Genomic DNA, 114,195 nt, shown 5'->3' with positions numbered 1-114,195 from the left:
AAATTTTCTTCCCAAGATCTAACCTGAATTTCCCTTGTTGCAACTTCTGCCCGTTGCGTCTTGTTCTATTGCTATGCATCTCTAAGATTCCAGCTCTGTTTCCTCTATACCCTCAAACAGGAAACTGAATACCCTGAAGACTGAACAAAACTAGCTCTTCCAGCCTCTCTCTTAAAGTCATATGCTCTTAGACTCCTAATTATGTTGGTGGCCATCATCTGAACTTTTTAAGAAGCTGGCACCACACAGGCACAGACCTAAGTTCAGAAGTGAGCCTCCAAGGAGACAAACGTAAGCAAACTTTCAAAATTAACCCTTTGCTTTGGAAAAATACTTCAGTTTTTACTAGGGATTTTTCTAACCTAAAGCACAACAAGAAGCACATTTCTCATTGAACTAAGTTTAAATGTAAAGATGGCTACAACTGCACTCAAAATTACATGGTGTAGTTCACCCCAGTTAATGCTTGGTCTGCTGAAGCAACAAAATTTATAGGTGCGAAACAGCCACGACTTCCTTGGTGGGGAAGAAGTTGCTGGGACAGTACACACAGCCCACTGTTTGGGAGAGTTTTAGGCAAACAATCCAAATATGAGGACTCACACATCCTCTTAAGTTACACCAGCAGCTCTCCTAAACAGAGCATTTTGCAACTATTCTTGTTCACAAGTCTTAGCCACACTGCCTGCCCTGTCTTAGGACACAGAGATTATTTTTATACTCATGAATTAAAAAAGTTAAGACACCATCCTCAGGCTCTGAGGCCAACTAGCACAGTACAGCTTGCTTCCATACAGTGAAAATCTCTTATCCCTTAAAAAGAAAGGGCCACATTCAAACTGTCAACTGGTAATGGACACTTCTTTCAAGCTGGGCTGCACCTGACCTGTGCAATAAAGTCATGTGGAATTAAAAGACAGACTGGGAGACTGATCACATAAACCCCACTTCCTCAGGAATCGAGACAAAAATGGTTTTATATTTCAGTTATAAAGAAGGATGCTGTAGTTAAAATGGGGGAGAGTTCAGAACTTGGACTCTGATGGATGTAGGCCCTTCATCCTAACTTTTATACACACCAACTAAAGCTGAGATAGTTTGGAGTCTGAGGTTTGTAAGTTTATACTCCAAACATAAAGACAGTCCATACTATGACAGTACTCCAGGAAACCAACATTCCTCAAACCCCAGAGAGACTGCATGTGGTTTTGCAGCAACATTTTACACTGGCCACTCCAAGAAGTCTTTCAACTTACTAACCAGGTCACACCATATTCAGCAGTAAACATGAGTTTGTCATGGGTGAAACCCCCAGTGCCTGTCTGTTAAACATAATGAATTTAGTAAAACGCTTATTCTCACACCATGCTAGTGGACATAGCACAGATTATTTTTTGCTTCTGGGAAAATTCAGAATTCTTTTGATCTAAGCTTGCAGCAAGTGAGGACAGTCTGTACTGCTTCTGTCAGGATTTTTAAATGGCTTGAGCTTTGTTCTTTGCCAGGAGACACTGCACCGCTGTACATTATGTGTCTATCATGAAATTAAAAGTATCGTCTAGTCTAATTTTTAATGTCAATTTATCTAACATCACCTGTCAGGAGGCTCAGAAAATTTCCAGCTCTTTCGATTGTTAAAGGCAGCAGTCATTTTTCAGAATTGATCATCTCATGGTAAAGTGAAAAATAAATAGTTCCCTTATTACTTAACTGATTTATTAGCTTAGCAAAGATTGACCTACAAAGTTAATTCTTTAAAGTCCCAGTCTACTGGATGCCACAGTAAGATCAAATGCACTGTCATCTAGACAATCCAGTTCTTTCATAGAGGTACAGCAGACTATGTTCTAATTCTATTGAAAAAGCTAGCAATGACTTAACTACAAAAGCTCATAATAACTATCATTCTATTATTTTTTAAAAGAGATACCTCTGTTTATTAGTAAATAGTCAACACATTGTAAAGTCACTAGTGCTGTGTGACCATCACATTCAAACCTCTTATTATTTTCAATTTCCAACCTGAAATGAGTTAAGAACTTTCAAAAGCCTTTTTCTTAACCATTTGTTAGCTCCTACATATTCCAACCCAAGGTCACTTTCATGAATTCACAGCCCACTTTTTTTTGTGTGGCTTTTTGGTTTTGGTTTTTTTTGTTTTGGTTTGGTTTTTTTGGGTTTGGGTTTTTTTGGGTTTTTTTTTTTTTTTTTTTTTTGAGTAAATTCCCAGCCAGAACCCCAGAGCTGTACATTTCTCAGAGCAAAATCAGAGCCTGGATCAACTTTCTCCAGTGGAGCAGTTAAGGCACTGCACAGGACTTCAGGAGACCTGTTTGGGTCCCTACCTTCCTACAAGGTTCCCACACAGTCTTCAGCAAGTTACTAAGGCTTAGATCTTAGAGGGTGTTTAACTCCCACTGGTTTCAAGCAGGGTCTCTCAGTGTGCCTATATCTCAACTGCAGCATGCCAAGGTCATCAGAGTGAGACATAGACAAGCACTCTCCTTGCTCTTTTTTCCTAGGAAAGGAAACCTGGACACATGACCTGGAAGGAAGCCGTAAGAAGCCATGACCCTGATTTGGACAAGTTGTTGAGGGAGAACTCCAGAGCACTCTGCTGAGCAGCGTGATTCTGGTTGTTCTGTAAACAGGAGGGCAAACTCTGTCCACACCTGACTACGTGCACATTTTCTCCAGCCTTCCCCATAGTCACAGCAGCATAGGTCAGACCACATTCCTGCAGGTGATTCGACAATACATCTGGTCAATCAAGAGACTGGTAAAATTCACTTATAAGCTCCAAACCAGAAAGCAATATGCAGCATGTGGCTGGATCCACACCAGAGTAAGAGCATTTTGCTTCCTGCCAGCCAAATCTCCAGAAATATTTTAGGGTTGGGATTATTCTGGGCTTAATTCTATCAGGAACTATTTGACTCCTATACCAAGTTAGCCAGTACTAGTGACAAAAACAGTGACTTCTTATAATGGCCAGAGAGTCAAATGGATCAAATGTCAAACTTATCTCCCAAGCTGCCAGTCCCTCCCAGAACCCACTCACTCACACTCGCTGCCAGATATGCACCTTGACTAGGAGATGACTATTCACTTGTTTCTGATATTGCACTATCTTTCAAATAGTTGAAACATTACTCAGTCCAATACTTCACAAAGTCCCCGTAAAGTAGAGAATATTTTCTTGAGAGCAGCTGAAATCAAGAATTCAAATTGAAGACTCAAAAGGTTGTCTGCAATGAATCCTTATGTTCAAATGAAGAGAGGACTGGCCTGTAGTCCTGCAGTCAGGGTGTTGGACTGGCACTCAAGAATTATTTCACGGTCAGTCAAACTGTACAGCCATGGTCCCCACACCAACCTCCTATCATACATTTCCAGCTCTCCCAAATCTTGCCCTTGTGTCAGCACTGAAAACTAACACCACTAAAGCCATACTAAAATAGTTTTCCAGCTGGGTCAGTGGGATGATCTGACTCACCACGTACCCATACAATTGCTAGTATCAACTAAAGAGAGAAGCTGAGAAGAGTCGGGGGTGGGCAGTACCAGGGACACCTCTTTTGGCATTTCAGGCAATCCTGAAATTATCTCTCAAAACTCGTCTCCTCCTTTCCCAGCAACTTCCTGGAAGACCTTCCATATTTCCCTTGATCTCTCCGTGCCTCAGCTTCCCAACTGTTCAGTGCCTCTCTCCTCACAGCGACACTTTAACAGAATGTGCACAAGGGCTGACACCCCTTTGGACTGATGCTGCATACATAGGATCAAACCACAACAAATTGAAAAGTACAAACTGATGACTGAAACTGAGAACTTCCGAACTAACTGGAGAATATATGGTAGATCATGAACTGTGCTGCCTGAGCTACTGTTCTGATGTCAAAGGAGGAACATAAATCAGAGTGGAAGCACAGCAGTAGCTCTACTCTGTGCCGATACCTCATGTGACTTGGCGTCCTTTCCTTCAGTGGGACTGGAAAACAAATTTGTTCATTAGGCTATAACTTTACATTTTCCACATTTTCAGAGTTTTAAGTAAGCTCTTACTGTTATTTCAACTGCTTTTGATGACTGCCATGTGCACGTGCGTTCACAGATAAACAAACGTGTGCACCTGCACATCCTCAGGTATGGAAAAGGGCCAAAGACTAGAACTTGCCCAACTCCCTTACAAACAGGCCATGCTGAGTCAGGTGAGTAGATATTATCCAGTAGTTTATGTCCTGCATTAGCGAACTGGAGCTGTTAGAAAAGCAAAAAGTATCTAAACCCATTAGAAGCTATTTTCATGGCCTTATGCCTGAAGTCGTAACATAATTACGTTGAGTCTTTCCCACCTTACCTCCTTCCTCGTCTCCCCATTTTTTCTCCAGTTCTCTTTGTGGAATTAGGCTCATTTTACTGTAACAGGAGTACATCCATCTGACTTCTAACTGGGTACACTGATGACAGCAAAACCTTATCTACGCACACTAAACATTTGCCAGTATTTGTTTCCTAAGACAGCAGAGACACATATAAAGCAACTCAGAAAATAAAATAAACAAACTACTCCAAAACATCCTCCAGACTGTGAGCCAAACCAGAAGTCGATAGATCTATCAAGGTCAATGACTTTACATGTGAAAGGAAAAATTATCTGCTAGTCTGCAACATCAGTGCTGAGATCCTGTTACTAGTACAGGCCTCCACGCAATTTCTCTTTCTGCAACATCAATGCTGAGACCCTGTTATTAGCACAGGCCTCCATGCGATTCCTTTTTTTTGACAGAGATAACAAAAACATTGTACAGGTTCGTCTCCTCCCCACTCTCCACAAGATACATTCTCTCTTTTACTTTCTCTTCTTGAAGGCAGAGGAGATATACTAATCAACAGAAAAACTAATAGCTGTTCTGAGGGTGGGGAGGAACACAGAAAGCCAAAACACCTGAAAGTTTTGTTTCATACGCAGCCACTGCACTCCTGCCAGCCAGGCTCTGCTATGCCATTAAACCCCTCTGGCCTGTCACCGCTTTCGTTATTCCATCTCAGGCGAAGTATTAGCGAAGCAGCGGTACTAACGCAGCAATCTGCAACAGCAGCTGCGAGTCAAAGGGAGGCAAAATACCATCCCGAACGCAAACGGGGAAGTAGCGCACAGAGGGGCCCTGGACCTCACACAGCCCGGCAGAAGCGGGGGGCCCCGAACCGACACCTCCCCGCAGCCGCCCAGCGCTGGGTACCTCCCTCCGGAGATAAACCAGGAAAGCATCGCCTCTTCCCTCCAACCCCCTGCACAAAGCGCTGTCAACCCCAAACCAACCCCACACCTCCGCCCCTCACCGTCACTCCCAAAAGCCACACTCCTCGCCAAAGAAAAACCAGGCGCTGAGGGCAGCCGCCCGGAGCCCCGCAGGAGCGGCGGGATGCCCAGGCCGGAGCGACCCGCTGTCTGGCTCCAGCGCTCGGCGGGGCAGGCCTGGCCCTCCCCGGCCGGCTCAGCTCCGGGCAGCAGCGCTCTGCTCCGCTCCGCCTCCCTCCCTCTCCCCGCAGCGGCCGCCCCGAGCCCCGGAACCCACCTCTGCCGCCCGCCGCTGCCTTTGTGCGCGCCGCCCGCCGCGGCGACGGGGACGCACCCGGCTGCCCGGCGGTGCCGCCCCGGAGGAGGGACCGCAGCGCCCGCGGAGGGTGGAGGGCGAGCGGGCAGCGCGCCCCGGGCAGGCGCTGGGGCCAGGGCTGGAGCTGGGACTCTGCCTGCCTGGCGCGGCGGCGGCGAACCGCCCCCTGGGCAGCCCGGCCAGCCGCCGCCCGTAACCGGGGGATCGCCCCACGGCCGCGGGGCGGGGCCCGGGGGCGGAGCGGCGGCCGGGCCCCTGGCGCGGCGGCCGTTGGCGGCCGCGGCCCTGCGGGGTGGCGGCGCTGAGTCAGCGCGGGGGGGGGGCGGTGCGGGGGGGACCCCTCGACGGGGGCGAGCGGGCGGTCGCCGTCCTCACTCGGCCCCCCGGGGGCCGCGGCGCCTCCTGCGAGTCCCCGCCGGGGGCCGCCCCGCTGCCGTGCCGTGACCGGCGGGAGCGTCGGCAGCTCGGGGGAGCGGTTTTATTTGTTTCGCTAAAGCGTTACTGCAAGCTTGAAGTGATAATCGCAGAAATACCTTCTTTTTTTTTTTTTTTTTTCTTTTTTTTTCTTTTTTTTTTTTTTTTTTACCCGCTCATTTCAGGCCATGTCAAAAATATTTATGCAGGTTTGTGGGTGGGAAAGAGGAAATCGCGGGAAAGGGAATCGTCCAGCGCAGGCTGACGGGCAGGTCCTTGAAAGGCACCGACGGACGCGGGGGATCCCGAAGCGCGACGCTCCCGGCCGCGGGAAGCGCTTCGTCGGGTATCGTGTGCTTTACCGCTGTGAATAAGCGCCGTGAAATAAAACTTTTCCACCAGATAGTGGTTCCCTTCCACTCAAACCATATGGTAACCTCCTTTTACGCTGAGTGCCTTACGCAGCTAAGTAGGGAAGTGGGTGTCCGTGATAAAAATTAGCGGAGGGAGGAATCTGCTGGGCCTCTTCGAGTCGTTAGAGAAGGCAGAAGTGGGCGGCGCTAAGTGCAACACAAATGATCAGGAAACAGACTAACATGGAAAAAAGAGGACAAAGACTGTGCACAAGAAAAGGGATCGAAGTTCACTAGTTGAAGAAAAGCCTGCTAAGTTCAGGCTTGAAAACAAGTTTTTCAGAGCTGGATTTTGTGCATGTTCCAAAATGTACACACAGCTGAAGCTTGGGGAGAGTTCCTTGTCAAGTGATTAGTGCTTAAGCCTTCCATTTGCTGTTAAATTTCCAGTTATGCTGTAAAACAATCTCAGGGCAATCTCCTCTAGGTCATCACCTGATCATAATCCTTCAAACCGTTTTTCTCCAGCACATCTTCCTCCTGTAGTTCTGTTAACTCTGTCTCCCCGTTGGCTCATTTTTGTACAGCGCGCAGCCATGACAGTGATGGGGCCTGGTGTGTGCTCACAGACTCGAATCCCTGCTTCTTGTTCTCCTCCATTTCCAATTACACAGCTACACTAATGAGTTCACCTCAGTGTTAGAACAAAAAAGTCAGTGAAGACAGTTTCTGCCCAGGCACAACAGACAAGGGTGTTTACTTAATCCCAACAAGAAAACAATATGCAGATGCACCAGAAATACCTGCAGTTTCACTTCCCAGGCATATCGCACCCAATCCCTTGTCAGTGGCCAGTCAGTAGGCAATGAGACATGCTAGTAAATAATCCCACCCCTGACATAAATACAAGAAGCTGTATCTGTGCTGGCTGTGGATCCTGACCAGTGCTCTGCCTGCCACATTCATGTGTAATACGGTCCCATATCCTCTTCCCTCCAAGGGGGTGGTATCCTCCAGCCATCACCATCCAGGGCTGCTCTAGCATGTTGTTACACTTTGGACTTTCACTACTGTACTAAACCAAAAATGTGATCGTAGCACACTGAATCAAAAGCACTGTCTTTCCACAGTGTCAGCAACACCCGCCCTTCTCTGCTTCTTTCAGATATGCAGAAGCTAGAGCCTCGGCTTTGGAAGAGTTGTATTGTGTTTAGTTATTTATCATGTCCACCATCTGCTGCTTGATGTAAAATAACCCACAGAATAACGCTCCACACATGGTTCCACGTGCGAGGTCATGTTTTCTCTTCCTACGGAGCAGTATAAATATAGGCGTGATAACACACAAGATGCTGAAGAAAGTGCCAAATGCTTGCACAGCAACGGTAATCCTCTGTTAACAGCAGGGCACTATCTTCAACCTTCTGTGCTTTTTTCTCTGTTCTTACTGATGGTGTGACCCCAGCGCAGGGCGGTTTTCCTCAGATTTCTTCTCCGGAACAACCTCTGCCAACTGATTCTGAAATCCTCACTTGTCTTGTGCTGCAGTTCAGCTCATAGCTATTCTCACCAGTTACATCTATATGGAGAACTAAGCAGTAGTACATAATTTTCCATACCATCCAGGCCTTAGCGCAGTCATGGCTGTGACTTTGGCTCAGCCCAATGCAGACTTTGGAGGATAGTATGGTCAGAGACGGGTCCTAAAAAGTGATCCAGAGTTACCTACAAAACTGGATGGCTGGGGGGTACAGTCAGGAGGTGTGCTCTGCCCTTGCAAGAGGGACACCTGTCCCTGGTGGTGTCATTCCCAAAACACGTTCAGGAGTGATGAAGTTCTGAACTATTACCATTTTCTTTCTGTAACGTTCCCCCCTTGACAGGTTTTTTTCTGGAGGTGTTACGTTCGGCAACACAAGTTTGTTTCCCAAGGTTTGAACTAAAAATGTCCACCAACTTTTGAAAGACCTGCTCATGGAAGTTTTCTTTCTACTCCTTTCCTGATCTGTTTATGTCTGTCCATTATTACCTAGTTCTTGATTCCTGTCCCAAGTAGCTTATAGTTTACGTATTTGCTCTGTGTTTGCCCAGTTCTGGCACAGTGGAGCTCTAGCCTAGCAGCTGGGCTCATAGTTACGATGTTACTACGTACTGTGGTTGTATAGTTACTAGTAAGAAGAAGGTCGAGCTGTGTAGTCTTCCGTAAATTAACAAAACTGGGTAAAAAAAAAAATCATCTCCAAACACAAAAGAATGTAATAAAACTCAAGAACAGATTCCTGGAGAGCATTACATAAGTTCATACAGGGGAAGAAAAAAGAAAAAGGCTTTCAATTCTAGTTTGGGACACTAGATTTTCCTGGCAAGTATGTTGCCAGTGAGCAAACCGAAAAGTTAATTATTTAATGAGTTATAAGTAATGCCAGTGTCTGGCAATTCCCTCAGTAGAACTGGAGTTCATGTTCAGGCATATAGTACCTGAGTTATGAATGACTGCAATTGTTAATGCATGCATGCTGTGCATGTAAAAATATTCAGTAAGTAGAGAAGTTGAGATTTTCTCTTTTAATTTATAATGAACTTGTAAGCAAAGATTGTTCTGGATTCTGGTGCTGACATTCTCTGTATTAGTATTAATCTCAGAGTAGCTCAGGCAATATAAATTAAGAGTTGATCTAGTTTTATTCCAGTGTAAACATCAGAAAGTAGTAGGACTGATTCTGTAATTACCTAATTAGATGTCCTACCATCTTAAAAAAGGAATAATTCTCCTAACATAAGTAGATTATTTTTATAGAGTACCTATGTGATAATCTGCTGAATTCTCTGTCTGGTTCATATTATTTTTTCCCTTTCTTTTTCTTTTCCCTTCAAGTTCAATTATCTAGTACTTCATTTTGTCCTTCATTTGAAGGCACATTAGTGCTGGTTATTGTAGCATGTAAATCGTGACATTTAATCTGCCTCTTAGTGCTTGATTTATTTGAGATTTTTTTTTTTAAAGTCTAAGTAGATGTAAGTTAGTCACAGAGACTTCGAAAACATTTGCCCCCCATGACTTTAACTTGTTGCCGGTTTTGTCTGTCCTGCTGGCTTTGCTTCGTCTCTATTCCTGGGATCGACTATTCCCACTGTTTCAGTATCAGGTGCTTGAAGATCTGAATAGTAAACAATTTACTTCGAAAAGAGAACAAATGTCCTCCTTGTCCAACATAAAGCCGTACAGGACAGACTTTATTCCATATGAAACCATCTTGCTTTTGGCAGTGTGTTCAGTCTCTCACATTTAGGCAGATGCTTCTGGCCTGCACCAGCCGTCAAGTCTGCCCTGCCCGAGCTCCTTCCGCTTTGCCAGCTTTAGCTTTTGGATTTTGCTTTCCATATGGGCACAGTTCCTGAGTGCTGTAATTGTCTGCTGACAGTCCTGCATGCTAGCCAATGCTCTTCTGACATCATTTCTTACCTTCCTTCTTCAGCCTCACTATTAAGAGTTGAGATGATGACATCAACCTCAGGAGGACTGTGATGTCATCAGAAGTACTATAAGGTATCAGTCATCAATGGGGCAGGGGAGTGACAGGTGAAAAGGGACTGAGAGGATTATTTTGTCAAATGATCACATGTGGGATTGTAATTTTCCAGGAACTGTTGCAGCTGGAATTAGAGGCAGGGCAGGAGGCACTGGCCATGTACCAAAATGCTCATCTGTAAGGACAACACGCTTATCAGCTCTCATGCCGTCAGAGCTTGCATTGCATAACCAAACTTGGTTTTGAACCAAATACTTTCAGGCTTGGTTTTGTGACAGATACACTGTTTTTTCCCCCCCTCACTGAAAATATAGTCCCAAAAAGGGAATCTGTAGCCAACAAACTACCAGACAAGGTTTTTTTCCTTTCTCAGAATATAACAAGTCTTGACGATGGAGGTTCTCAAAAGAGCCTTTCTTTTTCCTCTAGATACACATCCAGCCTTGCAAAACCAAGAAAACCTCAATGCTTCCTTTATATCCTAGCAGGTCTTTCCACAGTCAAAACTCAGTTCTCTGCTACAAAATACTTTGCTACTGAGAAACAGAGGCATCTATTCACTCCTATGATCCAAACATGGCCAAAGCAACAGAGTGTAGGAATATTTAAATTAGGAACAAGAGAGGCTAAATATATCAACCCCACTGGAGGTCCACTTGTCCAATCTCATCAGAAAGTAATTTAACTCCAAATCTGTAAATGACTTGAGCTTGAGCTCTCTAAATATAATCTTAGAAAGCTTAGAAAATCTTGAACCCTGATAAAGCAAAGCAATCACAGTGTATGAGATTAAGAATGTAACAGTGAAGTCATCAACGTGTTCTTTCTGCAGCCAAAGCCCAGAATTCCTGCATAGGCATGTTCAAACACATGTACCGTGCTGACGCAAAATGCTGATGTTTAAATGCACACACATACAAGAAATGAGACATCATGCACAACTCCATGGAAAACCCCTCCATCCTGTTTTGGACTGAAATACTCTCCAGCCCAAAGGCTAGCTTTTCATCAGTCCAGTAAATCTGCGCATGACTAGCAAAGCTTTTGCACAGAATACTTGTTTTCAAAGAGCACAGCCAATCAAAAGCAAGATCATCAGTATTATTTGTTTAGAACAAAATAGTACAAAACACGCTTTGAGAGCTTCAAAGAAAGCTGCTCGAATTCCCAGGGTATAATCTTTTCTTTACTGTTGCTGCAACTCTCACCAACTAAAATAGCAATCTTAGCCCTGAAGAGGAAAAGATATTTGGAAACCAGCTCCTTCTGTTGAGAAGATTATTGCTTTCCTCTTGGCCTCATCTCTGCAATTTCTACACCAGACTGCTTACCAATATTGAATTATCCCCGCAAACAGGTTCTGAAAGTTGCTGCTTAGGGGTTGTAAAGTAGCACATTTTGATTAGTTCACTGTATTGTTTACCTTCTTACTATGCAAACTAGTCCCTTTTTCCTATAGCTAGCAGAGATGTTAACAGATATAGCCAACTTAAGATAATAGGAATATAAAGAGATATTTTATATAAAACTTCTTCTTATGGTAGGCTAAGCCTTAAGTGCTAATAGAGCTCAGCTTGAAGTTCATTCTGTAACTCCACTGAGAGAGTGAAGTGTCTAAAATCAGTTTTTATAATAAAAGTAACAATATTTGGTGCTTCTCACTGTGGCAGAAAAATTCTTCACTTCTGTGCAGACAAGGGTATAGAAGTGGTTGTTCTGTCTGTGGCTCCTGGTGAATGAAGGGGCACTCTGTCCCTCGCTTGTAGTTACAAGAAGCAGGTTTACTTGGCTTTGAAGTCAGAAAATTCTGCACTGTCTTGGATACTGTCATTAGTTCAAGCTGTCACATAAACTGGATGAAAAGGGTTTTAATCTCCCCTCAAGAAAGAGGCAGACGGAGGATTGTGAGCAGGCTGTCAGGAGGAGAGGCAGACCTTGGCTGCTTTCTCCCCTGCCAGTGAACTGGTGGGGGAGGCCTCTGCAAGCTTTGCCCAAGGGTTCCCCTCTTCAGCCCTATTTTATTAATTTTGCTGAAAAAAGGTGAGATAATTCTACCCCTTGCTACTATTTTTTTTTCTTTTTTTCTCTCACTAAGACCCAATTTTCTTGAATATTTGAAGTGATAGAATGTAACCAGGTTAGGCCATTCTTTTTTAAACATCTGTGTGTATCATTTAAAAGGGCATTTTTCTACTTTTCCCAATTCAGCCTGGGCAGCAGGAGCGGATCCTGCGCCTCTGCCTGAAGGGCGCCCGCTTTCCCTCCGCAAGGCTTTCTGTAACGACAAGGCAGGCATAAGCTTGTAGGTCTGTTCAAGAGCTTTGGCCCTCAGGTCTTTCCGCACTGTCTTCTCATTCCTTCTCATCTGCTGAGCTGTGAGGACACCTTGATCTGGCAGCATGGATTTCAGATCTCTGTGATCTTTAACCTCAAGACTCAGTATCAGGTGATTCAGGGGGAGAGGTGAGATACTGGTTTGGGATATTCTGTCTTAGAGGCATTTTCTTTGCAATTCCGTTCTTGGGGATTTTAGTGACTGCGGTTTACGCCAAGGACTGTGCTTGTTCTGGATTTAAAGTACAGTTATCCTTTGAATGCTTGTGATAATAATTTGTTCAGGCAAAATGTATGGAACGAAGATAATGTTTAAAAATATATTTGGCTTAAGTAAATGATCTTTTCAGTCTTGCTTGCTGTCAGAGCTGACAATTTCACTGCTGTAGGCTGATTTGTTCTCAAAAATATGTTGTAACTTACAAAGTTAATGATCAAGATTGTGTTGAAATCCTAGAAACAAGTTGAGGCACAGAATCAAATCCTGCACATGCAGCCACAGGACAATAAATTCTCTTTAATTACTTGCATCAAGGCTGGGCAATGAATCAGTAAATAAGGTTGTTGACTGCAGTCTTTCTCTTATCTAAGCAGTTCTCTCTCCTGGTTTAGGCTGAGGACATGTATAAAACTCTCACCAGTACCACTAAGTCGGGTATGTTAAAGCAGGAACATTGCTATTTATTTCAGTTTTGTACCTGCTGTCTTTCTTTACAGCTTCTGTAAGGACACGCATATCTATGTGGCATTATCTGAGGAACTGGCTTCATTTTTATGATTTCTACATCTGGAGTGATAACTTAGTCAATAGATGTGATCAGCTTTGCAAAATCATTAAAATAGTACTTTATTTCAGCTTTATGTTCAAATTTCTAAGAGTGGGAGAAGTGTCCCTCATAACTGAGTGGCAAACCCTTCCCTCAAGATATTCTAGGTGTTGAAATAAGTGTAGTCTCTCCAGAAGTGTTATAGCACTACAATCCCTGAACATAGAAATTAATGTTATTAGAACTGAAATTAAACAACATTTCATCCCAATCAATCTAAAAATAATTATTTAGGAAACTAAACTTAGATTTGCTGTGACAAAGAGTGTATCAACCAATCTGGATTTGGAAAATTAATTATTTAATGGAGGAACTGCAGTCTGTGGATTGAAAGGAAGTATTTCCTTTTTCTGATTCTTTGTTCCTGTGTTGAAAGCTGAGCAAAAATTAGAGTTTTAACCTAATGGAAAGTTTCAGTATTTTAATATTAATATTTTAACACGGACTCTGAAATATAAAAGAATCTCAAAGTATAAAATGCACAGAAGTCTTTGCAAGTGAAACAAGGGGGTTTATTATGGCTATGTGATCTGGCTAGACAGTATGATGTATTTCAATGGCTCTCAGGAGACAATGATCTGTTATAAGGAAATCTAATTCAATGTTGAACTGAAAAAGTAAAACTGAAACAGTTTTAGTTATTCCAGTATTAAAATACTATAAATGAATGTGTAATCAACTCTGCCTGCTCTACCTATCATTCTCTAGATTCTGCCCTTATATAAAAAGCCGATGAGGATCAACTCTAGATCCATGTATTTCTGTTCACAGTTTGAAAAAAGCTTACAAGCACTTACACATATATACAAGAACTCTTTTTAAAAATTATATTTCAGAGTTATTTTAAGAAACTGTCTACATTCAAGAATTAGCATTCTGTGAAAATCATTTATCCCTGTTCCATAAATTTGGCAGAGGTGTTTCTTAAAACAAGCATGTTCCATAAGTATATGGAAATCATTTACTTCATTGAAAGTAGTGGAATCCATTTCACTAGGTCTGGCATGTTCTGGGGTAGAAATCCTTTGTCCTGGCAGTCTGTATGCTTTCCATATTCCGTTATGCAAATCTGAGAATTCATCAGAGACTTTGCCTCATTCCTGCTACCCTCGTTACAGTTTACTGTACAGTTTATCTGCTGCAGACAAATCTACATACCATGAACAGTCTCTCAAACCTAACAGCTTCTGCCCACAAAAGCAACATAAGCTTGTTTCACCATTATTTGCACGTCAGCGACATTGTGTTCAGCTTATCATGTGCAAAGAGAATTCACATCCCAGTGAGTCTGAAAAGTATCAGGCCTGACGCTCAGTTCACACAAAGCAACATAATCCCATTCAAGCCAGTGAACTCTGTATTACACAAGCAAAGGGTCTTGCTCATTGTTTCAAACAGGTGGAAATATTTTTTTTAAAAAGCAAGACTAGGAACAGGCAAGCAGATAGTGCTTTGTATCAAGCTCTGCCATAGTACAAGAAGAGACAAAGGCTTGATCAGAAAATACAGAAAATAATTCCATTTAATAGCATAGAAAACAAAGTCATACTCATAGGTAGCTCAGAGTCATATCAAGGTACATGTCTGCTTCTGACCTCAACTCTTCAGACACCCTGTTTTACCCCATGCCCACCCCCACACTGCAATTTAGGCACAAACAAAAAAGCCTCCCTGTGCAGGCTCCCTGATACCAGATGCCCCTCCCCTGCAGCCCTAAGTGACAGCCCAGCTCATTCACCCTGAATGTTTTTGTATGTGGCTTGCATAGGGTTGGGATCATGCTTATTGCTCATCTACCTTGTCCGGGTCGGATGTAATTTATCCTGTGTAATTCTGCTTCCAGTCGTGCTCAACGTATTCATCAACAACCTGCATGAAGGGACACAGTGCACCCTCAGCAAGTTTGCTGATGACACAAAACTAGGAGGAGTGGCTAACACGCCAGCAGGCTGTGCTGCCATTCAGGGAGATGTGGACAGGCTAGAAAGTTGGGTGGAGACGAACCTAATGAGATTCAACAAGGGCAAGTGTAGGGTCCTGCAGCTGGGAAGAAATAACCCCATGCACCAGTATAGGTTGGGGATCGACCTGCTGGAGAGCAGCTCTGCGGGGAAGGACCTGGGAGTCCTGGCAGACATGGAGCCAGCAATGTGCCCTCATGGCCAAGAAGGCCAATGGTATCCTGGGGTGCATCAAGAAGAGTGTGGCCAGCAGGTCAAGGGAGGTTCTCCTCCCCCTCTACCCTCATGAGGCCACATCTGGAGTACTGCATCCAGTTCTGGGCTCCCCAGTTCAGGAGAGACAGGGAACTACTGGAGAGAGTCCCATGGAGGACTACTAAGATGATGAGGGGACTGGAGCATCTCTGTTATTAGGAAAGGCTGAGAGACCTGGGGCTCTTTAGCCTGAAGACTGAGAGGGGACCTTATCAACACTTATAAATACCTAAAGGGTGGATGTCAAGAGGATGGGGCCAGGCTCTTTTCAGCGGTGCCCAACGACAGGACAAGGGGCAACAGGCACAAACTGGAGCACAGGAAGTTCCGTCTGAAAGTGAGGAAGAACTTTACTGTGAGCACTGAGAGCACTGAAACAGGCTGCCCAGAGAGGTTATGGAATCTTCTTCTCTGGAGATACTCAAAATCCACTTGGATGTGTTCCTGTGCAACCTGCTGTAGGTGAGCCTGCTTTAGCGGGGGGGTTGGACTAGATGATCTCCAGAGGTCCCTTCCAACCCCTTACCGTTCTGTGACCATTCTGTGATTCCTGTGGCAGATTCAGTCTGATACAGTTTTCTCACTTTCTGTCTCATACTGTTAACATGTCTGTACAGACATAGGCACAGCTTAGTGCAAACACATCTTTTGTCTGCAACATCTTTGGGATTTTTTTATCATTAATGGTTTGCTAAGATCTCCTTTCTGTGTAGCATGTTTTAAATATAGCATACCCATGTTACAACATTCTTCCTCCTTCTGTTTTTCATGTATTTCTGTACTACATTATGAGAAATCTAGGACAAATAGCATAATAATGATACATAAAAATTAATTTTAAATTGTGCCCAAATAAAACATAAAATGATTCTTCTTAAGGTATAATCTTAGTGCAAGAATGCATTATTCTTCGTTCGTTCAAAGTTACAGTACAAGTTCACGTGACATATTTTGGTTACCCAGGAGATGGTCTTGTAAAGTTCAGAATCTCACCTGAATGCTGATCCGAATGTTCCCAAACTTTGGAAAGGAAAGATCACACTTGTAGTATTGCTTTACATGCATTTAATTTTCAGATTTTATGCTGTCCTTTGCTAATTGGAGCTCCTTCCCTGTTTGTTTTACTGGCATTTTGAATTCCCAGGTACCTTTCTCTCTGCATAGCTCAGCTACTGAATTGGATGTCCAAACCCAACCCTTGCCAACAGCAACCAGCCTCACCCTCGTTTCAGACTACCTGTTTGACGTATCCACCTGTCCAGTTTACATGACATTGCTAATATCAAACTCATCATAAGGGTTAGATCCTCAGTTTGTAAAAGTTGACATACCTTCATGGAAATCTTGACCTATGTCTGCCAGACCCAGACTGAAAAGCTTCCAGGCTCTACCAACCAGCTAGCACACCAAGGAGCTACATGCAAGTTGCCACATACTCCTGGATCAGGAAGGTTCCTCCGTAAACCACAGAGTATATCCTGCACTGCACCGTGTAGGTTGTATGGAAAGACCTGAGTGGGATCTACATGAGAAAGCAGTACAGCTATGCTAATGTTATACTCCACCCAGGCTAATACATCTCCTGTGAAACCTACGCAGAGCTGTACGGTGACTCCAATAGTTCAGCTAAGTGGACGTGTCTACGAGGCTTTACTTGGTGCTGGGTAGAAATGATGTGATCCTACCTGTGATTGCAAACGTGTCAGCCTCTAAATATTCCACCCCACCATAACCGTAAGAGTAGGTCATTCTGGGGAATACAGTCCAGATTCACTTAGGAAGTCATCAGGTTTTTCCCTGGATCTGTCTGTTTTCCCTTCTTCATTAGTTTTTCAGCAGTGGCACTTCGATCACTGGGGTGGGAAGGGCCATTCTCTCTCTCTCTCTCTCATTACTTCTCCTGAGTGGTTCTTCCATCCAATTCACATCTGTGTCCCAAGACCACCACCTTACAGGTGCGCTCTCTGCCTTCCAGGAGAGCAGCAGCAGGCATGTCTGGGCTTGGGTTTTCCCTGGCTTGGGACATATCTTGCATCTCATATTTGCCACACATTTGCTGATTCTGTGCTTATTGCCCAATTTTTGTGCTGTTTCCATCCTCATCCTGCTAATACCAGCCACATGTGAGGGCCACTAGTTTCACAGAGCCACCCAATGTTTCACAGTAATACTAATACCACAGTGGACATATGGTAATGCAGTGTCCAAAGGGTGACACTTGGACATGCTGCACTGGGTACCAGAAGGTGGACAAGAGTTAACCACTGCCTTACCCTGTTTTCCCAAAGACCCATCAGGTTTCAAGCTAGGCCTGCCCTAAGGCATTGAAGTTAAAAAGCGAATGAACAATTAAATTCCTACATTTAGATTTCGAGTCCAGACATTTCGAATCCAACCAGGATCTTTCATCAGTGGAATCTGAAAGAAACAAAGAATAAAGAGGAATAAAACAGTTAATTAACTATGTACAGAAGTTAATGTATCCAGGCCTCAATTATGGTCCTTGAAACCCAGCTGCTCTAATGAACACCTCTCTGGTAATTCCTTTGTAAGCCACATTGCACTTGTGTCATAGTCACTTTTTATCTGTACTGAAAGATGTTTTCAATTCTCTCTTTCCATCATCTCAATTTTCAGGGGTTTCACAGAAGGATTTAATCCTCTGCTAGTAGGATCTGTATCGTCAACTGTGGAGAGCTTGGAAGCAGGGGGTCCCTGTGAGCTCTGAGGAAGCATGGACCTCAATAAGCTCAGTTTATTCTTTTGCAGGATGGGGATGCCCAATGCAAAGGACAGAGGCAGACCTCTAATCCCACCCTGCTGCCTAGGCAAAAGATCTTTTCACGTGGCAGCATCCCTAGATGCCTAGATGATGATGTGGTATCATCCTAGAGGAAGACCTCTAATACCCAGTAGGACAGGAAAAGGAATTCTGTAGGACAAGAAGAGCACATTTCAGCCCCTTTGAAGCAACCATTGATAAATATGATGTTATGAACAAATCATTTGAAAGATTTCCCTTTGCTTTGTAGAGCAATTAACATTAAAATATCACCATGTTTGCTGGTGGTGTGTCTTCTGAAAACATTCTTATTCCCTCATATTCAAATCTCAAACTCTTTCAAGCACAAATGCTCACCAGAAAAAAAAAAAAATCATTCTACTCTCTATCATTCTCAAGTGATATGACACCCAGAATACTCTGTGGAATCTACTGAGCAAATAGAAAAGGAATGAAGTGATCCCTTTTCTGAACTCTCTCTCGTTTAAATACAGCTAATGAAACAGTAACAAATAAGGAGGAAGCAGAAATAGAAAAACAAGCATTACAGAAATAAATTCACCTAATTCTGGTAGATGCAGTTCTTAAGGGTTCCATTTACATTCATTACATTCACTCAGACACTCTTTTATATGTGTAATTACAGTAACATTTCACATAGGTGACATGAAAAGTAAGTTTGGGGTGGCATCATCAGGAGAAGATAGTGGAGGTCTGGCACATAGCCCTTCTCTGTTCACAATAATACCTTGCACTTGAGCATTCCATTAGGAATTGCACCACACTATTCAAACACAATTTATGAAGTCTCTCCACAATGTTGTGAGCCGGGAGGTATTATTAGCTCCATTTTCCAAATGAAGAAACTGAGATACACCCTGATTAAATTACTTACTCTGTGTTACAAAGGAAGTCTAGCATCAGATTAGAAACAGATCTCTTTCCATATGGCCCATTGTTTTAACAAGTTTATCCCTTCTTTCTATTCTCAGAAGCAGAACAAAAATACTGACATTATTGCACCAATAATTAAATGAACATAAATACTCTTGCAGACTACATTATTAATTGAAATACAAATGTGTGTTGTATGCAAATGCTGGGTTTAATATAATTACATTTTCCTGTTGTATGTGCCTGTTTATGTTTAAGATGCATCTTGCTGCTTTGTTGACCAAGATGGTGGCTCGAAGATACCATAGCAGTTGGCTGCTCAGGGAAAACATTAAATATTTAGAACATGAAATATCAGATCAAATTCACAGTAAGTGTTTATATACTTCCTTTTGGTATTTCTGGTGCATATAAAATACACATGGTATATGTGTTCTGTATTTTGCTAGGGCAAGTTTCATCCCATTTTACACAGTGTGAGGTGGGGGTCTCAGTGTATATCTTCAGTCTTTGTCACTTTTTGCATTCTAGAACCGCTTCCACCTCCCAGGGAGAGGTGCCAGCCCCATCCATGTCTTGACCATGTAAGAAGGAAACCCAGATGTGCTGGCTGGATGCAGTGTTTGGGGAACAACTGGGTTCATTCCCTGGAAAATGCCTGCCCCACAGTTTGGCTGTAGCCTCCAGATTTCCCAAAGGAAATCAGCTGTGCAAAACAAGAACCAGTTAGGGCACCAAACTGCCACCTGTGCACACAGCTGGGCCCAGAATAGCTGCTTTCGGGGTGCACTGGAAGGAGCAGCAGTACACTCGGAGATGCCACCTTCTTACTCCAAACAGCAGGGACATTTTGGCAGAGTGGATCAAGGGGGTTCTGTAGTAATTCATCCCTTCTTCCTCTTTCCCCAACCTTTGAAGTCTGTTCTGGAGCCCATCCAGCTAGAAAACATCTCATATGAGTAGATTTCTTTTCAAATACCTATATTCGTGACAGAATTAGTCTGACCCTCTCTTTCTTTCTTTCTCTTTCTCCTTCTTTCTCCTTCTTTCTCTCTCTTTCTTTCCCTCACTTTTGTTCTGCCTTTCTCTCCCTCTCTCTTTTCTTTTCTTTCTTTCTCAAAAACAATCAAAGGTTCCTGATAAATCACATCCATGTTTAAATAAATAAATCTCAGATTTATTTATAATAAATAGGAATTACAGTAATAGGAACAGCCACAGGAAAACAGTACATCTCATTAGCAGAAAAGTCAACAGTATCTTGCAACAGAGTTGGTAATTGTACAATAGTGCTGCTGCCTGTGCATTCAGTTCCTCTGAAAAACAGTGACAGAGACAGCCCTGTAAAACATTCTTTGTGTACTGGTGTAACAACCACGCGACTCTCTGGAATCCCTGCCAGCAGTTTAGAAGTAGTCAATGTTGCAGTTAAGTATTTGATTGTAGTTGCCTAATCTCTGCTCCTGCTCACATTTGAAAAACAACCCTAAGGAGCTTTTGTTCAGTCCCGCAATTGATGGAAAAATTTAGTATTTATTGAATGATATTTTGTCCATTGTTTAGAGTGACTGTTATAAATCAACTGTCTGCCTTTCCTATTTAGTAGTCTTGGAAATGCAAACTGACATGAGTAAAAATTACTTTAAAGCAGACACAATGCTTTTCTTCAGCTGTGTCAGTCTCTGTGGTCACCCTGCTGACCTTAGAGAACAAAGCTAACACAGGGAAAAGATGACCTTGCACTTAAGCTAGTGAAATAGGACACAAGGGCTATTCCTGCAGATGAAAACTAAACAGTCAAGGCACAGGTGGAGGCACTGGGACACTCTGGTCTGTGCCCTGACACTGGAAGAACAGTACTTGGCACAGCTGCAGCCCCAGCCAGCTAGCAGCTCTCAGCTTGGGAATGAGCACCGAGCATTTCTGACAGGTGTCTGAATGGGGCCAACTGGTTTTGAGGGTTGAAGTAACTTGATAGCGTGGAGGTGACTAGATCACACCAGGTAGCATCAAAGCTGGACGGTGGGCACTGTCACAATGTAATTCACTAGCACCGGTCTAGCCAACAGATCCAGATCTCCTCTGGAGCTACCTAAGCTTTCTTCCTTCCATATCACAAGCCATGTTGTTCAGTTCTCCTGATGCCTAACAGGAGCAATATCCTCCTAAGTTGACAGGGTAAATTAGTTAATATTCATATTAGAACTGTAACTTGTGGTGCAAAGAAAAAATTGCCTTTTAACCCCTGAGAGGCTTTATGACCTTGTCTTGGCCTGTCTGGCAGCATTAAGCCAAGTTGTACTTTTCTCAGCTAAACGTGAAGCATTTAAGAATTAAGAGATTCCTTATAGCTGATGAAAGATAGGGTAAAACAAGAGAAGATTCAAAGATAACAGATATTATGCCATAATATCCGCAGGAGAACAGATTAGTTTCTACTTCATACTCTCACTAGAGTGAAAAATGTATCTTAAATATAAATATTGCCGGGAAAAAATGTAAAGGTGGTAACTATAATCCATGTCTCCTTGGGAGAGGTATGGTGATGCAGTGAGCATGAAATGCAACAGGAAACATTTAGGCATTAGGAAAACTTTATGATACCAGGAGTAGGCAAGCTCTGATATGGCTTGCCAGAAAAGGCTGAGATCTTTCAGAGCAGGCTGAACATGCATTTGTCAGAAATGTTTTAATTGTAGTTGAATTTGCCTATAGGCGTAGAAATGGACCAGATGATCTCTGAGTCTCTTCCAGCCTTGTATTCTATTATTCTGTGATAAAGTGATACAACAGGGTGAGGCTGCATTTTCAGGAGCTCTTTTCTAGCAATGAAATCTCACAGTGGAAAAAATTCAGAAACTGGTGGCAAAAACCTTGTTATATAAAAAGTTTTGAATCTGACTAAGAAAATAGTGCAGAAATGAGCTGTAGGGAAGCATGGAAGTGGAGCCAAGGGATAGGCTGGGTGACCTAAAAGGATCCTCTGTCTCTAACTTGCAACTCAGTCTCATGACAACACCTGACTGGTGTTTAGCTCCTCACACTGATGCAACAGGTGTTGTAAACAAAGCTACTCATTTGTGAATTACTCATGTAATTTAAATCTGGTTCCTACAGTAATCATGCCTCTTATGGAGTTAAGTACACACTGTAGGCAGCTTCATTGCTTTTAACACCAGATAGAAACATCCTATTTCTTCCCTTGAGGAGCATCTGATTTCACAAAACAATTATAAGACCCACTTCTGATGCCCAGAGGTGACCTACATTTTCTCTGTGGCATAGGCACCTGTGCAGAGCAGCTGATCTGTTCTTTCACAGAGACCCAGAGCTTGTACCTTTGATGAGGGGATCCCATCTCCACTACAGACTATCTTTTAAGCAACAAAGAGGAAGGAGGGGCACCTTCTTTTAAGATAAGTTGGCAATCCTTAATTCAGCACATGACCAAATTACTGTTCTAAATGACCCAAAGAAAACAAGATGTTTCCTAGTACCTGGAGTAATCATGTTTGACTGACAACATTAAGTTTTCCTGAAGAGGTGTAACTAGAGTCAGATGAAGCTTGGGACATCAGCAAATAGTGTCAGAGAAATGTAACTACAGAGAGCTCTGTCAGAAACTGCAGTAGTGAGTTCCTAGTCAAATGACCTGACGTCTTAACCCACCAAGCCAAAGAATTGCTGTCTACATTTACTTCCTACAAGAAGTTTACCAAAACAGAGCTGCTGGTCTGTAAGAGGCCACAATGGGGGGCTACAGAACATGAAGATCAGCATAGCACAGTTGGCAACATGAAAACCATAGTCGAGCTTTGTTGTATGAAGTGGAGGAGGCCCAGTGAGAAACCAGTTCTGCTTTATCACCTCACTTAAACTTGGCCTGCATCATTGCTTTCAAGTCAAAGGAGCCATTGTGCTCCAGCATTTTGGTAGCTTCAGGGTCCTAAGGCATCATACGGAGACAAAGGCACAGGTGAGGGTGACAGAGCACTGGAACAGGCTGCCCAGAGAAGTTGTGAGTCTCCTCTGGAGACATTCAAAACCCCTCTGGACGTGTTCTTGTGTGACCTGCTCTAGGTGGTCCTGCTCTGGCAGGGGGATTGGACTAGATGATTTCTCGAGGTCTCTTCCAACCCCTAACGTTCTGTGATTCTGTGTATAGGGTTGGAAGATCCCAAGCGGCTTGAAGCCTTCTTACTCTCACAACTGTCACAGGCATGCATTGCCCAGGGGACAGCTTGGGAGCCAGGGCAGCTCCAGCAGCAGAAGCACGATGTTCTCCCTGCCCCGTCACTGCTGAAAATACAGGTGGCTGCGTTTTGCACTACCGCAAGTTCCTAAATGATTTTAAAATCCAGACGTATGCTGAATGCTTTATAATAATCCAGGGTCTAAATTTTAAAAAGTGAGAATATCCATGGCATTTCTGTCCTGGCGCTCCGATCTTCTTGCTAAGTGTCAGAGGGAGAAGAGGAACTGTTGGACTGCGGCGATCTGCAGCAGAGCCCAGTCACGGTGGTTTGCTAACCATATTCAAAAGCCAGTTTGGCTAAAGGTAAAAATAAGGACTGGAGGCAAAACGCTACACGGCAGTTAAATTGTTTAGCCAGGCACCTCACTGAGTAGTCCCAGCACTGGGTTAACGCAGGGTGCCTGGTGCCTTATGCCAGGTCTGAATTCTTTCTGCCAAGCTCCTCCCATTTCTTACCCTGGCATTAGTCACTCACAGAATTATCAGCTGTTTATCTAAAATCTTATGACACAGCTATTGACGGCTGATAAAGGCCGTCTCCGAGGAGCCATTCAGCTCGAGAAGCGTGTCTGACCACCGCCTCCATTGGCTGGCTGGGGTGGTGGCCCCACCGCCACGCCTGCTGCTTGCTTTTGGCGGATGTTTTAATGACTGCGGTTGACACTGCACCTGGGATTGTGCCTCTCAGAAACTACCCCAGGCTACCAAAAGGTGTTTCATGAGGTGATGTTTCCACATCACCCGATCGTCACACCCTCCCCTCCTGGCATCAGCCTTTCCAGACCCAGAGGGCTCCCAGCCCCCTCCTGCACAGCGCAGCTTCATCATCAGGCCTGGAAATGGGGGCTGCTAGCTGCAGCGCTCCACCGGACCGCCGAGGAAGGCCATAAATGCCTTTCACCAGCGGAGGGTTAAAATGACTGCCTCCTTCTCACAGTTAGGGGCAGAATGCTGTTGGGTAGTGGAGCTGCACGACTGCAGTATCTGCACCGTACATGCTTGCACATCGGGCTTAGCCCTGTGGGAAGCTTTGGGTCACCCGGACCCTCTCTGTCAAATACAAGGCAGAGGAGTTCAGAGCTAGATCCAGCAGCGCATGGGATTTGCACCCATGAAGAATCTGAAAACTTTTGGGTTTTCATGATAAATAGAGAGCAGACCAAGCCGATGCCTGCCCCTTTGATATTCATTCTGGGACACCAGATACGTACTTAATCACCTACATGGAGACCCTCGGGAAGAAAAAAAGGCAGGAGCTGTTAAGAAGCTCTTGTCTTAGTTCAGACGTATTCTCGTCAAACAGGTACAGCAGTGGAGCAGTCTCCTTTACAGGCTTGAGAAACTGGGTTTGTGACACGCTGGATCCTCAGCCTCTGCAGCACCCAGAAGTACACAGGAATAAAACCTGCTGTAACTGCTGTGCCGCTGCCGGCTGTTTAAATAACACCAGGCACACTTTGTGTGCATTTTCACTTGCTAGTAAATTTTGCCATAGGTCACATACAAATACCTTGTAGAAACTTGTGGGGAGCTTTCAGAAAGGAGCATTTCCCTGATCCCATTTGTCTTCTGTGTAAATCCGGGCATGAGCTTCAGGAGTGGGGATGGGGTTAGAAAGATGACCCGGGCACAAAACTGTGTGCTCTACACTGAAAAGCTGTACAAGCCTTTCAGTTGTGAATTGAACCCTTTGTCCATTTGTCTAATGCAGCTGCCTCTGTAGTGTGGCATAAATGTCACAGCAGCAAGTGGGAGGCAGTGGTCACATCTGGGGCTGACCTCTAAAAATCAGCCGGGCTTTTTATTCCCTCTGTTTACTCGCTTTGTTTGCTTGTAGACTTTTACTCAGAGGTCTTTCCTGTGGGTATCATAGCTGTTTTAGGCTGCAGGTGATGCTTCCCATCCCCCTGCCCATTGATTTGTGGTAAGCCTACCATCAGAATGCAATTTATTTGGAGCAGATTAAATTTTTCCACAGAGGGAAATTGCTTCAAGTCAGTACTGATATCTAAATGTTCACATATAAGTTACTATCCAGAATCAGCGAGTGTACCAACAGAGTAATGTTCACATCAGGTTTCAAGATACGTTTTCATGACAGGTTTGAAAGAATGACAACAAGCCTGCATTAAAGTGCAAGTGAATTAAAATGTACATTTTTTTTTTCCAATTTTCTCTGTCCATCTGGGAAAAAAAAAAGTACTGATAGGTTTGCTATGACTCTTTCAAACCTTTCAGCAGTTAAATCTTGAAGCCTCACATGCACATTACTAACTGCAGAAAAAATGTAGCACCTTATACATAGTCTTCATAGTCTTTTCAAATGATTTGCTGGCCACATCCTTTTAGGGAGTAAGTTTAGGTTGTTTTGTGGAACATGGGTATGTGTATAATATGTATAGGACAGACCTTGTGTCCTAATATCAGATTTCTGGAGTGGAAACAACATGAGAGGAAGAACAATCCTACATCTGAGGGGTGGATCAGGAAGTTTGGAAACTTCCATTGTGGTTGGCACTGTCTCAGGCTTTCTGTGCTCTGCTGCACAACCCAGCTAACCTCACTCTGCTTCTGTTTTGTAAAATATAAATTAGGGAAAATGGTTTCAACCTCAGACTACTGTTTTGAAACTGAATTTCTCTATGTTCACAAAGGTTCTGAGTTCCTAGGGTCAGTACACAAGGCTCACATATAGTAAAGACTATGTGTATGTAAAAGTAAACACAAGTTCATAAATAGACTTTGGAAGCAGTTCCCTACTGGATTTTATCCAGGAGGTCAGAAAATAAGGAGGTGAAGAAAGCTAAGTGTGCCTTTAGTTGCACATGATTTGTTTTTGTCACTAACACTACACAATGTTCAGGACTATTTCTAGGAAGAAGGAGGCAGGCATAAAAACCAATCAAAATACACTGCAGCTTTGCTGACTAGTTGATAAACAGCACATGCAGAACAAGAGGAAGTTTTTGACTCAAATTCTTGGGCAGAAGCATCACAGAATGCAACGGGGCAGGAGCATATTATTCTGGTGGTGCAAGTTTAGTATTTGTTCATATAGAAAGATTTAAAAGTCTTTAGAAATATTTTGAAATATGTTAATAATCCTTTGGGCTTAGCTGGGCTTTAATTAATATTAAAAGAATTGGATTGGCTTTGAAATTCTTCCACCATGTAACAATATCATGCTTTTAGAGCTTCCCTGCCTCTCCTCTTACTTCCCTCAGTATTTTTCCCAAACCAGACTTAGTGGCCTGGCATCTGTCACTCTCTTTTGTTAAATGTCTTACAGTTTTTCTCTAGGCAGTTCAATGCTATAGGTGAAGCTTTACAGATCCCCAGCTGTAAAGAATGCAGTTTATGTCACTGGCAGATGCTCCACACAGGGCTGGCTGAGCTGAGAATAGAGCAACTGGTCCTAACATTAACTACAAGTGTTTATTTTACACTCTTGAAGTTGCCATTGCTGCTAGGCCGGTGGTGAAGCAGTACCAGATTGATGCAGCAACAAGCAGCTGCAGGAATGCTTTGGGACTCTGCTTTCTTGATTTGCAGTTTAAGAACAATATGGAATGACCAGTCTCAAGTTCTGCATCACAAACCTCCCCCAGCATCTATTGACATGGCCCGAGGACATCAGAGATCCTGTGTCAGTGGAGGATCTGGACTGGTGTTTCTGTTACCTACACAGGGCTGGTTTTCCCCAGAAGTTAAATCAAGGGAACATTCAAAGCTCCATTTTGTGAATCATCTTTTATTGAGTATATTGGACTTCAGAGGTACTCCTGCTTCAGATGGATGAAGGATTATTAACTGCTCTGTGAAAAATGAACACCTCCTGATACTCCAAACTGGCAGGATTCATTTTTAAATTAACTTCACATTTTAGGAATTCAGCTAGAAGTGAGACAGTGTCAAGAAGTCATTGTAGCACGCTCCAGCACATTTACTTGTTTTCGTTATGCTATGCCCATCATGTAATTATTCCTATGTGAAGGGATTCCTGCAGCAAGCAAATGCATAGGTCCAGCTGTTCTTGTTTTGCTTGAAGTGGCAGCACAGGACTACATCTTTTTAGAGCCTTTCTCACCCAGGTCACTGTTTTCATTATGTGGCATCAGCTGAGTAGAGAGATGTTCTGCCTCTGGATTAGTTTGTTAGTGTGTTAGTGAGATAGCATTAGATTTGGAGACCCCATGGTATACAACGCAAAGATGTTTAACATAAGAACCCTCCTATATTCAGCCCAGATGTACCTATCTGTCTTTAAGGACAAGTCTTCCTGACTTCAAGGCCACCTTTCTTAAGTGGGATCAGATCCTGGGGCTGCCCTTCTTACCTTAGACATCCATAACAGAGATGGTTACGTCTGGATTCCCTTTCTAATCAACAGGAAGTGTAGCATTGCTAGAGCATGATCCATCTGAGCTACCCAAAGATGACATGACATAGAGTACTCAAATACAACCTGTTTTCTGTAAAAGGACCTCTAACCTGTCTTGGGAAGACCATTTCTATAAGTCCCCACTATTCTTTTTCCTTTACATTTTTCACCCTTTTCCCCCATAGGATAGCTCTGCTTTTGTACATTGCCTAAAGCTTCCATCAGGGGTTGCAGCTCCATGAAGCAAAGTCAACTTTTCTTCAGCAAAGCTCTCATGGGCAATGGAAAAGTGAAAACAAATGCAAATGCATCCTGAAAATCAGTACAACAGTCAAAAGAGCTTCATTTTTGTAGTATTAAATTATCCCAGGGTTTACAAAGGGAAAGAATGTGCACTAAGACTCACATTTTATACTACTGTTTGCCTGGCCTTCAGCAGTGCTTAGAAGCTTTAACTGTTGCCCACTTTGCCACAGACTGTACAGGGGCAAAATGAAAATGTTGTACCGGATTCTGTCTTTTGTGCAATCCTCCCTAGTTTAAGGGAATGAAGGATTTCCAAATATTTACATTGAAAAGTCTGGTCAGTCATTCACTGTCTGCTGCTTGTCACAAACTGTAGTAATATAATAGGGACAAAGACGACATTAATGTAGGCAGCATGGGATAGTCTGAAAAGTTTGCTTGATTTGTATGGCAGAGTGAGGAACGTGCTACCCATCTGCTGCAAGGCCAGCGAGCGATCTGGAGATATGTCTGTTCCAGCACTCCTGATGTCCTGTTTTCAGGGAGGCTTGTCTGGACATATATAAAGGCCTTTTACAAAGCAGAAAATAAACCATTGGCATTACCAAGCAAATAAGGCCACTGCATTTTACTAGCTGTGAACTGGCAGAAGCCAGTTAAAGTGAAGAAGTGCCTTACCCATGTGTAAAAGCTGTCCAGATCCCCAGTGAGTAGTGTCTTCCCTAACCTTAGCCAAAGCCTAAGCAAGCTTACAGTTCTCTCTGTAGGCAGTGAAGAGGCAGAGAAGATTTCAAGGAATGGTTTACTCCAACGGGATTTTCATCTTTAGACTGTGGAAGCGAACCCTTCTGTGAGTTCAAACAAACCCTCTCTTTCCACTGAACATAAATGTGGTAAAAAACCCTGCAGCATCCTATTTTGCTCTCTCTGACATGGGTGGAGACAAAATGAATCTGTGGGAAAGCAGAAGGTGGGAGCCTCAGGGAACCTGTGGGAATCCCTGGAGTGGCTGGGATTGAGCATCCTTCCCCAGAGGCCATGTGAGGAAGGGCTAAAAACTGATGCCTCTGGCCTTTGGCAGCCCCTCCTCAGTGGAGAGTGAAGGCTCCCCCCAGCTCCTGCCAAAAGCTAAGGGAAAGCATTGCTGGGCTGGATGCAGTCCATCTTTTGCACACATCTTATATGGGTGTTCAGTGGAAGGGAGACCTTTTCCCCACCAGCCCGTGCCCCCATCCCCCTGTATCTGTCCTCCATCACCCCCCCAACTCTGCTTCACTCTCACCATTAACCCCCACCTCTTCCCAGCCTTTCTTCCAAACCTGGCTTCATCACCACAGGCTGTCCCGCTAATAATCCTCTCCTACCTACAGGCTACAGAAAAAGTGCCCAGCCCATGCCAAAGCTGAATATCTGGGTCCTGCAGTACGCAGTGGGTTAATACTTAGTCCAGAACATTTTCACAGTGCCTCATCCATTGAAGAAAAGGCAGCTGCCCAGAACCACTGAGAAAACTGAGTCAGGAAACTTGATGGTTGCCTGTCCTGCTGCACTAACCTGTCACCCATTAGGCACATACTGCCTGCAGGAAATTAGACACCCGCTTTGGACTTCTTCTTGCAGTCATTAAGTGTTGGTGTAGTATGTCTGCCAAACCCCTATTAATAAACCACCTTTTTGTCTGACGCAGAGTTATGCCAGGATAAAATGCCATTTCACCTTCTACCATCCGTCATCTTTGTGTTTCACAAGTCCTAACAGAGCTGTCTTTTCTTTACCATTTCCTGATCTACTGAGATCTGTACAGCGCTTACAAGAAGAGGAAGATTATAAAAATCAGTGAACAAGTCACATAAATAAGAGTTACAAGAAACTACTTGTTCTCAGCTATACCATTAGGGCCTGACTGTCCACAACCTACTACCCTAGGGGGAAAAGAAAGAGAGAGAGAAAGTATATTAATTTTGAGCAAAACATAAGCTTTATGGCACAGTTTATATCCAAATATGTCACTGCAGAAATGTTCTGTGGCAATGTTCATGAGCTCCTAGTTTACAAGTCTAACACAGCTGCTGGAGGGGAGAAGCAGGAACAGATGAAATGAAAAATAAAGCAAACTTCCTCCTTCCATCATTTAAACTCCCGTCACTTAATGTTACTTTTGACATAGGAAGGGGAAAAAATATTATTGTGTTTATGTTTATTAAATGCATTACCCCTCTCTTACATACAGCACAGCCTCCATGAATCCCAAGGTCTATTACAAAAGAATTTATTAGCATAATCCCCTTTTAACAGATGGAGCAACTGAGAAGGTTGTCGTGGGTTATTGAAACTCATTCAGCAGCACAAGGGAAAATAGCTTCATCATCCTGTCTCAGGCCAGCCACTGCACTGATTAGGCCAAGAGCTACAGTTCATTTCTCAATCTTAGCTGACAGTCAAGTCTTACTTGATTTACATTCAAGTTTTGGCCTCTATTGCACACAGAACGTAAAATTTCCAGGGGAAGGGATTTATGAGTACATGAACTTTTTTACCAAAGGTCATGTCTGTATTGCTTTAAATTAGCTCAGTTGCAATGACTGTTGCATTTCCACTGACCTTCCAAAAACGCCAGGACTCGGATAGTGAATCCAATTTAACTAAAGATATAAGCATGAAGGACATTTAAATACCAATGGGAAAACTCTCCTTCAAGTTTAACCTGTTTTATTTTAAATTAGGCTAATACAAATTAAGGAAACTGTTGTCTTTCAAGAGAGTTTTCTTACAAATATTTCTTGTCATTTACTTATTTATTAAAAAGTGTATTTGCATTGAATTTCCTAAATGTCCCTCTTTAGGAAAGCCTCCCTGCAGCTGTCTTTGACTCATAAAAACCTCTAAGCAAAAGCTGGCAGACTGGAGATGCTCAGACATTTATGATGAAAGGAGGTCCCTGAGATCTAGAGATTTCTCAGAGATGTTTACTGGGATGGAGATCCCACAGAGCTCAGACTTATACCTCTGCCTCATGTTTCTCTGCCTTCAAGCATCCAAGAAATGATGAGTCCATGGGATCCTAAAATACTTTCGAAATCCATCACGATTTCCATATTTTAAAGGAAAATTAATGATTTTATTAGCAAAGCTATGCAGAGCTCCTGATTGCTTGTGTAAGTAAAAATTAACCTTGACATACTTGATGATACAGTATTTGCTTTTTAAAAGGTCACCTCTGCCCTGTAGCAGATTGCTGTACGGAGGATGTTAGCGTCAAAGCTGTACTGTGTGCAGAGGGTGAGCAAAGAGAATGGTACAGTATATTCCAGCATCATTCAGAAAAAAACACCCCTGAGTTGTAAACCACTGATGTAATGGTAAATAAATTTAAAACTTCCATACCGGTTAGCAGGTATACAAAATGTCTGGATGTAAGGATACATCCAGATTAACTGACCTTTTTTTTTTTAAAAGAATTCATCCAGTGTAATTGACCATGCTTGCTGCAGGCTGGTAGTTATCACATTGCCTCATCTCTAACGAAAGCAATACCAGGCATCAGCCATAACTAATGTGTGTGACCACTGGGGGTCACTTTTGGTTTAGAAATCCTCTGCCTTAGAGGCCTTTTGGCAGCAATACAACTTCCGCAAAACCAGAAAGGTGCACAACTGAGGTTTGCAAGCTGTTCATGAAAAATCATTGGAAAATATATATTTCATTTTAGGATATTTTGTAGCCCAGAAGGGCTTCAGGGAATTCTGGCAAATTATCTTCATGAAACAGCTATTCTCACTAAATTTTTTCCATATTACAGAGTTTTGCAATGTGGCTATTTTGGTCTGAAAGACAGTAACATTAATAAATCAATTAATTGAAACAACAACTATAGGATTGGGTTAGAACGAAAAAGAATATATTTTCTGTCTTTGTGGCTATGTGGACACATTACTGGCTCTGCATTTAAAAGAAAAAAATGTTAAAACTATTCACCTGATCTGTGGATCAGATACCTACCAGTCAGCTCAGAGGCTCCAAGTTTCTGGCTTTTGCCGCTGAAGAAGTGCCAGAAGGAGCAAAGAGAAGTAGCAATACTCTGTGTACCAGATTAATTTCTAGACTAACCGTGCAAAATCTTAGTCCTCTGAGGGGTCATTCTTAGATGATTGATACAATTGACTTCAGAGGTAGAGTGTGTCTGAATAAAAACGATTTTTTAGACCAGCTGCCAACATTCAGCTTCCTTTTTTTGGCAGTTTCTTCTTGTTTTCTCAGGCCTTCGTGAAAGGGGGCTGCTGCCTGGCCTCTCTTGCTTGGGAGCAGCCATGCAGTCCCTTGCCCCCTGTGTTCACTGTCTCTGTTGGGCAAAGGACAATTTGCTCATCCAGTATAGCAGTGCATTTCAGCAGCGATGCCACAAAACCAGCATTACTCCAATATCAGGCCAAAGCTTTTGTGAAACTCAGAAGACAGAAGGGAAAAAAGGAAGAGAGGGAAAGAGAATATAGAAACCATGCAGATCCCACCATCAAATATATTCTTCTTGGCCTTTCCGAAGGAAGGATGGAGAATTTATTGTGAATGGGTGTGTCTCCATTGCCTGGTAACTGTGCCTGTAATACAGTGCCTCCTGAGTTCGAACAAATGATTGCTCTTTTGTGCTGTGGTCTGTGGTTTTGATGATGAACTTCCTGAGAGACTGTAAAAATAAAAATCACAGCTTGCCACTTGTTGAAGATTTAAAGAGCTGTGACTTCTAAGTGGTACTGAGGGATAAACAGACTCTTGACTCCTGCCCCTGAGTACCATGACAGTGCCACAGAATTTCAGTTGCTGAAACCTAAACAAAACATAAGCACACGAAATTCCTGCCCATGAGGTGTCTCAGGCCCCTGCAGGACACAATGCAAAGGAGTTCTGCAACGCTGACCAGAGACTGTCCTTTGCTGCCAGCTTCACAGGGAAACCATCCCAATACAGCAATGACAGGCAGCAGCACAGGCGTACAGAGAACTTGGAGGTGAAGGTGATGCAGAAGGTACCAGCTTCAGTTGGAATGATACAGACCATAGGTTAAACGAGAAACGGTTTGAGGAACTTCTTTGGCTCTCTGCATTCATATATATGACATTATACCAGTATTTTCTCATAAAAATAGCAGCTGATTTTTTTGTGAGGGTGGCTACTGGTACCAAAAGAGAGAAAATTATTTCTGAGGACAGTCCTGGGGTCACTTCCCTTCCTGCAATCCCAGGTGGGATGTGCCTCGATTCTAACACACGGTACATTTAAATTGTGAGCACGAGGGCTTGAGCTGTAAGGCAGTGTGCCCTGTCAGGATGGTCATACACAAAGCTTTGTGGTAAAATGTGCCCTTCTCACTGCTCCTTTACTCCACAGGCAAGCACTGCTTTGCTTTCTGCTCCCACGCTCACTTCCACGCCCGTCTCTAGCCCTCAACTAAGCAGCTCCATTTGCAATTCCTTAATTATTTCTGGCTCTGTAAAAGCGATGAGATCCACAAGACCATTTGCTCCCATTTCCCTAACAGCCCACCCACGTATATATAATTTTGAGCAAATTAGAAGACAGTTCTGCGTTTCCTGAACCATTTTGCCGTGAATGCCCTTCTCCGATGATCTCCCCAGCTTGTGCCCATTTAAACCAGAAGATGCACATTCTGGGGTGCCAACGCAATAGTCCCTTTTCATGTGCACCCCGTTATGGCACCTGTGACCTCATGGCTTCCTGGGTGATGGCAGAGGGAGATGCTTAGCTGATGACAGTCCAACCCTTATCTGCTTGTTGATTTGGAGTAGAAGATCTTTGGGAGCCTGCAGTGTAAGCACCAGAGTTCTGCTGCTTTTCAGGAAGTTTTTTTCTTATCTCCCAGAGACAGGGGACTTTAAATGGAAAAAAGTTTTAACCTTTGCCATGACTGGTAAAAGCTTGATAAATTTTTAAATGCAGACATCTGAAAGTGGGTAGCAGGAAACAAATATGTATCACTGCTTTCAAAAATCTCAGATTTTAAGGCAGCCCTGGTTCTTGGAGATATGTTAGTACTTTCTGCCTGTTTGGACCAGGATTTTCTTACGTGCTCCACTTTTAGGAGTGTTTTGCACTTGCAGCCCAGATCTCAGCATAGGTTTCACTCAGCCACTCGGTCAGGGCTGCTGAGTCTCATTTCTGGGCTGACCAGTCCTTAGGCCATGGCCTTGACGTGGTGCAGACTCCTGCTCTAGGTGAGATTCAGCTGTCACAGACCACTACAAGGAGTAGGAGAGTCAGAAACAGAGAGGTTAACACTCCTTTTGCATTTATGTCAGGGTAGGATAAATAAGTGTTATTAAAGCATTACTCATCATGGGAAGAAATGTTATCATGCAAAGGCAGTGTAGGCGACAGGAACTGGGGGGCGAAGCAGCTGACAGCCTTGATACTATTTGGCTACCACTTATTGCCCTCACAGCCTTTCATCCCCATGGACGAAACTGAACTTTCAAATCTATATTAAGACAGGGCAGGCTCTCTGAGACATGTTCTCCAGATACAGAAGGATTGCTGACCTCCAGCAATCTGCTCTAAATAAAATGCAAAAGGACTCCATCTCCAGTCAGCTCCCCAGAGGGGTGCTCTGGGAGCTCCGGGGTGAACCACAGTGAAGGGTGCGGGTTCAATTTACTGTTTGTTTTTCAGTAGGTGGGACGGCAGCACACGTGCTTGATGCTGAAGGAAAGCAGATCTGCAGTGCATACCTTTGAGACTTATTTACCCCTGCAAAAATACATCCTCCAGTCACTGAATTGTCAGCCCTCTGAAATGGGAGCAAGGGGCTGCAACCAGGCAGCACCTGCTCCCCAGGCTGCAGCTGCTGACCTGCCGGGCACAGAGAGGTAAGGCCACTGTGGGGGAAAGAAGCTCTTGCCTCTGAAAAGCCTGAGGTCTGCTCAGCAGGTAGCTGCAAAAAGGCTCACCAAAATAAAACAGGACAAGAGCCCACACTGTGGACCCTGTGCATAGGGCAGTAGTTGAATCCTTGTGCCTGAAGTGGTGCAGATCAGCTGCAGGTCAGAAAGCTGGGGGGAACCAGGCCCTGGGTGAGAGATTCTTTGCTGGGGAAGGGCCACGGGATGAGGCAGTCACAGAGCCCAGATCATTCCCATCTGAAGGGACGGCTGGGAACAGTCCTGCTGTCAGGGTCACGTCCTTGCCGTGACATGCAGGAGGCTCGAGGTCACCACAGCCACCAGGTAAATGGGCTCTGACCTCCAGCTGGTCTGAGCCAGCACAGCATCAGTGGGGTGAGAGCAGCCTCTGGCCCTAGCCTGCTCTTTCCGATTTACACAGGTTAACAGTTTTCTTTCAGTAAAAGTTTCACAGTGAGAGACACACAAATGTTTTTAGCCTTCCAAAGAAACTGATGCTAATTAAATTGTTAGTTTGTTTGGTAAATCTAGGGCCTGCAGCCCTAGAGAAATGTCAGTGTTCTACCAATGATCCAGTGCTTTACTCTGGGACTAGGCAGAGATTGATAGAAACTTGCCCTTGAGAAGCCAGCCAGTCCCTCTCCCATGGCAGCATCAACCAAGCTATAGCGCTGGCAGCAGATGGCAACTTAATTGCAGCAAGGCTTTACGTTTCTAGAAGGCTTCTCCCAGAGGATCTCAAAATACAATAGAAGCTTCAAGTTAAATTAACCTAAAAAAGGTTGGGGGAAGCAGGGAAATGAAGGTTACAGTTTTCGAGTATGCCCATTTACTTTGGGTAGTCAGTACAAGCAGCTCAGGGAGGATTTTCACAGATGCTCAGCCCTTGTGATTCAGGTGAAATTTGTATAAATTCCTCTGAACATGAAAGTCTCAAGCTAGGACCTCAGAGCTCAGCTACCTACAATAAGTGGAAACACTGGAAAATAAAACCTAAATTTTGCTGGGGCCATATGGGAAGTTTGTATCTGATTCAGGAATTTGCACAGATCTCCTTGTGCCTGCTATGCTTTGACAGGCCCAGTCCTGCTCTAAAATTTGGTGATAATGAGGGTGGGTGTCCCTTTTAGATACTTCTGTAATTAAATGTGAACAGCAATGATAGCATCTGTTAGCTAAGCTACACAGCCCACAATATTTTATTAGTTATCAGATAAAAAAAAAAAAAAAGTCTTTATGGGGTCAAATTGAAAGAAACACTACCATATGGAGAACTTGGAGATGTTTTAATAGTATTCTCTTTTCTCCGATGGGTTTTTTGTGGGTTTTTTTGCTAAATATGCTACTGGCTTTCAATGCCCACCACACAGTATAACTCAGAAAATCCCCCAATGGCTCAGCCCCTGGGGCTGCTGGGGGGACACAGCAGGAAGGTAGCAATTCATAGGGATGCCAGGGGGCAAGTCAGGCCGGGTACCATGTCTCCGTGTGAGACAGTCCCATCACCTTCCTGAATATGATTGCTCTTTGCCCCAGGCTGGAGGAGCAGAAATGTTCTCCACGCATGGCCCAGCAGTGGCCATCTGGGGCAATATTTGGTTAGAAGAGAAGCTCCACAGCCACCCTGGGACTCCTCCAGCCCAGCTGGTGGCTCTCCCTGGAAAGCAGGCAGATGGCACAGCCTGACACGTCTCCCCCAGACCAGCCTCACACCATCCTTCACTGACAAGATAGCTGCCTGCCCTGGAGCATGGGATTTCAAATATATTCTTAAAACAAAATAAATAAACCCTAAATGAACTGGCAAAACAATGAAAAAGCTGGAACCCAAACAAACTAATCACTGGAACAGAGGGCCTTCCTCCATGTCCCCGCCACCAGCACATCACGCTCGCGTGGGACTGCCGACAGCAGCACGTGGCACAAGCCCAGCTGCCACCACACACCCCATACATGCCTCTCCTGGTCACAGAATAGGAAATCAGGTTCCTGTGCCCCACACACAGCCATCCCAACAATGTCACCCCTTCGCTGCTGTTGTATCCCAGCTTGGCTTTTTGGAGTTGTGTGGCCACAAGCCATGGTGGCTCCACCACCTTGCTGTGTTGCCCCAGCAGAGCAGAGCAAACAGGGAGGCATGAAGCCACCCTGCAACGCAGCAGTGTCCGACCACAGGGACCAGGGATGAGTGTGGTTTCAAGGAGGCACAGGTGAGTGCAGGAACAGTGAATCCCTGCCCTCTCCACCTCCCCGAGTTGGTCTCATTTGGCAAATGTGCTCGAATATTGTTGCCAGTCCCAGTGCCAGCCTATGCTAATGGTGAGGTTGGGACAAGCTCCTCACCAGTTACACATGGCCCAGGTTGTCAGACACTTGCAGACACTGGCACTGGCTGCAGGCTGGTAGAGTTCTGTCATCGAGGGTTTGTCACCAGGGGAAGAGGGGAGTGGGGAGGAGCCACCCTTGTCAAAATGCCAGTGTCACAGGAGTGCCACACTTCACTCCTTCGTCACAGCCATCCCATTCCTCCTGAGGTGGATGTGTTGTCTTCTACAGCTCTTTCTGTACATCACGAATTTCCTACCTCCCGAGCTATCACTTTCTCCCACCTTTGCAGGGTGCAGCGTGGTGATATTGCCAGTACGGTGCTTTCAGGGGGCAGAGATGGACTGGAGAGGTTTTAGCCTGCCGTTCCCAAAACTAGCCAGAACTGTGAAATAAGCTCTCCCCAACATGAGAAAGCACTGTAGCATATAGCAGCCTCTCCCCAGTTTAGATGTGGGCTAAACTGGTGCAAGAATGGGCTAAAGGTACTCACTTTTTCATTATCCATACAAATTGTGGCAACGCACTATAACAATTGCAGAGAATTTATACTTATGAACTCCATATATAATAATGAACTCCACCAAAATGGAGTTCAGGATCCTGCATGGAAAAAGCAGGGCAATCAGTAGGATCACAACCCTGGACTTCAAGAGAGCTAACTTTAGCAACTTCAAAGACCTACTTGGAGGAATCCCATGGACTAGAGCTCTAGAGGGTAGGGGGGCCCAAGAGAGCTGGTTGCTATTCAAGCACCACTTCCTCCAAGCCCAAAACCAATGCATCCCTATGCGGAAGAAATAGAGTAAAGGAGGCAAGAGGCCTGCTTGGATGAGCAAGGAGCTTCTGAAAAAACTCAAAGGGAAGAAGGAGGTTTACAACATGTGGAAAAAGGGACTGGCCACTTGGGAGGAATATAGGAATATTATCAGAGTATGCAGCGATGCAACAAGGAAGGCTAAGGCCCTTTTGGAATTAAGTCTGGCTAGGGTTGTCAAAGACAACAAGAGGGGATTCTTCAGATACATCAGTAGCAAAAGGAAGACCAGGGAAAATATGGGCATATCTTTAACATATCCATTCCTATCAGAAATCCAATATGCTTTACATGCTGAATAGCACTGTTTATTTAACTTGTAATAAAACTTATGCATTTGTTGCAGAACAGATTGTTCCATGGAGCAGTAGGATCCATGATTTCCCTGGCAATTTAAGACTTATATGTAAAGGAAGTTCCCAGAAAGAAACTTAAACTAAAGTACACATCATACAAATGCAATAGTCAAAATGTTGTGTAGGACACCTTAATTTTTGATAAAACTCATAGCCAGAAATCCACTGACTTTTGAAGTTTTAAAAAGATAGTAAAAAATCCCTGCCTTCTTTGTTTATACCCAAGAGTTTGCTTTATAGTCAATGTAATTTAGATGTTCCTTAGTGCTCCAGCCATCTGCTAACTATTCAGTACCTATCTCTCCACACCCAGCCTCCATTCTGCTCACTCTGTAAGAGAATTTCAGTGGAAATAGGAAGTTTACATTTATGTTTAATTAAGAAATCAACATCTATAAATTATCTTTCTACCCATCAAAAAAAAAGGCATTCGCCAACAAATAACTGTTGCTCACCAGGAAACCTGTGTCCTGCTAGTGAGAACAGCTGGTAATCCTTTTCATCCTCCCTGCATGTTCCTCCAAAGATGAGACTTTAAATCCACTTTCCTATCATCAGTTAAACCAGTTTATTCTATGCCTTTTATCTTCAAAAAGCAATTGTCTCTGATAACTCCTTGGGTATCTGCAGGAAATATCAGTTCTGGGCTTATGCACACATTCATGCCCAACCACAAACAGTGAGAAACCACTTCAAACATTGATATTTCCAGAAAAATCATGAACATGCATGTCTATAAAAAGATACGGAAGTGTAAGGTTAGGAAATGAAACCATAAATACTAATTTCAAGACATAGAATTGATTTTTAATCATTTTAATGCTTTTTTAAAAGTAATTGAAAGCCTTGGTTGTACAAAAGCCTCCTATTTTCCTGAAACTTAGAGAATTCCCAGACCATTTAGTAGAGCTGTTCCTATTTCCATTCAAACCATTTTGGAGTGAATGCATCCTCTATCTCTCCATCAGAAAGCTGTACTGACCTCATCCTCTCTAGCAGCATTAGACATCAAGCCCAGATCTGAAAACACAGGATCGTGCAGCCCCTGTTAGGGTACCATCAGTGCAGATTGTCTTTCATTAAGACAGCTTCTATCTTACTAAAAAAAATATGGCAAGACATTTCTGTCTTTGTAATAGGAGTCCCACTGGCTCTTTTCTTAACGCAAACCTTCAGAGCAAACATTTACACTATTGTTTACATCATTTTCCCTCCATTATACCTAAAAAGTATCTTTCAACAGTGCTGCTTTACACAGCCGGTGAGACAGCAAAGCAAACAGTACAGAATCACCCAGGTTTTCCTGTAGCATCTGACATACACAGCAGAAGCAAAAGAAGGTTTTCCCCATCAATTTTTTTTAAATGTACACGGGTAGAATTAGAACAGGCAATCTAACCATTAATGAAACACAAACTCCAACAGGAGAGTAAAAAAGCTGATGATACTCCGTTCTATCTAGAGTCACACAGCACAGCTTTGTTACATTTTTCTAGAGATTTAAGTATTAATTTTGCAGCCTCAGGGCATAAGCTCTTACCCAAGACCAAGGGGAGCCAGTGAGGGTCTCTGGCTGGTCTTCCTCCTCAGACGACATCCTGAGCTGATCATTTTCCCCCATTCTTTGCATATGCTACTAAACACACTCTTGCTTTCAGCCATATACAAAAATGCTGCCTTCAAGGTTTAGCTGTTGACAACAAAGCTCCAGGGAATATAATTTCCCAGCGATCTTGTTTGCTTGCTAATTTTACCTGCTGAAGTTCTTGGAAACACAGTCAGAGCAAGAAACCTGAGCTCAGTAAACCAGAGCACACTTTCCTTGCAACTGACTCCTCAAGTATCCTAATTAAGTCATAAGGTTCAGTGAAAAATTAGAGCCTGACAAATACAAATTCACTTCCAAACAGTAGGTATATATGAGATTTTTATGGTCAATTTGCTGAGTTATAAACCCTGTGAACAGAATATAAGGAATTTTCACTGCCAACATATTATTACCATCATTAATCATATTTTGTATGGGTTTTAAAGGTTTCATTTTATTTTCAAGACAGGCTCTTAATGTCAGAATCTAATTCTGCCTTTCTGCACACCTACGCAACTCCACAACTGTATGCATGTGAAAGGTAGCACAGCTTTTCTGTTGTTCTGTGTAATGAAGTTTGAAAAAGGGCCATTTTCTTTTCCATTTGTCCTTTTCGGTATTCTATTTGTGTTCGGTTTGTTACCAGAATGTAGAATCCAATTATTACAGATCTCACCCTATGTAATTTCAGACAAACTTGCCCTGATACCTGTGAGACTTCTAGTTCTTTAAGAGTGGACTGCCAACTCCAGCATCTTAAAATCACTTCTGGCAGCTGACAGTAAAGGCAGCTTTGTCACCAAGATCAGGCCTAGAGGAGGCTTTGTGCCTGAACTGACTACTATTCACAGCTATGATATGCTTTCAAATTCACAACATTTAGCTTGAATTTTCTTATTTACCATTCATCTGCTTATAAGGCATCTGGCTGCAGTAGCTGGTGAAATAAAATTGCTGCCAAAACCCCTGAACCCTTGTGATACATCTCTGACTTTGGGCAAAGGCTTCTAAATCTTTCCACCGAGTTATACAACGAAATGGGCTATTTATAGCACACCACTGCAGGAGAGTCCTAGCATTAGCTATTAGCTGATAATGATGATCGAATGAACAAAATATGCCCAGCTATGTTTGATATTTAACCATAAGCTGTATGCAAATTTAGTAAAATAATTAAGTGATGGAAAAAGAAAACTTTGGAAATAAAACATTGAGTAGAGAAATAGCCTGTTGCCAGCACGTGGCCTGTCATCGCTGTGAGTGCCACTAGGCTGGGCAGCATGTAAAGACTGAGAAGAATAAAAAGTGATAGCCCTCTCTGATAGTTGGCTGCCCACCAGGCATTGTCAGCTGGAGGATTAGGGTATCACAGTTGCACAGGCTGTGGTCTGACAGCATGTTTTCAACAGCGACATCAGCATCAGCTGTACTTGCCTCCGTCATCCTCCTCATCCTAAACTACATCATGCAGGGCTTTTTAAAGTCTGGAACAGTTTCCTAAAATAATTTATTCTTGGGTCTCAATAAGAGTCGTGACATCCCAGCTGAGAGGGAAACTCAATGCTGCATTGAGTTGCCTTTAAGCTTTGGGAGTACAGGGAATGAGGTGTTATTCCTGTGCATCAAACTAACACAGCGGCCAAACTGCTGCAAAGGTCTGACATGGCAAAAGAAATGTCAGTTTGCATCACGGGACAGGCTTCAGGTGCAAGCAATACACTTTTGGCTCGCTCCAGTTACTCAGTGGGCCGATGGGAGTCTGCTGGGCCACCCTCAGCATCCCTCCTGCACTGGCAGGCAGCCTCATGCTGCCAGCTCTGTCCTGCTTCTGCCCCTGCCACTCTTCCACTCTGATCCACTGGTGCCAGTTCCCAATGGACATCCCACCTGATGGGTGACCTAATTTTCAGAAGAATTGATGCTTACTTGGACTCTTTCAAGTTTCGCATTAGAAACTCAGAATCTGAAGTGACCCAATAAACAAGTCACCCTCAAGTTGCAGGGGAACCCTTCCAAGAGAAAACAGCACAGCACTTAAGTTACCAAGGAGGGCTACCAAGTTGATCAGAGGGTTGGAACACCTTTCCTGTGAGGACAGGCTGAGAGAGTTGGGCTTGTTCAGCCTGGAAAAGAGAAAGCTCCAGGGACACCTTACAGCAGCCTTCCAGTACTTAAAAGGGGGCCTACAGGAAGGCTGAGGAGGGACTTTTTACAAGGGCCTGCAGTGACAGGACAAGGGGTAATGGTTGGAAGCTGGGAGAGGGCAGGTTTAGACTAGATACAAGGAAGAAGTTCTTCACCCTGAGGGTGGTGAGACACTGGAACAGGTTGCCTAAGGAAGCTGTGGCTGCTCCCTCCCTGGAAGTGTTCAAGGCCAGGCTGGATGGAGCCTTGAGCAACCTGGTCTAGTGGGAGGTGTCTCTGCCCATGGCAGGGGGGTTGGAACTAGATGATCTTTGAGTTCCCTTCCAACCCAAACCATTCTGTGATTCTATGATAAGATGCTCAAGTTACTCGTTTCTGTTGTACACCGAATATTAAGACTGTAGGCACAGAAACCCATTTATTAGCTATCTGAAAGATCACATTTTCTTTCTGGAACAATTTCAGGGAAGGAAATTCGATACAATTCTTCTTATTTCAGCTAAACAGGGAAATGCCACACCTAATGAATTTCAATGGCATTCCTGCTTCTGCTGAAAGGTCTATGCACTGAACTTTAAAGATAGGAACCACTGTTTGTTGAAGTAATTTTCCATTGTCCCACCCATTTCTTCTGTTAAATTTGCTTTCAAGCTGTGATGGGTAAGTATAACAATCTATCAGAAATACTGTTTAAACCATTTTAATACATTGCATAATGTTTATTTATAAAATTCTTCAAGAAGTAACCATGCATCTTTCCCAGACCACTGTATTTCTGAACCCTTTGTCTTATTCTGCACCATCCGACTTCAGGATCTTCCTGCTTTCTCCAGGAAGCACTAACAAGTGCGAGCATTTCTTCTGTGTAAAATATATGAACCTGGCAACTGCTGTTTCTCAATCAATGCATCTGGTAGTCTGGTATCCTATGTTCAAGGACGACCACCACCAAACACTTCTGATTAGGAAACCCAGAAATGGGATTATAACCAGATGTAAAAGGAACTTATTCTATAATTTTCATAAATTAGGACAGTGATTCTCAGCCTTTTCTGAAGGTTGTCGTTCCCACCACCTGCTCCCCTTCCCACTTCCACTGCTGCCATACCCACACAGCCAGGCCACTCTTTCTTTGCCTCCTTCCCAGTGCTCCCCCACGACCCCAGCAGCTGCTTTTCCCTCACTCCCTTCCCATTTCACCACTCTCAGGACTTCACAACTTCACTGCTGCTTCCTCAGCTGGTGTTTTCAACCAAAGACACACGTGGAACACAGGGGGCTGACACAAAATTCACAGAAGACATTCTCAGAATCACGGTTCTCATAAGCTTCACAACGGTCTTTGGTCTCCTGCTCAGCTCGTAGCCTCTGTGAGATCCTGTAGCAGTGAGTTTCATTGGATAATTGTGCGGTGTCAACAGAAATCTTGATGTCAGTTTTACATTGCCTGATGATTTCACTGCACGATGACACAAGCTAAACAGGAGCCAACTTCTTTTTATAAACAGTGTTTGTAAGTGCTGTATCATGAGAAGGAAAAAACCATTTGTAATCATCCCAGAATATTTAAATATAGTAATCTTAGCTCATGGTAACCTTTGTGTGAACTTTATTTTGCTGAAGTGATAAGATTATGTCATCTTATTTTTAATAGAATAATTGTTGAACTTAAAGATTAATTTAAGATATTTTTAAATACAATCACCACTCCACTGTACTGGGACAGCATCACTGACCTAAAATAGTTTAAATTTCTCTAGACTTTTCATGTTGCTGTAGTTGCAATGAACAAAGTGTGCTCTTCTCTATTTTTGCTCTGTAAAGGCTTTTGTCTCATGAACAACCATGGTAATTTATAGCACCTTGGTACTTGAAATAGGGCTATATTAAGAAAGCAGGAATAAAAATCTACCTTATACAGATGCTTAGTTGTATCTCTCCTGTTTTGCATCTCCTGCAGAGGTAAGATTCAAGATGCTGCATGTTCAGCCCTAACATGAGCTTAATGGGGGATTTCAGACTGCTACAGAGTCCAACCTGTCCCAACAACAGAGGTGCCATCTTGTCTGGGACAGATCTATGAGAATTATGGCTGATAGATCAAAAGTATTTACAAGAATAATTTAAGTTTGAATAGAAAGAAATCACACCATTACCAAAAAACAGGTTCTGTGTGTTTGCAAAAGCACATTCTGCATAGGTATCATAGAATGCAGAATTAATCCAGTAATTACCACAAAACCCTGTGAGCCGATAACTGTTCTCCAAACTGTTACCAGTTCCTATAGGTAGTAACAAGTAAAAACTCACTTTCCTATCAATCCTAAGTTGTCTCTAAGTATAAAGAAAATTATTAAGTTGCTGTTAACAGTGCCACTCAACATTTTCTATAGCACCTCAGCACACATTGCCAGAATAATACTCCTTAATATGTTCAGAGTTTAAGTGCATAATCAAAACTCCAGTCATGTAACAAGTGTGAAGAAATTTCTTTCTGTTTATATTACTGTGTAAATCTAAATCAAACTTTTCAATTTTCTTGCAGATTTTAATCAAAACCACATTTACATATGAAGCAGCTTTATGAAGCCTTTCTTGAAAACACGGCAGTTGATTTCAAACGTCTATTTTGCACTGAGCAGGAGTCTTGCTGTTATACCCAACACCCCATTGCTTCCTTACCAACTGATGTCAGCGACAGACAATGCTGGCAATTGAACTATTGCCTCAAAACTCCCAGAGTTGTGTCCTCCAAAATCATCAATGGTTATTTTGGGGACAGGACTAGAAATGTTACAAAAGCATTTGCAAATGACCAGAACTGCTGAGTATTTCTTCAGGTGAAGACTGGAGCAGGCATAAGGGGTAGAAGACAGACAACAAGCAGAGGATGTATGGGACTAGTTTTACTTCATCGAAGAGCTGCGTCCTTAAGGAAGTAAGAAAAAGGAAAGAATACGGATTTTATTTCACACCAACATAGCCACCATATTTCAGTGACAGCTGATGAAATACTAAGGCTGGTTGCTGAGGGTTGGAGGATGATGTGTGAGTGGAGGACTCTGGTGGGAGAATGGGAAGGCAGAGTGGTGGACTGTGTGTGGTGTGGTGAAAGGTTGCATAGGGGGTGTGTGGGTGCTGCCGGTGTGTGGGACTGCGCTCGTTGGGTCGGCGGTGGCATGGCAGATGTATGCAAGCAGAGGTTGGTCTTTAAGATCATTGCAATATGTTACCACTCTGAGAAAGACCTCTGGCACAGTCATTTCTGCTACAGGTGCCATGGCAGTGGCTGGGGGGCAGACCCCAGGAAGGAGTGATGTCTTGTGAGCCCCTGCCAAGCCCAGCCCAGCAGCCTGCAGCAGGTGGCCAGGACCTGTTGAGCTGGGTACTCACACCACCCATTCGAATTCCCCCTGCTGTGAAAATCCTGATTCTTTCACACTGCACACAGCCCTGCCCAGGGTTCTTGTGCCCCAGCAAACACTTCCTATCACAGCCAGAAGCCCTGCTTGATCCCCAGCTTCTTCCATGGTGCTGATTGTTGTTCATAGCCCCTAGTTCCCTGCTCTCCATTTTCTGCCCTGTAAACCTCTTCCTTGGGGTTGTTTGTCTTTTGCTTGTACCTCTTTGTGTGAATGACACATTTCACCACAGTGTCACAGATACAGCCTTTGAAGAGCAGCCCCCTCTCAAGCAATATTTAGCAGCTACTTTTAGATGCAGAGTGGAAGCTGAGATCTGTACATTCCCTATCACCTCAACAGGAGGCATTTGCTAGGGAAGGATGAAATCCCTTACATCCTCTGGTGTTCAAATCATCTGTAATGCCCTGATGATTAGATTAGTGCTTAAGTGCTTATGAAGAGTGCTTTGATAGTGGGGAGAGGATTGTAAGAAGGAAAATAATGTCACCTTCCCAGTAACCTTCTCTATATTTGGATACTGTTCTTTTGCAGATGCTCAATCATAAGATACTTCACTGATAATACAGAACATGCTAACAATACTATCTGCAGGTGATAATAGGGGATGACTAAATTAGCAAGCATGGAAGGCACTAGAGAAGAAGGTAGAGGCTGCAAAAAGTCTGTAAAAGCATGCAGGCAATGGCTTTTATTTTGTTTGCTACTACATTATGAAGTCAACCCATGTGATGGAGAGCTCTACCTTCTTGCCACATCCAAATTCAGAAAGGAAATACATAAAAGATTTGTGTACATAATGGGCATGGGCCAAGTTTTCTTACAAAGGTCACTGGGACTGAAAGCCAGTGATTCTTTCCCGGAAAAGACAAGACAAGAGAAGGATGGAGCTGGGACCTGGGTTCCCAGCCCTACACATGTACTGCACCGAGTAGTTGTAACACAGGATGCTAGTCCATCCAAACAGATTTGCTTTTATTTCTCATTATTATTTATCTATATTACTGTACTACCTCAGAGTTCCAGTTGGACATGAACTCTACATTGTCCCTCTCACTGAAATCTTACACTCTGAGGAAGCTTAGCTTGTAAGCTAGGTCAGGGGTGAAGAAACTCTTGGGTGGAGCTCTGTCTGGAGAGTGGCTCTGCCTGACTCATCCACTACTTTTTTGGCATCTTCTAGACAAAATGCCGTATTTTTCTACCATTTGGGCGGATAGCTGGTTGTATGATGGGAATTAACTGCTTTTTGGTCACACAATAAGGGCATATCTGGTCTTGATGTACTCCATCAGACAATGTTAAGAAAGCATGTGATCCATTTTTATTTATTTATTATTATATACTATAGGTCTTTTTTCAGTTTCTTGGAGAAAACAGATGTCTAAAGACTTGCAAAGCAAATCTCAGATCTAAACCACAGGAAAAGTTAACAGACACGTGGTATAAGTTGTTTAAGTATTTAGTTACAGGAAAGGAGATTTCAGCCCGCCATCTTTAATTCTGAGTTCTTGTAAAAACTGTTATAGCTTTGAGGCTGATTTACACTTTATGCCATTAGGCAGTGCTGTACTTCCTCTTGATGAGTTCAGGGCATTCCTTAATCATATTAACTCCTTTCAGCCAACCTTTTTCTTTTTCTTTTTCTCCCTCTACAACAGCATACTTCACAGTCCTATACATTACCAAGACAGATGTCCATGCAGCATGAACTTTATTTATAAAGGATGGAATAGACATGAATGTCACACTTCTTTAAAAAAGTTTAAATTAACTAATCAACTGGTGAAAACTGAACAGGTAATACTATTTACATAAGACAATGCTTACCCTCCTTCCCAAAACTTAGAGTGAATTCTCACTCACTCTGAAACAAGGACAATGAAATATAGAAACACACTGATTTCTAGCAGTTACCTCATAAATAGTGATGTAGATGTCTCAAACTTACAGAACTTACCTTCTCCCTGTACATGGACCTAAATTATCTCTTTGGCATAGCCATACTGATGCCTGCATTTCAAGGCCGAGACTGTAATGGATTCAGCCACCTAATGACATTTCATCTGTATAAAATCAATGTTCCTCCCATTGGTGTATCCAGTAAGAAAGGACTGCCCAAATATTAGATGTCTTCTGACAATGTCTATAGTCAGCCTTCTTGCACCTGGACTGAGTGAAGTTAACACTGATTCTATAAAGACAAACAGGAATTTTGTAACTCAGTATTTCCAAAAACCTAGACAAAGACCATGATCACTGACTTCACATTTAGAGCGTACAAAATACTGTGACACCTGGTGCCATTCTAGAACATGTTTTTAGATTTCCACCTGAATTCCTCAGCGACATAGTCTCAATGTTCTCCCCCTTTTGAAGCACCTTGGCAAGAAAATATCCCCAGAAAGTGTATTGAGAGTGTTTTAGAACCATTTCAGTTGCTGTCTTGAGTGCACTTGGCCCAGCTTGGAGTCTGCAGCCAGTGCAACAATTTAATCAGAAACCAGAAAACACCACTGTTCTAGAGGTGATAAGTCACTTGCAGGTCAGTCTCACCATTTGATCTCTTCAGTTCCTCAACGTCATTTCAGTTTCAAGTTTAAATGTTCAGATCTCATTTTATAGTCTACTTTCTTGACTCTTCCTTATGCTAATAAAACCAGACATATAATTATGCTTCTATCCCAAAAGTCTTGTATGGTAAAACTATCCAGTGTGGCACCTGTTCCAAAAATTAAGACTCCAACTGAGTTCTCACTATTAATGAAATACACTTTACAAATCTTTATATAAAAAGCCTACCTGGATCAATCAGTAGCAGTATACTACAAAACTGTAACAATTCCTGTTGCCTTGTGCCAAGTGTTAGATAAGTAAGACCGGTAAACCAAAATTTGCTCCTAAATTTTCATTTCCTATTTCTGGAATGTACAAAAAGTGTTCTAAAACTCTTGCTTATGAACTTGCATGTGGTCTGCACCTGTCACAGAAGTGCACTCATTGACCTCTCTTCTGATCCAACGTGGTTTCTGCCATGTGGAGTTGTAAGTTTCTGTGTCTTGCCCAGGAATTAGGAATTACTTCCATCAGACAATACAATTAGAAAAGAAATTTCAATATTTGGAAATATCAGCTTAAATTGTCTGATTAGATATCTTTCTAATAAACAATGGAAAACACTCCTGTTTCTGTTCAGAAGGCAGAGCCTCTCAAAAGTCATTTCATGAGATGGTGGCAATTAGTCTCTTGTATCATTCAGGAAATGTGTCTCTTTTCAACTAAATATGTCGTCCAGTCAAGAAGAAAAGTGGTCTGTCCTCTTTTGCATTGGCAGTCTGGAATTCATCCCGCAGTCGGAACTGCCATTCATCTTCCAGCTCTAGCCGGACAACAGTCTGGCGAAGAGAGTTGCGGTCTTGACAAATCACACACAGGGTGGCACCTAAGCAAATGTTCAGAAGAAACCCATGTGAGTATCCCCTTTGTTCTCACATCACCCAGCTCCCACCACTCCTTAGCATGTAGAACTCCACCACTTTCACAACAGGAGTTACAAATGGGCTTGGGAGACAATTAAAACACTCATGTAAGACCAAGAAGAGCTATGTTCAGGTCCCTATTTATGAGGTCTTCTTGTGTAACTTGAGGTATCTAGTACTGATTTAGTAAAGAGGACTAACAACACATTCCCTACTCCTCAGTGTAAGGAAGGGTAAAACTGTGAGGTCTAAGGAGGTGATGATGCGTCCTATCAGGAAACAAGATAAAGCCCTAGAACCTACTGTTCTAGCCCTACTGTTTATTACTTTGTTGCGTGAAACTCTCACTCGGCAAAACACTTACACTACAAGTGAATCACCATGATGGCTGACAAAGGTCTTTGTGCTTTGCTGACCAGAAAGGGTCTAAACGTGTCCTTAAAACTAACCACAAGCTTCAGTGCTTTTCAGATTGGTAAGCTAATGTGCTAGCAAAGAAAAATCTGGTCTGTATGGCTATGGACACAGCTGAATCCAGAATGCCAAAGTAAGAAAAATCATATTTTAGTAAACAGTATCAACTGTCTTGACTGGCACACTGATACCATTTTAATTGGCATGCATGATTTCCTGGCTTCTGACAAAAGTGCAATTAGGAGGAAATTGTTACCTCTCCAGCATTCAATAATCTGAATGAGAGTTGGTGAGGTAAGTGGAAATGCCCAAGACAAAAGAAAGCTGAGAATGTAATAAAAAGAAACAAGACAGACAGTCATGTGGTGTTTAATGCTCATGTGGCTGGTTAGAAAATCAAGTAGACTGCCAAGGGAATTGGAGAAATCCCAAATCAAAGACACTTTGTGCTACCCACTATAAAAATTGTCTGGTTTATGCAAAATGAAACTGATTGATAGCCTCTGGTCACTAAAAAGAATGCAGTATAAAAGCACTGCTTTCATTTGCAGTTACTCTGATAGCCCTGTTAGAGAAAATACAGGCTGATTAAAATGTGGACTCTGCTCCAGAATGAGCATAGACACTGGCGCTAATGTAGCTTCAGTGACGTGTGCAGGTAAAGCACATTGTACCTCGATTTGCACTTTGCTAGACATACCTTCATGAAACTGCATTAACTGCAACAAAGAACACAGCAGTTCATAACAACTCTGCCTGTTTCAAGAAGGCATTTGTCAGTGTTCTTCCTCCAGTGACGGTTATAGCTGCGTATGAAACAAATGCCCAGAGTGCTAAATGCCTAAGATAGTAGCAGAACAATCCAAAAGAAGTTTGCAATGTGACTGCCTGCAATACAAATGGAAGTTGTTTGTCTGCACTGCTAGCCTCCATCACAAGGTCTACCTGGAGAAACTGGTTATTAGGGATAAATTTTAAATGAGCCAGCTTCTGTTTCGAAGGATAGTAAATAGATTTTGATGGAGGCTTGTCCATCACCAATTTTCTACCGAAAATTAGAAAACCTGCAAGAATACAATAGGTAAATGCTTCATACATAAATCTTAATTTTCAAACATAAAGTAAGGAGTTATGCATATACACTAGGCATAATGATACAGATCCAACATTCTTCCCCACTTAGAAATCTGCAGAATTTATAGCACAGTTATATACCAGTTTACTAGAGTACAGAGGCAGCATGATCAAGCATCAAAGTTGGGTGGGACGTATAAAGACAAATATGAATACATGCATATACATATATATAGATGTATATTTTCATACAAAATATTATTTTCCCGAGGTTCCCAGAAACCAGGTCATATAATTGTCTGTTAAAATTACTGCAGCTCACCTTTAAGAAAATGAAACTTCTTCAAAAAGCTAGCTACAACAAAGGAGTCACAGAGGTATAGCAGGAGACCACTGAATGTCAAACCGGAGGAACTGATATTCAGAGAGTGAGGCCGAGAACTCACGTAGCAAACTGCAATCTGATTGGGAGACGGGAGAAAAAACAATAACATTTTGCAAGCTTCTATATAAAGCTAAAGCTTGATACCAAGCTTTCAGTATTCGATTCAAATTCAGACTTGCTTTCCAACTTCAAATATTGTGATTGTCACAGTGTCTTCCTTAACATCCTTCTGCTTATTAAAAATCTACATAAAAGCACTATTCATATCTTTGTATTAGTCATTACTATTAATTACTATTATTATCATGAGGTTTAGATATGATAGGGTTTGAAAGCTGCAGTAACAGTAGCTCCCCACAACCGTAATGCTGTGACCTGCCCAGCACAGTCTATCTACACATGAGTAAATAGGATAACTGTGCAGTTGGACATGAAAATAACCCTTTAGAAATGCCTAATTTCATTTACATTACAATAAGATTACTCAAGTCAGTAGAGTTGTGCATACACACGAACACGCAAGGTTTCTTCTCGTCTAGTTTGGTTTTATGGCTACTCCCCAAATCCACTAGGAACTGGGATTATTTATAGCACTTTTTCAGGATTTATGAGTTTAAATTAAGGAAACTTCCGTGCAAGGCTTTGTTTCCAATGTGCCATTGTACTACTTAGTTGGGGCAGACCCTCATCTGGCATAAGTCAGCATGATTCAGTGGAGGAAGGTTGACCCACAGCAACTGAGACTTTGGCCCAGGATGCCTGTACTTATCCATATTCCTTCAATCCTATTGTATTGCATTCCAGCTCAGGTAACAATTCCAGAACCGAATTGAATTCATTTCACGTGCTGAATGGGTTACAGCTGAAAGGATGCAATGGATGAACACAGTAACAGTACAATGCCCTTCCACAGAGTTTGTTTTTTCCCAACATGATGGGAACATAGACCTGTAAGAGCTCAGCCAGAAAGAAAATTGAAAGGTATAGTTCAAAATGTTCTGGGAGCAGCATATATGGGAAGGTCATTACACAGCTGTTTTGGTAAAGAAGTTTAGTACACCCAGCAAGACGGAATTTCATTTAGTCAGGTGAAAAAGTAAGAGCAGTTTCTCTCTCCTGAATGCCAACACCTTAGTATCACACTTCTATCCAACCTACATTTGAGTTTAAGTATGACCTTGGCTTTAGATCCAAACTTGTCAGAGAGAGCCAACAGCTCCTGAGATATAACGTCATCTTCTCCCATTCTGACTGTTTATGTTTTGAAGTGTTTTCTAAGAGTAAGCTAGTATTTTTAAAACATTGTTGTGAATGAAATTTGATGTAGGAAGGGCCAAATGAGAAAACCCTTCTTGAAGAAAAATGTGCTCTGTGTTAATTCCAAATCTGGTATAAGTCACAGACTATGTTAATATTTAGGACAACTCTGGTATTGTTCTTCATTTATTTTACTTGAAACCTCTAATAATATCTCTACGGGACTAAGAATTTGATTTAAATCCCTGATTCTTCAAAGGCTGTGTAAGTATTATTAAGGAATGCATCAATGAACTTATCCAAAACATAGCCTATACATTTCTAGAGCTGCTTGAAGATTCTTTTGTTCAATACCTGTGGTCCTAAGTTAAGGTAACAGTCCACAGATAGCACTGGATGGCTGTAATTCTTCAGTGAGAGAGGGAAGAAGCGATGGCTGTGATACTGGAGGTATTTTTCAAGGAGCAACTGAGCAGGTGCTGCCAAGAAGGTATGCTTGCTGTCAGGAGCACAAATGTACTGAGCAGGGGAGATTGAAACTGGAGTGTCAGATACCTATGAGGAAAAAATATTTCTGGTACAGATCAGTCCTGATCAATCAAGTTGAACTTATCTAAATTTTGTTTTGTATAAAATATATCTCTACCCTACAAAACTAAGATTTATATAAGAAGAAAGTCATTCAGCCAAATATACCTGCTACCAAAAAGTTTCAGTTTCACAGAATTATGTTTATATTCATAGAGTTTTTGAGGTTTCTTCTTTGAACCCAAAGTACTCCTACATATGAAGTCATATGAAGATGAGCAATTCAATAGCTATAGTTAAAAAACTCGTAGTGAATGGTTACTTGATTCGTAAAGAGGCACTTCAGATGTTTTTTTAAATTTTAAGGGAAAATGATTAAGGAGAGGTGCATTTATGCCAAGAATATTGTGGATTTCAGAAAGAAATTTTAAAAAAACCCACAAGGCACACGTATCCCATTACTAGCAACTGGTGATGCACTAAAATACCTTAGTTCTCCTGGTTACAGGGTACAAAAAAGAAAGACAGAAATTTAACAACAATGAAACAGAGGTCTCAGTTCCTACCTTAGACTTAATGTGGAAGGATCTCTGTCCTCCTACTGCAATTTGCTTTTTCATGACACTGAAGTGATTGAAGCGACAGATGAGAAGGCCAGCACTGTGGACGCGCAAGTTGAAGTCAACATCATCACATGTAAATCTGGAAAGAATAAAATCGTAGCAGTTCAGAGGGATGTTTCTCATCACACACTAACAAGTGCAAGCACTCAGGGTCTTTGATCAGCACCATAGAAAGGACAGGTGTCAAACATACTGACCCTGCACCAGCACCTATCAGTCAGGGAAAGAGACTTCAGCTTTGTAGTAATAAACGAGGCCAGAATGAGTTCAAGAGGGAGGGAACCATGCAGGGAGGGAAAGGACCAGAAACAGAAGTGGAAGGAGAAAGGTAGTAAATTGCCAGAGAAAAGACCTAGGAGTTAGAAGAGTTTCTTTGTCTTTTACTACAATAATGCAGTCATTGAAAATAGCTATACATGTTACTACCCCAAATAAGGTCAAGAAAATTAATTCCTTTGATTTCCAAGGAAATGGATGAGGCCCTACATTTGATTTGTCAAATGCAGAGATCTCTGACTCTCATTTTTCCTTTAGAATATGAATATCCAGTACATTTTTCAATGTTCCTGTACAGAAATAATGTCATTTTACATTAGAGACAAAAACTAATCAAAGACAAGGAGTCTTTTCTTAATACAACAAAACTGCTGAGACATAGGAATAAATTAAGCACAATGAAGCCAAACATCCCTGAGCTAAATTTGACTCATTTTAAAAATAAGATCTAACAGAATAAAAAGTAAACTTCTAAAGCTGACCAAATTCAAATACTTTGGCCTTTGGAAAATTCAGACTCAGTTCTCCATTTTGAATTTAAATATTACACAGCAAGCAGGATGATGTGCAGAACCGTTAGACTCACATCCTGGGCTTGGATTTAAGAGAGCTGAGCAATTACTGCAACAGTCGACATAGTGAGAAATATGGCATTTAATTATAGGTTTTTAAAATCTTGCCTTTGATCTTAGTGATATCTACATGGATATTTGGTATACCTGACTGTCAGTGTCTCTGTGTTTCAAAATGTACCTTTTTCCTTGCCAGCCCAGGCTTGGAATGTCATACAATACTTCAGGCTCAAGAGCGCCCACACAGAGGATTATGGTGAGCCATGCATGGTTTAAAGACATAGGCAGGAAATGGGTGGTGCCGTAGGGCATTCCTGACATTGTAACACTGCTGCCTGTACTCATATCATTTTGCTTTATTGTTGTTCACTTCATTAGGCCTTCATAATGCTTCATAAGGTAATACAGTTAGACAGCTGGGAGCACAGTTCTGTACTAGGAGGTGAATAGGAGCAAGTTTAAAATATTCTTTTAAAGTGCCAAGCTCATGACGATAGAAATTTAGGTCATCTGTTTATCCACAGGATCATGAAAGCCGAACTGCTTCCTTGCAGTTATAAGTAAACTTGGACTTCAGAAGACATCTTCCTGAGATAGGAGAGTTCTTCTGTGAAGTACAGTGACTAATATTCAGTTATCACGTCTAGGTGCGTAGAGCCACTTTATATTACCTGGGATATCCCACCTAGCTTACAGAAAAACACATGTAGAATTCATGTCGTACCTGTCCGCCCCATATGGACGTCTTGCATATTCTGAGGTGCCTAAAGGCTGGCTTTAGACAAGTGAATCCTACCTCTAGTGATATCTACTTCATTCTGTTGTAATAAATGCTTGTCCTTCAGAAATGAGTCCAAACCCACAGTTTATTTCACATACATGAGTGAAATTCTGTGAGATGATGTACCTAGTGAATACAGGTCTGGTAACTGTGGTGATACTGTGTATGGCAATATTATAATCTGATATATCCTGTGTGACACAATAAATGGAAAAATGGGATTTCCGAGACAGCTCCATGTGAGAAAAAAACAGCAATGTTAACGAGGTTTATTTATTCCTTTCTTCTGATTGTCCTGATGAGCACACATGCAGTGTGCTCCAGTGTTGTGCTCTCAGTGTAGAAAGCCCAGCTATACCTCAATTCCATGTCAGAACAAGACTTGCTTATACGCCATTCACCCATACACCCCCGTTTCCTTTGGAAGGCAGTGCCGGTAAGCAGGCAGGAGGGGAAGTACTGTGTTTACCAAAAGGCCACTAGGACTAGACAACTGGAGGACCAACACTGCAAGGCACACTGCTGAGTGTGCCTACCCTGTAATTCAAATATGACCGTTTTATTCGGAACTACAGAAATTAATGTATTTTTCCAGCTGCTGGCAGTTTGGGAAGGATTTGAACCATCAGTAAGAAAAGAAAATCTGTCTGCATCCCATTAACAACCTCCCCAAAAATCAACAAGAACTTTTGTAAAACTTCCTTTATGTGGTTCTTATCTCTATTGAATGATGCTACTGATTCACTTACCTGTTCTGATTATACTGCACATTCTGTGTGAGATCGACATTCAGCATAATGAAATCATGCACATGGCAGCAGGAGAATGGTTCCTTGATCTCAGCACCGTTTGTTTTACTGGACCATTTCCTCATCCCAATTAAGGCATAGTGAGTGACATTGGGAGTTGCTTCAATATGTTGTAGAATTTGCTTCAAGGAAACATTCCTTTCAGTCCATGTATAGTCACTATAGTAATTATGAAACTGTGTCAGTTTTAAAGTATATAAAGAATATTCAGAATCTCCTTCAACTGAAGAGCAATTCTTAACAGGCAAAAGTAGTTATGAGTATCAGGCAGATAACTTCAGTGTTGTCTCACTTTACTGCAACTTTTTGTCTCTCACTCCAATCAAAAATTAAAATTATCTAGGGCTTATGTGGTGGGGACTGGTGTAACAGATCTGAAACTTAGTCTGGATCTTTCAAAATATTCACTCAGATATGTAAACTTTTAAAGTTACCTGGATAACGTTCCAAATGACTCTGGAAGGGTTGCTGACTTTGTGCCATAATTTAAGTGCAAAGTGTAATATCCTCTTAGCCCACCCCTAGAGTCCATAAATCTCAGTTTTCACTGAGTTTAGTTCTCTTTGAAGGTCTGCTGTAAATCCTACATAGCACCATTCTGGGAATAGATAAAAATATCTAGCACAAACAATGTTCTAAAATAATTAAAACAAAAATAGTTGTTGGGGGATTTGGGGAGCTAATAAAGGACCCACACAGACTGGGACTGACAAAAGAGCCAGAGGAAATCAACTGCACAATTTGCATAGAAATGTCTTTTAGCTTCCTTAGAAAAATCCTGTTAAAAATGTACATGTGAATGTTCATGCTTGTCCAGTGTATCAGGGATTGTGTGAAATCTGCAGTCCCAGTAGCTCTAGTTTCAACCAGAATCAAGCTATACAGCAAAGGCTGCAGGGCACTTAAATCCTCAGGAGACAGGAATGAAAAATGGGCACTAAACTATGTGCTATGTGAAGGCAGATACCTAGGGAAAAGATTTCTTTCATTAAGCAAATATTATTCTCTACTTGTACAGGGTAAAAGTTGGAGTATATCAAATGTAATTTCAAAACTGATGTGAAGTGAAAGGTTAAAAGAGGTGAGCTGAAAAAGCATATATTACTCTATTTACCTTTCCCTGTCTCCTGAACAATCAACTTCTACTGAATTCCACATAACACAAGAGTCATCTGAAATGACAATGAAAGGCCAGATATCCTGGGGTTTTATCCCCAGCTCCTCCTGTCGATTTCGTTCAAGCTCCAAGTTATGATAGGACAACTCTTTTATCAAGAAGTGTGCAGCACCTGAAACCAAGGATATAAACCATCAGATTAAAAGTAGGGGCAGAAATTGTTTGCTTTTAACTTGGAAGCCTTTTGAACTGAGTATTTCTGCAGACCAACCAGGTATGAATCTCTCTGAAGATTTTAACACCCTAACCCTCCCCAGAGCCAACTTACTTTGTAACTTATAGGACCCCACGGGGAAGCACAGAAAATGAAGCCTGACTTCTGTGGTAAAGATTTGCTGGTGTCTTAAGGGTTTAGCAACTGATTCTTTTAACCTGACAGATATTTGGATCCACTAGTATCTCTTAGTGCAAACATCTAGAGATGTTGATTGACTAGCTGAATGACACGGGAACAATTTCCCCTGACGATCTACTTTGAATGTTTGCCACTACTGCTGTCTGTAAGTTGTTCCAGCAGTAAAGGCAAGGTGCTAAATATTTCACAGATAATGTATTAACAGAACCTACCTAGGAGATGTACCTAATCAGTGTATCACTGCCTATGCAAACAGTACATAAGCTATTTTCACAGGGAAACAGAGTAGGTAACTGAGTTAACACCCTCAGCTCCCTTTAAAAGCAATAGAGAGGAGTAAGTATTTCCAGGGTGCAATTCATCTAGCTTGTTTTAAGTGACCTGGATTAAGTGAATTGCATCTCTGACTGACACATTGTCTTCTGACTGACACATTGTCTTCAAAGAGAATGCAGATCACCAGATCAGATATGCTAGCTACAACGTGCGTGCGTGCCTACATGTCACTGCTGAGTAACACCTCAAGGGCCCAAGTCGTGTGTCCCCATTTGTTAGAACTTTTTGTTACGCTTACCGACTCCTGCACCGTTGAAAATGCTTGGAAGAACAAGCATGATGTGGTTGGGCCAATACTTCTTATATATGGCCATTTCGTATTCCTTGACAACTAAAACATGCAAGTGACTGGCTCCATCCATTGCATGATATAAATTGAAAAGTCCATGTTCATGACGACCAGTGGTGGGAGTAAAAGTGGGGCTTTTTATGTAATCTTCACTCTGTAAATAAAAAGAAGTGTGAGTTGCTGTACTAAGCTGGAGGATGTTTAAACAAAGAGTACCAGATGTTTCAGGAGAGTAAATCAAATTCACTGACACTGGACAAACTGCAACATTTTAAATCCACTTAATAGGAAAATAAGCAAATTTTAAAAGAGTTAGGAAAAAGAAAACTCTATCACTTAGATTATTTGACTGGTGAGAGTGTGGTGGACTGGATGGGACTGCTAGATCTGGAAAAGTATTTAGGACTATATGACTCAATATGATAAGAAATATTTTACTCCAAAACTGCAGTATAGCCTTTCTGACTGGCTGTCACCTGATCTTGAATGCACTGAAACTCACTAGGTGCTTCCAAGTTTGATAGTACAGCTTCTGAAAGCCCTGTTTCTTCAGACGTCCAGGACTGCTCCAGTCTGGGCAGTAGATTTTAGCCTGGTTCCTACTAAGGTCATTAAGGACCCAAAATGAAAGTGTGCCTCTTTGCAGAGACTCTCCAAAACCCTCACAATTAAGCACTCTGGATTTAAAACTGCAAAAGCACAAAATGCTGGATTTGGTGCCAGTGGGGTTCACAAAAGGGAATTTAGAGTGGATCAAGAAAAATATTTTATAATGCTTTAATAATCTAGCTTTCTGTTCCACAGCACTTTTCAAGCTTGCAGCAAGGTTGCAGGCACCATTTTGGAGCAAGCGAACAGAAAAACAAGCAAAGGAAGAATAAATGGTTTTGGCAAAGCCTCAGAGCAGGTGAGGGTCAGAAGTGTGAAAAGAATCCATAGGGACCCAGTGCACAGTTCTGACTGTGCAGCCAAGCACAAGTTTACTGGGTGAGGAAGAGCAGGAGGTTTCATCCTCACATTGCACCATTGCTGCTATGTTGCTGCTTCCCATTTCAAACTTGAACTGGACATAAAAGTCCAAACTGAAGGGTGGTATTATTTATTATTGTTTACTGGCAGCAGCTTATTTTCTCCAGGATAGAAGTGCTACTGCTTACTACTGTCCACAAATTGCTTCACTACTCCGAGCAGTGTGGCCTGAGCAAGACACAGTGTCATCTTAGACATGGATATTAGGAGCCACTGTGAAGGCCGCGTCTTTGAGGCTCTGAGGCAGAGTTTGCGTAGCCTGTTGGATGACCTTACAAAGTGTTTTCTACAAGCGTGATGTGATTCTTTGGACAGTCTTGAAGCCATGATAAAGATTCTTTGAAAGCTTTTTTTTCAGATGAAAGCAATGGAGCATTTATGCAGAATAAGACAGGATAATCCACTGCCTTCCTCTACAGTAAAAAATTGCTTCCTCATAGTAACTGTATAATAAACAAAACCATGTCTCTGAGGCTCATGGCTGAAACCGTTCTCACTTTAACATCTTAAACCAGTAACCAGAGAACCTTTTGCCCCAGATAAGGGTGTTTATACCAAAGGCTTGACAGTTTTTCTTCATGTCTCCCTTTCTGGGAGAAAACACAAGCTTAGTATCAGGACATCTTCATTATCTCTTGACAGCAGGACCAGAAGTGTAAAGAATCCTGATTGAACAAATTGTAAAACTGGTAGCGTCTCTCTGCCATATATGGCCATAAATATAATTATCCATCTACCTTATCTGTGACTAGTGGTAGCCTCATGCTTTCCAATTGTCTTCCTGGTTGACTAAAGACAAAATGATGCTCCTTTGATTTTGGAATGATAAAATGCAGCTGGATTTCTTCTCCTAGCATAGAATAGGAAAAGGCAAATGCATGCAGAGTGGACTCATAAAGCTGAGGATGGGGAAAAAAACAGGATAATTCCAGTGGTTAGAGTCAAACTACGAAGTCTCAGTGTAGTTAATACACATTTATAACATTACCAAATGGATTACAATCACTTTCTATATTGCATTAGATTTTACCTCATGATTCATTAGGTGTTAAGCAATGCTCCCTAGGCTTGAGCATACACTAAAAAAATATAAAGTAAACTCTTCCCTCTTTTGAAACCATTGTTTCAGCTTCATCTTGCAGGTGGTACCAACATTTACAGGCTACTCTCGGCTTTCAGAAATACTGACAAATAAAAACCAATATTTGCATTGCTAATACCTTCTTCCTCACATTATAATAGGCAGGAAGTTGGAGGGTTACTCTAAGTCATAACAGTCTGCATGCCTCTTCTAGACAGCTCGATGCTGGACTACTCCTACATCAGCATCTTTTTGCCATTGCTCAGGTGACAATGTAAGCAAGTCCCAGTGGGAAAAGTTTACCAGGAAAGTTGTTTTAACTGGTACTATACATGTAGAATGCAGATTACAGCACTGAATAAGCTACCGTAATTGAGGCAAGAATCAGTCCTCTGATGTCCCCAAACCTGCAGTCTGGTCAAGGCAGGCAAACCTCAAGAAATAACAAACTCTGTAAATCAGCTGTTTTTAACATACATGCAACTTCTAAGTCAATTAAAATACAGTGAATGTACACAAAACTATTTGGGTTGTGTCTGCTTCAGCTTCTGATCTGCAGAGTAATATCTGGAAGACTTTACCTGGTACCTGGGATTGAAACCCATATACTGATGACACTGTTCACAGTGATGGTAGGTGTTATATGCTGCATACTTGGACAATCTCATCCTAGTTGTTTGACGGCGTGTATACATATCCTCCTGTCTCCTGCTCATTGATCTGTCTATTAAAAAAAGAAACAACCTAAATAACATATGTTCAAAGACAGAATATATTCCCTTCTGACAAACTGTTTCTGTCACTGTAATTAACTGCCCACTGTAGGAAAGGATCAGGTTCAAGACCATCTAAGGAATCCGAAGGTGAACAAGTCCATGGGACCTGATGTGATGGATCCGTGGGTCCTGAGGAAACTGGCAGCCGAAGGGGCTACACCACTATCCATGATATTGGAGAAGTTGTGGCAGTCTGGTGAAGTTGCTGATGACTGGTAAAGGGAAGACATAACCCCCATTTTTAAAAAGTGAAAGAAAGAAGACCCAGGGAACTACAGGCCAGTCAGTCTCACCTCAGTGCCCGACAAGATCATGGAGCAAATCCTCGTGGAAACTGTGCTAAGGCAGAGGGAAAATAAGGACATGATTTGTGACAGCCAATGTGGCTTCACTAAGGGCAAATTGTGCCTGACAAATTTGGTGGCCTTCTACGATAGGGTTACAGCCTTGGGGGTAGGGGAAGAGCAACTGATGCATCTACCTGGACTTGTGCAAAGCATTCGACACTGTCCCACACAACATCCTTGTCTCTGAACTGGAGAGACATGGATTTGATGGATGGACCACTCAGTGGATAAGGAGTTGGCTGGATGGTTGCACTGATCTCAGGGGTCTATTCCAACCTAATGATTCTATGATTCTATGCTCAATGGCTCGATGTCTGAGTGGAGACCAGTGACGAGTCACATTCCTCAGGGGTTGGTATTGGGACTGGTGCTATCTTTGTCCATGACATGGACAGTGGGATTGAGTGCACCCTCAGCAAGTTTGCCAATAACGCCAGCTGAGTGGTGTGGCTGACACCCTGGAGGGAAGGAATGCCATCCAGAGGGATGTTGACAGTCCAGAGAGGTGGCCCCGTGCCAGCCTCATGAAGCACAACAAGGGCAAGTGCAAGGGGCGACGCCAAGTGCAGATACAGGCTGGGCAACGAGTGATAGAGAGCAGCCCTGCAGAGGAGTTAGGGCTAGTGGTGGATGAAAAACTGAATATGAGCCAGCAACCTGCACTTGCAGCCCAGAAAGCCAATCATAACCTGGGCTGCATCAAGAGAAGCATGGCCAGCAGGCCGAGGGAGGTGATTCTCCCCCTGTACTCCACTCTGGTGAGACCCCACCTGAAGTACTGCATTCAGCTCTGGGGCCCCCAGAATAAGAAAGACATGGACCTGCTCGAGTGGCTCCAGAGGAGGGCCACAAAGATGATGAGGGGGCTGGAGCACCTCCCCAGTGAGAGAATTTGGGTTGTTTAGCCTGGAGGAGAGAAGGCTCTGGGGAGACCTTATAGCGACCTTCCAGTGCTTCAAGGAGGCCTACAGGAAAGGTGGGGAGGGACTCTTTATCAGGTAGGGTAGTAGTGACAGGATGAGGGGTAATGGTTTCAAATTGATAGAGGATGGATTTAAATTAGATCTTAGGGAGAAGCTCTTCACTACAAGTGTGGTGAGGCACTGGAACAGGTTGCCCAGGGAAGCCATGGCTGCCCCCTCCCTGGCAGTGTTCAAGGCCAGGTTGGATGGGGCTTGGAGCAACCTGGTCTAGTGTCCCTGCCCATGCCAGGGGGTTAGAACTAGATGGTCTTTAAGGTCCCTTCCCACCCAAACCATCCTATGATTCTTTGATTCTATGATTCTAATTAGCTTCTAGGACAAAGGCAAGATTAAACAAATGCAAACCAAACTATGAATTAATTCTGAGCACAGTGTATTTTATAAACTATTCTGCACAGCAAAGAGGACTACAAAGAAGTATCTACAAATCCATGATCATGATAATTCTGTACAGATTTCACATAAGGCTGAAGTGTAAGCAAAGCCAGATTATTTAAAATGTTATTGTTGCTGTTATTATTATTGTTTGCATGCTTGCAAAAGTAATGAATAGTAAAATAGAATCTTACGACAGACGTTTGCCATCCTGTGACAGACACCACAGTAGTTTATGTGAAATTAACTTGGCAAATTTAGTGATGTTGCTCTTTAGCAAATATCCACATTTTAAAAAAGGGTCTCCTTTGTGTGAGACTAAAAGAAGATGAGATCTCAGTTCTGCTGAAAAGGGCTTCTGTTGTGTTATCTGGCCAAACCTTTCACTCAGATTTTCAGCCTCAGATCAGGTTGTTCAAGGTTGTTTCTTGTCCTGTCAAGTTTTGAAAATCACTAAGAATGGAGTTTCCGCAGTCTCTCTGGGCAACCTGATCCATGGTTTGATGACTTTTATTCAAGAAATAATTTTTCATACTATCTAATTGCAATTTCCCATGTTGCAACTTGTGTCTGTTGTCTCTTGTCCTTACACTGTGTATCTATAATAGTTTGTGTCTATAAGTTTCCATAAGGAAGTTGAAGACAGCAATCAGATGTCCCTGCTAGACTTCTATAGATCAAACTAACCCAATTCTCTTCTATTTTCTATGTATGTCATGTGCTTCAAGCCTCTATCCATCTTGGTGGCTACCCACTAGACTCACTTCTGTATGTCAATGTCTGTCTTGTACTGGGAAGCCAAAAACTTGACAGAATCTGCCAGATGTGGTCTTACAGGTGCCATGCATAGAATAACCACTTCCCTTAACCTGCTTGCTAGATTTTTAGTAAGCCATTGACCCATGAAGAACTGGTGACTCATGTGCAAATTGTTGACTGCCAGGATCATCGGGTCACCTTCCTCATATTTGCTGTCTCTCCAGCTGGCCCCAAGCTTTTACAGCTGCAAAAAATTATTCACTCCCAAGTGCAAGATCTTGCATTTACCTTTGTTGAACTATATGTGCTTCCTGAGGTTCCCTCCTGGAGGTTCCATTTCTCCAGCCTGTCAAGGTCTTTCTGAGTGGCAGTGCTACCTTCCTGCATATTGACTGCTCCCCCAGTTTGGTACCATCCATGAACTTGTTGACATTGCATTCTGTCCCTTGGAACAGATTATTAATGGCACTCAAACAGCATTTGCCTCACTATCAGTTTCTGAGTATTGTTATGCATACCCAGCTGCCAGTCGGATTTGTGCCACTCATCACATTTTGAGTTCAGTGGTCCAGCCAATTTCCCACCTGCTTTACAATCCACCTACCCAAACCGTCTCTGTCCAGTTTTGGCTATATGGATAGCACAGAAGACAGTGACAAAAGCCTTGCGGAAGTCAACATAAACCCACTACTTCTCCTTTGTCCATAGTGCCAGTCGTCTCATCATAAAACGCAATCATGTTTACCAATCACGATCTGCCTATGATAGATCCATTCTAGCTGCTCCAAATCACTTTCCTGTCCTTCATGGGCCTGGACATGGCTTACAGGAGAGTTTGTTCCATAATTGTTTTGAGGACTGAGGGTAGGCTGCCTAGGCTGTAATTGCTTCGATCCTCCTTCTGTCCTGTAGAGGAAGGGCATGGCAGTTTCCTTTTTTCAGCCATCAAGAAGCTCCACCAATTGTCATTACCTTGACTGTAGCCTCACAATGATGTTGGCCAGCTCCCTCAGCATGCCTGGATACATCCTACCCAGTCCTATGGGTCTGTGTACGTCCAGCTGGCTAATTCAGAGAACTAGAACTAATTCACACTTCTCACACTTTTCAAACCTAAACCAAAACTTAAAAATAAACCTATGAATATTTTTAAGTGCATAAATAACTTTACCCACATAAATCACTTCATTGCTACAGAGCAGGACAATGCTACTACATAAAAACATTCAAATACACAAACGTATTGTGGAATCAGAGCTTTTTTAATGAAAGACTACCTATACAATATTCCATAAAACATTTATAAGCTCATACTCTGGTGTGTCATCTGGTGAACTTCAAGTTTTTTCAGTCTTACTTAGTCAAGTGCAATTTTCATAATTTCACTCTGTTTAAAAGTTTAACAGGATTCTCATGTTAAATACAAATAAATATATATGTGTACCAATCCAGATTTTTCAAATTCTAACCTTCACTGTTCACAGTCTGAAGCTTTGAACAAATCAAACTTGCATCTTCATATTTCGGGTCATGGATAGTGTAGTCAAAAGACATCTTCTTAAATGTCTGCAAATCTGGCCACATATCACCAGGCTGATGGTAGTATTGATCAGATTCTTCTTTTATGTCTATGATATTATTGAAAAATAAGAATTCATGTAATTACATTTTTTAAAAGCTCTTTATATTGCTATAGATGGTTTTGCTGTGTCTATTATTCCTGCATCATTTTTGCTTTCATCATTCTGAGGAAACAATATTATCTTGCATCAAGAGGAGCACGTTTGAACAGATATACCTCATACCTTTATGCAATTCTGGCTTTTAAACCTTTGTTATCAATTTAAGACCTTGTAATCTTATGCAAGCAGTTGGTGGGATGATGATGAAAACACTGTCAAGGGTCTGGTAAGGCTGATCTACCTGCATCCAAGCTTTTGGAATCTTTCCACTGACCACCACATTTGTGAAGTCGGTTGAGGAAAGACATGTTATTCTCACTGAGGAAAACAAGCTCTTTTAAAGCTTCAGAAATTACAGTATTAAGTACAGTGCAGAGTTAAAGTCAAATGCCTCTTCCAGTGTTAAGGTCAGAGTAATCAAAGATTACTCTGGGTATGAGAAAAATAGTAAATGGTATTGATGTGATGTGTAGTAAAATCATGCTTTTTTCTGACATGGGCTAACTGACATAAAACCCCAAATGTACACAAGTCCTTACAAAATACTTTTCTACCTTTGTCAAGAGGCTGAAAGATCTGACAAGAGTGAAAAGGACAGTAGTGAGTTCAGTCTGGGGGTCAGCTGACAGCTACTGTAAAGAAATGTAACTCCGTGTCTATAAGCATAGACTAAATGATTATTGAGAAAAGGTCAGTCACTGTCTTTTAGTACCCAAAGTAAATATGAAACTTAGGTGGAATTAGTCAGATGGTGAGATTATCTTCATGCCCTGACTGTAAGTGACCTCTAAAATCCTGCCTAAAATACAGAGGATTGCTTGCACAAACCTGTCTCCTAGCAGACTGGTCACCTTCTCGGCAGGTTTTGCCATAAGCTTTGGGGGATAGCTGCCTCTTTCTCAAGCACAGCTCAGTGTGGAGGAAGACTCCTGGGTACTGCCTCAAAAAGCACTCAGAGAAAACAGCTGAGGCACAGTCCCACAGACTGAACAGCTTCCAGCCAGGGAGTGACAGAGGCAGCTAGCAGGCAGGTAGCACCCACCTGAGACTCTCCAAGGCTGATTGTGGGCATGCTTTTAGTGAAGAATTAGAGATATCCCATAAAATATCACCCATATTTTTCTATGTAATCCAGCCCTTAATTACTGAGGCTGTGTCAGAAATACATCTGGAAACACAGGGGAGTAATACACTGTAAACAAAGGAAGTTTGGACTAAAATTAGTCATTAGAGAGCAGGAACTCTTTTCCTCCCTCATGTAGTCTTACGTACTTAGAAAATATGACGTTGCTTCTTATGGTATAAATCTGCTAGAATTTCACTGATCCTTTTTATGTCCTTTACTACAAAAGTTCATCCCAATTTTAAACTCAAAACCAATGTCTGGATATAATTTAATATACATAAATGCTATTGATTACTTCCCAAGAAAAACAGAGATATGTAGTTTTCTCACTGAGGGAAAGGCTAAACTCCAAATGATGAGTAAAATAATAAAATATTCTTAAGCATCAGTTGAAGTTGACACAAAAATTTTCTTAAAATATTTCAATAATGTAAATGAACTGCAAAGGTGAATGGCATAGGACATACAGACAACTACTCTTCAATTTAACATAACTATTTTCTACAGTTTCCATAAGCAAATATTTTTACATCAAGAACTTACTAATGTTGATTTCTTCTTCATCATAAACATCCACTTCTGTCAGTCTAATCAGCATTCGGGACAAAATACTGAGGAACTGCAGATAGGCACCTGTCTTTCCTATCTGTAAATATATAAATGAGAAAATACAGAAGTAAACTTTCATTTTTCAACATGTTATTTTTCCATATATCTGGAAATTGCAGCTGCAGTGAAACAGAATATCAATATTCAGCACTTGCATATCCTGTATTTGCATAATCCCTGGCATAATTGAAATGCTTAAAATGCTCAACAGTTTTGTTCTCTCTATGCAGGAACGTAGTTTGGAAAATGAATTTTATATCACAGATCTAATTACAGGCTCACAGATGAGAATTTTCTCTCCTGATGTTATAGTTTCTACATAGGCAGTGAACTTCTAAAAATCCATACAAGCTCGTAAAATGTTCCCCAAAAAATCCTCAAACTGCAAGATAACTAAAGAATTACCTCAACGCTTTCATATTTGCGTAATTTACCAGTACACTGACAGCCATTGAAGTAAACTGACTACCCTGAAGAGAAAAGTGGTATACATCTGTACGAGAACTTGTGCAGGCCACTTCCACTCCTGGAGGACACGGTATCGGTAACAATGTGTTCTTCCACCTCTGTGCTGAAAATATATAATTTCCCTTCCACTGTATTAAAATTACCTTTTAAAAGTCCATTTTAAAATTATCTTGATATTATAACTTTTTCTTTTCTTTTTTACCCCACCAACACACTATCTACATTTTCTCTTCATTATGCCAGATAGTATTGCTGCCCTTTTCTAGTTTTTTCAGCTGAAAGGTATAAGCCACAGCCAATGATTCACTCAATGAATTGTTCTGTGTCTTCCACATAAATTTTGTTGATGATAACAGCAAGTAAATAATGCCATATCTAAGCAGACATCTTTACAAACCATTACAGTGAACAGGAGGCAGTGCACAATGGGTTTCAATGACAAAAAAGAAATCAGCAAGCTCATGTCACTCTCACAGGAGAATGAACACGTCATGATTTTGTGTGTGTATGTAGAGTTCAGCCTCAGAATGGCACTGATGTCCAGCTGACAACCTAAGACTAATGCCACACCTGTACAGGGGAGGTTAACATGCAATGCAGATCAGCTATGACACATTCTGCTGCAACTGTCTGATTTCACAAAGTGGTGTCAGATTTTGCATCAAGCCTGTATTACTACTGAATTGAAAACCCAGCTTCACTGCCATTACCGATGGACATGTCAGAAGCATACGGTGTTGAATTACTAAATATAGTATTGAATCTACTACTTTCCATATATGTCAAGTGAAATTTTTGTTTTCTCTCAACATTTGAGAAAGGGAGGCTTTGAAGCTGAAGCAAGAGCAGGTAAGCATTTGTTTTCGTCAAATTTCAATACCTGTTGTTCTTAATAAATCAGACTGCAGTTTAAACTGTTGCTTGCCAAGGGTGGAAAAGGGTATTGTCACCCCTGTTGAGGGTCGAATAAGCCTTTCGGGTACACATGGTAGACCACATGCTAGCACACAACTCTGTTATCCAGGAGTAAGACAGAAAAAAAGTGACTTTTAATAGAGGAAATGATAGCATGGACCATAGTCAGCCCATGGACCAGACATTTCTAACTCCCTGTCTGTGTTTTTATGTAAAATCCATAGAGACTAATGAGAATCTTTCCATTGACCCTGGAACAAGGCTCTAAACTTAGATGCAATGGCTATTGATTTGTGAGCTAAACAAAACCAACCTATCTTCCCACATCTGAGGCAAACGTGGTGATTCTTTGTTCTAGAAGAAAATACTTTCAATGTTTTCTCTCAATCTGAGATTGCCTTTATATGCTCTTGTGAACATACTCTTCTAAAGCATCTCCGATCACCCTTTTATTAAACACAGGGCGGTCTGACAGATTAACAGTTCCCCCGATTTCAAACAAATGAGAGATCATTTGTCAAAAGTACACAACCTGTTCCCTTGATATCAGGTATCTACATGAAAAACTAACTCCTAATCTGTTTGAAGTATATACTTTGAATTGTCAACACAACAACAGGCTGAAAACATTACTTTTTCTTTTTGGTAACTGTTGAAAACTTACACTATCAAAACCATGTTTTTTTCTTTCCCTGGGGAACCAGTTTTCACCAGTGGTTTTCAAGAATGTATCTGGGAGTTACGTGGAACTTAGATGAAAGGTATCAGTTCTCAATTGACTCAAGTGTACACAAAGCTATAGGGTCATGAGTCAAAAATGTTGGAAACCACAAGACTACAAGTGCTAGTCCCTAACCGTTAAGCTAAATCATATGTACTCGCAGTATTCCATGCATCATATCTTACCCAATCTCATTATCTGACACATAAAAACTGTCCAGTACAGTACTGTGAGCTTTATGAACTGTTAGATATTAGCAACACTGCATGTAAAATGCTGGTGGACGCTTGCAGGAATCTCTCTATGTTTTCAGAACATTTCTCTGCCATGACAGAGATCATGCAGAGCACGTGGCAACATTCACATTTGGACTCCATTCACTTGCACATTTGCCTGCATTTGCTGCTGAAGAAATGAATTGGTGAAATAAAGAACACCTTTTCCAGGTCGTTTTCAGAAGATTTTCATAAAGAAGGTGAGAAAAGAATGACTTCTCATTTACAATCAATGTTTACTCCAGAAGGGAAGAACCTTGAACAACTGAATTTGTAGCATGCTCAGATAGGTAAATGCACCTTTTAAATTAATTGTATTGTTTTCTATATGTACCATCTCAAGGCAAAATGGAACTGCACAGAGTGTCTTTGTTTGAAAATACTGAATAGATGTCAATAAACAGAGCTTCCACATCTCTGCAAAGAGTCCTTGTCCCATCTGTCACCACCTCTCTTTTCGATAGTTCAGGCATCATAAGTAGCTGCAAAGAGTCCCTGCAAGCAGGATATGTACAACTTCGAAGCATAAAGCCCCATCTTTGCTCATCCTCCATCTCCCAACTGCAACAAAGTAGAAGATCTGCAATGAAATTTTAAACTGAATACATGATTGGGCTGTAGCTTTACATGTCTCTAGAGAAGCCTAGTCAATGCCATGTTGATCCTAATTAGTGACTCTGGGCTTAAGCACGATATAATAGATTAACAATGACAACAACTGATAAGGAAGTACTCTGAGCAAGGTGGTTTTCTCCATATTCTGTCTTTGCTCTGCTCACAAAAGCTGCAAACAGTTTAAAAGAATGAAGGAGCCCGGAACCGGGCTGCATTTTCATAATTCCTGAAACAAAATGTACGTGAGGGATGCTGCTACTACAGACAGCTCTACCTCTCAGAAAGAGGTTCCTCAAATAAGCAGAAGTACCAAGTGCCTTAACAGATAAGGTACTTGGGAGCCTGTATTCCCAAATAATAGAAGTATTTCTTTAATTTGTTTCTATCTACCTGAATTTGGAAGACAGAAGTTTAATGAAACAGCCTTGGAAGAAAAAAAAAAATCCAGAAGGCTAGGAAGTAAAAATCTCAAATCTTGTGAAAATAGGATAACTAGAGAATTTGGGGACTGCAAAGATTTAATATTTTGGGTTTTATTTTCATCCTTAGTGCAAGTGATGATCTGGCCAATAAAAAAATAAGAATATGTTTACCCTGCAGCTCTTCATGCGTGAAGAGTGTAGCGGTAGATGAGCAAGAGGAAGGAATATGAACTCAAATTCTTCCTGCAGAAAATTCAAGAGGTATGAAGGTCTAGTTTTTGTGTCAAAGTCAGACATACACTACTTAAGAGGAGTGGAAAGCTCTCGAAAGATTTTGACCACTGAACAATGCTTACAATAGATACCGAGGACAGGCTGAAAACAAACTGTCTAAGAATCTGAGAGAGAGACATTCCAGTCAGAAAAAATACATGTGTGCATCCATGCTTTTATGTGGAAGTGACATGCAAAAGTGCTGTTGCAGCAGGTCTAACAGTAATGAGTTCCTTTTTCTAACTTGTTCCAAACACTGGACACTAGGACCACTAGAAGTGCTTTATTATTCTTACATGTTGCTGTAAAGTATCACCTGATTTCAGTCTTCACGTTCAGAGAAATATGGCAAAAGGGGAAATAATTCCATAAGGCTTTTCTATTTCAATTTCCAGATGAGAGAGTTCTTCACATACCACAGCAATGGTTTTCAAACTGTGGTCTGCGAACCAATGGTGATTCACAGAAAATATGCTGATGGTCCACAGACAGCTGGTTAACTGGTGCTGGCTCTTCTTCTTGTTTCCACTTGCTACATTCTTCTAAAACACAGCTAACAATATATATATTAAATATTTCCCTAATATTTTTTCTTATTTAAGCTGAATGGTTTATAAGCTCATGGTAATAATATTTTAACAGGAGTAGAGGAAAACCAAATAATATGGGCAGCAGTTTTCTTCCTTAGAAAGTGTCTTAAGATGTGCTTGCTTCATTTCCTGGGTGTGGTGCCACATGACTGAGCTGTGCTCACAAGTGGCTTCCACGCTTAAGGAAAATGGTAGTTCTAAGTTGTAATATCCAGTTAAAAAACAAAGGAAAAAAACCTTGATTTGCTGTTTGGGGAACTGTAAGATGGGTGTTTCTAAGAAAAATATTTTAGTGAATTTAGGCTTCCTCATAGGCATTTTCTTGGGTGCGCTAGGGACTAGATTTCTATCCATAGGTATGATACCTGTTGTACATAGTGGTGCGTATTTGTTCATACTCACTAACCAACGGCTTAACGTCGATGATGTGAGCAAACTTACAGATAAATACATAGACCTATTCTATACCTGTCCAGGTTTTGCTGCATTTCTTAAAGCCTCTTGGAAAAATAATGCATGCATTGCTTTGTAATATACATAATTGTCCTTGTAAAAATGCATCAGGTCTTCTGACAAAACATTTTGACCAGTACAGAAGGTAAAATGTCTCTGTGAGAGAATGGTGAGTGTACTTTATTACTAATTACCCTGACAGTGAGAATTATAATTTTGGTTCACTAATGTGCCTAGTTTTCTTCTTGTGTTGATTTCGTATTTTTTATTTTAACCAACAAATTGCTTCCTGATTCGAATTTCAGTAAAGTAATTGCTGCCTGATAAAGAAAACAATTTCTTCCTAATTTTTTAAAAGATAGTACTCTTGTAGTCTTATAGTTTGGCTGAGATGTTATTAACATTCAGATAGGTGCCGTCTAATAATTGTTTTTATTTCTGCCTATATCTCTTCAAGCATTGATCATTGAGTCCATTTAAAATGTTAATAATGTCAAACACACATGTGAGTAAAACCTATTTCAGGAAGCAAAATTATTTCTTCCCAAAAAGAGAAAGGTCATTTTAAACAATCAACGTACTACAGCTCCTTGTTTGGTTTACACAAGCTTTTAGTACTTTGGGAGGCTAAAATATAAAGGAAGCAAAGCTGCTGTCTTTTTCCTCATATTGAAATGAATGTATAGCCCTAAATTTTTATACTTAGGAAGATGACATGACATGTCTATTTTGTGCATGTGAATTTGTTCTGTGTGAAACAGGTACATTCTTCAGAAAGAACTGAGGAATATAAAATGAATAAATATGTGAAGTGTGTCCTTTAGGAGCTGATCCAACTGTATGACCTAATGCAAAACTAGGAAATAACCTGCGTTGTGGAGACAGCTGGAGAACAGATGGAGTTTCAAGTAAAAGAAGTGATACCAAGGCTGAAATTTACTGCTGTACAGAGAGTCAACAGGAGTTCTATTCAATATTTGAAAAAAAGAAAAAAAAGATTTGATAGCATAAACTCGTGAAAACCATACCCTAGAACGGAGCCGATGAATAAATAAGCTGCCTGTTTCATTATAATTAGTTAAAAGGCAAGTACCAAGTGTGTGAAGCATCAAAACCTTCTCACAGGTGTGTCGTATGCTCTCAGAAGTCTCTGAATGACTCTTCTGAGAATCACAGGTTTACATTTGTGACACATAACCAAATGAATACCAAATAAATATTTACTTATCGGCTAATCTGGATATGTAGGGTGGCTTTGGGAACAGTATATTTGTGTGGGTTGATGTGTATGCATATAAATTTCTAATAAAAATTGTTACAGGCTGTGTTTTCCTTTGAGATGGAAATGAACATCTCTCTTCCAGAATGTAAATACATACAACAAATGTTTTTGTGCTGCAGCTGAGTAAGAAATTTGGTTTCTTGAGCATATAATACCTCCATCTTTGGCAAACATGGACAATTTACATCAAAGGAATGGACAGTGAAAAGCTGCTTATCAGAGTACTTTCTGGAATCTTTTATGAATTACAGTAACATTTGCAGGAAGTTCCAATATGAAAAGCCCATTTATGCTCTTTCTACTCTACTGCACCATACAGTTGGAAATATGTAGTTTCCTTTTGCAATGGATGGGTATAGAAGAGCAGATCATGTGGCAAGTTGAATCCGTAACTATTTTAGATTAATTCTTTGGGTTGATATTACAATAACTGGAAACATGGGTCTTTGTCTCGGTTTGGATTTATCCTTTTTGACTTCTGAGGTTCACAGGAGGTATATATGCTCTCAGTAGGCATCGCGTCTCTTCCTGTGTTTTTGCTTCATACTTCAGCGGAACGTGAGAAGCACAGTATTAACTTTAGCACGTAACATGTGCATTGAACTAGGAGACACCTTGCTCAGAGTTAAGTGCTAAACATTCTTAGAGAATTTAGAAGAGAAGGAACTTCTTAGGACTACACCCATTTCCATATATCTTTTCAAAGTAATTTAAAAACTTTTGCACCAGCTAGTCATCTTGTAAATATGGCCCTGCTAATGTTGAACTGACCTTCTTGCATGTATTATTTACAATAGCATCTATTTCTGTCTGCTGTGTGGAGGAAACAAAGAACTTAATTACAAACTCCCGACTGTCTTCAGATTGATCATGAGAAAGTGGTTTTGTGAAGATCTTTGATCTTTATTTAAAATGTAAATTCATATTCAACTTTAACAAACTGAAATTATACATGAAATCTATCTCTTGAGAAAACTATCTTTTAAAACATTTTAATGGAGAGAGACAGAAAACATCGCTGCAGCTTCATTGTCTTTGAACTCAGGCTAACAGCAAGGAAAGGAATATTATTTTATTAGAAGGGATTAGGAAATAAAATAAAAGCAACTTAATCTCCACCAAAAAAAAAACCCTTCAAGTATGAATAATAATAACTAATCTATTTTTTCTTAGATTTTGATAAAATTAAACAAAATAAATCAACGATAATACCTTGTTCTTATTACACACCTGTGGTGGCCCACTCAGCAGCAGCCTCCTTGGGTGAAAGGTGTCCATTCTGCCCTCATTTCTATTGTTGTAGTCCATATGGATTGGCTTGGGAACCGTCCATTGGCGATAGTATAGAGACTGCTCCGTGCAAGTCATCATCTTGCTCATAAGAGGACGAAAAGAACTTGCCCACATAACAGAATGATAAGGCAAGAGGGAAGATGATTTGGGAAGTCCACTGCTGTCCGTAGAAGTAATAATGTCATAAACCAGTTTGGGCAGGAAAACTATGGGAGGCTGTTTTGATGCTTTGCTCATGGAGCATTGAGAGGTCTGTAGGATGAAGGAGTTATGAGTAGGCGCAGAAGAGGAAGAAGAGGAGGAGAAAGGTGACGAGGATGATGAGGTGATGGAAATTTGGGCATTTTTTATGTTTTGTTTCGTATCCAGCTGTTCAGTTACTAGTGGCAAGTGTTTGCTGACTGTTGTTTGTGCCCCCTTGTCTACTTTTTGTTTCTGCCTTTCGTAGTTACTTGTAGTTTCTTCAGTGCTGTTGCTTGGGACTTGGTGAGGGGATTTTGCTGTATCCCCTGCTGCTATTAAAGGAGGAGATGACTCACTGCAGAATGCTGTAACTGAAAGAAAATTTGTATTTCAACACAGTACAATTATCTCTGCTAGTCAATGCCATGGTTTGACAAAACAAAAAATCATTTATATAGGGTATCCATCAAACATTGCAATCCCACTCCGTTCTTGTTTTCACCTTTCCTGTACAGGAAGTCATAATGGGACTAGTTTGGAGTATTCATCTCAACGCAGAAAGATGTCAGTGATTGTCCTGTCCTCTACTTTACTCATCCATTCCTTGCTTAAGGTGTTCAGATACTTTCATCTCTCAAGACAGTTACAAAATTACTGAAACCATCATTTAAAAGAGTATAAGAAAATAAATATTCACAGGGTATTACCTCATCAAACTACAGAAAAGTCTGCACAGACTGACATCTAGAAACCATGCTCTGAGTCAGCTCTGATCTGCCACTCATGTCTCTGCGTCACTACAGCACTTAGTCTGATCCAATAAGACCTGGCTCTCAAGTCTCTGGTGATACATAATGCATTAATGCATTCATACAGCTTGTGGTCAGCTCAGAGCACATAATGAACTCGCAAATCTTGGCCTTGAATATGTCATGTAGATATAGTCCACAGCTAATTACTGATTTTCTGAAAGCGGTACATTTTTACCTTATATATTCTAACTACTAAGGTTTCTTGAAAGTTTAAGGCCTTGTTTTAAGTGGTTCTGAGCATCTTTAATGCTTAGTGAATTCCAAAGAAGAGATGCAAATACTTTACAGATGCAGAGCAGACTGCAAACTGGTTGAGGAATCAGTCTCCACATGGTGCTAGGAACATCTGTCTGAACCTAAACATAGATAAAAACAGCTTTCCTGTCATGGTGAAAACAGTCTTGGTTCTAAAAACACCCACATTTTGAACTAATAGAAGTCTGTAGTTTCTCTTGGTCTCAAGAAATAGTAAGATGTACTCTAGCTGCATATTAATCTAAAGTAGCCAGTAAAGGACATCATTAGCAGTAAATACAAAAATATCACCAGCAGTATGAATGGTTGCAAGTAAATCCACTGTGACATCTCTCAAAATGCCAGTATTCAAGAGCACAGGAAAAAAAAAAAAAAAGAAAGGAAAAAAAGATTTCTTTAATCACAGGCAAACTGAGACCACAGAGCCACAGGCAGGCCACATGGACACTGTGAAACTGATGAGAAGCTCAACTTTAAAGAAGAAAAAAAATTTTCAAAATTAAAGTGTTGATGAAGCTTATGCAAATGTTTTCAAGGTTTTTTCCTTTTGTAACCACTACTGTGCCTGTAGAAAAGAAATATTGGGCCAAATATGCATGTCACCATGTTGAAAACTACAATTAGGTCAAAAAGAATTTACTGTCACTGACAAAAAGCAACATTTTAAAAAGCTGCATGAGATTGCGACTTCTAGGAAGTTATGGTACAATTTATATCCCACACTTTTATTCAACTCTCCTCTTAATATTATCTGCATAAAAAGCAAGCAAAGAAATTTATCAGACAAAAGAGCTGTAGTAGCTTTTATAATTGCCTCATGCTTTCTACATCAGTTTGCAGATTAAAAAGGAACTGAAGATTGAAAAAATTATCCACCTCCAAAAGAGCTTTCAAACAGTGCAGAATTAATGAGTAAAAAGTAAAAATAAAAATGTAAAAATACCAATGAGCATGCTCATTCTACAGATTTTCAATAGATTTTTAAAAAATGTGAAGCATGTTTTCTTTTTCATAAATTGTCATCTTGTCAGTAAAGACACTCAGCCATCACAGTACTAACGGAGGATTCATACCTCAGTGGCACATATTAAAGAAGTGCCTGGTTTAGGCACCCCGCCCTCTGATTATTTTTCAAGCAAGAAATATCTTATTTCTTGTATTTCAGAAGTCTGATACTTATTTTTTTAAAGTTATCTTTAGTGATCCCATTAAAATAGGCCTTACCAAACCCTTAGTGATTCATGCCTTTTATTATTTAGCTAATAAACTAAATAAAAGGTCTTTTTTATGTCCTAAACGTAACTTCATAGAGATAATAAAAAGGTCTTACTGGAAGCTTTTGAAGAGAGAGATGAAGATGCAGAGTCATGGGAACGAGATCTTTCTCTTTTCATAGGACTTCTTTTTTCTGAAGTGAAACCTGTTTCATGAACGGTAGTAAGGGAAAACAAAACCAAAATGTAATTTAAGTAAGCCTCTAAGAAGGCAGAGCTAAATTGTCAAAGTAGGGAAAAGTACACAAGAATTCGTGTGGGTTTTGTCCTCATTCTAACACTGTTTTCAGTATGGAGAGTATTTGTCCCTATCAGGCAATATTGGATCAGCCTGTGGTCTAATCTAACTATACTGAGCTGCCATAGGTTCACAAAATCAATGTTGCAGTCAGGAGCTGGTAATTTCTAGGCATCTCAACCATGTTTTCTCTTTCTACCCATGTCTTACTTTCCTCACTAATTCGGTGTCAGGGAAACCAACAGCCAACAAGCTCTATTTTCTCAGTATGTTAATGAATTTACCTGCTACCCCATACATTACAGCTTTATGGCCAGATTATTACTCAACTTCTGGTGACGGAAATCCATATTCAGATAGCCACCAAGGAAATTCACTTGAGGTTCCTAGCTTAGGCTTCTAAGTAAAAATGCTTGTTTCCATATAGTTTTACCATGATAAACAGACATAAGCACTGTCAGTAGAAAACTTGGACTGTAAGCCTATCTCAGGTGTTCTGAACTGGACTCTGGAGGAACATTCTGTACTTCATGGACTAGGAAAGCAGCCTTACGATTCAGACACCTAAAAACTTAGTTGCCTATTTGACTCAGATCGCATACAAACTTGGTGTGCTTCAACTAAATGGACAGAAGTATTCATCACATCTAAAGTAGGCCTCTATTGCAGACAGTCTGAGTATGACCTCAGGTCTTTCAGTCCTCTATGAAAAGGACATGTTTGATAAAAATAAATATTTTTGTTCTGCTATGCTTATTATAAATGAGTAAGAACTTAATAGGTGAACAGTAACCAGCTCTCTTCCTCCTCATAGTGTAGAAAAGGAAATGAAGGCAAGCAGTTTGAGATTTAAATAACCTACAGAGATACAAATTCTTTGTTTTCCACAGTTACAAGGCACAATAGACAGTAAAGAAAAATGTAAGGAACTTACTGATAACTAAAACTGCCCATCAACTATCACTCAAAAACACCCCCAACAGTTCCTGGGTAAATTACTGTTGCTTGTTTACACATTTATATGTTCTTAATTGCTCTCTTAAGAAATGATAAACTCACCAACTCTACACTGTCAATTTGAATTCATGGACATTTTCAAGGAGTACTCAGAAGTTACTACGTTCAGATGTATATTCTACCCATGCTATTTAATGCCTTACAAACTACAGACTACCCAGCTGTACTATATATAGTTTCCTTGGGAGGAATCTTCATCATTGTCAGTATAAGCATAGGTTTGGTAGCATCAGTCAGGGACAGTTTAGGTGGAGTTGTCCCTGCTGTGAGGGAGGGCATCAGGCGGGTCACTGCTTCCAGACAGCAAGGCGCACACTTCCCCGCTGCAGGGAGGGCAACACAGCACAGCACCACGAACAGTGAGTGCCACTGGACGTACCCACCCGAGCTCCACTTTGCAGCTGACAGAACATACAGAGCAAAGGAGGGAGGGAGGCAGGGAGGGGAGAGAAAGGAGCCAAAAAACAAAGAGAGAGAACAGATGCAAGAGCTTAAAATGCTGCAGCAGCAGCAGTCCCCAGGCAGGGAGGGTGAGAAAACACAGGTTCGATGAGATGAAGCAGAACTGAGGAACAGAGCTCACTTAGGAAGGCTAACTCCAGAAACCCTCACCGAGTAGGTATCCATACAATCCTGCTTTTTCTAATACCACTTGATCATCTTACATCTTCTTTTATTATCACTACTAATAATACCTTCTGTCGCTATTTCTTCATCTTCATAGTCAGTGCTGCTTAGTTTCTCTGGGTCACTTTCTAACACATCATTCACAACTGCTTTCTCTGTATGTATTTCTGAGCTCACAAAGTATGCTGCCAAGCCAAGTTCTTGCTCCAAGGTTGTCCTTACCAAAGAAGATGAATTTATTAAACGTAGGTCACAGTATCTCAGTGATCTGGAGAGAAACAAGAGAGGCTAGTAAGAAAACTGACTGTAATCTACTCCTTTATTTCCTTTATAAACACAGCCAAAGGGGAAATTTTTCATGATCTGCTTAAACTATAGATGAGATAGAATACAGGAGATCTTTTGTGCTTAATAACTTTACCACTGTGGTGCATACACTTTTCTTTTTCTTAATCCAATTATGCAGCTTAATCTAGTGCACTGAACATTAGCATCACCATAAGATAAAGAAAAATCTTTGGGTTCTAAGCCTAACACACAAAATGGGATTCGGCTGACCATACAAAAGCATCTGGCGCTCCAAGGCATCCTGTCTGGCTTCCAGCTGCCATTCCAGAAGACACTGATCTTTCTACACATCCTGTGGCACACATGCCAGCATTATGCAGATGTCTCAGTTGCCCTAAAGTATCTAAAGTAGCTATTCTTTTTCTTTTTTTTTAAATGCTCTTATTCTCTCCTCTAAACTGGGACAACTCATATGGGACAACATATTTTCTGAGATATTTATATCTTCCTATAAACAGAAGGTTATAATTAATAATACGGGGTTTGTATTTATGATATTAAAACTGCCAAAAAAATGAAAAAGAAACATCTTGACACTGAAATCTGTTTTCTTATCCCACAAGTAGCTACATAGTTAATCTTTAGCCATTTGGTAAACAATGGATAAAAAACTGCCACTGAGAAAATACTGGATCTTCTTACCGTGGCAAAGATTCCCCCTGTGGATCCATACCACTAAATATCAATATACAAGGCAAACCTTCCAATTCCAAATAGGTCTGTGGCCTCCAATCCACATCTTCAATTTTCTGCCAGACCTGTGTGAGGTAGGAAACACTGTTGGACATATCTATATGGCACAGACAAAAATACAGAAATATACCCTTTTATCATCCATTATATGAATCAGTTTGTACAGTGGGTGGATGTTCCACCAAGGAAAGCCACAGAGCAGAGCCAATTTCAACATAGGTAGATTGCACAATTCCTAGAGCATTACAGGTAGCAATCTGCCTGCTGTAAATCTGGACAGTATGTCACAGTCTGAAAAGCCTCCCAGCTTCTCAGCTGCATAGCACTGAGGCCAGGGCATAGACAGGTAGAGGGGATATGGTACAACGGGCAGTAAAGCTGAGTAGGAGCTTTGCGGGAGAGAAGAGTACAGAGGGTTACTTCTTGTTGCAGATAATGTATGGATATCTGAGTCCAAGGAAGAAAATCAGCTAGGAACAAGATTTTTTCACCTTGGAGGAACAGGGGAAAGCTGTAAGTGTTCGACACACACATAACACCATCCTCACTTGCTACCCTCTGAAGTCTCCTGCTGTCCCCCAAAGCTATCAGTTTTCCTGATAACTTCATGAGAAGTTTGATAACTAGATCTATTGTTTGACTGTTTAGCATCAGGCTATACTGCTTTAATCACACCTGTCAATCCTTTTTGCTGTAAGACTGATCTATGGATAAGAAGTACACAGTAGGACCAACAGTATGACAACTCAGTCTTTGATATTCTTACATGTATTTGTACTCTTATGCATGTCAGAGAAGATAGCCAGGATCCAATTCAGAACTAATACCGATATTTCAGAATAAGTTATGCCTAATTTATAGCAGAATGAGATCAGCATTAGGCCCTGGATCTCAAATGACTTCATCCAACATGTATTGAATCAGACATAGTAGAGTGTGTACCATATATATGTTACACTGTCCTAGAATGTAGATATAATTTTCCTTTGGTGATGCAATGATGATAATTTTATGAAAAGCAAGGGAGTATCAGAGGCTTCTGTTAAACAGATGACCCACGACTCTGGACCTAAAGGATATAAATTAACCCATAAACCAACCCATGGTCCACAGAGTCCTGAGCTGTGAATAGCGCGGTGCTCTAGGACCCATAACTAGCATCGCTGATTTGGTGCCTTCATGCCACCTGCTGGTGACAAGAATAACGTAACTCTCAACTGGTCTTTTCACACTATGAAGATTTTGTGAGAAAACTCTGCTAAAACTGTGACAATTTTATTTGGCTTTTTTCCTTATCACTCATGGTCCCTGTAGATAAAAGCAGTTTGACGGTTCAGGAGGGTTGCTGCTGGAAGTCAAGTTCTAGCCATATTAGTTAATACTCCACTGAACATTAACCAGCGATAGGACAGTAGAGGTGTCATAGATAATATGTTTAAAAGATAAGTCATGCTCCTTATTCTAGTTATTATTTTTACTAGTAAGACCCGCACTTCAGCTCATGATCATAACTCCCACCAGCAAAGTCTCCCCACCTACCCATCTAATGAAGCTTCCCAGCATATGCCATTCTGCAAGTTACCTTTAGTTGCTCCACAAAGTGCTTCCCTATTGTGATTCCAGAATTAGGATTTCCCAAGATTATTTCAAAGTTATCTTCAAGGGCTAGTCTTTCCCTTACATTATACAGACGTTCATATGCCACTGCAGCCAGCGGAGTACATGGAATTCTCAACACTACCATGAGGCCATGACCACTAGGACATTGTCTTGAAGAGTTTATTAGGTTTTGGGTGATTTCCAGAGTTTCAACTGAGGTGTAATTCTTCATCTGAGAAAGACCACACACTGCCATCATAGCTGCAGAGTAGTGTTGTATGAGAACAAAAGTCCTTATCACTGCACTGTGTAATCTGGGGAACCTGAAATAAATGGTGAATTACATAGTGAAGTATTAAAGGCCATAGTGAAAAAGCTAATTTTTATAAAATATAGTAAACTCAGGATTTTCTCCTGTAAAGAATCCTTCATATCCACTATACAACAGAATCTCACCAAATTGCAGTTGCATAGTCTTTGCAAGGTATCATTTCACAATATCAGAACTGGTGTTGTCTCTCCATTTCTTAGTAAAGATTTACTAAGTAGTCCAGTAAGGTTACATCACTTACCAATATTTTACCGCTGTTACAAAATTTACCACAGAATATTTGCTAAGGCACTCAGTAACATCACCAATCAAAATGATATTATCTTATCAATGAGAATAGTATTCTTCATTATATATTATTCTTAGGGGGAGGTGGGGAGGTAGGGAGGTGGGGAGTGTTTCTCTTGTTTTCTTACTGAAGCCCTGAACCAATTTACTCTTGTTTCCAAGAGGACTGAATACGTAGGCAACATCCAATGAGCACTCCAAGTTCCCCAGCCCGGGTACACCCTGTCTCAATCCTCACTCTATGGAAGGGAGAGATGTGGATATGCAATCGCTTTCTGTGCTCTGGTTTTCACAGAAATGAAACCCAGGTGCACAACAAAAAGAGGAACTATGGCTTGCTCAGAAAAGTGCCTGATCTATGTGATCAGAACTCCAAAGCACCCTGTAGGAACCCCCAGCAGTTAAGTATGGATGTACTCAGTCTCCCAGTTAGCAAAACAAATTCACAAGATTTTAGTTGTCCTGTCTCATTCTTCTTACAGATCCCAAAGAGTTCATCCACAGCTGCATGCATGCACATAATAAATCACTACCCTTTTGCACTGATTCTAGACTTGCTCCACAGGAACCAAGGAAAACTGATGATGTATTTTCAAGCTCTGATGATGCTCATAAGTTTTAAGTGTACAAACCACATTGATGTGTCTGCTTCTCTTTGTGGTCCAAGTGCAGTCTCCATAGATTCTATACATCAAAATCAGCCAGGGTCAGCAAATGATGACAAGAGTAATAATACATTTGAAATTGCATGATGATGCAATGTTAGATTATTATAATATAGAAGTAGCTACTGGGCACGACAAGAACACACTTTAAATTGGGCTAAACAGTGTGCATGTTCATAGTAAGAGGTAGCCTAGACTGATTAGATTACAGGCCAAATATAAATGAAAAAGATGGGAGAAAGTAAGAATGAGTGAAACGCCCTTGAATACACAGCTGATTTGTGGGACAGTGAGGGAAAAGAAAAAAGAAACAGGCTTCTATCTAGTAACTCAAGTCACTACAATGAACCTCCAAAATTTCCTGTGTTAAACAAAGGAGGGTACCATACCTCTTTCCCAAAGCCATGACCATTGCTTCAAAAGAGCTGTCATACCGAAGTAATGGAATACTATGTCCAGAGAGGGTGGACTCAATGAATTCTGACAACCCAAAGTATTTCTTGCTTTCATGGTACAAATCTACACCCTAAAGCAAATGAAGCAATAAAAATATAAAGGTAAAATCTATAAATTATTAATTTACAATTGATTAACCATTTGTGTCTGATATATTTGCAATCGCATTCTCTAATAAGCATAGATCTACACAGACATATTAAAGAAAGGAAAGCAAGAAACAGAATTAATTTTTCTGAGAGAAGTTGGACGCAATTTTTCTTGTTTCTTTCTCTCTCCCCCCACATATACATACACACAGACAGAACAGCTATGTATGGAATAAATATGCACACATATGAAGAAAATCCACGTATGTACATATATTTGTTTGCAGTAATCCACTAGAGACAGATTTTCAGACAGTTTCCATTTATGTAGCTCAAAGATTTTTAGCAGAGCTACTACACTTTATAGAAGATATAAAATTAATAAAGAAAAAAAGCAAGAAATAACAGGATAAGCAAAGGGAGAAAGAACTTGCCGTAGACTGAAGAAGGAAAAGATGTCATGCAAACTTCATTCTTGTTTACAAAAATCATGGGGCCTCCACAGTTTCATCAAGTACATAAATGTAAAATAACTTACGAAAAGCTCACAAAAGCACCTCAAAGCATCTATCTTACATTGCTGTATGAAGAAGGCCAGTGGATCTCATTGTAAGGGCTGATGTGAGTATGCTGTGTCTGCAGCGCATAGGGGAAGGAAGTCACATGGAGCGTCACAATATTTGGTGCCTCTTTCACCTCCCTGCAGTTCAACAGTCTATCAACAAGTCCTGTAGACAGTTCTGTTTGAGGATAAAGGCTATGCATAGCACTGCAAAAAAGAAATCCAAAGCTCTCCAAAGTGATCAGCACAAGCGAACATTTGTGTCAGTGGAATAGCTTTAACCTGGATGTGAAATCGTAGTTAAACACATACAAGGAATTTAGGTCTCTATTCTTTGCCCTGTTTTTGTTGCATAGAAGGATGGAAAAAGAAATGCAAATTATTTCACTGCCACTGAAAATTTCTCTAACTCTGATAAGCTCCCTAGCTAGTAAATTACTGGTCCTTTAACATCTACCAGAATATGAGAGATAAAGGATGAAAGGAAGCTAATGTTTTGGCAGTTACCAATAGAGTCCTGTAGTAACTTTGGCCAGATTGTGCTGCCCTTAAAATATGATTCTTACCTACAGAAGTCAAGATAGAAAATGACAGACAGCGAGTCAGTATGACAGAAAAACAGAGGGAATCTACCTTTGACAGAGTTATTATGAAAGGGAAGAATAGTTATTGTCAGGGCAAGTGCAGTATCACGGAACACCTATGGTCAATTCCTTGCTCCAGTATAAAACTTCAGTCCAAATTGAATTTTTGTCATTTACCTGCAGTGACTAAATTACAAGCCTAGTCAGTGCAAGCTCCTTCCGTTACCAGCAGAGAGAGATAAGTAATTCCATACATTGGCTGTGTCTGCCCATGATCTAAGTCAGCCCTCAGAGATGCTCGTGTCTCTGTTGTGACTATGTGGGCAACACTAGGCAATTACACCCCTGTTTCAGGCACCTTATTTAATTGACTTCAGTTAGGTGGCATGAATCCTGCTGTGCAGAATAGTCACTTAAATACTTGTCACATGTCTTTATTAGATAAGAGGGGAAAATATCAGAGTTAAGCAGCAATACCGGGTACTTCCCTACCACTCATGAATGAATATGAATATATTAATAAATGCCTTAAAGGCTGTGGCAGCCGAAGAGGTCATGTAAGTTCCTAAGATATAGAGGATTTACACACGAAACCCTCACATGCAAAAATAAAGCTTTGGTGAAAATCATCATTCTTAACCAGTGTGAAAGACAAGACCTTGTCATTTGATTCTCAAGCAAGATTCCATAGCTTTGATTTCAGAAACACCGCTGTTGGTGTTTCTGGAATTCAGTATGTTCTCCAAGCTCCCCAGTGCCTCAGGAGCCAGAAAGCAAAAGCAGTGCAACTTCTTAGCAGGCATATTGTTGAGAAGCCAAGGAAACAGGTCTCTGTGAGGGGAGCAATGAGTTATGCAAGTGAGCTGATGGGGAACTTGGTAAACATTGGACAGAAAACTCCCTACTTCCCTGAGAAGTCTACCTGGCATTACTATGTACCCACAGAAGCTTTCAAGTCTTACAAATCAGTCATTCTGGATAGAAAAAACATTGTATTGGAAATTTTCCAATCAGTTAAAGAAATAAGCAGTAGTGTTGGCTCACTAATTGTCTACTCACTGTGGAGGGTTTTTGCATGTTTTACAGCCCAGAGGACACTGACAGAGGATAATGAGCTCCATGTGCTTTCATAGGAAGCTTTCCTTTGAACAAATGACAACCAGCCAAAAAAACAATAGCTGTGGCTGAAAGAAGATAAGAATGTTGAGCAAGAAAAGCTGAAATGTTCCACTGGGGCATAATATAATAAGCAGGATAAGAATAAGGACCTTAAAAGAAAACATGTTTATTCAATGCATGGGAAGTTAGAGTTAGCAGAAAGATGCAAACAAAGACGACGGAAAGGATAAATTAGAAAGCTCATCTTGAGAGCTAATGCAAACAATAATACTTTCTCTAAAATGAGTTACAGTTTTCTTACCTCATTAGATCCCAATGTGCATGATCATGGATGAGGACAAACAGTGTGTGTGGATTCTGCATAGAGTTTTGTAAAAAGACTTTGAACTTAATCTGGGCCTCTGCATCTAGTTTCATAACATACTGTTCCACCCTCTGCTTTGTAAGATGTTCCTTTTCTAATCCAAGTTCTAATAAAATACCTAAAGAAATGGAACAAATGTCAGTATTTTCAGATACAAATGCATTTAAAAATGCCCTGCAAATCTCTAATAAAGCTAACTAATGAGCACCTGAGTGCCAGAGGTGAAACAAAGTCTGCTGATAAGTCACTTCAGAGGGTGGAACACAAATCAAGAAATCAATTTTCTCGAAGGAACCCAAATCAAGATTTTGAGTGCTGGAGTCAGCAATTGAGCAAATATGAGACAGCAATTTCTGAGCCACTGCTAGCTGGAATGGACGAATCTGATGTCGTTCAATCTCATAACCTGGAAAAAGGCAAAATTCTGTTTAGACATATGCCCAAAGTCTAATCTAACACAAAATGTTAGAGTCTGGCAAAGAATGACTGATCTACTCTCTAAGGTACTTTACTTATGAACAGGAGTTCCAGTTTATGAAAATCTATATGGAATACGCAAAGAGATCTTTCTGCATTTGTGTATTTTGGTCCTATAAGTCTCTTAAATGTCTGAGAGCTGAAAGTGAGCTTGTGCAATAGCATTCTGTTACCACAGAAGTAAGACTTAGAGCTTCAAAGACTACAATACCCAGTGGAATGAAACAGAGCATCCATCAGTGTAAATCTGAACATCCCAAGAGATGAGTTGCTGTTTACCTCAGGACCTTTGCCTTCAAGAGCCTACGACTCTGCCCAGATGGATCTAACTGCACACCCAGAGACCTGGTCTCAAGTACCCGACTCTTTAGAAAATCCTCCTTACTTACTTGTACACGGAGCTGTTCCAGTTCCATTCAGTGCTGTTGGTTTATTCACTGAAGTAGAAAGTGATGAAGAGATATGCCCTTGGTTTTCCTGATAAAATTTCTCCAGCAAAAGATCAATGTCACCTTCTATCAAATTGAAGGGACAGTGGAATAAACATCCATGTTAATAAGAGCTGCATTTCATACTGACTTTGTTTTGTATATCTTAAAGAGCTTTATATGTGCTAGCTAGTTATCCCGCCCTTGGCTTACTGACTGTTTTATGCAGGAACCCTCTCGTTATTTTCTATTGCATCTGTTTTTACAGCATATCACAAATAAAATACAAATCAGGCCAGGGAATGACAGACCAGCTCTGCAGACCACTGGCTAAGGCATTTATGGAGGATGGTAGAAAACTAACCTCAAAACCCTGACGCAAATCAGCAACAACAAAGACATGAAAACGGCTTAGTTTATGTTCAGACCACGGAGCTATACTGTTCACTAATAAGGATTACAAGAAGCTGTGGGAAACCTGATAGATATTTTTAAATCTGTAACATTTTTGAGAGACAGAAAGAAAAACTGTCTGAAAGAGAAATACGAGTTTTGTAGCTACACACAATGCTGAAGCACGCAAGGTATGTTTTATTGAACTATGCATATCTGTAAATATATCCCAGTCTATTCACCAGGGGCCCTGCTTACAGATGAAACCTATGCAGAGAATACAATATGCCTGAGTGCTTAGTCATTTTCTCATCTGTTGAAAAGATGTTTGAATGTATCTGCACTGAGCTCAGAAAGTCTGCCCCATGAAGTGCAATCCAGTGGATATAGATGGCAACCATTTTTAGGGTGCTCATTTAATCATAGAATCATTAGGTTGGAATAGACCTCTGAGATCATCAAGTCCAACCGTTGACCTAACACCACCATGCCCACTAAACCATGTCCTGAAGTGCCACATCTACATGTTTTTTGAACACCTCCAGGGATGATGACTCCACCACTTCCCTGGGCAGCCTGTTCCAATGTTTGACTAATTGTTCTGCTCAAACAATAGCAATAGCAAAAGTGATTTTGAGAACCATACTTTGAAGATACTAAGAGCAGAAACACTAACATAACTACTTGATGATTCAAAGAAAACAAGTTTCTCTTAAGCGACCACTCAAAATATCATGACACATCCAGAAGGGTTCTTGTGATCGAGGTACAGATTTACTGATGTGACGCAAATGTCAAAGGGGACTTTGTGACATCCCATTAACACTGACAAATATGCTGCATTTGCTCTAGCTGTGTGATACAGTTTAACTTTCCATGTGGCTGGATCTATCCCTAGATAATCCTGCTTGTAGTAATCCTCAGTGTACTCAGTCCAAAGACTATCTGGTAACCCTGGCTTTCTGCAATTTTCCTCTCTTCCACATGCATCAAGATCAAGTCCACAGGATGGTAAGTCGAAAGGGCAGATCCTACCTTTCATAAAATAACTCTGTTTTATTGTGGTCTAAATTAATTCTGTGCTTAGGGTAAAAGAATTTACACATCCATATAGATATGGGCTTGCACAGTATATGGATGGATTTGCATAGCTAAGAATAGTATAGTTCAGCTATTTGCTGGCATATTTTTATGAAATTGAGGGATTTTAGAAACTGACACATTTAGGAGGAATTTCAATTCAAACGTACTTTCATAACTCTGTCCTGCATTTTTTATATATTTCTAATAAAAACTTGCCCGTGGAAAGGTAATGAGCACAGCTATTTTCTTTGACTTAAAAGTTTCAGTGACTTGGAAACATGCCTCCTTATAAGCTATTAGGTACCTGGGCAGAGTGTGCTAAAGAAGGACCCCAGAGTTTCCACTTTCCCTGTGACCAGCTGATAGTTAACTTCTTTTTGGTAGTCTGAAGGAGTGAGCATGCTCTCAGACAGAACTCTTGCCTGATACTTTCCTAAAAGACAAAAAAAAGTAATTTTGAAAGCACTCCAAACTAAAGTTAAAGATGTTCTAAGTCATAATAAAAATACTGCCCAGCTAAATGAATACCACACACAGAAAAATGGCAGAGATGAGTCTTTTCTCTCTCCTATGCCTGTATGCACCAGATATCTGTAAGATTCATGTTTTATAATTCTTTGTGCTTCTTTCCCAATTTAGGAAATATTTGTTGATACAGTATATAAAAAGACCATGTAACTAGTCAAAGGGATCATCAGTTATCTTACACCCATAATGAATCCTTGAATGGCTATTCAAATAATTTATTTAATTATCAGCATAGCCCTCAAGAGGTTGTTGAAGGGAACAACATTGAAAGACCATTTTTTAGAAGCTAAGAAAGTGTTCGGTCCTCTGCTCACAGTAATATCCCAGTCACATAGAGAAGGAGAGCTTTATGCACTGTGCGTGCTGTAACTGGCTATTATTTGTTCGCAGTAGTGTTGGTCGGGATGCCTTGGTGAGAAAATGGGTAACACAGGCAGAATGTGGTTTGCTGGGGAGAGACTCATCTGTGCAGCATCAGCTCGGGTTCACCAAACCCCATTACTTGTTGGCCAAAGCTCTGCTTTCTGAGGCAGCTAATTGAAACTCCAGACAAACTCCTCATAGCATTGAATTGCTCCATTTTGCCTGGAGAGACACCCTTGGGATCTTACCTGTTATCACAATGCAGGAATCAATGGCTCGATTTCTGCTGGCACATATGATCACCACGTAGTTTGTCTTTAATAATTTTCCTTCAATGAGTAGCTTAAACATTTCTGAAAGCCCTTCAGCCAGAGAGTAGCTGCACTCAATGATATGGACACTGTCATTACAGGAGCTAGCTGCAAGCCCCGCCAGCCAGGGAAGCTGGGCTGAAGTCACTGGTGCGATCTGGCTGGGCACTTGGGGGAAGGTCTGTGGAAGAGCCTGTTGGTACTGACGGATTTCAGACAGGTGTGATTCCCGCCATGAACGCATAAATATTTGTTCCAAATCCTCAATCAGAGGGACCTGGTCTGAGGCTAAAAAATATTAAGAGGAAAGTATTAGGAAACAACTAAACAAAACTGTTGTGTTCAAAACAACTTTTTTTCCAAAATATGTACTTTTTTAGAAATGATCATGTTTCGGGTTTCTATTGCCTTTAGCAGATGTGAACCAATTTTTCATTTTGAAGTGCCTTTGTGATAGTCACGTAAAGCTGCCCTAACTGAACCTGAGTATCAGTAATTAGAAATATTTAAGAGGTTTAGTGCTGCCTGTCTCAGCATAACACTACTTCTAAACCACGGACTGTATGCAAGAGCAGTGAATTACAGTTCCTTTCCTTTTTTTTATTTTTAGTTGCTGAGGCCCCAGGTTGTAGAAGAAGATGAAGCTTACATGATTATATTTCAATCTGTCTGGTCTTCGAGAACTAATTATTTAGTTTTGTTTCATTACCACAAATGAGATTGTTTAACATCACGTCCTGAGACTGATACTTAATATTGTCCCACCGTAATACTCCTTTCCTTATTTGCTGGCATGTAATACATTCACTGCAGTCTATCTGGAGGCAAAATGATCTTACCTAGTTGAACAAGGTAGTAGACAGTCAGTAAGAGCTGCATTTCCTCTGAAATAGGCTGTATTGTGGAGGCACCATATTGTTCATATGCTCTAGATAAAGACTGTGAATTTCTGTAACAGGTGTACAACAAAGGACTCACTATCACATCATTAATGTTCCCACAAAGATATGGGAAGTTTCCATGACCTACAAAATAAATAATGTTTGTACACATCACTTTAATTTCATAATTTCCCATGTATACATTAAACAGTTTTAATAGTACACCTTTCAAAATCGACAGCTTTAGCAGTGGGATGTATCTTTACATCTCTTACACATAAGATTTAAGGCCTTGTTGAGGGGTTGGGGGTTTACCTTTAAAAATAACTGGCTTTGCTTTACAGATTTTCAGCAAATTGTCAGGAACTGAGACTGGTTCTCCTGAGCCCACCATTGGAGATGAGGCTGGCCCCACCAAAGCAGAATGTGGTAAAGATGATAAGCTTCCTCCATCTAAGATTTTAGACATATTATTACTGGAGTCAGGACTAATAATTATTTCCTCAAAGAAAAGTTATTCAACATCTTCTCATACTCACATTTGATATCAGTATTAAACACTTTTATTGGTTACGTGACGCATATCATGAGCTGTTACTACAACACATACTATTATACTAACTTTCCTGGAAGACTAATCATATTGTTGCAACCTTGAACATCACACATGCATCAAAAGATTTTGAAATGTTTATAAACAAACAGTTCCAGGTATGGATGCAATAATACAGAGACTTAGGTGATATCAATGCACAAACAGTGCATATACGATTTGCGTGTTCTGTATGCTATATTCAGTTTCACTGCTTCTAAATATGTTTTCTTGCTGTAGTAAGAAAGAAAAAGTTAATATTCAATGTTTGCTCAATCCTAACATCTTCAGGGTAATTTTAATTCAAACAATAGCACGTTAAAAGAAAACATTTTGGGGAAAGCAGGGTTATCTCACAGCATGTCACTCCAGTCTATATATAGACTATAAAATCCAAATGCCAAGAACACAGTGACAAATAATTGAAACAATGGATGGTACCTTGACCTGGGCTATAACACCAATTTTAATATCCTAAAGATGTTGCGGTGTCTAAAGGACACAGGCAGCTGTTGAGATTTATTAATGATGACTCAATGACTGGATCCTAATGAAAGTTAAACTCAGAGCCTCAAAAAGGAATCAGTGGAAATGTAGCACCTAAATGTAGATGAGCATGTAGGTACCAAACACCTTTCAAAACTCTAATACAAATCTGCACAAGTCTTTAAAATATTTCTTTTCCCCCATTACTTTCTGAATAATGAACAAACATTATCATTACCTTGGGTATGGCTTACCATTTTTAATTCTATTTGGAGCCTGCGGGTTGAGCTGCAAGTTCCAAGTTTCAGTGGATGATGGAGATTCTGGTGACCAACCTTTATGGCGCTTTTTTGGAGGCCCTGAATTTGTTAGAGTGCCTGAATAACAGTAATATTTCAGAAAAGTATAGAAAAAAGTGTATTCGGTTTTGTGCATGGTAATTCAATATGTTTTGATAGACTGATTGTGTGCATTAAGTACTGTGGTAGATAGAGTCAACTCCATGAATATAGTACTTTTTAACAGGTTTCATTTTACTTTGCTATATCCTGCTTAAATTTCTGGGAACTTTCTGGTGCAGAGAACTCTTAATTATCTAGGTAGACGTCACTTATTTTATACCAATGTTTAGTTTGTACTAAGAATAAGGTAGTAAGAATGAGACATACTAAGAATGCTTCCAAGTGTTAACATTTTGACATTAACATTGTAGGCATTTTGCTCCTTTTATATCTGAACACATGACTCTGTTTCATATAACTTATTGTAAAATAAAATTCTCAAGGTTTTCAGGGTAATATTAATATCTATGAATTCTTTTCAGAAATTTTCCCATTTACAGGATTTTCACCATTTCTTTCTGGTTGCCATCTTTGGTTTTATGTTGTTCCATATTAACTCCTAGTAAATTACTTCTGCACTTCCCTCTTATCCACATGTAGCTCCAACACCTTAGTCTGTAAAAACATAACTTTCTCACAGTTTTTCTAGGAGCTCCTGATGATTATTTTCTTGAATTTTCTTTCATTAATTTCTGGAATCTTCTTGTGCAGTCCTGCAAACTCCCAGAACTATGAGCTTCCACTAACATCAAGTATTTATAATTATTGAGAGCCAACGGTCCTCCAGGAATTGCTCAGCATCTTGCAGGATTAGGCTGTTTCTATTTCTGGATGACTATGCAGCGGTCGTAACACTACTTCACACCAGCAGGGCTGTATCTCCTGGCAGAATGGTTAGTCCCGCATAAAATTCAAGACAGAGTAAGTATATTATATAAAAAGAGGGGTTTAATTTTGCAAAAGATATTAAAACTAAAAATAAACCTGAATTCGTTTTCTAGATCTAGAATAGCATTGTTCACTTGCAGAAGAATTTCACGTTGAGATTTTCAAAGATGACTTTGTCCTTTAAACTCTTACCACGTGAGGGCAGTATTTACCCATCTGTGCTAATCGGACTCCTTTCGTTTCCTGGCATAATAGTGTGACAAAAGTCACAAGATATTACAACAATACAAAGAATTTTTTATTTGAAAATGCTGTGCTCTTTCCTGCAGATATATTGATGTGTGAAAGTCATCCATCTGAAATGAATTGGTAAGTATATGCTGCTGCATGGAAGAAAGAAATCAAGAACCTGAATAGATAGTGAAAAAGAATTTGGCTGTGATGCCAGCAAGGAAACTTGGGAAGACTTATTCTAAAACAGCTATAGAACGTTTCTAGCCATAGCGAAGACCAACTTTCTTGCTTAAACAAGCAAGTGATACAGAATACAGTTTGTGACAGAAAACAATTAACAGAAATCATGATAATAATGGTGCAGTGAGGACAGTTTTTTTAATTAGGAGCCAGTTGTGAAAGTCTCGTACTCAATCCCAAGGTGAACTGCAACACAGGAATTATCCTATGAGTGATTACTTATAAATCTTTCTTAATTCCCTTCACAAAACCTGTTGGTGAGATTGATGCTAACTGACACATTCTTCAAGAACCTGGATTCAGAATCTAGTCTGTACTTCTATTAAATGAACGAACTCTAAATGTAATGAAAATCTTCTGATTAATAATCTGAACTGAAACAAAACTATGTTTGAAAACATATAAACATTTTTTTTTCCTGAAAATTAACAGAATTTTAGTCAGAAAGAACTTGGAAGGGAATAGTAATTTCTTTTTATACAGGAAATTATGATCATATAATTTCTTCAATGCTTCTATAATACCCATAGAATACAGAGTTCAGGATCATTAAACAACAAATGCATACAAATACCTAACACCGAAGGTCTTGTCAGAGCAGACAGGTTATTTTTCACCAACTGTTGTTTAGGCGATTCCTTGCCATTATAAACTGCTGAGCTGAATGCTGCTGTTGAAGGCATGTGATCTATGGCTGCACCTGGCAAGAAAAAAACAAAGTATTTACATTAAACATTTCTAGGTCAGATCCCCAGTTGATATAATAAACTGATCACTTGATCATTTACTTTAACAGAGCCATCGGGATCTTCTCAGAGTGAATGCAATGCTGAATGAAACAAACCCACTTCTGACCTCATACCAGATTATTGCTGCCTGACTCCCAGTTAAGTGCCTGGGTAAAATTGGTTCTGCAGTTAAATACCTATGCCAGATCCTTTAGCTTCTTTGCAGGTGGACCCTACCTCTTAAATGAACTTTACTCGAGAACCAGCTAAAAGAGTAAGCGAGGTTGTTCAAAATTTACTAAAAATCTCCTAAGCATCCATTCCAGTTTGACATCTTTCCAAGCTTCTTTTTAACTATGCTGCTTTAAAAAGAGAGGTTGTCTTTAGTTTAATATGCTTGTAATTAATGTAGCTCTTTTGTATGTGTAACCTCTGACAAAACAAATGGCAATCTGCTATTACAAAGATACTAAGGATTTGTTCTGGAGGGGTACCAGTATTCCAGATCACAACTGTTTAACAGGTTTCTGTCTCACAGAGAAAATATAACCACTAACAGATGTGCCTCAGTTCTCCTGAGCAAATCTCCGTAACAGTCACAAGACACTAAAGAGCTGTTTTCGTTACAAGGAAGCTCAGAGAGATCACTCCAGCCTGTATCATCCATCACCTTTCGTATATGTCAAGCTAATGGAAAAGTAAATGTTGCAGAAAGAATTTTTAATACAAAAAAAGTTAGAGATACTGATCTGTAGTATGTTTTTTAATATTAAAGCCACTTCTCTCAGCAGAGGAATAAAGAAGCTTTTAAGCTGATGCCCATATAATGCCTGCAGTCAAGAGGATTCTGGTCATAACACAAGATTGGCTCAGAAGAAAAAGCTGAGATGACGCTGGTTCCTGTAACATTTGTCATCTGTGATCAGACAAGCAACAGCTGGAGGAATGTAATACCTATTCTGAGCAACTTGAGAAATAATGCCTTTTAAAAAATTTTGGTTTGCCTTAGCTGTGAGCAAGCTGCAGAACACCTATTTTATTATTTGCTAACCTTTTATACATAAACCTGAGGGGGAAAATGGACAGCGAGAAGCCTTCAAAGTATGATTGCTCTCTTTAGTTGTAATATCTCTCTAAATCTATTCAACTTGACTTATTTTATGTGGTAGTGTGCTTATTTGTTTGTCTCTCCATTCACATAAGTACACACAAATACACATGCACAGAAGAGTGAGAGTAGGTGGAAACCCAGTGTGTTTTCCTTCTAAGCGGTACCTGTTTGCTGAGTCCCAGCTGGAGCACTTGGGTTTGCTGCTGGAAGGTGCTCACTTGAGGTGCTTCCTGAGAGGCTCGAGCTTTCTGGCAGTTGGAACAGTGTGCTTGAGCAGGTGCTGGATGAAGACTGCCGGCCTCTGAACTCTTAACAAAAAAGAAACTTCTTATCCCCTGACAACAGCGGCATTTGCTTTCTCTCTGCATGTTTAATTTGATAATTTCATATGTGAATTACTTAGAGGCTACAACACTTGGAAAGGAGGAACCAATGTCTTCAGACACGCCCTCATATTAGGTCAGTCAATTACTTTTTACAGCTGCTCTAGTAATCACCTAGCTTTAAAGAGTCTCTTTCAACTGATCTGTCTTAGGTTTTACACAGACGCCAGTCCCTGTGATAGCTAAGCTTGGATGATGAAAACCAGAGCTCGAGGAAGACAGCTTCATTATCTTACCTGCCCCTTTCCAGCAGATTACAGATCCTTTGGTCAGAGCTCCCTGTGCATTCCTGACCAGATAATACTTTAAGTGTTTCTGTTTCTTGGGCTGAGTGGTCAGTTTAAGATTAATGTGATTTGAGAATTCTGTAAAGTAGCAGAAACCCTTCTTGCCACAGCCAACACAATTGCCAGAGAAGCCTGATAAAATAAACAATACATATAATCCAATGAGATAGGTGGGTCACTGTTAATAACATCTAAACATGACTCTTTCCTGGAGAAAAGCTGTATTTATTTTTTTTTTTCACAGAGTGAACTTTTTATTAACATTTTCCTCCGAGCTAATCATTGAATTGACTGTATTGCACTTTGGCTACCAGATTGCAAAAACAGAGCCCCACGTTTACAGAACAACTAAAACAGGCTGTATTTTTCATTTTCTCCCAGCAGAAAAACATCACAATTCCTATTTATTACCTACCTGTGAAACATTAAACCAAGAAGTTTCTGACTGAAGAGTACTGAATCATATGCTTAACCCCAGACCTATTCAACACCAAAGAAAGTACATGCTTTGCTTCTGTTTCAGCTTTCATTGAAATTAAACACACAATTAAGTCTCAAGAAATTAAGGATATTTACTCTGTTATATTTAATTAGATCTAAGTATATTTAAGTACCAAGTTCCTACTACAGATGCGTTCTTAGAGAAGAAAAGATACTAAAGCCTTCCTGGGCTATTAATTTAAAGGACCTTTCTCAAGTTATGGCTGGACTGTGTTAGCACTTCACAGCAGTTCAAACTATTTATGATTGTGAAAACAAAGTGTCTGCAGTTTACAGACAGGACAGAGACATAGCCCTAGCACGTAAAGAAGCTTATTGTACTCAGGCTTGATGGGGCATTTCCAGGGATACTGCCATTTCCTCTCATTTTGAGATACACAGTTTGACAGAGGGGCTCATGATGGTGATGTCATTATCATAATAAATAAAGGGCATTCCTTGCACAGCTGACTCTCTGCCTTTCGATTCTTAAATAACTCTTTTTGTCCATTTTATAAAGTATTTCCTAGGAGATCTTCATCTTGCATCGGACCAATGCAATTGTCTGAAAATATTATCTACAAAGAAATCCTGTCGTGTGCAATTAGAAGATAAACTTGCCCATGGAAATTGTCTCTCTGTTCCCTACACATGACCTGAAGCATGAAGTTTTATTTTAATCATATCTAATGAATGTTTTTGTGTGTCATCATAGGAATTGAAATGGAAAGGGTGTGCTTTCAGTGAATTGGAAGATGGCAAAAATAAAGGAAATATATTTCACATAAAATATGGACAATAACATTGGAAATAAATAACTGGACTAAAGGATAAATAATACGGTAGACAAAATTAAGAGCCATTTATGAAAATTATTATTTCAATCACATATCTCAAACAAGTTTTCAGATTAATAGTCAATACCTTTTTCCTTCTATAAAATACAAGCACTGAAATATAGTGCTTTGTAAACACCTGTTGCTTAGTTTACAACCTGAGCACTTTCATTAGTTTTCAAATGGCTCAGAAGAATTTATTAAAAACCTAAGTTCGTCTGGAAATTGGTCTGGTAGCCATGGGAACAAGTGGCTAACAACTATTGAAAGCTGCCTATTATCTCTCTGATCCTGGTCGGTAGGATGATAAAGGTCATTATGACTCATAAAATCAGGACGAGTCATGACTCTGCAGAATCCTCTGTGTTATATCAGTCAGCACAAAAGCATCTGTCTAACATCACAGAGCCTTCAGTAGCTGCAATAAAAGCAACAACAAAAGGAAACAAAATTAGAACGGATGTGGCAAAAGCTGTAGAGTTTGCATGCATTCTATGCAGATTAAGAAATAATGAAAAATGCGCCTGGTAGTAAATGAAAACTTCACATACGTTTGGCAGCATACAGAGTATGACCGACACCACTGCAATTTTTGCCTGGCTGCCACTTACAAGTCCTTACGTGTTTTCAAATACAAGCATGGAGGGAGCATTTCCAAAAGTAAAATAGAAGAACTTGCACATTTTTTATGTTTTATCATTTTGCTGGGAGTTTCCAGCAAGTTGCCAAAGCCACAGGTAGAAATAGTTGTTCAACACAAGTTGGACAGTGGACATAAATCTCTTCATGTGGACTTTAGATCAGTTATTATTGGTAACTTTTGGAAATAATCATCTGCCCATACCAGATTTACCTGAAATAACCTTTTGCTCTAATCACCTATTTTTAGCTCTGTGAAGTCTAATGGAAAATCAGTTTATACCACATATAGCGTACAGCTGAGGCCTAGTAAGGATGAAAGAGATCTGAGTTGTCCACTTGTTTTGAAAAGTTCTTGGAGAACATTTTACAAGTTTATTTTTAAATTTTCCTTTTAAGTCAAACTATCATCTTTCACCTCAAGCTTCCCCAGCTCCTCTGAGTCAGACTAAGGGTCCTTTCTTGCAAGCTCCTGCCAAGACTTTTTCATCCCATTCATTCTAACCGACGCTCCCTTTGATGACAGCCATTGCTTTGTTAATACAGCTCAACCCTGACATCACAGACAGAACACAGCGTGATCTTATACTTTCAATGCAATAAAATGCTGTTCAATCACTACTCATTGCAGGGCTTTGCCAACCTTGCTCATAGCACTTTGTGTAGCAGATTGACTAACATGGGAGAATCCAAACATTTCACCCTCCTCCTTCCTCTGAATGCCCTGTTCATGTGTCACGGCCTGAGGCAGCAGCTGATAGAGGGGACAGCTTGTTTCATAAACAAGCTGCATTAAATATTCTTCCATACATTATAGAGAGGACAAAGGTCAAAGAAGTCAGGGCAGCCATAAGGTGACTCAATATATCTATGTCATGGGATTGATTTCACAAGAGAATTAGAAATCAATGCCTGGAGTTTAGGGGCTAAAAGCCTTTCACCTTTAGGTCACCAGTTCATATCCAACTCAGTTCAGTAGTGACTTAAGGCTGTTACCCTCTGAAGATTGTTTAATCAGAAGGTGATTGTATCGGGTATTTTATCATATGCATTTGCTTGAATTTGCTCACATCACAATGATCAATTGCCTGTAATTTAAAAAGCTCTTCCACAGTAGGGACCTTGTGCTCAGAAGAAGGACCTTGGACTAAAAGGGTATGAAACCTGACCTACCTTCTCACTGGGGAAATGGTTCCTTTGGATCAACAGTGAGTTTGTGCTAAGGATAAAGACAGGACTTCAGGATAGAAAGATATCCATCTAATATTTCATAATCTAATCTTTCATAAATTGGCAGATAATTTTCTTCCTGTTTCTCGTTTAAATGAATAACGGGTTTTTAGCTGATGTTAATATTTCTGAGGAAAGTTGGCAGCTTGCTTAAACAAAGAATGGTTATATTTTCAACTTTTCAGCACAAGTATTTCTTCTTTTTAGTTCTACTCACAAGAAAAATCACACAAACATTGACAATGCTCCACATTTTTCCCACCTACTCAGTACCACTCCCTTTGAAGACCGAAGTCCTAAATTTAAAATATAACTGAAATTAAGATGGTCAGGCTGGAGAGCTCCATTGTACAGAAACTCACTACTATTACAAAAGCCCAATGGAACACTGCACATTTTAACAGAAGCAGCCACAGTGGTTTATACTACAACGTTTTCATCTTACACACAGCTTACAATGCAAGCAAACTAATCTTTTCCTCTGTCATTGTGACCACAGGGATCCACTGAAAAAAAAAAAAAAAAGGATTTCTTATTCCCTGCTAGGAAAGTGGGCAGCTGTTTGGTCTTTTGGGAAGGAAAATGGTGGGTGAATAGCTGCTTTGTTTATCATGAGAGACTCTCCTTAAGAGTGAGAACTGGAGAAAAAAACCCAAAAGAGAAAAAAACTTTGGGAGCTGTACACGTTAGCTGCTTTTATTAGGAAACAACAAACATCACACTATCACAGAAGTGCTTCCTCCATCTAAGCATGCCTTTAGGTCACATAAAAACCAAGAAACAGCTTCCTAAAGGCAAAAAGCTGAATCTAGTTTGCAGAGTAGTTAGCCTGTGATCTGACTCGATTAACAGAATCAGTTGAGGTACGTGCTCAGACATGAGAACTTTTTGCTTGCCAAAAATATAATCTTTTCTAGAAAACGGGAAATTTTTTTATGGAATAATACATCAATAGTAAAAACAAAGAAACAAACCAACCTCCAACAGAAATGACTTTCAAATCACAAGCACATATGCCTTGATGGTGGGACAACTTATTAGCATAATCAATAAATTGGTACATGCCCCAGAGGCACATCAACAGCCCCTAATGGGAACAAGACCATAAGTCAAAAACTGGCCCAGAAACTACAGAGACATTTCCTGTTTTCTTCTGGAATTTTTGTACACTCCACAGGCATCTTCATGAACATATGCAGGCAGACCATGAGAAATCAGGAAACTATCAGGTAATTCATTAGTGTCTTTTCCCTTCCAATAAATTGTTTTGGAAAAAAATCTACAGTTCTGAGTAATAAGCACAGTATATTAGGAGAAAAACCATGAAATTAAGGAAAAGCAATAGGATTGAAGGGTTACAAGTGATGCGCCTGTATCACCAATAATCCTTACCAGAAGTGTGGGATATACTCTGACTCATGATGACAGCTTATCTCAATTCAGAATGAATCCAATTCAATTTCCCTCTAAACTTAGAAAGGCTTGAAGGGATCACTTTCTGTGTTGTTTCAAAAGGCCAAAATGTTTGAAGGAGAACAGCCTAAACTCAGAATACCAAAAATAAGCCTTCTATCATGTCTTTTAAAGCAAAGCAATACAAAGAGCTTCCTTTCTTCATATTAAATGTTTTCATCTTAAATCTATCACAAGACAGAGGTGACAGTGTTACACTAATAGACAGAGAATTTAAAGCAAGAATAGTCCTGTCTTTTATCTCACTATGTGTCTGAAACTGTGAGACTATTCATGTCTACTCACCCTGATTTGACTTGCATCAGAGTATGCAAACCAGGATCAATCTTTCCTATCTACAGTATGATCTACTGTACGAATACTATGCTACCCTCATGTCAATAAGATATATTGTCTTCTCATTAGATTAGGGACCAGGAATATAATTTTATTTCCAGCTGCTAGATGAAGACTTTGGATCTTAAAGTATTGGAAATCTTTCATATTTAAGCTTGTTATAGAATACACAAAAGTCATCCTACAGAATTACTAAAATTCTTTGCAAAAGAATGTGATTCATAGAATCACAGAAACGCTGGTGTTTAGGTGTATAACAACAGCCAAAAATAAGCATTTAAATGGTTTCAGGAAACTAAAATGTATTAAGTAAGCAAGCCAAGGATGCAAGTAGCATAAAAACCTCCTGGTTATGTTCCTGTTGCCTTTTTCTGTTCTTGTTTAGCATGCAATTAACAAATACACTACTTCCTCTCTGCTAACAGCCTAAGGAGCTTAAGCTGTTAATAGTGCTAGCACTGAATGACTTGAGTGGTACAACATTCCTGTCTTTATCTTTAAAATGACAACACATGGGTGATTTACAACCCTCTTAATTCTTTTACAGTCACTGGTCGAATGTACTGTGACAAATCCAACTCTGCAAGATCATGCGAGGAAAGAAATTACTGTACGTAGAATTACATTATGCACCTTCACAGAGTTGCTCAGACTGAGATACCAACTGGGTTCACGTCATATCCCTCAGTGTTTGTGAAAGAAAACTGTTAAAAGACACAAAAAGTGTTTCCTTTTTTTGTTATTTAAAGCTTGGACTGGTACACATATATATGATGCAGAACTTTTTAGTTAACTAACCAAGTTTAGTTTACTAACTAACTTAGTTAATTAAGAAAATAATACACAAGAACCTGAGACCACCTGATTGAAAAAGGAGTTCTCCCTCAGATTATATATCACTTTTCCCAATATAAAAACTGTTCTGTTTTAATAACATTAATATACAGTTAATTCATTCACATGATTGCAGAACTTCCCTATTTGGGTTGATTTGGATAAAGTTAATGGCTGCCAGAAAGGCTATAATAAAAATAGATAGAAACACCTAGTTTTATGTCAGCAGTTAGACTTCTAAATAGATGAAAAGTGAGAAACACAAGTATCCTACAAATAGTATTAATCAAGCACATAGCATTACCTGATTATACATAGAGGAAAATTTCAACTTATAATCATTTTTATTTATTTATATTGTGATAATAGCAAAAAGTCATAGGTTAGGATCCAGAACCCATGCTATAGTTTAAACACAGTGGACAATATTATCCCTATTCTCAAAGAGATAAATCAAAAAGTTCATACATTTTTGTAGTCCAAACTATCATCAAACTGTTTCCATGTATACAATAGCCTGAAAGTTCCACTTGACAGACTTACAGTCTGTCCATGTCAGTATTTGGAAAGCTACAATAGAGACAGGCTGCAGTTCAACTAGTCCAGGTGCCAGATGTGCAGTTCCAGCAACTAGGACATAAACAGATTGGACAACAACTTTAGCCTTGGACTAATGGACAGAAGGTGATGAAGCATTTCTAATGAATTCTGTATCGTTCCAAAGCAAACATAGCCAGCTTTGAGTTGTTATCTTCTTGTGCATCACCAGTGAGCATTACTGCAGACATGGAATGGAAATAAGATCTGCTGAACTCACTCTGCAAAAAAAGATTAGCTATTAATTGTAGCCCACAGAAGAATCCACTTACTGCAATCACAGACACTTACCCAACAGGGCATTGCGCCCATTGTCATCTGGCAGGAATCTTTTATCCACAGCACACACTAAAAGGTGATCTGGTAAATTTGGTGACTTTGCACCAACAAGTAAAAACCCTGATGGTACCTCAATATGTTCATTGGAAATAGAAACCAGTCTCAAATCTTTACCAGCTTGGCAGAAACCTAGAAAAAATCAATTCAATGTACTTTAAGTTGACAAGTTTTTTTTTATTTAATACTCACAATTGCTTTCATTAAAGGACGTCCTATATTTTTAATGAAAAACAAAGTTGTGTCCTCTGAGGTCAAGGGCAAACTAAGAGATAATTTTCTTCCCTGCCTTTTGGTCAGCCATAAACAGATGCTATCAGTACAATAAACAAAACAAAAAAATCTGAAAATGTACAGTGACGTTTCTCTTGATGATGTTTTGCAACGTACATATTTATGGGACTATTTACCAACATCATCATAACTTAGATCAGACATTCAAGAATGGAGATAATAGTTCTCAATAGCTGGTGAATTTCACTGGCTGTTCCTGGGTTTTTGAACATTTTTACAGCAACATTGAATGAGGTACACTTTAAATAGAAAAGAGCTATGACAAAGCCATAAGAACTACTACATTCGTTTTAGAAGACACCATGCCTGCAAACTCAACCTTTTAAATGTTGCGTTGCTTAAGAGAACAGAAGTTCTGTGCTCATGCCAGGTGTTTCAGCACAAATGCTTATCTGACACATCGGGCAAAGACCCTGTCAAATAGAAGAGCAACCAAGAGCAATCCAGCTTTTTTTCGCAGGTAATGAATGCCAACATTTTTAGGATTTCTATACCGTACAGATTATCTCATTCTGATGAATTATAGGGGAAATGGCCCCAATCCTAAGCTTTTCAACAGGGCAAATGCCTTCTGACATCATGTTCAGTGCATTTCTTACCATCAGTCGTGCAACATCCTTCTGGGGGAGGCTTCATCTGGTAAGAAACAGGAGGACTACTTGATTCTGAGCCTTCTTCCTCCTCCTCTTCTTCTTCTTCCTCATTATCTGCTTTGTTGCCTGCTACAAATTATCATAGCATAAATGACTTAGACAACAGAAAATGCTGGCAACAAACCGATGAATGAACAGGGTGACCCAGTTACAGAAAGTATTAGAGCAAACTGGATTCTCTCCATTTGACAATGACTTTACTGTTGCCAACTCTTAATATATTTGTTGTTTCCTTAAAGCTTCAACTTCCAGTCACACTTACAATAGAATGTCTTTCATGAGAAAAATAAACCTTTTAGCTCCTGTGTAAAAAAATTTCAAAAGCGTGACCGAACTGCACCTAAGAAAGTAAAAAAACCCCAAAGAACAAATAAAAAGAAGCCTCAATTTATTATTTTTTTAAATCTCAGTATTTTTAAGCTAACCTCACAATTTTTATAGGCCTAACTCCTGGTGTTTGAACTCTTGCTGATCACAACAGTGTAACTGTATCCTCTGTTTATAATATTAACAGCCGATATAAACCCGAAGTTATCACTTCTTAGCACTTTAGAATGCCCTGGCTACAGGCCAAGTACAGATTTTATTAATTAGGTATTGACCATGTCCTTGATGTTGTACAGGAAACTGAAGAAACAGTTCCTGCTTGAAACTAAGTTCACCACAGATGATGTCACGATAAGAACACCTAATTCTCAGGCCGTCTGTCTCCTACCAGAATCCAGAGCTCTGCATAAAGCACTGCCACTCGCGGTACAATGTCAAGGAAAGGCAGATGTCGAGGAAGACAATTCACAGCAGCCTATGTATGGACTGTGCTAGTCTAGGAGGCAATACTGAATGCTGGAGAGAAGAACATACTGTAGGCTTCATTTTTTAGAGGACTTTATGTGTTTCTGCTTCAGATTCTCTGCTGTAAACCACTTTCCTGGTGCACAGGCTACCTAAATCAGCATCTTTACCTGATAGCTTGCTTGTTAAGAGTATTCACCTGCATATTATTGGTGGAGACTGCTTCTTTCCTTCTCTCCTCTCATAGGACAGTAATTTTTTCATGCATAATGCAACAGCTCCAGCAAATCATACTGAACAATGACTCTATCCTCTCTTACGGCTCAGACACACCCATGGCAAATGGGACAAAGCTGGCAAGCAGAGCTAAATGGTAAATGGGGAGAACACTTCTACGGACAGGACTAAGGAAAATTTCAGACAAGATCCAGCCTTACACATGACAGAGATAGGGCACAAGGACTAAGTGAACCCAGTGGGGTTTACATCTTAGGCTTCTAGCTTCTTGGCTTCTGTAGGGAGGTGCCTGCAGCAAACACAACGAGTTTTCACTGGCAAAGTTGGGTGGTGAAGGGCTGCAGGTACTTGAGGATCAGCAAGAAGCCGAATAGCCGTTCACAAAATAGCACTTAGGCTCCTACATTATTCTGCTGATTCAGCTTTTAGTCTTGAAACAGAAAAACAATGAAGCACACTGCAGTCATCCTCCGATGCTCAGTATCAACTGGAGATACTCTCTTTGCTTCAACTGACTTTGGATCAGGTACCCGTAGGATGTTCATCAAGGATTTTTTTTTTTCCCTATGATCCTCCTGAAAATATACCTTTTTTTTTTTTTTTTTTTTTAATTGACTAATTGTTGTGGAATCAGCTAAACAAATACTACAGGATAAATAAGAATCGGGGAGGAAGCTGAAGAAAGTAAATCTGGAGTTTGAAGATTTGTTTCTAAAGGTTATTAGGACTTACACCCCAATCTAGATGAGAATTTGAAGGGTATGTTTACTTCTAAGTATCTAAACATCAAGCTTCAGTCCTGGTAAACACAGATAAGGACAGAACATTAAACATGACTGTTTTAAGGGTGTAGTCTAAAGACAAAAACGCTGACAGTGAACAAAGGGAAAAGCGAAGCTCTCCATCTTTGCTATTTAAGTCAGGGGTAAGGTATGTGTTACGACTTAACCTTGACTAACATCCAAATGCAATGCAAAAGGAGTGAGTCTGGCTTTCCTCTCTTTCCCCACACTCCCAGCCATGAAGTTCCTTCCTTCCTTTTTGTGCCAGCTCTGACACTTACTGGAGCCTGTGCTGAGCCATTCCCAGCTTGCTAACCCAGCAGGAAACTAACTCAGCAAACAACAACAACTAGTTTTTTTTTACAGTGTTGATGTATTAAATTATCTCAGTGGAAGATCAAAAAAATGCCAAAATTAATGAAACAGAAGCAAATAAGAATGTACGTCTAGGAGGAGTGGGGTGAGCAGGATGTGGGATTTCCCCCTTTGAGCAGTGGTAAACTGTTAAAAAAAATAAATTAAAAGACAGAGACAAGAAATGGACATGGAGACTAACAAATAGGAGAGGTACAGCACTTTCAAGTCAAAAATGAAAAGACTACAAGAGCAAATATGTACCTGTAACACACAAGAATGAGCTGCTGTCACCTGTAAAGACCATCATTAGGGTTTCTGCTGCTTGTTTTAAAAAAGATCTACAGTTTCTTCTTCCATTTTACTTTCAAAGCAGGGCCACTTCAAAGACTCTCTGTTTGCATGTGCCTGTTCCACATCTTGTTGTCTTAAACAATCCCAAACCAACACAACCAAGCATTCAAAACCAGAGACACGATGATGGTAAAAGTGGACTCACAACCACAGTTCTTACATTGTGCTCACAGAACTAGGCAGTCAGCTGACATACATTGATGTAGCTCCATCAAACCAATAGATATACTGTGAAGATTTTGTCCGTATTTTCTTGAATTTAAATTTATTCATAGATACCATAAGCACCATTGTTTCCTTTAAGGAATTATTTTCAGTTCTCACAAAAGATTTATTAGACTTTTACGCTTACACAGTTGTGATTAAGACACAGCACATGGAAAATTCTTCTCTCCTTAAGGTATAATTTAAATATAAGTTTTGCGAATATTTCAATATACACATAATTTTTTCTTGGTGGGAAATAGTGTGGCCAGGAAGACTAGGGAAGTGATTGTCCCCCTGTACTCAGCACTGGTGAGGCCGCACCTTGAATACTGTGTGCAGTTCTGGACCCCTCCCTGCAAGAAAGTCACTGAGGTGCTGGAGCGTGTCCAGAGAAGGGCAACGAAGCTGGTGAAGGGTCTGGAGAACAGGTTTTATGAGGAGCAGCTGATGGAACTGGGGTTGTTTAACCTGGAGAAGAGGAGGCTGAGGGGAGGCCTTATCACTCTCTACAACTACCTGAAAGGAGGTTGTAGTGAGGTGGGGGTCGGTCTCTTCTCCCAGGTAACAAGTGACAGGACGAGAGGAAATGGCCTCAAGTTGCGCCAGGGGAGGTTTAGATTGGACATTAGGAAGAATTTCTTCACCGAAGAAGCAAGCACTGGAACAGGCTGCCCAGGGTTGTGGTGGGGTCACCATCCCTGGAGTTGTTCAAAAGACTTGTAGATGTGGTGCTTAGGGATGTGGTTTAGTGGTGGACTTGGCAGTGTTACGTTAATGGTTGGACTCTGTGATCTTAAAGGTCTTTTCCAACCTAAAAGATCCTAAACCAACTTAGGTGAACATGGTACTTTTAATTTACATAGCTACAAATAATTTTATAGGCAAATGTAATTGTATAAATGACTATAAGAGCATACGTTTATACTATGTATGTGTTTTTTCAAATCTGAATGTGTAGACTGGAAAATCATACCCACTAGAAAATAACTGTTTGCAAGTTGCTTGCAAAAAATGTAATATCTAGGGAAAAAGAGACCAGCATGTTCATTTAAATTGTCTCTAGGCACGCTGCAGTCTCTTTCGCGCAAATAAATTATTTTTAAGCATAAATTATCATGACAGCTATGTAATGATATTAAGCTGGTCTTAGTGGCTAGGTACTTTTTTCTGGTTTACATGGACATCTATGTATCAAAAGGAGAAAGAAAAATGTTTTTTAAACAAAAATCAAACTTAAAAATAATGACAAGTTGCAAGAAGTGATTAATAAAGCTTAAAAAAAAAAATCCAATTTTTTTTTCTTAAACTGACTGTGTGTTCAATTGTCAGGCTCTCTAGCAATTTTGATATTGTAATGTCATCAGAAACAAAAGTGTGCAACATCAGCTTTGTTTACCAGTGGCTGGTTTTGTTGCCAAATGCTACTCGGAACATCTATAACGTGTTACCAGTCCACAAAATGGAAAGCCAAAACACTTGGGTTGCGTTGCCCCAACTGCACTACCTTGTCTAAATTATTTATATCATGTCTGCTTCACCACAGGAAAACACTCACTGTATTGAGGACTGACAGGCAGCTATGACCAAGGATAGTCTGAGTACATCACCATGTCAGAAAGCTGTCGCCAAGGAAAGACAATGATGAGAGGGGAGGACAGGGGCTTATACAAGACCCCAAGGATAGCTCTCTGTTTTAGATGCCTCCTGGCCCTCAGAGCACAGGGATGCACGTAGCTAGAAGTGGAATTTCAATTTATGATGAGGCCGGAGTACTCAAAACCAGCTTGAAGACCTCTCCCACCTGAGGAACAATCTAGGAAAAACTATTACAGGTTGCTTCAGAGCTCCCCTTGTCTGAAACTTTCGTGAGAGGAATGTTCTCTGCCAGGCTGTTGTGAGACTTTTAATTAATTACAGTTCAATCCTCTTTCTATTATCTGCAAAGAAAACAGAATCAGCCCAAGGTTTGGAAATTTCTTTGAAAGCCTTGAAAGAAAGAAGTTACAGAAGTATGAAATCTCACTTTTGTTCCTGAACAGTGCATCTGCTCCTGTAGCATCTTTCCCAACTGATGTCATAATCCATATTGTGACATCACAGTTGGTTGTCATGGAAATCCTTTTATGAAATTCTCATAGAAGTGTTTGATAGAAGGTTTGCTTTGTGTAGGGAATAAGCAGCATATATATTTAAACAATGAACATATATTCATAATTATGTCCTATATTAATTTTTTTTAAAAAGAAGATATGATTAATGATGTTTGAGCTCTGAACAGATTTACTTTTTCAAGAAATGTTTTCTCAGCTGTTACCGTCAGACAATAGTACAGAGTTTAATCTGTGCAAAATACTTTTATCTAATACTACTTCTTGGGCTGATCCTTTCTTGTTACTGTGGATTGTTAGCCATTATGCATTTTTCATTACATATATATCTAAGCTATCTTTAACAAAGCATGACAGGGGAAGTAGACATGGTCAAAAGAAATGAAACACCACCCTGATGACAGAAATGGCTAAATAAGAAATTCATGAAACATTACCTTGCACCAACATGCCAGTGTTCTGCACACAGCAGTAAACTTACTGTAAATCATGAGACTACTACACATAACAACACACCAAATTGTACCATGAGTTTGCTTATCAGATCTATACAGTTCCTTTAAATTATACTACTTCCAAGGAAAAAAAAAAAAAAGACTGAGCAAATGGAACTCAGAAAGCAGGCTTCTCTAAACACACACCAAAACTCAGTGAGAAATCCCATGTGTTAAATACCAACTTGTGCAGGGTTTACGAGAGAACACATCCTAAATTTTCACCTTTGCAACCACAGAATAACTAAAAATACCATGCCCAAAGTGATTATAAACCTTCTTAAAAGCTAAAAATATTTCTGCTGTATTTATTCACAATGAAAATCAGTCTTGGTGCATATCTTTTATAAATCTATCATGTGTTTACCATCATTTACTGCATAACTTTCAGCAGTTTATGAAAAATAACGGGATAACAGATTTACATTCCAAATCTCCAAAGATTCCTCCACATGTTTAATGGAACAATTCCTAGTACTTCAATTCATGTATATCGATAAATCTGAGCAAGCGAGTGGCTTAATTTTGTCAAAATAAAAGACAATGCAGTTTGTATTTTTAATCCAATTCCAATACATACATATGTGTATATTTGTAGATCATAAAAAAATCCAAAGAAAAACTTTAAATACTTCTGTTTTATTCTGATTTAAAATGTGTGTGCTGAGCCTTGGGAGAGCAAACAACAGAATTGTCTTTGAGCAGAAATATAAATCCCACTTTTTCCTACCTTCCAGTGATGACAGTTGCTGTTCAGCTTCCAAATACAACTGAGAAAAGATTGGTCTGGGAACTAAGTTGTTTGAGCGGAGAGAGGCCTCAATAGAATTATGCAACACTTCTTCAAATCGTGTTGTCTTGAGCTGACCAGCGTAAGAATTTCCCATCTTCTCAAAAAAAAAAAAAAAAAAAAAAGTACAAGAAGAAAAGAAAAAAAAAAAGATATTTCAATTTTAGTGCTCAGAACTCGATCACTGCATGTTGCTGTCAGACTACGACATTTCTCATGAAAGAGAGAAGCTTCATTGTCCACAAAGAAAGGCAAAGGAAAAGAACATTGACTGCAGCAGTCACTGAGCAGATCCTGCTGGTAAATTACAGGAAGTTATCTAAAGTAACAGCTTTCTGTAATTCAGCATAAAGGCAGCAAGCTTTGACACCTTCTTGAAGATGTGGCTAGAAATCTAATCCCTGTAATTCCTTGGTTTATATAGCAATTGAGGAGATGCATTTTCAGCAGTCAGCAATCATCTCATCTGTTAAACAGCCTTTCTGTTTTACATGATTTGAACAGAATAAATGTTAAAGGATCTGAAGAATAGCAAAGTTTTGTGTATTTATCTTTGCATGGCCCATCATAGCTGAAAACTCATGGCTAAAGGAGTTCAACATATCTTTTAGAGGTAGCATTTCTATAACTCAGCTATTGTGAAATATAATGCCTTTTCCTTCTCACCTTAAGCAGCATTTTTCTCTATAAACATGCATTTTATTTTATTTCTTAGAATAAGACATCATTGATTATCTATTTGATTTTGCATGTAATTATTAGGACTTTATTGTTAGTGAAACCGCATAATTTGCTCATTCTGTCATTGAGGAGTCAGTCTATTCCAGCTGAATATCCCACGTACTTAACAGCCGCCTGCTTTCTGCAGCAAATACAATGAACGGGTATAACCAAAAGCCATGTCAGCTTTCTTTTCCTATTACAAAGTAGCTCTTGCCCTGGGCCCCATGTCCTTTCCCTCCTCAAGTAACTGTGAATAGAAAGCATGAAACGCTTCCTGTTTGTGGCAGTAATTCCTAAACACTGAACAGCCCCTCCTCAGCACTGCGCACTGCCGAGGAAATGAGCCTGTTGGGAAGCATCCTGTAGGAATCAGTCAAGCAAAAGAAAAACTACTGTGAAACCACATACTGCTCTTGATGGAAAAAGGGGTTTGAAAGGAACAGCGTACAAAGCTGATGATTTGGGTATCTTTTTATGACTTTGTAAAGCACATTTTACATAGACAATCCCATTTTTGTACACTTGTTTGTAGCATGTTAATACTATATATATATAGTATAGTTAGTACCACATAATATATCATATTGAGATATCTACAATATTAATAGAAGCACAATGAGAATTATAAAACAACGCAGGCAGCATTTAAGAACGTGATCTGGACTAAAAGCAGGCACTACTGACAAAATATTCGTGTAGATACACAAAATGAAACTGAAAAGTTGCAGTGAGTTGTACTGATGTATCCCTTTGGTGAAGGCTAAATGGAAAGCTGCAAAGCCTGTTAGTGGTGTTCAGTGCTAATATGGAAGGGATGATGCATCTTCTCTTCCAACACAAAAAGCAGATTACAGTTCTCTTCCCTCTGGCTCCTCTGGTTTTAAGTACTGCTTTGCCTACACCAAACACAGCTGAAGACCATGAGGAAAGCCTGACAATCAGTATTGTCCTTAAAAAGCTTTATCAGAGGTGTATGCAGGAAACCCAAGGTCAAGCTCTGAAATGAATTATACTAAATGCTGTTTCTGCACAAAGCACTAGAAGATGTTTAGTTCTAATTTTAATCCACCTTTCAACCACTATATTAATGTCAGTTATCTTTATAATTATTTGTCTTTGTTATATTGATGGTTTATGTTTGATGTAACAAGGACAAATAACTATCAAGACACCTGACAGATACCTATTTAATTCCTTGTTCTTTTAAATTCCTTCCCATATTATGAACTCATATTTCCTCTTGATAGGTTGGAGGCATCTGCGGGCTCAGGGACACATCTCTACATTTTCAGGGTAAAATATGGTTCTTCATGACTGTTCATCACAATCTTGAAAGTCTGGATTAAAGAGAAATAAAAATGCGTGAACATGCTCTCAACACGTTAACATTCAAAATTAATGAATGGAAACAGCATTCAGCTATCATCCATTCCACACACTTTCTTACATAGACTGCTTTATTTAAATACAGAGCAAAAACATGAAAAATTCATACAACATCCAAAAGACTTTTTGCACTTAAAAAAATCACCGATACAGCACAAGGTCAATATCCAAACATTTGACTGTAGTGTATGAGGCTTGCCTTACAAAGGGCTGGATCCTATCTGTTCTCAGCATGGCCACGCAAAGCAGACTGGTCTACCCAATTTTCAAACTTATTTACTTCTTGAAAAGCTTCAATAAAGTACAATGAGTCAAAACCTTCTGAGACAACTCAAAAGCATTATGAGACAAATAGACATGCAGACTGTTTTATGCAACGAAGGCTTACTTGCTCTACTGATCACTATCTAGATCTAATTGTGAAGAATGAGAAAACACGATAATATTTCTGTTTATAAGCTCTATTCCACAGACACAGTCAGCTATTATTCTGTACAGTTTATTAGGAACAGAAGTAGATATACCATTTACAGGGATTTAACGTACTTGCTCAGGATTTCTAGATCCTGCTAGTGGTCCAAACAGAAACCCCACATTTAACCCTGGGGATGGCAGAAACCAGCATCCATGTGATATTACAGGTAAGGAATCAGTTAAGATGAAGTTATTTAAGCAAGGGGCAGGTCCTGGAATCCTTTACAACATAAATATGTCTGTTTATCCGTTGGGGTGCTAATTTAATTATGTGAATGGGTTTGTAAAATGAAAAATATGCTTTCAGGATTTGTACATCTAGTAAGCTCTTGTAAACCTGTGGGATCTTACAGTCACAGTGCCAAACACAATCATAAATCCAGGAACATACTTTGGAAGATGTGGTAAGTATTTTATAGCCATTTTTCATCATTTAACACACACCACTGGAACCAGAAAATGGGCACTGCGGGAGCTTTTTGCCAGCATCAGCCTTTGCCATTCAGAGGCCCAGTGACTCTCCAAGTTGTGGGAGAGATTACTTCTATGAAGCAACCAAGGGAGAAGCTGTTTCCCACTAACTCCACGATGGTTGTCATCCCCTCTTTTCTTTAAAGCTGCTCAGACTGCGGTACCCGAGTTGTCAATTGCTGACTCCGTGGCACCAGGAAGCAAAGGCCTTGAGTCCCATTTTCCTGCTTCAATGAACTCAGCGTTCCCAGCCCAGACTTATGTCTCTCATGGATACAAGTGGGTGGCACAGGCTAAACTTTTAAATGCTTGTGAAATTCCAAGCCATGAACATAGACAGTGATCAGATCTTTAATAAAAAAAAAAAACCACACTGACACAGAAGGATAGCCCTCGACCTTTACTACTGATAAATCAAAGGGCACCTCCCTATCCCACTGTCAGTTTCCATGGAGAGCATGCAGAGAAAAATACTTGCCAATACAAAAGGGAGAAAAAAGGGAAAGACCTGGATGTGGAAGAGCTGCTTAAAACTGTGATAAAAAGAAGAAAACCACTCTGAGGAACTTGGGAGCCTAAGAAACAATTGCAGGTACGAATGAAGCAGGTCAGGCCAATGTCTTAGAAACCCACGGATAATGCTGCCAAGGAGAGATGTCAAGTCCAGGCATCTGGAAATGAGAGTAGAAGTCTGTTGTTCACTGAAGAGAACAGCCCTCAGATTCCAAACAAGAAACTGTCAGGATTCCTGTGGTAAACAGGGATTAGGTGAGTAGGAAAAACAGGGATCTTCGGGGTTAATGTCTGTCACATATAGAGTCAACTTCAAGTTCAACTGCAGTTGAACTAGTCAGGTTTTGAAGAAAACCTGCAGTATTCCGCTATGACCCTGTACTCCAGGTGCTGCAATTTAGAAAAGGAGTTCCCTCTCGGCCACAAGGGCAGTACCTACCATGACAGCCATGACAGTGGCTGGTCACGATAACACAGAGAGGTTGCCAGCAGCAGGAGGACACGCAGTCCCATCACCTCAATCTTGGAGGGAGATCTTTTGCGCAGTGAAACAAAGAGTAGCACACTAGTGACTCTTTAGTTGCGGCTGTCTGTGATAAAGATCAGGGAGGAGTATTAAGATTTTGTGAAGACTGAAGATCTAACACAGCAATTCTGGACAAAATTTATCCTATACCTAGGACAGACTGGGTATCCTATGGAAAGCTATGGATTTAGAGCATGGAAATTAAACCAGGGATTTGGACAACTCCCATTGAGACTGAAGAAGAAAGTCTGCCTTCAGCGGAAACTGAATGAAGTAAAGAATACATGTGGGCTGTGTGAAGAAGACTCGAAAAAGTAGTCAAGGGATCTAAATGGGAAATTAGGGAGACACAGTTAATTACTAACAATTTCAATCTTAGATACAACTTACAAATTAAAACAGTATAGCAATGGATATATTTTCCCAGTTTAAGCAGCCAGCTTTCATACTTTTGAAATGGCCTAACAGAGTAATTTCTATTGTGTGATTTCTAAGATGTTTCCAAGCTCACTGTTATTCCAAAATAATTTCTTATTGTTATGGCAAGAGGCAATTCAGTACTTCAATAAAATGAGGGTGTTTGGACGAACTATGGATGTAGGTATCCAAAAGGCTATGTATTTAAATTTGTCTGGGAGGAGAATGCACTATTTACTGCAGGTTAACAGTTTGTTCACAGATCAGGACCAGAAAAGTTGTTAGTGTGATCCTTTTGCTTTTTGAACATGAGTTAGATCGATCCAGTAACACCCAAAATCCGTCTAAAGCTCAGTAAACTCTCTAGTAATTCTTGAAAACCTGTATTAAAAACAACTTGACTAAGAAGAAATAAATCCTAGGGCAGGAACTTGTATGTAAATGTAACTATAAGAAGAAAAGTAAATTTGGAGACAGCACAAAACTGATTCTCTTCGATGGTACTGATACATACTATAAGATGCTCCTCATGGATTCAGTTCAGCCACAAGACTATGTAATCATGTTTTACTCTTTTATTTCCATGAAGCTATCTGTAATTATAGGCAGGGCTTTCTTTAGGTTTAGATTTGGAAGAATAAATTATTTTTAATCTTCTATATTAAGATTTGTCTTGTGTAAAAGTGATACTGTGTGGTAAGTCTATTCCCAAAGGTTATATAAAATTCTTCATTCAGAAGAACTAGAAAAGACCCCTA

The 114,195-nt window shown here is 40.5% G+C and overlaps 1 protein-coding gene across 2 annotated transcripts; it reads right to left on the bottom strand.

Annotated features, from left to right (window-relative positions):
* Positions 1 to 48,692: 48,692 nt before the first annotated feature.
* GREB1 (growth regulating estrogen receptor binding 1) lies at positions 48,693 to 109,024 on the bottom strand. 2 transcript variants are annotated; one of them, XM_086461585.1, is made up of 32 exons: positions 108,868 to 109,024; positions 102,756 to 102,878; positions 101,818 to 101,994; positions 95,051 to 95,233; positions 94,596 to 94,739; positions 93,167 to 93,292; positions 91,144 to 91,266; positions 90,127 to 90,264; positions 89,770 to 89,955; positions 88,868 to 89,218; positions 88,033 to 88,161; positions 86,214 to 86,339; positions 85,556 to 85,753; positions 85,285 to 85,465; positions 83,295 to 83,487; positions 82,563 to 82,699; positions 80,873 to 81,212; positions 79,240 to 79,355; positions 78,318 to 78,517; positions 76,424 to 76,513; positions 73,781 to 74,397; positions 66,471 to 66,573; positions 64,589 to 64,747; positions 60,461 to 60,603; positions 59,536 to 59,697; positions 57,719 to 57,923; positions 56,727 to 56,901; positions 55,553 to 55,771; positions 53,118 to 53,253; positions 52,378 to 52,578; positions 50,704 to 50,842; positions 48,693 to 48,856 (listed from the first exon to the last, which is right to left on the bottom strand). In XM_086461585.1, exons 1-32 carry the CDS (start codon positions 109,022 to 109,024, stop codon positions 48,693 to 48,695), a joined length of 5,841 nt encoding a protein of 1,946 aa, XP_086317711.1. The 2 variants fall into 2 exon arrangements, with proteins under 2 accessions (XP_086317711.1, XP_086317712.1); XM_086461586.1 differs by having other exon boundaries at positions 73,781 to 74,391.
* Positions 109,025 to 114,195: the final 5,171 nt, after the last annotated feature.

Source organism: Leptosomus discolor, chromosome 2 (assembly GCF_034619465.1).
Source record: "Leptosomus discolor isolate bLepDis1 chromosome 2, bLepDis1.hap2, whole genome shotgun sequence".
NCBI classification, from domain to species: Eukaryota; Metazoa; Chordata; class Aves; order Leptosomiformes; family Leptosomidae; genus Leptosomus; species Leptosomus discolor.
The sequence above is the reverse complement of the archived record's forward strand: the minus strand, read 5'-3'. Positions and strand labels throughout refer to the sequence as shown.

Coding starts and splice junctions, on each gene's coding strand:
- GREB1 (XM_086461585.1), bottom strand. CDS start 109,024: ATGGGAAATTCTTACGCTGGTCAGCTCAAGACAACACGATTTGAAGAA. Junction 74,398..76,423: donor TCTCTCTTCAAAAGCTTCCA/GTAAGACCTTTT, acceptor ATTTTCTTTCAG/TTACAGCATTCTGCAGTGAG. Junction 64,748..66,470: donor TGAAGAAGAAATCAACATTA/GTAAGTTCTTGA, acceptor ATAATATCATAG/ACATAAAAGAAGAATCTGAT.